The 113,980-nt window shown below is 48.3% G+C and overlaps 3 protein-coding genes across 6 annotated transcripts; 1 reads left to right on the top strand and 2 right to left on the bottom strand.

Moving 5' to 3' along the window:
• The first annotated feature begins 8,711 nt into the window (after positions 1-8,711).
• On the top strand, positions 8,712-72,696 carry Nr2c2 (nuclear receptor subfamily 2 group C member 2). Of its 3 annotated transcripts, none has more exons than XM_042679744.1 (14): positions 8,712-8,771; positions 39,990-40,100; positions 46,823-47,023; positions 49,078-49,180; positions 50,520-50,699; positions 52,727-52,874; positions 53,537-53,630; positions 56,469-56,602; positions 58,096-58,273; positions 59,853-59,974; positions 62,064-62,203; positions 63,067-63,204; positions 64,070-64,175; positions 66,703-72,696. In XM_042679744.1, the coding sequence occupies exons 2-14, from the start codon at positions 40,029-40,031 to the stop codon at positions 66,875-66,877; spliced, it is 1,791 nt and encodes a 596-aa protein (XP_042535678.1). In that variant the 5' UTR covers positions 8,712-8,771; positions 39,990-40,028; the 3' UTR covers positions 66,878-72,696. The 3 variants fall into 3 exon arrangements, 2 of the variants coding, with proteins under 2 accessions (XP_042535678.1, XP_042535677.1); XR_006147433.1 differs by lacking the exon at positions 8,712-8,771 and adding an exon at positions 21,216-21,299 and having other exon boundaries at positions 63,067-63,166; positions 66,703-66,794; XM_042679743.1 differs by lacking the exon at positions 8,712-8,771 and adding an exon at positions 21,216-21,299.
• A 1,834-nt stretch (positions 72,697-74,530) lies between these two features.
• Positions 74,531-80,997, bottom strand: Mrps25 (mitochondrial ribosomal protein S25). The gene is made up of 4 exons (XM_042679914.1): positions 80,772-80,997; positions 78,011-78,117; positions 75,391-75,478; positions 74,531-74,884 (listed from the first exon to the last, which is right to left on the bottom strand). The coding sequence occupies exons 1-4, from the start codon at positions 80,903-80,905 to the stop codon at positions 74,692-74,694; spliced, it is 522 nt and encodes a 173-aa protein (XP_042535848.1). The 5' UTR covers positions 80,906-80,997; the 3' UTR covers positions 74,531-74,691.
• Positions 80,998-85,527: 4,530 nt separating this feature from the next.
• On the bottom strand, positions 85,528-108,981 carry Rbsn (rabenosyn, RAB effector). Of its 2 annotated transcripts, none has more exons than XM_042680188.1 (12): positions 108,949-108,981; positions 105,995-106,314; positions 101,470-101,610; positions 98,253-98,353; positions 96,871-96,916; positions 96,608-96,769; positions 95,295-95,536; positions 93,970-94,040; positions 92,321-92,407; positions 90,916-91,018; positions 89,788-89,892; positions 85,528-88,399 (listed from the first exon to the last, which is right to left on the bottom strand). In XM_042680188.1, exons 2-12 carry the CDS (start codon positions 106,140-106,142, stop codon positions 87,272-87,274), a joined length of 2,334 nt encoding a protein of 777 aa, XP_042536122.1. In that variant the 5' UTR covers positions 106,143-106,314; positions 108,949-108,981; the 3' UTR covers positions 85,528-87,271. The 2 variants fall into 2 exon arrangements, with proteins under 2 accessions (XP_042536122.1, XP_042536121.1); XM_042680187.1 differs by having other exon boundaries at positions 108,876-108,973.
• Between the last annotated feature and the right edge of the window lie 4,999 nt (positions 108,982-113,980).

The raw sequence follows: 113,980 nt of genomic DNA, 5'->3' as shown, positions 1-113,980 counted from the left end.
TACAATGGTTGGAATAAGGACCCCCAGGTGCTTGGTCCTTGGGAGGTAGTTGGAAGCCTAGGAAGAAGGCCCAGGGTCGTTAGGAGTGTGCCTTGGACGGGGATTGTGGGACCCTCACCCCTTCCTTGCTCACTCCGCTCACTTCCTTGCTTCCCGGCTCATGAGGTCAGCTGTCGAGAACCTCCGTAACTGTGAGTTGATACTCTTTTCTCTTTATCATTAACTCAGGCATTTCACTATGGTGACAGAAGCCTGCTAATACTAGTCAGTCGGGGGCTGGAGGAAAACGGCTGCGGGGACCTCAGTGGCCGCCTTCGGGACTGATTCTCCTGGGAGAATGGGGTTTCAGTGAGCAGAGCTACCAGGGCTGTGTCTTGCAGTGGTTTGGGCTGGCTTATGATCTGGATAACTTAGAGGGCAATCCATCTGGACCACCCATTCTATATTCATTTCCTCAATAGTATAGTAAGTAGGATTGGGGAGCTGGCTTGATACTATCAATCTTTTCAGTTCCCAAACAGCTGTCAAATCAGTAGAAAAACAGTACTGACCTCTCACGGCCTCTGAGGACCTGTGTATAATTATAAGCATCAATTAAGTGCTAAGCACCTTCACCTTGTCACTTCATCCTCCCCAGAGACCTGAGGAGGCCGTGCTGTGGCCATTCTCGCTTTGCACTGAACACACTGGAGACTCAAAATAGCAGGTCACTTGCCTGGGGCCAACAACTCAGTTGACAAAGCCAGGCCTAGCCAGGGCGGCACCTATATACCCTGACTGTTCCTCTACAGCGGTGCTGGTGCTGTGTGATTCTGACACCTGCAGTATGAAACCCTGCCTGAATCATCAGAAATCTCCAGTTGCAGTCAGTCCATAGGGGCTTTCCCTTTGAAGTCACAATAGACACGCTCCATTTAGACCAAGCTAAATAGATTAATGTTGTATGCCATTATCCAAGAAAAGTTAAACTTTATCACATAATAATATGCAGTCCTTGCCCACAATTTAATATTATTTCAATGTGCTATACTAATAGTCACAGTTAAGTCAGCCCCGGTAGCTCATGCCTATAATCTAACTACTCAGGAGGCTGAGATCTGAGCATTGAGGTTTGAAGCCAGCCCGGACAGGAAAGTCTGAGATTCTTATCTCCAATTAAAGAAAAAGCTAGAAGTGTGCACTGTGGCTCAAATGTTAGGGTGCTAGCTTTGAGCAAAAGGAGCTCAGGGATGGTGCCCAGGCCCAGAGTTCACATCTTGGGACAAGACCAAAAAAAAAAAATCACCCTAGTAATCAAAGTTCTTTTTTTCTATAATCACACATGTAAGGTTTACCTCAGCCACACATGGAAATGCAAAATTTATATGCTTTCAGGGGCTGGGAAGGTGGCTTAGTGGTAGAGCGCTTGCCTTTCATGCATGAGGCTCTGGGTTTGATTCCTCAGCACCACATAAGCAGAAAAAAAAGCTGGAAGTGGCGCTGTGGCTCAAGTGGTAGAGCGCTAGCCTTGAGCTGAAGAGCTGAGGGACAGTGCCCAGGCCCAGAGTTCAGACCCCACGACCGGACCCCCCAAAAAAAAAACATAAAAAAAATGTGTATGCTTTCAAACGTTTCCTTTTGAGGCAGGATCATGTTGCGTTGCTCAGGTTGATTTTGAACTCCTTAGCTCAAGTAATTCTGCCATAGCCTCATTGAGAAGCGGAGACTATAGTGTATATACCATAAACAGCTGGGTCTTTTTTTTTTTTTTTTTAATACAAACCCCAGGTATTACTCAGGGATCAGTATGTTAGGATGCCAGCACACTTTTCTTACTGACATAGGAAATAAACCTAATAAATTGAACAATGACTTGGTATTCTCAAGTCCTTAGGAATTTGCATTGAGTAGAAGTTAGGACAGGTGTTCTGGGATTTATTGCGAAGTCTTGATGTGGAAAGGAAGCCGTCACATGCTGGCTGGTCCAGTCCAAAGAGGAAGCGATCGCTTTGTTCAGAGCACATGTGTCTTGCAGATACACCCGAGGAAGACTGTTTACAGTGATGAAGCCAATCGGTGCCAGCAATGCACCGATCAGAACCAACGCTCACACTGAGGCACAGTGGTATGCAGAGGAGGTCACAATTTTGTGACACACCAACGCTGCCCAGAGAGGGCCAGCCAGTCACTTGCAGGGTTGACGGCCTCTCTGGGCTGCTCAGACCTCGGGCCATGCCCGGTCCTTTCCATCTGGAGTTCAAGTTCTCTGAAGCTTGCTTTGGCCTGGTGTTCCTCCTGGGGCCCTCCTGGCAGGGAGGCCTGGGATGGAGCCCAGTGCTGGTTCCCCCAGTGATCCAAGGGAGTTGAGATTGTGCAGGAGAGGGGTGGGATGAGGTGGCACTCACCCACACTACAGTGACACCTTAGTTGATGTGTGTATTGTTTTTATAAATAATAAAAGTCCTCCAAGAGTTAAGAGCTACAACTCAGGAGGCTGAGATCTGAGGATCGCAGTTCAAGCCAGCCACGGCAAGGAAAGTCTGTGAGACTCTTTTTTTTTTGCGTCCGGTCGTGGGGCCTGAACTCTGGGCCTGGGCACTGTCCCTTAGCTCTTCAGCTCAAGGCTAGCGCTCTACCACTTGAGCCACAGTGCCACTTCCGGCTTTTTTCTTTTTGCTTATGTGGTGCTGAGGAATCGAACCCAGGGCCTCGAGCATGCAAGGCAAGCGCTCTACCACTGAGCCACCTTCCCAGCCCTCTGTGAGACTCTTATCTCCAATAAACCACTAGAAAACTGGAAGTGGCGCTGCGGCTCAAGCAGTAGAGCACTCGCCTTGAGCTGAAGAGCTGAGGGACAGCGCCCAAGCCCAGCGTTCAGGCCCCACGACCGGCAACAACAAAAGTTAAGAGCTATAAACACTACAGAAATTCAAAATAACATGTTTTCGCCTTCAGGATGAGGTGGCAGACTTACGGGTGAAGAATGTAAAGATCTGGCTGCACTTTTCACGCACATTTATCAACGGCAATATGCAAAAATGTCTCATGCTCAATAAAGCAGACAATAAGCTGTGCTTTCCTTAGAATTCCTCTAATAAGTACTGGTGTGGAGGATGTGAAGGATGCGTTTCCGGGAACTCTATGGTCCTTGAATCCAGTGTCTGCTCCAACAGCCCTAGCCTGCACTAGCGTATACAAATGTGTAATGGGGCTATCTTGGGGTGTGCAGCAGCGTACATGGGGAAATAAATGACTTAGATCGCCGCAGTAACGGGCTGCATCCTAAAGCATGAGACTTGATTACTCTGACATATATAATTATGAAAGTTATTAGAGGCATAAAGTATAGCTCCTTTAAAATTACAGCTTCTCAGCAAGGCCTCGAGTCTTAGCTTGTGGGGTCAGGTGAAAAATGATCATTGCTTTTCATGGTAGCAATTTTGTTTAAATCTCAAACTTCATGTGTTCCACAAAGACCTTCCATCCCCCTGGGATGAGTTATCCCCAATAGGGCCTCCCCTAAGGAGGAGGGGAGAGTGGCCTTTTGAGAAAAAGTGACATTTGGGGGAAAGGGAGAGTCTGGCCTGGTAGCTGAATACATGCCAAACGTATGTGAGGCTCTAGATTCAAGCTCCTAACCTATGAGATTAAAAAAAAAAAATTAAACAACCCCACTGCCCCAATGAATCCCCTGACTTAAATTTCCTGAAAATTTTGAAGAGTAAACTTTTTTACTATTTTAATACATTGTTGTAAAAATATTGTACAGAGGGGTTAGTTACATGAGCAAGGTAATGAGGATATAACTGTGTCTTTTATTTAGGGAAGTTATGAGAGACAAAGGTCCTAGTAAAGGATTCAACATAGCAATTCTGTTATGGCTTCAGAGGGGAAAACATCACAATAGGTAAAACATTTGATAAAGTGCCCATTTCAAATTTTAAATTCAGGGGTTGGGTTATCACAGTGATAGAGCACTTGCTCAGCACCCATGGGGTCCTGGGTTCCATCCCCACACCACACACACACACACACACACACACACACACACACAAGTTCTCTAAATTAGCATAGCAGGAAGCAGTGGAAGTTATCTTAGTGAAAGTGGTTCATTCATAACTTGAGTCAGCTCTGGTTTTTAAGATGCACCTGTGCCGGTGGCTCACGCCTGTAATCCTAGCTACTCAGGAGGCTGAGATCTGAGGATCACAGTTCAAAGCCAGCCAGGAAAGGAAAGTCAGTAAGACTCTTTATCTCCAATTAACCACCAGAAAACCGGAAGTGGCACTGTGACACAAGTGGTAGAGCACTTGCCTTGAGTTGAAGAGCTTAGGGACAGCCCCCAGGTCCAGAGTTCAGGCCCCACAACCAACCAAAAAAAGAAAGAAAAAAAAGATGCATTAGTTGTTACTGCTTGCCTCAGTTTACCATTTACAAAAGTGCTTCTGGGCTGGGAAGGTGGCTCAGTGGTAGAGCGCTTGCCTTGCATGCATGAGGCCCTGGGTTCAATTCCTCAGCACCACATAAGTAAAAAGAAAAAAGCCGGAAGTGGCGCTGTGACTCAAGTGGTAGAGCGCTAGCCTTGAGCTGAAGAGCTGAGGGACAGCGCCCAGGCCCAGAGTTCAGGCCCCACGACTGGACCCCCCCCCCCAAAAAAAATGCTTCCACTCAAAGTTGTTGGTATAGCCACCACTGGGTTAGCTCTGCTGTAGGAAGTGCCACAGTGGGCGCTGGTGAATTTGAAGGAGACAGGCAGGAGCTTCGCTCCCCCCCCCCCACCACGCCCCGCAGCTGATGCCAGCCCTCCTGAGCCACACAGCCCTCCATTCTGTTATTCTGGAAGCCTAATCTGATACACTGTGAACTGAAAGGACTGACTTCCCTAATACAGGAAAATAGTGATTAAATGGTAATGAAACATTTATGTGCAATTTAATGTTGAAATCTGAAGCCTTAAAAACATGTTATTTATCTCTAGGATTAGTTAGTTGGAAAGCAAGGTTCATTTGGTCTTGTTTCTGAGGCTAGAAATGTTCAATTCTGTAAGAGCAGAGGTGAACAGGTGGAGGAGCAGTGTGAAGGTAAGGCTATGAGAATTCTAAGGGACTCTCAATGAGTTTTGTGTGAAATTCTGGGGCCTGTTGAGTCATTTGATTCCGAACTATGGTGACACCAAGAGCTCAATGAATGACTCACATCCAGCCTGAATGAGCAAAATGAATTCTAATAGGAGTTACAGAGCAGTAAAAGCCTCCTGCAGATCAGATCACTGTGTTTATTGGACCTGGTCTATGACTCCTGAAGGGCTGTCATTGGGACTCCCTGGACCCACAAAACCACCACCCCTCGCCTGCAAAGCATCTACTTTATATATAGCTGTAGTTTACAGCAGAAAAAACTTGGGTACCGTGAAGATGCTGTCCCTGGGAAAGTTCCATGCTTCTGCAGACCCCATCCTTGTTCTAATCAGGGGTCTTGCTGACCTTAGCAGACACTGTCCCACAGTGGGAAAGTCTGCCATTAGACACACAGAACAAATAGGGGCTTGCTGCAGGATTTAGTTACCGCAGCTAGGAGCTGGAGGGAACGCTTCCAACGCCCAGACCCTTGGCATACACTAAGCACTGGATGTGACCCATTACTCCACAGGTCACAATCTGAGGTCGGGACTGACGGAATAATGACTAGAAGCACAGAGAACATACCCCGGGTGAGTGGAACAGTGACCTGCTGGGGCAGGTCACCTGAGGTGACCCAAGAGGGAGCTGCCTCAGCGGGACATGGGGCTAGAGAGGTCTGTACAGAAAGAAGTGACCAAAGTAATAATGAAGGCATCAAATGGGAAGGATGTAGCCCAGAGAGCCACAAATGCTGTGACATTATAAAGTCCATCTGGGGCCAGGTGAGTTAGGGCCCTTAGATGCTTTTAAATTAGTGACAAGTGCAGTTAATAGGTTTTAGAAAGCCAACTGCCATTTTTTCTTGAATAATAAGCTGAGTGCTGCAACCCCCGTAGGGAAGGCATATACTTATGGTGCCAAAGTATGGAAGAATGTCCAGGAAGGGATGCAAGTGGCAGCTTTGACACAGTCAGCCACACACTTACTTTTGCATTTTCAGGTACTAGGGCTTGAACTCAGGGCCTTGTGTACTTGCTTGGCTTTTTCACTCAAAGCCGGCACTCCATTATTTGAGCCACACCTCCAGTCCAGCTTTTTGGTGGTTAATTGGAGAGGAGTCTCAGTCGAGTGCTAGTGGCTCATGCCTATAATCCTACTCGGGAGGATGAGATCTGAGGATTATAGTTGTAAGCCAGGCTGGGCAGACTCATCTGAGACTCATCTCCAATTAGCCAGCAAAAAAAGTTGCAAGTGGGGTCATAGCTCAAAGGTACAGCACTAGTTATGAGCAAAAAAAACCCAGCTCAGAGCATGAGGCCCAGAGCTCCAGCCTTAGTACTGGCACCCGTACACATGCACACACGTGCATGTTGCAGTGTCATGTGCTCACACTTGTGTGCACCAAAATCCATCTCAAAAGCAAAAACGGGCAAAACGCGGTTGGAGGAATAGCTCAAGTAGTAGAGTACTCTAGCCTTTTAGCAAGCTGAAGATGGAGTTGTCCCAGCAAGAGTGCTGCATATATGGAGTAACAGTGTAATAAATAAAAAAAATTACAAACTATAGGCTATCACAGAAACAGTCCTATTTATTTAATATAGTACTATTCTAATGTTCCTCCATTTTTTTTTACATGTGACATTAAAGCACACCACAAAGCCTTCCACGTTGACAAGGATTTGCCAAAATAGTTATTGCTTTAAATTTCTAGTTCTCATCCACTTCACCTTCACAATAAGCAAAAACTCCCTTCCAGGGTTTCTCCAGGGCCTCTCCAGGTCCGGGATCTGTTACGCACCAGGGAATTACAAATGGTGCTTTTTCCTACGCGGAAAGGCGGGAGGAAGGGAAACGTGGGTTTAAAATGCTTCCTATCAGAACGACTGTGACCAGAATACTAAAATTGGAGTCACCCTCATTAAGGCCCCCACGGATACTGTTTAACAAAACCTACCTATCTTGGAGCACTCATTCTTAGTAAGGAAGGTGCAGGAAAACGTTAATTATACAGACCGTTGGGGCCTAGTGAACAAATTCAGGGACTGCACCTTCCCAAGCATGGGAAATGGGAAGCGATCTAGTGATTGTCAAACAAGCCATTTCAATACTTGGTGTGTGTAAAGCCGTGGCACACTCCACCTCGTTCTTGACTAGAAACCGTCCAGTGGAGGGGCGTGGAACTGCTCACGGCTCGCATGAGTGTCCATTAACTCATCGGTTTTTAAATGGGCCTGGGGGTCTCCACCCCGCGGTGTGGTCAGAAGCGGGTGCAGCCTCAGATCCCGAGAGCCCCCCCCCCCCACAGTAACAATACGAACAACAACAATAAACATAACCGTGGGGCCGACACCCACTCTAAGGGACCGCGGGACGGCGAGTCGCACACCTCCCGCTGGGCAGGCGCGGGCCCCCGGGGCGCAGGCCGTCACCCAGGCGGGAGGGCAGAGGGCGCGGGGTCCCGGGGCGCAGGCCGTCACCCAGGCGGGAGGGCAGAGGGCGCGGGGTCCCCGGGGCGCAGGCCGTCACCCGGGCGGGCGGAGGGCGCGGGGTCCCCGGGGCGCAGGCCGTCACCCGGGGCGGGCGGGTGGGCGGAGGGCGCGGGGTCCCCGGGGCGCAGGCCGTCACCCGGGCGGGCGGAGGGCGCGGGCCCCCGGGGCGCAGGCCGTCACCCGGGAGGGCGGGCGGAGGGCGCGGGGTTCCCGGGGCGCAGGCCGTCACCGGGGCGGGCGGAGGGCGCGGGGTCCCCGGGGCGCAGGCCGCCACCCGGGCGGGCGGAGAGCGCGGGGTCCCCGGGGCGCAGGCCGTCACCCGGGCGGGCGGAGGGCGCGGGGATCCCGGGGCGCAGGCCGTCACCCGGGCGGGCGGGCGGGCGGAGGGCGCGGGGATCCTGGGGCGCAGGCCGTCACCCGGGCGGGCGGGCGGAGGGCGCGGGGATCCTGGGGCGCAGGCCGTCACCCGGGCGGGCGGAGGGCGCGGGGATCCTGGGGCGCAGGCCGTCACCCGGGCGGGCGGGCGGGCGGAGGGCGCGGGGATCCTGGGGCGCAGGCCGTCACCCGGGCGGGCGGGCGGAGGGCGCGGGGATCCTGGGGCGCAGGCCGTCACCCGGGCGGGCGGAGGGCGCGGGGATCCTGGGGCGCAGGCCGTCACCCGGGCGGGCGGAGGGCGCGGGGTCCCCGGGCAGGACGGCGCTGTCCCCACGACCCCCGCGGCCGCGCCGCTGCGCTCCGGGCCGGCAGCCCGCGGCCCGGAGGACGAGCGAGCGGCGGCCGCGGCGTTCCGGTGCGCGCGCGCGCTCAGCCAATCGCGTGCCGCCCGCCCCCCGCCGCCGCGGCGAGGCTGGCGCCGGGAAGAGGAAGAGGAACATTCGCCCTCCTCCTCCCAGCGCGCGGGCGGCGGCGGCGGCGGCACCGGGGTCACGAACTCTGACCTTTCACTGACAAAAACAATAACAAACCCCCTCCCCCGCGACCCCGGCGGCGCCCCGGGGCCCGCCCCGCCGCCCCTCTCCGCGCCGCGGCGTCTGGGCCGCCGCCGCCCGCCGCCCGCGAGCCCGCGGCCCCGGGCTCCCGCCCTCCGCCGACGCCGGCCTCCGCGCGCTCGCCCTCCGCGCCGGGGGCCGCCCGCCGCAGACACGGGACCCGCTGCGAGGCCGCCGCGGCGCCCAGCCCTGAGGTAAGCGGGACGGGGCGGCGGCGGGCGCCGGCGGCGGGGGGCGGGCCTGCGCGGGCTCGGGGCGCCGCCGGCCGAGCCCGGCCTTTTACCTTTGCCACGGGGCGGCGGCGCCCGGCGCTTTGCATAGTGGGCCGGGCCGCGCCCTCCCGCCCTCCCTCCCCGCCCGCCCGCCCGCGGCCCCGCCGGGCGAGCAGCCGGGCTCCCCTGACCGGTCCGGCCGCGCGGGCGGGGGGGGGGGCGGGGGGGAACGGCCGCGGCCCCGCCTCACGGCTGGCCCCCCGCCAGCGCCGCCATCTTGTTCCCGCCAGAGACGGCCCCGGCCGGGCCGGGCGCCCCTCCTGCGGGCCCTCCTCCGCCTCCCCGCGTCCCTCCTTCCCCGACTCCCCGGCTCCGCGCCCCGGCGCCTCCCGCCTGCCGTTGAGGGCGGCCCTGGCCCAACCGCCGTTTTTTTCTGAGAGGGAAAGGAGGAAGGCGGGCGCAGGGCGCGACCTTCTGAGCGACGGCCGCGCTGGCCAATGGGCGCTCGGATAGGAGGGCCGGGCCTGTGGCGCCGCCCCCGAGGCTGTGCTGATTGGCTCGCGCGTCGGAGGGCGGCCCTGAGGGCCGGGAGCCGAGGCCGCCGCGCGGTGCGGGGCCGGGGCCGCGGGAGGCCGGGACGGAGCCGGGCGGGGGCCAGCGGAGGCGCATCCGCTCCAGCTCGGCCGTGCGGTGGGCCTGTGGCTCTGAGACCAAGGAGCGCTCGAAGCCCGGCGCGGTCTCGTGAGCCGAGTCCTTGGAGTCTGTCAGTGTGTGGCCCGCGGCGCCGGGCCGTGTGGGGCCCGGGCCCGGCCTTCCCTCTTGGAGTTGTCTGGGCTCGGAGAGTGGAGCCCGGGCTACCCCGCCGCCCGGAGTGACGGGAAACCGGGCGCCCTCGCCGGGCCAGGGCCGCCGCCCGCGCCAGCGCCGAACCGGGCCCAGGCGGTGCGGTGGCTCCCGCCGGTCATCCCGGCCGCCCAGGAGGCTGAGATCTGAGGACCACGGTTCAAAGCCAGCCCGGGCAGGAAAGGCCGTGAGACTCCGATCTCCAAATAGCCGGAAAAGCCGGAAGTGGCGCTGTGGCCCCAGGGGTAGAGCGCCAGCCTTGAGCAGAAGAGGCTCAGGGACAGCGCCCAGGCCCAGAGTTCAAGCCCAGGACTGGTGCACGGACTCACGCAAGCTGTGTGAGCGCGAGGTTGCCGAGTCGCCAGCAGTGGAAGGCTGAAGGGCTTTATTTATTAAAAACACAAATGTACTTTGTTTTAGGCACTAGGGTTACATCTAGAGGACCAACTGGAGAAGGCCCCAGGCCACCTAGAGTTGGGTGAGTGATGGAAAGACGAAGAAGTAGTTTCAGAGAGAGAGAGCTCATCAGTCCATGAAGAGGAGACTGGGTGGTATGCATTTAGATTGGATGGTAGGGAAGGCTGGCCACTCAGGATGGTGTTTGGATGGAAGGGCCCAGGAAGAAAAGAATAGGGTTCCAGACACCAGCATGCAGCCTCCTCACAGGAGAGAAGGCTGGGGGTGTGAGAATGGTGACTGGGGGCAACGACTCAGCAAACCAGTACACTGGGGCTGGGAAGGTGGCTCAGTGGTAGAGCGCTTGCCTTGCATGCATGAGGCCCTGGGTTCGATTCCTCAGCACCACATAAGCAAAAAGAAAAAAGCTGGAAGTGGCGCTGTGGCTCAAGTGGTAGAGCGCTAGCCTTGAGCTGAAGAGCTGAGGGACAGCGCCCAGGCCCAGAGTTCAGGCCCCATGACCTGACCCCCCCAAAAAAAACAACAAAAAACCAGTACACTTACGCGTGTAAATTCTTTATCAGCCTCTAATCTATGTTCATCGAACTTATGCCCAACTAATACCCCAGGCACATAGGAATACAAGATGGCAAAGATTGTAATCTTCAAACACATATGAACGTGGTTCTTTGGACACACAGGCATACACACATACAAAATGTTTTAGGCAGACGTTAAAGCATTGTGGTTAACAGCTCATTGTTTACCAGCAGTGTAATTTTGAGTAAGGTACTTAGCCATTTTGAGCCAGAAAGCCTCCAAATGCTAAGAGAACCTTCCCTTTAGAATTGAATTAACATAAAAATTTAAAAGCCTAAAAAAAGGTGTCTGGTACAGAGTAAATACTCAATAAAAAATTGGAGGTTATTGTAATTATGAAGCAGTAGTTGTCTGTTAGAGACAGTTAAATTATAGAAACAATGAATTTTCTGGCAGTGTGACTGTAGGAGCCAAAACATTACATTGGAATGCTAGGATTCGACTCTTCTATTTCCAGTGCATGCCTGGCATCCACTCCAAAAGCTTACTAAGAAAATCAGGTGTGGGACTAGGTACTAACCAGAGGATAGAGCACTTTGCCAATTGCAGATCTTTTACAGGTATTACAGTGTTTAGGCTCCAATGTAGAAGCTACTTTTCTGCTGTCTGTTAAAGCATTCCAGTGCTTGTCAGTTCTTTTCTTATCCCAGCTCTGGACACACTGACGTGCCTTCATCTTCCTTCACAGTGGTTTACCATCAGCCAGGTACCTTGAAATACTCAAATGCCTGTCTGCTCGGCACTCCTCCTTCCCCTCAGTCTTGCGGCTCTCTGCTCAGCAATCCCCTTCTCCAGGAAGTTCTGAGTCCCACCGCCAGTCTAGATCAGATTCTTTTATTTTCTATTTTGTCCTTGCCTTTATAACCTTCATCTCACTTTGTAATTAATACTCCTGATTGTTTGATTAGCGTTGTCCTTTTTAGTACACAATAAGCGTTGTTCCAGTGGGAATCATTTTGCTCACCATTTTGTGTCTAGCTCTTAGCAGAATGCCTGGTACTGTTTGTGGAATGAGTGAAGAGTGTTGATAGTTGATGATATCGCTAAGTTGTTGCACATAAATGGGGCTTTTTTATGTGTACTTGTTTGGAAGTTGAAGGAACACTACTTGCAGCAAGATGTTTGCTACAGTATTTGCATGAATTTTGGACATCTTAACTGAGCCATCACTGCCTGCAAATGTAAATATAGGTGAGATGACCCATTTGAATCTTCTATACTTCTCTTGTATGTTTTGTTTAAGACAAGAAACATTTTATTAATTGAATTGCTAGAGTAATTACATAAAAATTAACAGGCTCATGTGTAAAGAAGCTAATAGCTCCAAATATAATCATATCATTTACCTTGAAGAATTATAGAACCATAATATGATTTTCTTTAAATAAAAAATTCTGGTCTTTATTTCTCTGTCACAAGGGCTCTCAGAGCAAGGATGTGGACTGAAATAGATTTGCAGAGAGTTGGAATTTATCTTTCCATCTTCTTATGGCTTTATCAAAGTTAAAATCATGTTTTACAACATATTATGTCAAGCTTCTACTAGAGAGAGTATGTGTGTGTGTGTGTGTGTGTGTGTGTGTGTGTGTGTGTGTGTGTGTTACTAAAGTGTAAATCCAGGGCCTTGTATGTCAGACAAACACTCTACAATTTGATTCTCACCCCCAGCCCTCTTTGCTTTATTCTCCAGGTAGGGTCTCACCTTTTTTGCCCAGGGCATTGGCATAGGGGACAGGTTAAAGCAGGTTCGGAGCTGGTGTCTGGGAGCCTTGGATCAGAGGGAGGGATGGGAAGAGGACTGTTGAGGACAGGACAGCCTTTGAACTCTCCTTTGTGATACACTCCTAGACTCCAGTAGCCTGTATTGATGAAAGTCCATCTCAGGGCAAAGGGTGACTTTTCAGGGCAATAAAAATTACCTTCTTCACTATAATAAGCAGACACCTAAACATCCCTTGATAGGAAGTAACACCTTTTATTTCATAATTGTTTACAGTTCCAAAGATTCTGCTTTTTAGTAATGTTAACATGGCTAAGAACCTTATTCCAAGGCTGAAGGAAGATACCATTTTCTCCTCTTTGGGCTGTAGGAAAAAGTGCTGGTGACTGGAGAGCAGAGTGCTGTTGCCACATATGGAGGCCAAGTGTGCCTGGTGGGCTAGACTCAAAGGCTAAGGCGTTGTGGTTGCATGGGGACCCCGCGTGTTTACCTTTATTGTTTCTGTAGTGAGTAAAAACAAAACTATACAGGAAATAAAAAAGTTCTACCTGGTTGCCCACACACCTTTTAAAAACTCTGATGATGGAAGTGGAGCTATGGCTCAAAGTGGTAGAGCACTAGCTTTGAGCAGAAGAGCTCAGGAACAGTGCTCAGGCCTTGAGTTCAAGCCTCACAACCACAAGAAAATAAAAACACCCCCACGGGGGCTGGGAAGGTGGCTCAGGGGTAGAGCACTTGCCTTGCATGCTCGAAGCCCTGGGTTCGATTCCTCAGCACCACATAAGAAAAAAGCCGGAAGTGGCGCTGTGGCTCAAGTGGTAGAGTGCTAGCCTTGAGCTGAAGAGCTGAGGGACAGCACCCCGGCCCAGAGTTCAGGCCCCACGACCAGACCCAAAAAAAAAAAACTGGAAGTGGCACTGTGGCTCAAAGTGGTAGAGTGCTAGCTTTGAAAAAACTCAAGGACAGTACCCAGTTCCTGAGTTCAAGCCTGAAGACCAAAAAACAACCAAAAAAAAAAAAAACACCCCCACAACCCTGATGGCCTGCCATTGGCGCCGACAGGTCTCTGAGAAAAATACACAACTGAAATTGGATGGCTGTAGAAGTTTCACAATGATGCACAGCCCAGTGGCTTTTATGGCAGAGTGGATCTGGCTATGGATTATTTGTAGAACATTTTAGAAATGTCATTTGTATCTCCCATTGCCACTCACTCCCACACTGCTTCTGCAATAACATATCTTTCTTTTCACTAAGTTGATTAGGTAAATGTCTTGCAGTTATTGAAGAAACATTACCTTTTAATTGATTTGCCAAAGCTAAAAACAAATGTCACAAAGTGTATCAGCCCCTGGCTGAAAGGCTGGTAATTAGAATGTGTCTATTGACTTAATACAATCACAGTTTTTAAGAAATAAAATTTAAACTTGTCCTTTTTGTGGGGTTTTGTTTGAAGAGGGACAGGGCAGGGTATAGTGACACATATCCAGTCCTAATACTTGGGAAATTGAGGCAGGAGGGTCACCAGTTTAGGGCCAACTTGACCTACATAGGCCCAGTCTTTTTTTTTTTTTTTTGCCAGTCCTGGGGCTTGAACTTAGCACCTGACAGGAGAGTTGAGCATGAAGTCTAGTGGTATAGCTTGTGTTTAGCATGTAAACAGGTTTTGTCTCATTCCCACTACCAAAAATAAAAGTTAAAAATAAGAATGCATGCATGCAAGGCAAGCACTCTACCACTGAGCCACCTTCCCAGCCTAAGACATTTTTTTTTCTTTTTCTTTTTTGTCAGTCATGGGGCCTGAACTCGACCTGGGTGCAGTCCCTCAGCTCTTCAACTCAAGTATAGTGTTCTCCCACTTTGAGCCACAGCAATACTTCTGGCTTTTTTGGTAGTTTAGTGGAGATAAAAATCTCAGACTGTTCTGCTTGGACTGGCTTTGAACCACAAACCTCAGATCTCAGTCTCCTGAGTAAGATGATAGGTGTGAGCTGCCAGAACCCAACAGTATTTAGTCTTTTAATATGGAAAATACAAGTTTTTTTTGGGGGGGGGGGGATGGAGGGAGGATGGGAAGGGATGGGAAGGGGAAACAAAGGAGGAGGCTACAATGCTTGATAAGAAATGTACTCATCTTGCCCATGTAATTGTAATCCCTCTGTACAGTATTTTCACAATTTAAAAAAAAAAGAAAATACAAGTTTTCTGAGAGGGGAATAATGCACAAAAAAAGTTACATGAACCTATTGTGGCTTCATGGTAGAGTGCTTGCCTAGCATGCATGAGGCCCTGGGTTCGACTCCTCTGTACCACATAAACAGAAAAAGCTGGAAGTGGCTCAGGTGGTAGAGTGTTAGCATTAAGCAACAGAAGCTCAGGGACAGTGCTCAGGCCCTGAGTTCAAGCCCCAGGACTGGCAAAGACAAAAGCTTAAGCTGGGCACCTGTGGCTCATACCTATAATCCTAGCTACTCAGGAAGCCTGAGATCTGAGGATCACAGTTCAAAGCCAATCCAGGCAAACTCTTATCTCCAATAAACTACTCATAAAAAGCCAGAAGTGGCATTGTGGTTCAATGGTAGAGCAGTAGCCTTGAGCACAGAGAGGCTCGGGGATGGTATCTAGGTCCTGAGTTCAAGTCCCAGGACCAGGGGGAAAAAAAGGCCTGGTCTTCCAGTAGAAGGTGGCTCAGTGGTAGAGTGCTTGCCTTGCATGCATGAGGCCCTGTGTTTGATTCCTCAGCACCACATAAGCAGAAAAACCGGAAGCGTTGACGTGGCTCAAGTGGTAGAGTACTAACTACCCTTGAGCTGAAGAGCTGAGGGACAGCACCCAGGCCCAGAGTTCAGGCCCAACTACTGGCAAAAAAATAAATATAAAAGTGACGGCATTTTGATGATGAGGTATAGACTGAACTTGACCTTGAAGGTACCCCAGGGAACTTTTTCTTCTTCTAGAATTTTATTTATTAAACCCTTGTTTTCATTTCCTGGTTTCAAGTTTGAATATATGATTCCCAAGTTTAGGGCTATGTAATTGTCATGTTTTGTTCTTTTTCTGGCTCTTAAGATTTTTCTGTCTTTATTTTCCCATTAGTACAAAAAGGCTTCTGCCAGTTACAGTAGAACTGAATTTTTATGGAATACTTCATACCCAATAGTGGGACACCTGTTTTTCTGCAAAGGGTCATTTGGATTTTTGTTTTTGTTTTGTCAGTCATGGAGCTTGAACTCTGAACTACAGCACCACTTCTGGTTTTCTAGTGGTTTATTGGAGATAAGAGTCTCACGGACTTTCCTGCCTGGGCTGGCTTTGAACTGTGATTCTCAGATCTCAGCCTCCTGAGTAGCTAGGAGTACAGGCCTCTCAAGCCACCAGCGCCCGGCTTTCGTTTGGATTTTTTTTTTTTTTTTTTGCCAGTCATGGGGCCTGAACTCTGGGCCTGGGCACTGTCCCTCACCTCTTCAGCTCAGGGCTAGTGCTCTACCACTCAAGCCATAGCACCACTTCTGCCCTTTTCTGCTTATGTGGTGCTAAAGAATTGAACCCAAGGCCTCATGCATGCAAGGCAAGCATTGTACCACTGAGCCACCTTCCCAGCCCTCATTTGGATTTTATAATAACATCATTTGTGGGTTATACAACTGGAAACATGAGAAGCATATGAATCTTTCCTGTCATATGTCAAGTGATTTCAAGGGCCTAATACTGCATGTGGCCAGACATTCCCCAGCCCTGCCTTCAAATTCAAGAAACTTTATCTAGTAGTATTTTGCAAATAAGTATTGATCTTTTAAATGTTGACACGATTTTATCCTAATTCTGCCCATTATTTTGCCTAGTTTTTGCAATTTAGCAGTGTGAATTACAAATGCTGTTGGTGTATTCATATAATACATATAATTCATATAATAGTTAACCACCTTCAGATCTTCTGAGAAAGTAAAAGCACTGTCACCTTCAAGTCGCAGCTACATTTTCATGCCTACTCAGTTCTGGGTGCAGTGCATACATATTTAAGATCTAATCTTCACATAACCTCATATGATCAGTATTAAACAGATGATGTCAGTGTTGGAGCCTCAAAAACCTACTGTACTTGTTTAGATGAGAAAATACCAAAAGAGTAGATACCTTTAATGCTGTGTAATTATGGCCATGGATGATTTGAACCAGTTGATTGTGATGGGAAAATCAGGGTTACACATTCCTGCCACAGAAGACAGTTTCCTTGGCCCAGAACTTACTATTTGAGACACCAGCTGTAGGCCTGGTTGAGGAGCACAGATGGGCTGTCATGGTCTCCGAATGAGATGGAACTCTTCCTAATTGAGAGTCCCACTTTCATGGCATTATGATCTGTAGCCTCGTATGACTGAACGACCCGGGTAGGAAGGGTTAGGCAGCTGTCACTTGAGAGCTTGGAAGAACTCATTCCAGACATGGTTGTATTCTGTGCTCCCAGCATCCTGCGTTCTGTATCCCAGTTCTTCTACATTGTGTCATTTGTGAGCCATTCATGTTAAGTTTAAGAATATGCCTTCCATCTCAGACTCTTACACCTGATTGTCTACTCTGTGTAGAGCTGTGTGTGTGTGTGTGTGTGTGTGTGTGTGTGTGTGTGTGTGTGTGTGTGTGTGTGTGTGTGTGTGTGTGTGTGTGTGTGTGTGTGTGTGTGTGTGTGTGTGTGTGTGTGTGTGTGTGTGTGACTTGAACTCAAGCACTGGGCTCTGCCCCTGGAGCTTTAATACTCTACCACTTGAGTCACAGATCTACCTTTAGCCTTTCTGTTTGTTTGTTTGAAACTCATGGCCATTCTTGTCCAGGCTGGCTTTGAACCATGATCCTCAGATCTCAGGCCCCTAAGTAGCTAGAATTACAGGGGTGAGCCACCAGCGCCCAGCTCTGTGTAGAACTTTCTATATTCCCTTTCTGGCATTGCTAAAACCTAGCTTAAATATTGCTTGTCTTGGGGGGAGGCTGGGAAGGGATGTGAAGGGTAAACAAAGGAGGAGGCTGCAATGCTTGATAAGAAATGTACGCATTACCCCTCTGTACAGTATGTTCACAAATAAAATAAATTAAAAAAAAAAAGAAATGTACGCATTAACCTGCCCATGTAATTGTAACCCCTCTGTACAGTATGTTCACAAAAAAATAAAAATTAAAAAAAAAAGTACGAAAAAAAACAAAAAAAAATATTGCTTGTCTTGTAAGATTTTCACAGGCTCCTACGGGCAGTTCATCAAAATCAGGGCTATTCTCTTCCACCCCTTTTTCTTGTTATTAATTCTTAGCAGTCAACCCTTGCTTAGTTCATGACAGTTAATAAGTATTAGTGCAGGTACTTGGGCTTAATTAGTTTAATGCCATCAGGGAAAGATAGAGTGGTAGTATTTTCTTACTGAAGATACTGGGTTTTACAGCTCTTGGCAACAGTCTGGCTCTCTTCCATAAACATTATTGTGGGTGGAGGCAGGTGTTTAAGATGAGTGACTCAGCAGCCCTTGAGACTCAGTTTTCTGAATCAGGAAGCTAGCTAGTTCAGTGTTCTGTTCAAATTTAATAATAACCATTTAATAATTATTAGCTCTGCCAGCCAAGAAGATTGTCTTTTGTTATTGTTGTTGTTAGCTATGGGGCTTGAACTCTGGGCCTGGGCGCTGTCCCTCAGCTTTTCAGCCCAAGGCTAGTGCTCTACCACTTGAGCCACAGCACCACTTCCAGTTTTCTGATAGTTTATTGGAGATAAGAGTCTCATGGACTGTCCTGCCCAGGCTGGCCTTGAACTGTGATCCTCAGATCTCAGCCTCCCAAGTAGCTAGGATTGTAGGCGTGAGCCACTGGCGCCTGGCTAAGAAGATTGTCCTTAAAAGCATTTTTTTTTTTTTCAGTGCTGAGAGTCATACCCCAGGGTCCTTGACTTGGTAAGACTCTTGCCACAGAGCCACACTTCCAAATCCTCTAGCCCTCCAATTTTATTTCTATAGTTGATAATAGCAAAGCAATAGCATTTTTTTCCCTCTAGAATATAGTTGCAAAACTATATTGTGCTAGTGAATATGGACTTTCAAACTATATATAAACACAGCCCCTATTCTTGGAGCTTTTGTTTTGGTCTAAAATTGGGATTGGAACTGGGTATCTGCCTTTTTTGCTTATTGGCTAGCACTTTACCAGTCCTGCCACACCTCCAGCCCCAAAGGTGTGCCCAGGCTGGTCTCAAACTTGTGATCCTCCTGCCTGATACTTCTTGTTGATGACTAGTATGTACCACTGCAAAGCCCCACGGGGCTTTTCAATCTAGTGAAACACCCTGTGCTTGATAATCATGCTCAATACTCTTCCTCAAGATCTGTCATCTCCTGAGTGATCTTTCCACTTGTAGGACAACTTATAGCTGTGATAACAGTGAAAGAAACTCTTAGGTGAGTCTTGACCATGATTGTTGTCTTTCTTTTCTGGGTGTGCCTGAGTTAAATCCCCTCCCTTCCTAACACTTCCTGGAGGGTCTTGTTTCTTCCATTGTTATGTCCTAAAAGAAGAAACCTTTATCTATTATATAGTATCTAAGAATGGGGTATGTTTTATGGCAACTTAGTTTTGAAAGTAATGAAATGGAAAATACTTTTTTTTTTTTTTTTTTTTTTTGGTCAGTTGTGGGGCTTGAACTCTGGGCTTGGGCGCTATCCCTGGGCTCTTCAGCTCAAGGTGAGCACTCTACCACTTGAGCTACAGCGCCACTAGTTTTTCTAGCGTCACTAGGTTTTCTAGTGGTTTATTGAAGATGAGAATCTCACGGACTTTTCTGCCCAGGCTGGATTTGAACCGTGATCCTGAGATCTTAGCCTCCTGAGTAGCTAGGATTACAGGCGTGAGCCACTGGTACACGGCTGGAAAATACTTTTAAAACTGCTTCACACTTTTCTGTTCTGACAATTTAAATCTTGATGTTGAAAGCATTTGTTTTATAGTTTCTTAATCAATTTCTCTCCCTTTCAGTCTTGCTCTGACTCTACTTGTTTTTCTAGAAGGTGCACATTTCTCCTGGTTCAGTTTTAAGTAGTTGTTGTGATGCCTAGAGCTGCTTTAGAGGCAGGGAATCAACCCTGAGATCAAGAATTTTTGTATAAAGAAAGGTTCTCTATCTTCAAGTAAAAAAGGAGTTGGAAAGCAGAGTGTAGTGGCTCACACCTATAATCGTAGCTACTTGAGAGGCTGAGATTTAAAGGATATGATTTGAGAGATCCCATAAATCCCAACCAATAAAAGGCTGGGCATAGTAGTGCACATTTTTATACTTACTACTGGAACACATACATAAGGAGGATTGCAGTCTCAGCCAGCACAGGCAAATTAGCAAGACTATCCAAAAACTAAGAGCAAATGATGTTGTGTGGCAAGGCATCTGCCTAGCAAGCCCAAGGCCACAACTCAACCCCCAGTACCACCAAAACAGAGAGGCGCTTGAGATAATTCATGAAATTGGTGGGGGCATTTGTCCTACCAGAGACGAGACTTACTGTAATGCCCATTTGTAGAACACATGCAAAGCATGCGCAAGGCTCTGGAATCAGCCAGTCTCCCCCAGGATGGAAGAAGAGAAAATGACTCTATAACCACAAGGACTGCTTCAGAGTTTTAGACCTGATCCTTACTGTGGGTTGCCCGGTGTCACTGTATCATTTATTTGGGACAGGAGGAGCTAGTTCTTTTTCATGACATGTTCCCATTTCTTTCCCTTTCTATTTTGGCAATAAATTACCTAAACAAGAATTATGATATTAGAATTGGCTCTCTACTAGTGTATAGAATGGTAAAGAAAGTCACCAGAGAATTAAAAAGCCTATAATACTTTACATGGGAACTCTACCTAATTGCACTAAAAAAATTGCAATACATAATTTTCTGAGTACACAAATGAATTGTACATGTGTTTATAAATATTGCACATTCATTACAACTGTGTAGTTATGATGCAAATCCCAAAAGTAACTTCTACTAGAGCTTTGTTTTTCTATTGAGCAAATCATGTAGGAGTTAAGTTCAAACTGTACCCCGTCTATCCTGGATTTCGTGTTAGAATTAACTAGGAAAAGTTTAAGAAATACTCAGGGGCACTGTCTTGTGGCTAGAAGAGACCAGGGGTCTGACAGTAAGCTTGTACTCAAATGGCCCTCATCTAGGAGACAAGCACACTCTTTGGTCTTTAGGTGGTCTACTTCAATTCCTCAGTTTTTACAAATGATAACAGAAAATTTATTTTTTCCTGTTAGTGAAATGCTGAGTTATCCGGTTTTCTAAATATTAAGGACCTAAAAATATGAATTAATAAATGTGTGAGTACCATATTCTTGTAAGCACACTATCTGTATGTCTTTCTTGTTGATAATGTTCATTTTTCAATCTATGACCAAGGTGCATTAGCTCCTGGGCAGGGCTTAGCTCCTCACTTCACCACTAAAAGTAGAGTTTCCGATAGCAATCTTGTGCTCTGTCCAAAGCTGATCTCATACTATTCTCAGATAGCTACCTTCTTACTCAGTGTAGTATGACTGGGAGTTTCCACCTTCCAGAGCAGTGAACCAAGTTGTTAAAACCCAGATGACCTAGTCATTAAAGTTTCAACTTCATCTGCCAAGAGAAGTTTTGTTCCCAAATTAAAGTGTTTCCACAGTTACTTTCGGCACTTGTGATTGAAGACGCTGGTCTTCAGTATGTTCTGGCATGCTGGGCTTGTAGCTCCGTCTCCGTCGATGGCACAGTCCATGTAAGACAATACCAAACGTAAATTTTGGTTAGTAATAGTTTTCAAGTAGCCTGGTTTTTTCCCCACCTGATAGAAGTTGCTGCATCTTTCCAAACAGGTTCTCTAATGGTCTTGCTTCACCATGGCCACAAATATGGAGGGGCTGGTTCAGCACAGAGTGGGGACCCAGCAGGTGGCTGAGGTGAGTTCCAGGGGCTGGCACCCTTGCTTTTGAGAGGAAAGAAAAATCAGTGTGCTCTGTTGTTTCAAAATAGTCCCAAGGAAGTTAGCACATGATCCAAATCCAAAGAGAAGAAAAAGGCAAAAATGACAAGAACAGTTGTTCATAACATTTCTTTGCATGAGCAGGTGGCTCATCTTGCATACAAGATGGCTTGAGCCAAACTAATAGAATGATTCTTGCTGTGGGAATTACTTTGAATTCTAACCCTATTATCATAGTTTCTCATACACTTGATATTTTACTAATACTGTAGAATCAGAGGCCGATGTTGTGTGCATTCAGCATACTTACCATTATCCTCATGAGAAATACGAAGGCGGGTGTGTCAGTGACCAGAAGACCTAGTTAAAAAATAATTACAAGCAACTTAGGAAGTACACCTACATGACATAGGGGATCCCAGAGGTGGGTCTTGAATGAAAAGTATGCATTTGTCACAGACCCAGGCAAGTAGGGTAGAAAATTTTCTATCTGATTCTAGAGGGAAGAAGGAGCCGTCTAAGTCAGAAATTCTGTAGTGGGCTGAAGCGTTACATGGACTGGTATGTACAGGCAACTTGAAGTTTAAAGGACGCAGTCAGGTCTAGCTCTTGAAAAGCATAATCTATCATCACTAATGAAAAACTTTGAATACTCATTCTGTACCAGACTCTCCCTATGCCAGGGCCTTAATCCTCACTATACACTTTTGAGGTTAGTGCTAGTATTTTCATTTTAGAGATGTTGGAACCAATACTCAAATACCAGGGGTACACTATAACAAACCTGAGATTCTAACCCACATCTTTTTATTGTCTGGAGTATCTTCAGCTAACCATGGCTCATACTGAAACTAAGGCCATTGGTTGATTGTGGGGCTTGAACTATGGGCCTGGGCGCTGTCCCTCGGCTCTTCAGCTCAAGGTGAGCACTCTACCACTTGAGTCACAGCACCACTTCCGGTTTTCTGGTGGTTCATTGAAGATAGGAGTCTCATGGACTTTCCTGCCCAGGCTATCTTTAAACAGTGATCCTCAGATCTCAGCCTCCTGAGTAGCTAGGATTACAAATCTAGCATGTGGCTAGATTTGTACTTTTGAATCATATTTCTAGAGCAGAGGCAAATTCACCAAGAAATGAACAAAGAAAGGACTTTAAAATTTTTTAAATTGTTATTATAAAGATGATGTGCAGAGGGGTTACCGTTTCATAAGTCAGGTGATGAGTACATTTGTTTTGGTCAATTTTACCCCTTTGCTTCATTGTCTCCCAGTTTTTTCCTCTCATCCCTGCCCATAAGTTGTATAGTTCATTTTTAGCATAATGTCTACTGAGTACCACTGCCTTTTTTTTTTTTTTTTTTTGTCAGCCGTGGGGCTTGAACTGAGGGCCTGGGTGCTGTCCCTGAGCTTTTCTGTTCAAGGCTAGTGCTTTACAACTTTGGGCCACAGTGCCACTTTCAGTTTTCTGATGGCTAATTGGAGATAAGAGTCTCATGGACTTTCCTGCCAGGGTTGGCTTTGAACAGCAATCCTCAGATCTCACTGAGTAGCTAGGATTACAGATGTGAGCCACCAGTGCCTGGCTCAAAGAAAGGACTTTTAAGAAAAAATTCTAAGTGTAAGGACTGAGCATGATGGTACGTGTGCCTATAATACCAGGTATATGGAAGGAATGGGTAGGAGGAATAAGAATCAAACTCCGATGCCAGCCCTGAGCAAAAACATAGGACCCTGACTAAAAAATAAAGCAAAAAAGGGCTCCAAGTGGTAGAGTGCTTGACTAGCAAGTTTTAGTCCTTACATTCCACCCTAAAATCACAGAGAGAGAGAGCAAAAGAGAGAGACAGAGAAGAAACTAAGTGACAACACACATGCCAGTTTAAAACAAAATGTTGAGCATATTTTTCATATTCTGTATCCACCATTAACTTTTAAAGAAATCGTGTATGTAGTTAATGTTCCCAGCACACACCAGCCAGTGATTGATATTAACTGAAGATGAGAGAGCGTCCAGTTGGTGGGGTGGTGCTAGGGAGGGAGCCCAGGGCAAGCACTAAGCTCCGCTCCCAGCCCAGAGCCCACAAAGTTTTGATAATTATGTTTCTTAGAGTTATGACGTATTAAAGTTAAAGTGCTTACATTTTTTGTTTTTGTTTGTGATAATACTTTGAAAATTGTTTTCAAGTATTATGGATTGTGTTTAATATGAGGGCTTTCTGTTGAGACTAGTTTGGAGAATAGTGTGTGGATTGCTGCCCTAAAAAGGCATCATTGTTTAGGGGGAGAAGTAATATAAGCTTCATGTATATATACACCCCCTGGAATTGGCTAGCCAACCTTTTTCATCAAATATCTTAATTCATTTAGACAATGAGATTTCATATATTGAGTATGACTAATATTTTTTTATTGTAAAAATAGAGTATGACTAATATTATAAAAACATAGAGACATCCTCAATTTTACATACTGAAGCAATGCTCCATAACTCACAAAAAACAAAATTATATATATGTGTACATATATGTATATATGTACGTGTATATATATATATATATATTTACTTAGCTCTCCTTGCTCTGTGTGTGTGGGGGGGGTGCTTGCGCGCACACTACGGGGACTTGAACTCAAGGGTCTTGCACTCCCACTTGACTTTCACTCGGATGGTGCCTACTACTTGAGCCATGCCTCCAGTTCTAGCTTTTTGCTGGTTAATTGAAGATGAGAATCTCATAGGTTTGTCTGCCCATGTAACTTTAAATGTCAGATCTCAGCCTCTTTTGTAACTAGGATTATAGGCCTGAACCACCAGTACCCACCTCCTTGCTGTTATTTTAAGGGATGTGTATGTTTATTTGAAATTTGGGGCTTAGTAATTTTAAACTGCATCTCATAACAATATACTACTTAGATTAGCTAAGCAAGCTACGAGAGTTTATAGATCATTCCAATGCCAGGCAGTAAAGGAATGGGAAGTAAGTATGCAAATTGAGCAGTCATTAACTATCAGTTTGTTGTTGTTGTTGTTTTTGGTTTTTTTGGGGGGGTCTGGTTGTAGGGCCTGAACTCTGGGCCTGGGCGCTGTCCCTCAACTCTTCAACTCAAGGCTAGCGCTATACCACTTGAGCCACAGTGCCACTTCTGGCTTTTTTTTCTTTTTGTTTATGTGGTGCTGAGGAATTGAACCCAGGGTCTCATGCATGCAAGGCAAGCGCTCTACCACTGAGCCACCTTCCCAGCCCCTAACTATCATTTTTTGTTTGTTTGTTTGTTTTTGTTTTTTTGGGGGGTCCAGTCGTGGGGCCTGAACTCTGGGCCTGGGCACTGTCCCTCAGCTCTTCAGCTCAAGGCTAGCGCTCTACCACTTGAGTCACAGCGCCACTTCCGGGTTTTTTCTTTTTGCTTATGTGGTGCTGAGGAATTGAACCCAGGGCCTCAGGCATGCAAGGCAAGCGCTCTACCACTGAGCCACCTTCCCAGCCCCCAACTATCAGTTTGAATAGTGGTTTTATTTAGTTAGCAAACCATGGGGGAACATATGCTTCTACCTTCCATAGGATACAGATGGCTTCCTGATGGGCATTAGGAAAGGGCTTCTTCCCTTTTAAGATGACTCTGTCAAAGAGGTAAAGCTGGGCCACACCAAAGGCCTGCGTGGGAAAGGACTGGATCAGAAAAGACTTAGGCTCAGTCAGTGCTCTGTACTTTGCTATGTCAGTGATCTTGTCCCCTCCTCTTGCAGAATACAGGTGTACCAAGCGCTCCCTACATATATAAGAATTTAATGAAAAACTAACATTAAAGATCTTTAGTCGGTGTCAAGCTTTTTTAATTGAGCACTTCATTTTTTCTGGGTTTGTGTTTGTTGTAAATTATGTACTTTTGTTGTGATTTGACATGGAGTCTCCTATCTCAGGCTGAATTGCTGAGCCAGAGTTGAACTCCTGGGCTCAGTAATCTTTCTGCCTTAGCCTTCTTAGTAGCAGAAACTCTAGGGTGTCACCATGCTGAGGGCCATTATACCTTTGCCTCATGAGTGAGAAAAACAACACTGTCAAGTCTGTAAATGAATTTCTCAGACCTCCAGGTCACCCCTTTTCTATATGGATCAGCAAAGTCACAAGAACCAATGTAAAACATGGAAACTGAGTGGTTCAGCATAATTTGTCAGATTTATTTAGTTATTCATAGAGACTACTGAATATAGTGTAGACTGTTGTACTGAGCGGAAACAGAGGAGCACCACCGAGCACTGAAAGATGTGAAGGTCCCTCACTAAAGCCATGGGTAGGAGAGCTGTCTATCACCAATAACAAAGGAACTCTGAGGGAAAGGGAAAGGGAGGGCTTAAAAGCAGAAACTGCAAAGTTGACATGTTTAGTTAGCTTGAGGAGGTTAGGTACTGACCAGATAAGAAGACGGCTCTGGGCTGGGATGGCGGCACATAGGGGGCTCGTGACCTAGGTGGGTTGTGAAGCAGGATGTCACAGTTGAGCAGTTTGCTGGGGGTATGTGGGGTTGTATTTTCCATTTTCCTAGACTGCTGGTAGCCCTTGTCATACAATTCCACATGGGCCTCTGCTTTAAAACTGGGTCCAAGGGGAAGCTAGGTATTTCAAGACTATAGACTGAACTCGATTGTTAGTTGGGTTTAATACTTTTTGACTTCAGTAAGGTCAGTAGTAAGTTCTTCTCTGTGATTTGCAGTAATAGTCATTTGAGTCATTGTGTTAGGCTTTTCATTGCTGTGACCTGATATCTAGCAGGAATAACTTAATGGACAAAGGATTTACTTTGCAGTTTCAGTCCATTGTGGTGGAAAGGATTTGGCAGAGCCCGACAACTCACAACACAGCAACCAGGAAGAAGGGGCCAGAAGGGAGAGAGATGAGAGAGAAGGGCAGGGGGAGAGAAGAATGCTGACTAGGATGCTGAGTAGCTGCTGACTTTATTTATCCCTTTTCCTCTGTACCATCTGGGGTCCACAGCTGATGGGATGGTAGATAGCCATGCCAACATTCAGAGCAAGTCTTTGCCCCTAGTTAATCTTCTCTGGAAACACCTCACAGATAAGCGCTGGGGTGTGCTGTACTCCTCTCCTTGCTATTTATCCCGTCAAACTAGCCATCACAATCCACCTTGCTAAAGGATTGACAGCTTTGCACAAAACCAAAACTTGTGGCTGGGAAGTTGGCTCAGTGGTAGAGCGCTTGCCTTGCATGCATGAGGCCCTGGGTTCGATTCCTCAGCACCACATAAGCAAAAAGAAAAGCAGGAAGTGGTGCTGTGGCTCAAGTGGTAGAGCGCTATCCTTGAGCTGAAGAGCTGAGGGACAGCGCCCAGGCCCAGAGTTCAGGCCCCACGACTGGACCCTCCCCCGTAAAAAAAAAACAAAACCCAAAACTTTTATTTTCATTGATTTTTTTTTTTTTCTTTCCGTCTTGTGGCTTGAACTCAGGGTCTGGGTGCTGTTCCTGAACATCTTTTTCTCAAGGCTAGCACTCTACCCCTTGAGCCATAGCTTCACTTTTGGCTTTTTCTTTTTTGTTGATCATGGGGCTTGAACTGTGGTCCTAACGTGCTGTCCCTCAGCTCTTCATCTCAAGGAGAGCACTCTACCACTTGAGCCATAGTGCCACTTCCATTTTTCTGGTAGTTTATTGGAGACAAGAGTCTCATAGACTTTCCTGCCCAGCTGGCTTTTTTTTTTTTTTTTTTTGAAGTAGTTTTTCTGTATAAAAGTCTCACAGACTTTGCTGCTTCAAACTGTGATCCTCAGATCTCAGTCTCCTGAGTAGTTAGGATTACAGGCATGAGCCACTGGTGCCTGTTAATTTTTTTTTCTCTACCTTTTTTATTTGTACACAAAACTTCATTAAAGTGCATTGCCATTTCATGTTTACTAGCTTGGTTAGAATTAAAATCAGACAAAAATGTTTTCAAGGATTTGGAGATATCGGAAATCTCTACAGTTACTGATAGGAATGTAATCCAAATGCCTATCAATTAAAATGACTGTGAAAACTGATTTAAATTTTTTTTTTCTACAACCGGTAGCTTTTTTTTTTTTCTTTTGTCGGTCATGGGGCTTGAACTCTGGGCCTGGGCACTATCCCTCAGCTCTTCAGCTCAAGGCAAGTGCTCTTACCACTTGAGCCACAGCATCACTTCCTAAAAATTTTTTTTTGCTGATACCAGGGCTTGAATTCAGACCCCCAACCTTGCTGGGCTTGCTTGTTCATAGCTGGCACTTTACTACTTGAGCCATGTCTCCAATCTATTTACTTGCTGCTAGTTAGTTTGGAATTTTCTGCCTAGGCTGACTTTGGACCTAGATCCTCCAGATCTCAGCTTTTTGAGTAATTAAGATTACTGGCACAGTGCACTTGTACGTGGCACACATGTTGATTTTTTTTTTTTTTTTTGGGTCCGGTAGTGGGGCCTGAACTCTGGGCCTGGGCGCTGTCTCTCAGCTCTTCAGCTCAAGGCTAGCGCTCTACCACTTGAGCCACAGCGCCACTTCCGGCTTTTTTCTTTTTGCTTATGTGGTGCTGAGGAATCGAACCCAGGGACTCGAGCATGCAAGGCAAGCGCTCTACCACTGAGCCACCTTCCCAGCCCACATGTTGATTTTTTAAAAAAATTGCTCATATTTATATTTTTCAATTTAACATGTTCATTTATGTGTACGGAACATCTTTTTTTTTTGTGCCCGTCCTGGGGCTTAAACTCAGGGCCATGGCATTGTCCCTGAGCTGCTTTTGCTCAAGGCTAGACTTGAGCCACAGCACCACTTTTAGCTTTTTCTGTGTTTCTGGTACTGAGGAATTGAACCCAGGGCTTCATGCATGCTGGGCCAGCACTGTACCACTAAGCCACATTCCCAGCCCTATAGAGAACCTTCCCATTCCCATAGCCACTCTTCAGAGGGGACCAGGCACTGTATGATGTAGGAATCAAAACCAAGCATCCTTCATGGCAGATGAGAATTCTGCCACAGAACTATTGACATACCGATTGGTTGGTTTTTGTTGTTGATTTTTTTTGTCGGTTGTGAGGCTTGAACTCTGTGCCTGGGTGTTGTCCCTCAGCTCTTTAACTCTACCACTTCAGCCACAGCGCCACTTCCAGTTTTCTGAGTGGTTTATTGGAGAAAATTCTCATGGACTTTCCTGCCCAGACTGGTTTTGAACTGTGATCCTCAGATCTCAGCCCCCTGAGTAGCTAGGATTACAGGCATGAGCCACCAGTGTCGGGGGTGGTTAGTTTTTTTAAAAAGAAATGATTTGACAAGTGCCAGTAACTGAGGCAGTGAGATACCTTTTATTCTTTTTCTTTTTCTTTTTTGTTGGTTGTAGAGCAGTGAGATATCTAATAATTTATTAATTTTATCTTTCACACTTTAAAAATTGAATTTTTCAGGTTGGGAAGGTGGCTCAGTGGTAGAGTGCTTGCCTTGCATGCATGAGGCCCTGGGTTCTATCCCTCAGCACCACATAAGCATAAAAAGCCAGTAGTGGCACTGTGGCTCAAGTGGTAGAGTGCTAGCCTGAAGAGCTGAGGGACAGCGCCCAGACCCAGAGTTTAGGCCACAGGACTGACAAATAATAAATAAGTAAATAAATTGAAATTTTCTAACTGGGCTTTAGTATTTCTTAAGTGTTGAAGATTTCGCTGTATAGCTGAAAATTTAAAGTAGATACAATACAAATAACTGTATTGTGTGTAACGTTGCCTAAATAAAGACAGTTTGTCAGGTGTGTAAGATGTTTTGAGTGAGGGAATTTGAAGAGCTTACTTGTTATCTAAAGCTGTCACCATGGGATTCTCTGAATAGGAAGGTCCTACAGAGTGGAGTAAGGAAAAATCTTCGGCGCTCATTACTCATTTTTCTCATCAGGACTTGTGTCTTCAGTGCAGAACACTTATGTTCTTCCATGTAAGGGAATGTTTAAAAACAGATCTTCCCATTCCAAAATAAACTTTAGTACTGGCAAGGACTCATCGTCAAGGGGGAGAGAACACAGTCATTGCTCAGGTGTCAAGTTTCTGTGTCTGGATGTAAATTTGATTAATTTTTCCCTCTTATGGTGGAAAGTACAGTCCAACTTCATTCTTTTTGCTTGGAGTTTTCCCAGCCCCATTTGTTGAAAAGATGTCTTTCCCCCCTATTTTGAATGTCTTGTCATTCTGGAATGGACATAACTGGAAGAATTTATTTCTTGTGTCTGTTTTTTTTTCTCTAATGTTGGTAAAAATGACATAACATGAAAACTGTCTTAACCATTTGTAGATTCACAGCTCAGTAACATTAACTGTATCTATATTTTTGTGTAATGAACAGATCTTCACAGCTTCATCTTGTAAACATGAAATACTATTTATTAACTGGTAGTACCCTCATCTGCTATAGCCCTTGACAACCATCATTCCAGTTTCTATGAACGTGACTACTTTTGATGCATCTTATAAGTAGAATCATACAGAACTTGTCATTTTGTGACTGGTTTAATTTACTTAACATGTTGTTAAGGTTCAGACTGTGTTCTGTTTTATTGGTTTATATATGTATCTATTCATACATAGTACTGCACTTTTTTTTTCTTTTTGTTTGCTTGTATTTCATGAATTTTTGAGATGACCCCACTTTGTAGCCCAGACTGGCTTTGAATTTGCAATCTTTCTACCTAAGCCTTTGAAGTGCTACAATTGTAAGCATGTAACACTACAACTGGTTCACCTCACTGTTACATTGAAGCTTCACCTTTTTTGTTTTTGGTGGTGGTCATGGGGCTTGAACATGGGGTCTGGGTGTTGTCCCTGAGCTTTGTTGTTCAAGGCTAGCACTCTACTACTTAAGGTACAGTACCACTTCCAGTTTTCTTGTGGCTAATTGTAGATAAAAACTTCAGGGACTTTCCTGCCCAGGCCGGCTTTGAACTGTGATCATCAGATCTAAGCCTCCTGAGTATCTAGGATTACAAGCATGAGCTACTGGTGCCCAACAAGAATCTTTTTTTCCTTTATCAGGTGCTGGGAGATAGCACCCAGGGCCTAAAAGCATGCTACACAGATTTTACCATTGAACCACATACTTGAGCCCTATAGTAAAATTTTAAATCAGAAACTGAAAAATCCAGCTTTGCTTTTCTTTTTCAAGAGACTGGCTGTTTGGATTCCTAGAGAGTCCATCTGAAAGAAAATTTCTAGTTCTGCACAAAGTATCATTGCACCTTTGATAGGGGTAATAATGGAATGGTTACATTGCTTTGGGTGTGTTGCTATCTTGAAACTAATGTCATGCAAGTCCATGAGTGTGGATATCTTTCCATGAATTATTTCTTTAATTTCTGTTAGCAGTGTTCTGTAGGTTTTTAGTGTACAGTCTTTTTTTCTTGGTTAAATTTATATATCCGTATTATATCTCAGTATTTTATTCTTTTTGATACTATTCATACTTTTTTGGGGGGGGAGGGTCCGGTCGTGGGGCCCGAATTGTGGGCCTGGGCACTGTCCCTCAGCTCTTCAGCTCAAGGCTAGCGCTCTACCACTTGAGCCACAGCGCCACGTCCAGCTTTTTTCTTTTTGCTTATGTGGTACTGAGGAATTGAACCCAGGGCCTCAGGCATGCAAGGCAAGCGCTCTACCACTGAGCCACCTTCCCAGCCCCTGCTATTCATACTTTTGATTAATACTTATTGATACAATTTGATACATTTTTAAAAATACAATTTTATTGTTATTAAGGTCTTTTACAGAGGGGTTATCCTTTCATAAGGTAATGAGTATATTTCTTTTTTGAACAGTGTTACCGCTTCTTGCTTTCCCCAGTTTTCCCCTCTCTTGCTCCTGCCCACAGGTTACATAGTTCATTTTCCACACAATTTGATACTTGATTTTTTTTTTTTTTTTGGTCCTGGGCTTGAACTCTGGGTCTGGGCGCTGTCTCTCAGCTCTTCAGCTCAAGGCTAGCACTCTACCACTTGAGCCACAGCGCCACTTTCGGCTTTTTCTGCTTATGTGGTGCTGAAGAATCAATCCCAGGGCCTCATGCCTGCAAGGCAAGCACTTTACCACTGAGCCACATTCCCAGCCCTATACTTGATACTTTTTTGTTTTTTTGTTTTTTTTTTTGTCGGTTGTGGGGCTTGAACTCTGGGCCTGGGCGCTGTCCCTCAGCTCTTCAGCTCAAGGCAAGCGCTCTACCACTTGAGCTACAGCGCCACTTCCAGTTTTCTGGTGGTTTATTGTAGATAGGAGTCTCACGGTCTCTCCTGCCCAGGCTGGCTTTGAACCGCGATCCTCAGATCTCAGCCTCCTGAGTAGCTAGGATTACAGGCATGAGCCACCAGCGCCCGGCTCTATACTTGATACTTTTTAAGTGGAATTATTTTCTTAATTTTTTTGTTGAAATGTTAATATAAAGAAGTGAAAATCATTTTTGTGTGTTGATACTATATTCTACAAGTTTGCTGAATTCATTAGGTTTAATGAGTTTTTGAGGGTTTATTTGTAGTGATTTGTGGGGTTTCCTATGCCAGCTGTACATAGACATTTTCTTCTTTTCTCATCTTCTTTCACCTCATTGCTCTGGGCTAGGACTTTGAGTACAATGTTGAACAAAAGTGTTACAAGTAGGCATCCTTGCCTTGTTCTTGATCTTAGAGTAAAAATTTTCAGTCTTTCATCATTGGTTTGGTACTATTAGCTGTTATTTTTCATATATGGCCTTTATTATGGTGAGGTTATTTTCTTCTACCCATGCTTTGTTGAGTGTGTGTGTGTGTGTGTGTGTGTGTGTGTGTGAGAGAGAGACAGAGAGACAGAGAGACAGAGAGACAGAGAGAGATTCCGATGAGATACTGAATTTTTTCAAATCTGTTTTCTCCACCAATTGAAAAGATAAAGTGAGTTTCTTTCTTCATTGTGTTTCTTCATCGAGTTTCATATGTTAACCCATCTAGATAGAAATCCTAGAACACACCTCTGTGGATCATGGCATATATTCCTTTTGATATGTGCCAGTATTAAGGATCTTTGCATCCGTGTTCATATGCAGTGCTAGTCTCTAGTCTTGATGTCTACTATGGTGCTGGCCTCAAAATGAGGTTAGGAATATTCTCTCCTCTTCAGTTTTTTTTTTTGACAAGTTTGGTAGAGACTGATGATAATTATTCTTTAAATGTTTACATTTTCCTCTCAGTTGTTTCTCTCAAAGTAAAATCATTTTGTCTTGCACTTTTCCTTTTTGGAAAGTTCTGATTCCTTATTAAACCTCATTACTATCTGCAGGTACACTCAGATTCTTTATTTCTTCAAGGTTCGGTCTTGGTAGATTGTGGTTTTTCTAGGAACTTTTCCAGTTTGCTGTACTGACAAACCTTTTTTATTTCTGTAAAATCTTCATGACTTCACTTGGAGATAAGAGTCTCACAGCCTTTCCTGCCTGGACAGCCTCTTGAGTAGCTAATATTATGAGTGTGAGCCGCCAGCACCCAGCTTAGTAAAAGTTTTTGAGAGTCACATACCCTCACGTGAAAGAAGTAGCGGAACTATAAGTTAGCTCAGATGTTAATCAATTTGTTGAGTAATATAATATTACTCTGATAATATTACTCAATAATTTTGTTGCATAGTATTATATTAAAGTATTTTGTTCCTTTGGGGAGTTTTCATTTCCTTCAGCGCCAGGCTATAACAAGTTGATAGTCCTATAAAATATAATGATGTATACAGAAATAATGTTTATATTTAAATAAGCTGTGATAATAAGGTTAGAATCAAATTAGAAGAATTTGGTAGAGGAAATATATAAGTGGATCTGGGATAAAATTAGTGTTCGTACAGTAAATCTAGACATAATGTGAGGAAAGACAAACCGCCTAGAGGAATTGCCCTGCGGGAGAAAAGGAGGAAGCTGTTATCCCCCCCATTCCTTATAGGTTCAAAGTTGTTTTGAGGGGCCAGAGGGGTGGCTCCAGTGGAGCTGCTGACCAGCTCGGGTGAGACCCTGAGCTCATACACACACCCCTTGCTGGGGAGTGAAAACCTCAGAACTGTTTGCAGTTGGTTGGCCTCCATGGTAACGTTCCTGTGAGCTCTGGGAAAGGCAAAGTAATCTTTAAGGGAAACGGCAGTGGGGAAGAAGATTTAATAAAGGCAACAGTCTAGGTGAAGGGAGACCTTCCTAAATCAATGCACATCTTCCCTAGAAGCACTTCATTGTGTTATGAGACTAACTGTTCCAGCAGCTGGCATACCAGCAGGAGCATGTCGATTTTGCTTCCTTGGTTACAGGGAGTGATAGTGTACTTGACCTTCGGCAAAGCAGGGTCACAGAGAGGGCATCTTTAAACAGCCCTGTCTTGTGTGGTGAATGGAATCTACACTGGTTGGCAGGGCTTGAAAGCACAGCCCTGTAGATCCATGCCCTCCACCATCCTGGGCAGCTTGGTTGGCCTCTGTGTGGCCTGGAGGTTGCTGAGGGAAAAATGTAGATGAAGCCTCAGGGAGCTGTTGGCATGGTAAGTGAGTGTCCAGGGCTCGCTCTCTGTGTCTGGGGAATCCCTGCAGTGCGGCATGTTTCAGTAGCACTTGTTTAAAGCAGCTGGTACTACTATACAGGATTTAGACATCAACTTGGTGTCTATTGCTAGGCTAACCTCCTAGCAAATTGTTTCTTCAAAAGACCTTGAAGTAGGTCAGATGTGGCAAAAGCTGATTACTTGTTTGCTTGTTCTTTTCTTGGCAGGTTAATGTGCATATGAACACAGGGTTATGATCATATTGCTCTCATTGTTTTACATAATTGTGAGAGGTGGTGGTTGCTTTAAATTTTGACTGTAAGTGTGTTTGTTTGAAGGTCTCACTGTTAGCCCAGCTGGCCCGGAACTCCCGTTTCTCTGGGTTTGGCCTTCTGAATGCTACTGATTGTTGATTCTGGATCTCTGTTTCTGTGCCAAGAAAATTAGGGGTCCATTAGAAGAGTTGTTTATTTTCACTTTTGTTTTGAGACTCGGTCTCTCTGTGTAATCCTGGCTAGCCTTGAACTCATAATCCTCCTACTTCAGCCTCCTGAGTGTTGGGCTTACAGCCTTATGTCCCACCATTCCCAGCAGACCTGGGGGTGGGGGGGGCGTTTATCACATTTAGGGGTTTAGTTTATCATTTTATTATTATTGTTGTTTTGGAAGTACTGGGACCCTGACATTTGCTCCACTGGTGCTTTACCATTTGAAGCATGCCTCTAGTCTGGCTTTTTGCTGGTTAAATAGAAATGGAGTATCTCAGACTTTACTGCCTGGGCTGGCTTTGATTCCTGGTTCTCCAGGTCCCAGGCTCCTGAGTAGGTGGTGTTGAGCTACCATTAACTAGCACTGGAAAATTATAAAGATGGGCTAATCCATTTTATATAAATGGCACTTATTTATATTGTTCATGTTTCACCCTTCATTGAATTCACTATGGAAAAAATGCTGAATTTGTAGCCCATGGCCAGCTACGAGGGCTCAGTGGTTTATGTGAAGTGAAGAGTAGACTCCCTGAAGACCAGCAGCTACCTACAGTCTTCCTTTTGATGAAGGACAGCACAAGAGGGCTTGTAACTCTTTGCCCAGTGACTCTTCACCAGGCTTCTTATTTAATGATTCTTTGAAATAGATTTAAAAGAAGGATGTAATAGATTTCAGTGCAGGCTGAAGACATCCCCGGACAGAAACCCTTATCCCACTTAGACATTTTCATTGTTCATTGTTTTCCTTGGGGGAGTGTTAGGGAGAAGTCGGAAGTTCCTGGTTGAGGTTTGTAACTTATTAGGTCTGCATGCTGTTTTCTAAACACTGTTTGGACTCTGTTGCTTAATTAATAACCTATGGGACTGTTACAACCAAAACTTAAGAATAAATAGTAGAATAAACTGTAGAATTTGCACATTAACTGTTAATATGAGCATCATCCTCTCACCAGATGCTCATCTTTCAGTAAATACCTGTATGTAGGCAGTGGAGTGCTGTGATGGAATGGAGAAGTTGCCTGTGTTCCCGGCCCAGCGTGAGAATGCTCCATTTTCCATTGCAGGGAACTTCACAGGGAGCTAGTGTTAAGTGCTAATCTATACCTAGAGAATGGCTAGTTAGCAGACAGACAGGAGTAGAGATCTCAGAGCAGATCTCTGCAGAGTCCTGGGTTCAAAGCTTATATATAATATAGACCTTGTGCCTTCCCTAAGCTAATATATTCACTGGGCAGTTGTTGTCTTGGCAGTACTAGCATTTGAACTCCGGGGCTTGGATTTGATAGTCAGGACACTCTACTACTCGAGCCCTGCCCTCAGCCTGCTTAACTTTTCCAATTTTTGCCTAAATCCTATTCCTCCCACTTCACTGGGATTTCAAGCACATGCCACCATGTTTCTTCATACATACTGTGTTTAAAACAATGTTACATAGGAATGACCCTGAGTGGAGACTGTAGTATTATAATGGACAAAGTTTACCCTGAAAAGGGCAAGTCAGTATGCCTTCGAGATTTGGGCTGGTTTCTTGTATGTTTCTCTGAAGACTTTTTTTTTTTTTGAAACAAGACCATTCTGAGGCATATAACAGTTACTAAAGTCCAGCTCCTCCCCTGCACTTCCTTCACAATTCCGCAACCACAGGTAGTGTCTTAATGGCTAACAAATCGGATTGTCTTGGCAAAATCATTTGAACATATATGTGAGAGTTATTTCTGGGTTCTCAATTCCATTGGTCTGTTTATCTGTCTTTATACCAATACCATACTGGGGTTGTTGTTGTTGTTGTTATAAATTGACAGTTTATTTATTTATTTATTTATTTTTTTGGGTCCAGTCGTGGGGCCTGAACTCTGGGCCTAGGCGCTGTCCCTCAGCTCTTCAGCTCAAGGCTAGAGCTCTACCACTTGAGCCACAGCACCACTTCCGGCTTTTTTCTTTTTGCTTATGTGGTACTGAGGAATCGAACCCAGGGCCTCGAGCATGCAAGGCAAGCGCTCTAACACTGAGCCACCTTCCCAGCCCCTGACAGTTTATTTTTAAACTTTTTTTGGTGCCAGTCCTAGGGCTTGAACTCAGGGCCTAGGTGCTATCCCTGAGCCTCTTTGTGCTCAAGGCTAATACTCTACCACTTGACCCAGAGTTCCACTTCTGGCTTTTTTTTTTGGTAGTTAATTGGAGATAAGAGTCTCATGAACTTTCCTGCCCAAGCTGGTTTTGAACCATGATCCTCAGATCCTCAGCCTCCTGAGTAGAATTAAAGGTGTGAGTCACTGGCACCTGGCTAACAGTTTATAACATTTTGCATTTATGAGGTACAAGGTGATGTTAGGATTTACGAATGCAAAATGGAATAAACACGTCAAGTTACTTAATGTGTCCATCATTTCAAATATCATTTTTGTGATATAATTTGAAACTTACTTTCTTGGCAACTTTGAAAACATGACAATATGCAATTATTAACCATATTTATCATACTATGTAATTGATCTAAAAAAAAAACTCAACAACAAACCTGTGCATGGTAGTTCATACCTTTAATTCCCATCACGTGGGAATTGGAGATAGGAGAATTGGAGCCAAGTGTAGCTCCAAGCAAGAGCAGTACCCTATTTGAAAAATCTAAAAGGAAGAGGAGGAAAGGGAAAAGAAAAGGAAGGAGAAGGAAGGCAAACAAAAAAAAAAAGAACAAGAAGGACTATGGTGTGGGTCGTGCTTGCCTAGTGAACCTGAGGCCCATTCTTCTCTGCCTCTGTAAGGTTGATTGTTTTAGATTCCACATGTGAATGAGGACATGCAGTAATTATGCTTCTGTCCATGGCATATTTCACTTAGCAAATGTTCTCCAATTCCATCCATGTTGTCATAAAGGGCAGACCTTTGTTATTGATGCACGCCATTGTATATATGTACTACATTTCCTCCATCCATTGATGGACCCTTAGGTTGGTTATGTAACTTGGCTACCTTGGCTAATGCTATACTGAACATCTCTTCAGATTTCAGATCTTTTGGGTGAATCCCCAGAAGAGAGATTAGCTAGATCCGGTTTGTAGTATTTGAAATGAAGAGGCAACTTTTTCTTTTCATGGTCTGGCTCTTTGGGTCGCTTGCAGTTCCATGTGAATTTTAGCATCTTCTGGTCAGTTTATACAAGAAAAGCGTCTGGAATTTCCTAGGAATTGTAGTGAATCTGTAAGTCAGTTTGCGGAGGATTGCCATCTTACCAGTCTTAAATCTTCTGGTCTATGCACACAGATTTTTTTTTTTATTTTTTGGATCGGTCATGGGGCTTGAGCCTCAGGGACTGGGTACTGTCCCTGAGCTTTATCTCTCAAGACTAGTGCGTTGAGCCATGCCACTTTGAGCCACAGTGCCACTTCCTGTTTTCTGGTGGTTATTTGGAGATAGTCTCACAGACTGTCCTGCCCAGGCTGGCTTTGAACCACAGTCCTCGGATCTCAGCCTCCTGAGTGGCTAGTATTACAGGCGTGAGCCACTGGTGCCCAGCCCAAGACAGTTTATTTAAGCTGTTTTACAATTCTAACAATCTTTTATAGTTTTCATTACAAATCTTATATTTATTATCTTATACTTAAACTATTTCTAAATATTTTGCTCTTTTTGAGATTGTTTCCTTAGTTTTATTTTCAAATCATTCATTTGTAACATTACAGCTACAGTTGACTGTTCTACATTGATCTTGTACCCTGTAACCTTGGAATTCATTTACTAGCTCTCAGTAGATTTTTTTTTTGGGGGGGTGAGGAGGGTGGACTGATTTTCTATATATAAGATTATTTAATTTACAGATAGAGTTTTAGTTCCTCTTTCCCAGTCAGGATGCATACCTACTTTGCCTTATTTCCCCCTAATACCTTGCTTGTGGCCTCTACGTCAATGTTTTGTGCGAGTGATGAAAGCCAGCATCCTTATCTTGCTTCTCATCTCAGGGGGAAACTTTTAGTCTTTTGCCAGGTTGCAAACTTTCCTTCTGTTCCTACTTCGTTGAGTTTTGATTGTGAAAGGGTATTAGATTTTCTCAAAGGCTTTCTCTGTCAATTGAGATGATCATGTGGTCTCTTGTCCTTTACTTTTTTTAATATGATGTACTATATTGATTTACATATGTTGAACCATCTGCATTTTTATCTATTTTTTTTTGTATGTCGTGAGCCTTGAGCTCAGGTCCTGGTGCTGTCTATGAGCCTTTGCTCAAGGCTAGCACTTTACCACTTGAGCCACAGCACTACTTCTGGCCTTTTCTGAATAATTATTGGAGATAAGTATCTCACAGACTTTCCTGCCTGGCTGGCTTCAAACCATGATCTTTAGATCTCAGCCTCCTGAGTAGCTAGGATAACAGGTGTGAGCCACTAGCATCTTGCTAGCCTTGAGACAAACCCCACTTAGTCACAGTGTATAATCTTTTAAATGTTCCTGGATATGGTTTGCTGTCTTTTGTAAGTTTTGTTTTCTTGTAGTATTGGGGTTTGAGCTCAGGCCCTCACATTTTCTAGGCAGGTACTCTGCCACATGTGCCATATCCCCAGCCTTTTTGTTTTTATTTTGCAGATAAGGTCTTGCCTTTGCCTAGAACCACCTTTGGACTTACATCTCTCATGTAGCTTGGGTTATTGATGCGCACCATGTCTGGCTTGTTTGTTGAGAAACAGATCTTGCTAAATAACTTTGCCTGTTCTGGCCTCTAAGCATAGTCATCCAGATCTCTACCTTCCAAGTAGCTGGGATTACATATTGAGGATTTTTAACATTGTATTCCTAAGAGATACTGGTCTATCATTTTCTTATTGGATCTTGATTTTGGTGTTGGCTAATACTGACCTCATAGAATGAATTAGGAAATGTTGTCTCCTGTATTTTGGAACTATGTAGGGTATTAGTTCATGACATACTTTTAATCAAGGAAGCTGATATCTTCTTACTTCAATACCCAGGTGACAACTCAGCACTTTGAACCTTGCCTTTGCTTTCCCAGCTCCATCCCTTTGGGACTGAGGCTTCCTAATGTTATGAAATGCTGTGATCCCAGTAGTTTTCAGTGTCTTGCAGGTTCTGTTTGTCCCTCCTGCATTGCTATGAGAGCCTTTCTCTGGAAAGTCATCTAAAAGAGTTTTACAGCTGGCTTTGAAAGTAGTGAAAATTTTCAAAGTTTCTAAGAAGTTATTTTGGTAACTTAAAAAAAATTAAATTGGGGGCTGGGAAGTTGGCTCAGTGGTAAAGCGCTTGCCTTGCATGCCTGAGGCCCTGGGTTCGATTCCTCAGCACCACATAAGCAAAAAGAAAAAACCCGGAAGTGGCGCTGTGGCTCAAGTGGTAGAGCGCTAGCCTTGAGCTGAAGAGCTGAGGGACAGCGCCCAGGCCCAGAGTTCAGGCCCCACGACCGTACCCAAAAAAAAAAAAAAAAATTGTGCAGAGCAGAAGTGAAAATTCCTTTGGTTTATCCTTGTATTTTCCACATTAGAAACAGCTATTTTAAGATGCTATTTTCTGGAGCCACTTTATGTTAATATCTCACTGATCCTTTGTCATGCTGGGTTAATAACTCAGAATTGTACAAGGCCATAGCAAGAAGAGACAGTTCTCAGGCTCCACTGGACATCTTTCTGACCCTTTTGATCTCACCCACAGGTACCACATACGCAGACCCTTCGGCCGGAATCTCCAGGGATGACCAGCCCCTCCCCACGCATCCAGATCATCTCCACCGACTCTGCGGTAGCCTCACCTCAGCGCATTCAGGTGCCCGTGCCAGTCTTGCTGCGTTCTGGCCACATGCCCTGCCTTCCCTCCATCTGTTAAAAAACAATGTGCCTAAGGGCTTCACTAAGGAGCTGCGCCTGTCGGAATCAAGTCTAGTACAATCTTGCTTATTTTAAAAATTTAACTAACAATTTCAAAGCAGCAGTCTAACTGTTGCTCCAAACTATTGGGATGAAGTTCTATTTTATCCCTTACTTTGCTTTCAAACTGAGAAACCACATATTATTTTATTTATTTATTTATTTATTTTTTGGGTCCAGTCGTGGGGCCTGAACTCTGGGCCTGGGCGCTGTCCCTCAGCTCTTCAGCTCAAGGCTAGCGCTCTATCACTTGAGCCACAGCGCCACTTCCGGCTTTTTTCTTTTTACTTATGTGGTGCTGAGGAATTGAACCCAGAGCCTCATGCATGCAAGGCAAGCGCTCTACCATTAAGCCATCTTCCCAGCCCTTTTCTACCCTTTTGAACAAGGAAATGTCATGTACATTAAACTTGTGGGCTACACAGTGAGGGAAAGGAAAAATACGATGAAAGCTCAGAGACTCACTTTTACTAGAGCAAGCTCATTCTACGGCGAAGCCAAAAGACATGAACGAAGATGAACAGCAGAAAAAGAAAATTAGTTACATAGCACAAGTATGAAGTATAACCAGGAAGAGAGGCATCCAGGCAATAAATAACAAGATTGCCTTTATTTAGTTAATCTAAGTGAAGTATGAGTGAACCGTTATGTAGTTACTAGAAAATAAAGTATCTGATACTTTTTTTGGACTATCCTAAAGCTAGAAGACTTCTAACAAGTAAAATGAAATGAGTTTTTAAAGTTGTTTCCTGCATATCTCTCACACACACACACACACACACACACACACACACACACACACACACACACACACACACACACACACACACAAGCTAGAAGACTTCTAACAAGTAAAATGAAACGAGTTTTTAAAGTTGTTTCCTGCATATCACACACACACACACACACACACACACACACACATACACATAATGCAGAAGTCATGTAGTTGTTATTGTTTTAACTTTACTCCAGTTCAAAAATAACATGTTTTTAAATGTGTGAAATTTGAGAAAACATTAATGAGCTTTTACCATTCTCCCAAATGAGGATCATTATAAAGCTGTTATTTTTTTCTTTGTTAAGTAAAGCTGATAGCAGTTTATTTATTAGAAAAGAAGATGTCAGAGAACATATGCATGGACACATGCCATGAGGAGCACCACTTCAGGCCATCTCGGCCATCTTGGCTGTCTTTGCCTACTTTGTTCCTATTTCCTAATGAGTTGAAAGTAGGTCCTGTGTGGTTGTGTGTGGTAGGTGTTAGGATGCTGATTACATAACACTTCCAGCCTTGGAAAGGAGCTTGCTTTGTAGATAATCCTATCCATTAGTAAAATTATTTCCTTTTCCCTCCACTTTTTTTACTCACATACTGGGATCTGAATTCAGGCCTTCGCGCTTGCTAGGAAGGTACTCTACCACTTGAGACGTGCCTCGACCCGTTTTTGCTTTTAGTGATTTTTTTTTTAAAGTAGGGTCTCATGTTTTTGCCTAGGACTAACCTTAGATCCTGATCCTTCCAATCTGTACTTCTCAAGTAGCTAGAATCACAACATAAGCCACCAGACAGGCAGGTTATGATTGCAGACAAGGACCCAGTGGTTGCCATGGGAGACTCTTGGTATTTAGTCACTAGATTTTCTACTGTGTATTTCCGGAGAGAATACACATTCCTTTGTATCATAAGAATTCTGTTTCCCTAGGGGCCATTCTACTACCCCATTTTATCTATCCGCTAGGGCTGTTCTATGCATGGCACTCACAGCTGTCCTGCTGGAGTGCAGAGATCCCTTGAACACAGCTCTTGTAACCCAAGTCCTTAGGATTAAGCTCTCACATTAAGGAAAGATAACCTTTTAGGTTTTATGTATAATAAATATAGTTGAAAACCTTTCCAGAGTTTAAGTTGTAAAAGTGTAATAAGGGTCACTGGGTAATTTCTTTGAATTGCTTGTTTCAGAAGTTTTTTACTCTTTCCATGTCTCCAAGTTGATAATGTTTCTTTTCTCTTAATAGTCCAGTGATGTCTCCCAAGAATCAGAGGAATTGATACTTATCTGTGTGAACTGAATGGGCAGTATATACATGCTGTAACAAAATTTACAGCAAGTGAGGCAGTGGAAAAACGGGTCTCCCCTCATCCCACAAGGGGTCACTATCACTATGTTGCTTATTTCAGAGAAGGGCTTTGCTTGTAAGTCTGGAAGCATACACATATATACTTTCTTACACAGGCATCAATAGTCTATGCATCTTAACAGTAGTAACTATTAGTAACTATCTGGCACTAGTTCTATATAGTGTAAATTAGATATCTCTCTTTCTCTTGAACCCACACCTAGTTTGTTCTTTGAGAGAGGGTATGCTACCTTTTTTGCCTAGCTGTCCTCCTCACTCTGCCCCTCAGGTAGCTGGGATAACAGGCATTATGAGCCAGTGTACCTGATCTTTCACCTTTCTTTTGATTGATGTTTACATGGCTCATCTTTCTTCATCCCTTTAATCTTCTGTCTTTTATCTATGGGCTTTCTCTAGGCAATATAATTTAGGTCTTTTTTTTGTCATCTAACTAGTAACCTCTGTCTTTTAATGTCTATACATAGCTTTTTCACATTTAACGTGATGATTGAGAGGTTGGAGGAGTGGCTCAGTTGGTAGGTAGAGAGCTAGCCAATGAGTGAAAGCATCAGGTACTGAGTTCGAGTTCTGGTCTTGGACCTAAAAAAATAAGAAAAAAGAAAATGGTGATTGATATATTTGGATTAATATCACCAATTTGTGACTCTTTCCATCAAAGGCTTTTCTTTCAGCTCTCTCTGGTATTGACTGAGCTTTTTACTTTTGTGATTCTCTTTATCTCGTCTTGTGGTATAGTCAAAATGTTTCTTTTTTGTTGTAGGTCCTGAGGCTTGAACTCTGGGCTTGGGTGTTGTCTCTCAGCTCTTCAGTTCAAGGCTAGCGCTCTACCACTTGAGCTACAGTGCCACTTCCAGTTTTCTGGTGGTTTATTGGAGATGAGTTTTACAGACTTTCCTGCCCATTCTGGCTTTGAACCACGATCCTCAGATCTTAGCCTCCTGAGTAGCTAGGATTATGGGCATGAACCATCGGCACCCGGCCAAGTCAAAATGTTTCTTTTAAGACAGTTGCCAGTGGCTCAGGCCTGTGGCTTATGCCTGTAATCCTGGCTACTCAGGAAATAAGACTCCCATGGGCTTTCCTGCCCTGGCTTGGCTTTGAACTGTGATCCTCAGATCTCAGCCTCCTGAGTAGCCAGGATTACAGGCGTGAGCCACAGGTGTGAGCCACTGGCAACTGTCTTAAAAAAAACATTTTGACTTGGCCGGCACCGGTGGCTCATGCCCATAATCCTAGCTACCCAGGAAGCTGAGATCTGAGGATTGCAATTCAAAGCCAGAATGGGCAGGAAAGTCCATGAAACTCTTATCTCCAATAAACCACCAGAAAACTGGAAGTGGTGCTGTAGTTCATGGTAGAGCACTAGGCTTGAGCTGAAGAGCTGCGGGACAGCGCTCAGGCCCAGAGATCAAGCCCCACAACTGACCCCCCCCCCAAAAAAATATATATGCTTCTTTTAAAATGTTTTCATTTGTGGAAGGGATGCTGTGGCTCAAGCGGTAGAGCGCTTGCCTTGAGCTGAACAGTGCAGGGACAGCGCCCAAGCTCAGAGTTCAAGCCCCACCACAACCAAAAAAAAAAAAAAATGTTTTCATTTGTACCCTGTAGTTTATTATATACATTTTTAACTACTCTTAAGTCCCATCTATAAATGACACCTAATTTTAGTGAAATACAGAATGTAAACCATTTTGAAGTACAGTTTGTAGTATTTAGTAGATTTGCAATTTACAACCACAACCTATATCTAGCTCCAAAATATTGCCATTTCCCTGGCTCCCTAGAAACGACCATTTTGTCTTACGGAATTCTATATAAATGGCAACACAAAATCTGACTTTTGTTTTGGGGGAGTAGGCAGGAGGTCTGGAGAGGCCAGTATTCTGTGCCACAACATCTTATGTTGTGTGGCCATTGAATGGAATGGCAGAAGCAGATGGACTCTGGGGACAGATGGGTCCTGAGACAGAAGGTAAGGAGGAGCCTGGACAAGCTAGGGAGAAGTAGGAGCTTAGTTACCACAATCTGAGGATTGAGGTTCAATTGTCTGCCTGGGCAGACAATCTCAAGAGACTCTTATCTCCAATTTATCAGCAAAAAGTGGAACTAGGGGTGTGGCTCAAATGATAGAGCACCAGCCTTGGGTGAAAAAAATGGAGGGAGAATGTTAGCTGTGAACAAAAAAAGCCAAGTAAGAGTGCAAGGCCTAGAGTTCAAACTCTAGTGCTAGTGTGTACACACACACACACAGAGCTTTTCAGAAACTGACAGCTTCTTCTGGTTAAGGTACTGCCTGCTTAGAAGGTTTTGGCTCTAGGCCTAGCTCTGTCCCCTCAGCTTGGCCCGTGCACACTGAATATCATCATAGAGACACTGCAGAGGTTAGCCCTGCCCTCCTAGGGCAGACATTCTACTGGATGGAGACAGGGAAACACACATCCTTTGCATATAAGCAAAGGGTAGGTTAGGCTGCAGTTGGCCATTTAAAGCAGTAAGAGGGTTGCTGGAATCTTCTCACCATCTTCTTAGTGCAGAGGCATAGCCTGGTGGCATGTAGACTCAACAGTCCAGGCTCCCCTGTGCAGAGCTCTGACCTTCCGAGTAGCTACCCTTCAGCCTCCCTACTCTGTCCTTTTCCTTGCCCCAGTGGTCAAAGAGTGCCACTTTTAGGTACACATCTCTGCTGTGTCTTCCAGGTCCACAGACCCGCACAGACTACAGTAAGTCCTGATCAGTGCTCCTGGCTCTGGAGCCCCACACAGTACCACTCTCCTTGGTCAGACTTCTGACAGGCTGTCCTGGCTCCATCCTTGCTGGGCCTACTCACAATGTGTGACTTGGTTTCTTTCTTCTTTGGCTTAGCAGCGTTTTGGCTGTGTAGTAGTCCATTTTGTGTACAGACCACATTTGTTTATCCTTGCAGTCACACGCATCGTGCCATACCATTTCATATTTCTATAGCAAAACGTTGTTCCTAAAACGCCAACAGGTGGGTACAGCTTGACTCACAGCCAAGCTCAGGACTCCATTCTGTCTTCATCTAGAGCTCCTCACTGAAGAAATAGTACATAAAAAAGAAACTCAAGGTTTAGATTTATCACATTGGGACAAAGCCAACTTTTGGCAACCAGTGTTCTCCCTGTTCAGAGCAGGTAAACATTTGTTCCAAGAAAGTCAAACTTACCTCTTGTATGTGTTTCCTACATCTGCCATAGCAAGTTCCTCAGACTTAACAACTTAAAACAATAGAAGAGCTTCCTTTCATAGTTCCGAAGGTGAAATGATGTCTAAAAACAAGGTGTTTCAGGGCTGGGCCCTGTCTAGGTTCTCAAAAACATTGTTCCTAGCTTGCATATGTATGGACAGCTGTTAGCATTCCTTACTTGCCTGTAGCCACTTCTCCCCATCAACCCCACAGGCATCAGGTATAATGGAGTGGGGGTGCTGGTGGGAGGTGTACTCACTGACTGTAATCTGGTGATCCCACCTTGGTTACATCTGCCAGTGCCCTGTTTCCAAATAAAGTCACAGACACAGAACTGGAGCATTCAGACTTGTAAGTCTCTTGAGGGGATATAGTTCTTACAGTCACTCTTTTCCACCTCCAGGGGACTGAACTTTTAATGGGATTGGCCGTGTCCTCCCCACCTCATTAAAAAAGAGTCTGCTATGAGTGCTCGCCATGTGGTTCCTGGAGGGTGATTTTAGTAAGGGGGAGTGATATTCTTCTCCTGCCTTCAATTTTAGTGTATTTATAGACGTAATCTCCTTAAATAGGATATCTAAGGAAAAGGGAGAATACAAGTAACTAATAATTATGATTGGTTGAATTTTATAAGCTTGTGTCCTTGGAGAATAAAGAATAATCTAGACACAGGCAAGACTGCATGCCTGTGTCTAGATCTGGTCTGTCCTCCCTCCCGCTCCTGCTTGAGTTCTTACCTGCAGGGCCTCGACCACAAGGACTGGGGCTCACATGAAGGAGAAGTCTTGGCTCCTCATATACTGTGGGCAAAGGAATGACTAGCCTCGTCTTTCCTTGGTTTTACGGTCTTGCACCATGTTAAGTGCTTCAGTCAGCTGTGAACCACACATGCTACAATGGTCTCTTGAGATTATTGCCTAGTGGTGTAGCTTTCTTAATTTGTGCGAGGACTATGTGTGCACAGAAATCACCCAGTGACGGATTTCATAGAACGTTTGCTTTATTAAGTGATACATTAGTGTGGTTGGTTTCATATGACTATTAACAGAAAAAGTGGAATGAAAGGAAAGCATTACTGAAAATAGCAAAGATAGAAACTTAGAGTAAAACAAGTATTATAAAAATTCATTCCTAAAAAGTTTACTCTTGTGTTTTTTTTACCAGCTTATGCGGGTAAACCAACATCAGCTCAAGGATGTCATTTGGTAGTCATGGCTCTTCAGCACTGTGTACAAGTGCAAGGGTCTCACACTCCTCTGTGTGGTGTCTTACAGATTGTGACAGACCAGCAGACAGGACAGAAGATCCAGATAGTAACCGCAGTGGACGCCTCCGGGTCTTCCAAACAACAGTTCATTCTGACCAGCCCAGATGGAGCTGGAGCTGGGAAGGTGATCCTGGCTTCTCCGGAGACGTCCAGTGCCAAGCAGCTCATATTCACCACCTCTGACAACCTTGTTCCCGGCAGAATTCAGGTAAGGCCATCAAATGGTGCCTGTCTCAGCACTTGGGTTCCTGACTTACTCCTAACTTGTTTTTCTCCCTACCTGTGTAGCCAGGTCCATCCCTGGAAGGTCCTTTGGGAGCCTGCAAATATGGTAGGATGCTGTTTTGACTAAAGTAAAACTCTAGCTAATGAGTTGGCTAGACCCAGAAGATAATCAGCAGGGATGTTCAGAAGGTTACAAGTTGAGGAAGGAACAGCAGCCTACAGGCAAAAACAAAGGCCACAGGGTAATTGTTCTTAATGAAAGCTCTATGGTGGCAGCCCTTAGCCCATGCTGGTTGATCTAGCTCTTTTCCAGATTGCAGGCTTGGTCCTGGCCCTTCCTTCTGGTCTTACTTGCTCCCGTGAACTGCCTTTCTGTCTCCCCGCAGCTCCCTTTGGCAAGGCAGGTCCATCTGCATGAAGAGAGGATACGGAAGCAAAGCAAGGCTGCTGTTCAGTGTGAGGTGGGGAGGCAGTCAATTTCTAAACCCAAAAGCCAGAGGACAGAGACCTACGACCACTGTCCCAGGGAGCTCGTTTTGTCAGGTCAAAGTTGAGTCCCTGTTTGCTTTAAATTTTTTTTATAGTTTTTGGTTAACTGTGTGTCATATAAAATTGCGATATTAACTAGTTTTAGAGGAGTTGGTAGCATTAAGTGTACTCATCTCTGTAACTTGTTTAAACAAGTTATGAAGAATGCACACACAGTGCTCCACGATGAAGGCTCTTCGGAAGTACTTTTCTCTACCAGCTGAAGAAAGAGTCTTCTCATCTCCCTCCCTCTGGCCTCTGGCAGACGGCCATTGCGTGGAATGGGAATCAAATAGTTTTGTCTTTTGTGACTAGCTTATTTCACCTAACAGTGTCGACAAGATTCATCCATGTTGTCATCTCAGGATTTTCTCCCTTTTAAAAGTTGAATAATACTTCATTTTACCCATATACTACATTTTAGTTCTCTTTCTTTTAAGACAAAGTCTTGGTGACCCAGGAAGGCTCGAGCTTGCAGTCCTCCTTAGTGGTGGGGTTACAGGCATGTATGACTGTGCCTTGTTTTCACCTGTTCAGCTTTCAAAACTGTACATTTTTTCTCTCTCTCTAGTACCAGGGTTTAATTTAAACTCTGAGCTTGCTAGGCTTGGAATCCTACCACTTGAGCTGGGATTTCAGGCATGAACCACTGCACCCAAAACTACATTTTTGAGATATCTCGTACTGCGCTTCATAAGCCGAGCCTTACCCATCCAGGGCCCTCCTGGCTTATGAAGGCTGCTAGTATCAATGTTCCACAGTGTTTTATTTATGTGGGTCCAACAAGCATGAATCATTTTGAAGGCTTATCATGTGCTCAAACTAAGTACTTCCCCCCCCCCCCTTTTGCTGGTCCTGGGGCTTGAACTCAGGGTCTGGGTGCTGTTGGGTAGTTAAGAATTGAAGACTAGTTTGGCATAGTTTACTGCCTGGACTAGCTTTGAACCTTGATCTTCAGATCTCAACCTCCTGAATAGCTAGGATTACAAGCCTGAGCAATCTGTGCCCTTTCTGAGTATGTTTTTAAATAAGTTGTTCTTCACTCATTTTGATATGGGCAGCACTGCTTGTCACCCAGAAGGTCATGTACAGGTGATGGCAAACAGCAGGGTATGTATTGTGGTCCTTCCACTCAAGGGCCTCAACTAGAGACGTATTTACTAAAGCCTGGTTATTTCTCTGACAGAGAAGCCCCTTTGCACACTATAGGTGTTTGATGGGACCAGAGAGATAGCTAGAAGAACTTACATGTCTTCATTTCGGAGCATGTGTGTGATCTTTACGTGGTCCCAGTCATGGGAGGGGAGCTAGATGGAATTGCTGAAGACCCCACTGAAGGGCAAAGCGGCAAGGCCATGGTTGTCAGTGGAACTGTCAGCTGGGGTTTTCCATTTCCCTGATTTTCTGTTTAGAAACTCAAGACTACAAACTTACAATGAAACTTGACTTTAGCAGAGCTAGGTTTTGATTGATACTCTGTTTTGATGATATTCTGCTGGTTTCCCTTAGATCGTCACAGATTCTGCTTCTGTGGAGCGTTTGTTGGGGAAGACAGACGTCCAGCGGCCCCAGGTGGTGGAGTACTGTGTGGTGTGCGGCGACAAAGCCTCTGGTATGCCACCTCAGCCTGGGCTCGGGTGTGTCATGACCAGCAGAGCAACTGGACTTGGGGGTGGGCAGTAGTGAACAGAGAAAGATCATTTTCCATAGGAGGTTTATAGGTTTCAAACATCAACTTCATTTTTCTTGTTGGGGTAGTGATATAAATAGTTTGTTAGATTATTAGAATTAGCATGAAAAATCAAAAAAATTTCTATGATTTGTAAATCTTAGTGAAATGTCTAGTAGTGTTTATTGTGCTACTAAGAAAGAATCTAGTTTATACTGACACAACACTTCGCTATCCTGCAAGTGGGCTTTTGCATATTCCTCCCCATACACCTGGTGTGGTGCCCTGCTACAACACGACTGCCCTCCAGAGGCAGGCCCCGCGGGAGCCTTATGGTTGGCATGTCAAGTCTGGGCATTCTGGCCAATGGAGCCAGGGCCTTAGGATAGAACTCATGGACCTCCATGGAAAGGGTTTGGTGTAGGGAGACTGGAGAAGATGCATGGGCTATTGGAAGCAATGAGGGAACAGCACAGCTCCATGTTTGGCACAGGCCTGAGTTCGCAGCTGCTTGGACCTTCTTTATTCTGTGGCAAAGAAATTCACAGAAATTGTGGAGATTTTGTTGTCCTGAATATAGTGTTTTTGTTTTTTTAAAACAATCTTAGCTACCCAGGAGGCTGAGATTTGAGGATCATGGCTCAAAGCCATCCTGGGCAGAAAAGTCCATTAATTCTTAGCTCCAGTTAATCAGCAAATGGCTGGAAGTAGAGGCATGGCTCAAGAGGTAGAGTACAAGCCTTGAGTGAAAAAGCCAGATGAGAGCAGGCGGCCCTGAGTTCAAGCCCAGGTATACACCAGCTCAGGAGAACAACAGTTGGACCAAGCATATTGCAAAGCAGCCTTAGAAACCCAGAGCCTCCCGTGGTCCTCTGAGTGCCAAGGCTGCCACTGCCACTCAGCCACAGCTTCCCTTCTGGCCTTTTGTGGTTAAAGTTGAAAATAAGAGTCTCACTGACTTTTCTGCCCAGGCTGGCTTCAAATCATGATCCTCGGATCACATGAACCCCCAGCACCTGGCCTGTGCCCACTTTTGGCTCTTGTAAATCCAGCCAGGTCCCCCAACGAGACAGGGGGTCATGCCATTGACTTGTTTCTCCATCATGACTTCAGGAGACTGTTCGGGAGATGATGGAGAAATGAGGTGGTGAGCACAGCCATTATGCTTAATGCTGAGCTGCTGTTATTGCCATCTGTGACAGTGTGAGCACAAGTCGTCAGAGGGCATGGGGTAGATCTCCTCTGCTTGTGTGAACTGTTCCATACACTCTGCTCCCTGCAGGCCGTCACTATGGGGCTGTCAGTTGTGAAGGCTGCAAAGGTTTCTTTAAAAGGAGCGTGAGGAAAAATTTGACCTACAGCTGCCGGAGCAACCAAGACTGCATCATCAACAAACACCACCGAAACCGCTGTCAATTTTGCCGGCTGAAAAAGTGCTTAGAGATGGGCATGAAAATGGAATGTGAGTAGCAGTGTTAACACCATACAAGGTAGTAGGAAGGGAGAGAAGAGGGAGCAAGAGCTTGTTCTAGTAAGGATTTTGTATTTAGCCTTAAAATACGAAAACTACCCATGCAGCTGCATGTGGGTTTTCCTTCCAGGTCACCCAGAGATTCTGAGCTTACACTTGGGGCTTGGTCAAGCCTCATGCTTCTCCTGATGGATGGGAGAGGAGCAGCGTAGGGGAACAGGGTGAACACTGCCGGGAGTGTATCATACTCCAGCCTGATCCTGAAGAGCTGGCAGTTCTGGGAAACATGGGCTATCTCAGCTCTGCGGCTTCATCTGTGACAGCCAAATCCCCCGTGCCTTGCTGACATAGGGCTCCACAGAGTTAGATGAGAGACTTCCACCCTTGTTTCTCTGACCTGGTGTCCTTAGGTGTCCATGTCCTCTGCCAAACCTCAGTGCAGCGAGGGCTCTGAGGGGAGCGGGGCATGGGGCAGCAGGCAAGGTCTGAAGTCCATCCTCTCAGCTCCCAGAGCTAGATTTCTGAGGCTGAGTTGATCAAAACTAGGTCTGTTTCACAGGAACAAGATAGTGTCAGGGTCAGTCCTCTTCCTAGTGCTGAAAACATGGAGCCCTGGCCTCAAGACTAGCAACAAAGGGACGTGCAGGAGAGTGGTTCTGTCAAGCCATGGCAGGGGCCTGCATGCAGTGGTGAGGCTGACAGCCCGGGAGTTTAGGTTCCCTAGACAAACCGGTGAACTCCAGCTTGGTGGGGCCACTTCTGAAAAGGGAAAGCTGCAGAGTTCCTAGAGAACAAATAGAAGAAGTGTGTCCTTTGAGAAATTTAGATTATACCCTAATTTCTGTCTGGGTTTTTTCTTTCTTTCTTTCTTTTTGCAGCCCTAGGGCTTGCACTCAGGGCCTGAGCCTCTCTTCCAGCTTTTCCTGAGTAGTTAATTGGAGATAAGATTCTCATAGACTTTCCTACCTGGGTTGGCTTTGAACTGTGATCCTCAGATCTCAGCCTCCTAATTAGTTAGTATATACAGGTGTGAGTCACTAGAGCCCAGCGTTGTATGTTTTATCTAGTCGTATTGGACTTCCTCCAATGAATAAATACATCACAGGCTTGTTGTGGAACAGACCCATGGTGCCAAGCTGTCTTGTCTTAGTAGGGAATACTTACTCAGAGCAGTGACTGGAGTTTCTGCAGTCATAGGCATTTCAAACTCAAGATCCAGTTAGATTTCCATTTGATTACCAGTTTATCTGAATCTTGGTCTCTAAGCTTCATCTCTTCTTTTTTTTTAAAAAAACAACAGCGCTTTTTTTTTAACTTACTTTTTTTTTGGGGGGGGGGGTCCGGTCATGGGGCCTGAACTCTTGGACATGAGCGCGGTCCCTCATCTCTTCAGCTCAAGGCTAGTGCTCTACCACTTGAGCCACAGCGCCACTTCCAGCTTTTTTCTTTTTGCTTATGTGGTGCTGAGGAATTGAACCCAGGGCCTCTGGCATGCAAGGCAAGCGCTCTACCACTGAGCCACCTTCCCAGCCCCAACAACACTTTTTTAGAAAGGAAGAAATCGGTAATGTGATAAAGATTGACAACTATCAGTGTGCTGAAGCTACTTTAGCTGGAATTAGAAATTGGAATGGTACTCTACCATTTGTGGCATGCTGTATCTCTGTGATGAACCTCCTTGAATATGGACATTTCTTGTTCTGGACAAAGTCTGTTTTGCTGGGGGGAAGAAATGACAACCAGTGGGCTCCCTGTGGGTAGGCTTCCACAGGTCTCTCATGCCAGCGCTTTATGGGCATCCCTTTGCAAGCAGCACCTGCTGTTCCGAGTGCCTGTGTGTACCTTCACACCTGCCGGTGCCTTGTCTAGCTTTGAAGCCTGCTCTCCTGTGGCAGGAACGCCCACTGTGGTAACGGGGCAGACAGGCAGCTCTAGCACCAGAGAGCCCATACTTGACCATAAGGGCTCTGATCTCAATCTTCTCGCTAAGTGTGAATGTGTACGTTGTTATTTTTCAGCTGTACAGAGTGAACGGAAACCCTTTGATGTGCAACGAGAGAAACCAAGCAATTGTGCTGCTTCAACTGAGAAGATCTATATCCGGAAGGATCTAAGAAGTCCTCTAATAGCCACTCCCACGTTTGTGGCAGAGAAAGATGGAGCAAGGTCAGTCCGCTGTCTCAGGTTGCACTGCGATCCATCTTCAGAGCTGCCCAGGGGGAGCGCAGGGATCCTTAGAGGATGGGTGTGTGTCTCGGCCCTCACTACCGCAGCTCTGGCCTGTGTTGCGCATCTGGAGCTGCCCAGTCTCACTGCTGCCTGTTCCAGGTTAGGCTTCACTCACCAAGGAGGAAAACGCTGGTCTGGGACTCAAGATTTGGGCTTTTCTGCAGTCTAGACAGGAACTAGGATGTGAGGTCAGGTCCCAGACAGTGCCATGGGTTAATTTAACTTGTATCTTCTTAGTGTCATCTATTAAGCTTGTTTTAAAAGGAACAAAAAGAGGGGAAATCAGAAATCCAAAGCGTGTCACAGAACTAGTTGAGGGTAATTTCTGAAGACCAAGGTAACTTTTTTGGCAGAATGGTTACAGACAGTGTAGGAGCCCTGGAGTGTCCGTGTGTCCATCCTGCCTTAGCTCTAGACCAACCCTGTGCATACCTCATTGCCCAGAAAGGAGGGTTGCTCACTTACCGTGTGGCTGAGTCCACTTAGAGCTGCTCTCCTAGCAGGCAGCTGCGCACATGTGGAAGGACAGGCAAGCGCAGCATGACTGTTCTATACGTACATGTTAGAAGCTACTCTGGGTTTCTTTATGTCTTAAATAGACAAACAGGTCTTCTTGATCCAGGAATGCTTGTGAACATCCAGCAGCCTTTGATACGTGAGGATGGTACTGTTCTGCTGGCCGCGGACTCCAAGGTGATGTTCTTTCCTCCTGCTTCTCCTCCTCTTGTGTGTGACAGTGCAGCCTCTCTTTTTTGCTGGCCCCACCTCGCTAGGCCTATCGCAGCTGAAGCTGCATCAGTAATGGGAACCCAGTAATGGGAAAGAAGCAACCAGCCATGGCTGCCTAGGGGTGCTTGAGGGCAATTCCGTAACCCAGTGTGGACACCACTCCTGCCCTGCAGGCCTCTGTCTCACCTGCTCTCCCCGAGACACACACACACACACATCCACATGCCAACTACGTGTGTTAGATGACATCCTCTTTAGGGAAAAGGAAGGCTAAGTTGAGAGCCCTGTAGCTGGCATGGAGTGTTACCCTGCCCACGTTGGTCCTCAGGTGGGGCTTTAAGCAATGGTAATGAGTGGTGTGGGCTTCTGGGTCATATCTGGAGTGCTGCTACCCCTCAGCAGACCTACTGGTGTGTGGCTTTGTGTGATAGGGGTAGAGAAGATAGGTAGATCACCTTGAGGACAATCCTGGGTCCTAAGGATTCACAGCAGCCATCCGTGCAGAAGCTGAGACTGAGGTCAAAACTCCTGTGCCCCTGGGCCTGGACACCTCTCCAGCCCTGCTCCCCGGAGCCACTAACCTCCTTCCACTCCTCTGATTCCTTCAGGGCTGGGAGGAAACAGGTTTTTAAAGTGCTTGGTACATGCTGAATACTCTGTAAGTTAACTAGTCATTGTCACTGGTACATGAGAAAGAATAGAAAAGCCATTTTGTGTGTAAGTACTTAAAAGGAAGAGCTGCAGAACCAGACTCCCATCCTAGCTTTTCCCTCCTCTATGAAATGGAGCTCCATCCCCACCCGAAGTTTGCTGCCAATACTAAAGTACACGCGTAGCCCCTAAAGGTTACTATTTTCAGAAGCAGTTAAACTTTTTCCTTTGAAAAGGTTACATTCAAAATAATTTGCTGAGGAATAAGCACGGGGCTACCAGAGGTCAGGGCACAAAGCATGCGCTGTTTGCTCTGTGTGTCTTTCCCCCATTCTCGGACCTGGACTCTAGTTCCTTCCACATGCACTACACAGCACCGCGGCGACACAATATTCTGACTCTACTATGCTTTGTTCATCCGTGCTCTGGTTATGATCTTTCTGGTGGACTTAGGTTTTCACTTTGCTGACATTTGTGTTTGCTAATCTTAGTTTATTTACTCTGGCTTTCAGCTTTTTATTAATAGAAATGCAATTCACATACAGTATCAATCCTGAAATATAGAATGTGTTTTTTAGTATATTTTTATAACTTTGTAACTATCACCAAGTCCCAGATGTCTTCAATTCTAAGGGAGCTCTGGCACCACTGAGCATGGCCTCCCTGCCAAGCATCAGTCAGCTCTCCCCATGGCTTCACAAGTGCTGAACGTGTCATAGAGTGCGTGGCCCACTGAGCTCAGTATCATTTTTATTTTTTATTTTTATTATTTTGTCAGTTGTGGGCTTGAACTCTGGGCCTGGGTGCTGTTCCTCAGCTCTTCAGCTCAAGGCAAGCACTCTACCATTTGAGCCACAGCGCCACTCAGGTTTTCTAAGTGGTTTATTGGAGATAAGAGTCTCACGTACTTTTCTGCCCGGGCTGGCTTTGAACCACGATTCTCAGATCTCAGCCTCCTGAGTTGCTAGGATTATAGGCATGAGCCACCGGCGCCCCGCTGAGCTCAGTATCTTTAAGGTCCACCCATGATGGCACTCATACTAGTTGTTTATTAGTTTTCCTTGCCAAACACCATGCCATTGCATGGCTCTCCTATCCACTCGACAACTTGTGGGCACTTGGATTGTTTCTACTTGGAGTGGAATTGCTGGTCATATGACACCTCTCACATTTAAACTTTGAGGACCTACCAGATTCTTTTTCTTTTCTTTTTTCTCCTTCAGTTTCTAGTCTCACCAGCAATGCCTTAGCTCTTACTTCACACTTCAGTGCCAGTGCTTGGTACTGTCTTTAGGATTTATAACCGCCCAATGGGTGTGAAGTAGATCTAGTCACAGGTTTAGACTTGCATTGCCAGTGATACCAAACTTCTTTCTTGTGCTTATTGGCCACCTGTGTGTCTTTTCTTATCCTTTGTTCTTTTTTTTTTTCCCCCCCAGTGGAGTTCTTTTTATTGTTGAATTGTAAGAACTTTTTTTTAGATATTCTGGCTACTACGCCATCATTGCATATGTGACTTCCGTACATTGTCTCCTATTTTGTGAGTTGTCTTTTATTACTCCTTTCTTTTTTTGTTGGTCATGGGGCTTGAACTCAAGGTCTGGGCACGGCCCTGAGCTTTTTGCCCAAGGCTAGTGCTCTACCACCTTGAGCCTACAGTGCCACTTTCAGTTTTCTGGTGGTTACTTGGAGATAAGAGTCTCACAGATTTTCCTGCCTTGGTTGGCCTTGTACCGTGATCCTCAGTTCTCAGCCTCCTGAGTAGCTAGGATTACAGGCTAAGCCACCGGCACCTCAGCTACTACTTTCTTAATACCTTTTGGTGCAAAGAAGTTTTTGTTTTTCTTTTTTTCTGGTCAGTCATGGGGCTTGAACTCTGGGCCTGGGCACTGTCCCTGTGCTCTTCAGCTCAAAGCTAGCATTCTACCACTTGAGCCACAGTGCCACTTCCTGCATAGAAGTTTTGATTAGCAAAGACCAGTTTATCCATTTTCTGTGTCTAAGTACCTGTGATTTATGTGACACCAGCCATAACCAGGATACAGAAAACTGATCCTATTGCCCTGGGCCCTCTGTGTGTTCATACCTTAGACCTGTGAGTCATGTGGTATATGTATTCAACATTAATGTTATTATTTTTCATATTAATAGGCTGAAACGAGCCAAGGGGCTTTGGGTACACTGGCAAATGTGGTAACCTCCCTTGCCAACCTAAGTGAATCTTTGAATAATGGTGACACTTCAGAAATCCAGCCAGAAGACCAGTCTGCAAGTGAGATTACTCGGTAAGAGCCTGGGTGTATATAAAGGCCCTCAGACTCATTATACACAGTCACAGTTACAAAGTGGGGGGAGGAGTGGCAGGCACTACATTTTGGCACCGATCTGGTTTATATGTTTTGTTTCATTTGGTTCTGGAACTTAATCTCAGGTCTTAACGTGCTAAACAAGTGAGCTCTGACCCCAGCCCTACATCTTGTGTTTAATCAAGGACTGTTAAGTTGTCACAGTGACCCTGCACATCTGTCTTCCTTCCGTTTTAACCAGCAATAGAGAGATACAAGTGCACGTGAGAACAGGAGCCTCAAGCAGTCCTCAGCTAGCTGTGTACCTGGGTGTCTTCACACTGTGTTTGTGCACTTGTGTTTGTGTGTGTGTATATACACGTATATAGTTTGTGCACGTGTGTATATTCATACACATATGTGTATACATATGTGTGCACGTGTGTGAATACATGTGTGCGCACATGCTATATATGTATGTACATTTATATGTACATACATATATACATGCATGCACGCACACATACATTATGTGATATAAAATGTGCAGAAAACTTGCTTTTCATTCTGCAGGAAAGTAACACACTTTTGGTGGACAGATGGTTTATTCTGTTTTATTGACCAGTATTTAATGCACCTCCATAGTAATAGCTCATCACCTTTTGGATTCAGACCTTGCTTCTGTTTTAGCCTGATTTCTCAGGTCTACTTTTTATGGGTCTTAAACTCAGGATATGGGCACTGTCCCTGAGCTTTTATTGCTTGAGGCTAGCATTCTACCACTTGGAGCAACAGCTCCACTTCTGGTTTTCTGGTAGTTAATTGGAAATAAGAGTCTCATAGACTTTCCTGTCTGGGCTGGCTTGGAAACACGATTCTCAGATCTCAGCTTCCTGCATAGCTAGGATGATAGACATGAGCCACCAGTGTCCTGCTCTATTTTTTTGAGTGGCGAGTTGAGAGCTAGCTTCACATGTGTTGACGGAGAACTGCCTTTGGTGCACCCTGGCCATCAGGTGGTTTTCTGCCACCCCGGGTCTTGCTGTGAAGACAGTTAACGCAGTCACCTAAGGACCATCCGAGGGCTCCTGTGCCCACTTTCACTGTTCACTTGCAGTCTGCCTGCAAAACCCAGCTCTTAGTCCAGAGAAAAGAGGATAGGATTCAAATAGGGCAGAATTTTTGTTCTGCTTACTATTCAGATGGCCCTGGAAAAGTTATTTGACATAATTGTAAAGCCTCAGCATTCACACTAATAAATGGAGAAAATCTCTATCTTTAGAGGGTGGCTGCAAGGAGACAGAACTCACATGTGAAGATAAATGTGCATGCTCAGTTCCTCAGATGATAATGACTGACGCTGCCCTGGTCGGCCTTCCCTCCACAGGGAGAATTGAATTCTCCTCTCCTCAGCACGTGGCTTTTCTAAACGATAGCTCAGCAGCTGCTGTCCTCTCTCACTTGCTATTCATGTGCTTTGTTTTCGCCAACAGGGCATTTGATACTTTAGCTAAAGCACTTAATACCACAGACAGCTCCTCCCCACCAAGCCTGGCAGACGGCATTGATGCCAGTGGAGGAGGGAGCATCCACGTCATCAGCAGAGACCAGTCCACCCCCATCATTGAAGTGGAGGGCCCCCTCCTCTCAGATACGCACGTCACATTTAAGGTGAGTGAGTGCGCCCTGCCTGCCCCAGCTGCTGGGGGCCATGTGCTGCCACAGCTGCTCTGCTCTCTGAATTCAGACCTTGTGGTTGTAAGGTAAATAGGTAGGTTTAATTAGGTAGCTGATGAAGAACACCACACAGTATTCAGGCAGGAATAGAAGTTTTATTAAATTACCGAACTGCTGCCCTGCCTTGCGTGGTGGAGACTACATGGTCCAACACACCAGAGGGCTGTTTTGCCCAGCCTTAATGAGAGAAGGGGTGGAGAGAAGGTGTGGCTAGGTAGGGGAAGGTTGATGTGGATGTGATGTGAGCCTGGGACCCTCCCATGGTCCAATGGGAGGCATGACCAGGGGCGGTCCAGGATGTATCCTGGAAGGAGGGGGAGGTGACTGCCTCCAGGAGTGCCAGTTACTTAGGTGACACAGATACTGAACGGAGCACTTAGCCAAGAGGAGGCAAGAGTCTGCCCCACCTTTCCAGGGCAGACCTTACATTCCAGCCTTTTCACAATTATGAAAAAGGACACAGAGTCTCTCTGGCTACTTCCTGCTGGCAAAGGCATCGACATTAAGGATAAAAGGCATTGATATGGGCCCCTCCGTGAAGGCAGCAGGCAGCAGCTGTCCCTTGGTGGTAGTCCTTGAATGAAGTCTGGAAGAAGTCTCATGAGGCAGGGGCTGGGCAATTAGAGCACACAGGTGAGCTCATTCTCAAACTCTTGGCAGCTAAAAGAGTCTTCTCATTGCGAAGTATGTCCACTCTTCTCTTGCTCTCAGCTGCATTTGATTCTGAAATCTTCCAAGCCAGCAGTGTGGCCTGTCATTGCGAACATGGCTGCCGTGGTGCTCACCAGCGGGGCCCAGGACGGCTGCCCCGCCTCTGCCTTTCCTGTGCAGCCTGGCTTCAGCAGGGGCTCAGGGCATCTTAGTCTCCTACGGGGTAGAAGCCCTTGCAGGAACTCTTTGGCAAGCAGGCAGCCAGCCACTGGTGCTGACCACGTTGCCCCCTAGAGCTGCAGAAGGCAGACCAGAGAGGGCTAGCAGGTCTTCCAGTCGACTCTGTCTTCCTAGAGACTGGACCCTCTTGGTTTCCTGTCCAGAGTGGGTCTTCCTGTCTCTGCTTGCTCACCAGTAGGATTCCAGCTTCAAAGGCACTGGAGTCCTTGGCATCCTAACGATAGGACGTCCTCCAGCAAATAGGCCTGTTCAACACCCTCCCATGGTCCTCTAAGGTGGTCAAGTACACCTGCCAGCTGTGAGGTTGAATCCTGTGCCCTGCTCCCACTCAGACCTAGGGATGGAAGTGGAATAGAAGCCATGGCAGGTCATATTGACAGAGCCGCAAAGATGTGTTTGGAATGGGGAAGCTGGCCTCACCCTCAGGCTTCCCAACCCTGAGTCACTGAGCAAGAAATGATGCGGCGCTGCCCGTCCTCCTGTCTGGCCATGCCCTACACTGAGGATAGACCCATGTGGGCTTGAAAATCAGGTAGTGACCCTGGCTGTCACTGGGATGAATGTTGACAGAGCCACCCCCTGGCCCTCCTTCACCTCCTGTGTCCTGTCTCCTCTTTTCCAGCTGACTATGCCCAGCCCGATGCCGGAGTACCTCAATGTGCACTACATCTGTGAGTCTGCGTCCCGCCTGCTGTTCCTCTCCATGCACTGGGCACGGTCCATCCCGGCCTTTCAGGCCCTCGGGTACGCGGCTTTTGTCTCCCATATGTCCTTGCACGGGAGTGGTGCAGAGGTCTCTGAGGGTCCGTGTAGTTGACTGTTCCTATGACTCATTCAACACCCCGAGAGTCTTGTTAAATGTACTCAGTAGACCAGAAGCTGGGAACTGTGGTGTACCTAAACCTTTATGGAAGCCCAGCTGACATTCCTGTGTCAGCACCTTACCACAGTGGCATGTTGACCAGCATCTTCTGGGCTGGAAGTTCTTTTGCGTTTGCTTGTTGAACGTGACTGTGTGTTTCAGTCATGTTTCTCCCGCAGTCCCAGCACCTAGTCAGTGAAGCTGCCATGCTGGCTCTCAGCCTGGCTGGAAGACAGCAGCCTCCTGGAACTCTGAGGACATACTGGGGAGTTGGCCCTCAGTAGCGTACAGAAAACACCAGAGGGACACCAGGCCCCGCCTTGGGGCAGGCAGAGCCAGGTGTATGTCCATGAGAATAGTCTGCAAGCACTTCATTTCTCACAGCCTTCAACTTCCTCCCCATAGAATCCTTGCAGTGGGTTAAGTCCATAGAGCTCTTACCAGTACTGCATTGAGAGTGCTCGGGAGAGGTAGGTGGCGCTGGCGGGCCGGATCATGCTATGGTTCATGTTCTGTGTGATAGAGCAGTCGCCACACTCCAAGCACGGATAAAGGGGAAATGGAAGCCAGCTACAGGGGTACATGCCCCTAGTCCCACCTACTAGGGAGACAGAGGTAGGTAGGATTGTGAGTCTGAGGCTAGCCCAAAGAAAAATAGAAACAAAAGGGCTAGGGGCACAGCTGAAATGGTAGGAAGTTTCCGAGCATGCCCAGGACCCAGTACTGGGCAGGGAGGGTAGGTGGCAGAGTTGCCTTGCATTCTGGGAAAACTAGACAGTGGCTGCTAAAGAAGTATTGCAAGTTCAAATCTGCTATGAGCCCTTAAGAGCAGCGGCCACACTTTCTCCCGCCTGATCAGTGCTGTGACGTGGGCCTCCTGTAATAGCCTGCAGTGGTCAGCATCACTGGGGAAATGAGACTGTTGGCTGGGAGGTTAAGCATCGAGGCACCATTGCTCTGAAAGTGGATTTGTTCTATCAGAGCAATTTGGAATCTTGGACAGGTTTTCATAGCTCAGTCTAGATTAAATGTGCTAGCATATTTCAGCTTTTTTTTTTTTTTTTGTTATTATTTCTGTATCAGTCCTGGGGCTTGAACGCAGGGCCTAGGTGCTGTCCCTGAGCTTTATTTGTTCAAGGCTAGCACTCTTATCACTTGAGCCACAGCTCCACTTCTGGTGTTTTTTGGTGCTTAGTTGGAGATAAGAGTCTCATAAACTTTCCTGCCTGGGCTGGCTTTGAATCATGATCCTTGGAGCCTCCTCAGTAGCTAGATTATAGATATGAGCCACTAGAGCCTGGCTGTTGTCATTAAGGAATTGTACAAATGGGTTACAATTCCATAATCAGCTCTCTTTATTCTATTGCACATACATCTTTTATAGTTTGTGGTCAGGGTTATGGTCCTAACAAAATGCAGAGCACTTGCGTCCAGTTCTCCCTGCAGGCAGGCAGGCAGCTTGATGCAGCCAGAGCTGCTGCGTCTGGCAGCTTGCAGAATATGGCTGTGTCCCCCAGGCTAACCCTTCCTGAGTAGTTTGACCCAGAGATGGCTGCAGGTAGAGTAGCGTCCAGTTCCCACAGTCCACTTCCAGCTGTTTGCTCCCTGCCCACCAGTGTTGGCAGGTGTTCCTGAGTCCACGCCAAGCCCGTCCTTTGATCCGTGCAGCCTCTCGTGACTTGGCTGTAGGCCCTCCTTCCCAGACGCCTAGCTCATGGGACAGCCAAGCCACACTGCTCAGGGCTTAGGATGCTGTAAGAAACCGGGATGTGGCCATTCCTTCCTTTGCAGTCTTCTCATCACACAAGTCTTCTTCTTTTTTTAAGAGGAAGAATAGTTTATGGTCAGAGGAGCCTCAGTGGAAACAGTTAGGCTGGCCGTTTTTGGGAGAAGAGTCTTCCCCACATCCCTTGCCAGCTGCTGTGTGAGCAGTGCCGCACGCCACACTCAGCCTCTCCCTTGTGTCCTCAGGCAGGACTGCAACACCAGCCTGGTGCGAGCCTGCTGGAACGAGCTCTTCACCCTCGGCCTGGCCCAGTGCGCCCAGGTCATGAGTCTCTCCACCATCCTGGCCGCCATCGTCAACCACCTGCAGAACAGCATCCAGGAAGGTAGGCTTGGGATCGAGGGATGGAGTGTCTGGGGTCAGCCTTGTGCCTACCAGGCAGGGTACAGCCCTGGCTGGAACCCTCTACCAAAGCTTTACCTGTGTTGATCAAGGCTGCCAACATAGCAGATGGCAACTTCAGTGTCCTACCATATCCACAGGCCAGTAGAAGCTGGATGAAGTCATGGGAACTGTTTCTAGTCAGAGCATTTGAGTTTCTGCCAGACTGCTCTTATTTTGTGTGCTAGCACTGGGGCTTGAGCTCTGCCATCCATAGTAATGGATGAACTGTGGTTGAGTCCCAAACAACTGAGGTCTGGTTCTCAAAACTTTAACAGAGTGCCATAAGTAGAGGTTCAGCTTACTCCTCAGGTTCAGTAGAGTGTAGCCATAAAAGCTGTAATCAGTAGCACTCAGGTGAGAAGAATGGGAAGCAGATATTCCCAGTCAGCTGGCAGCATCCTTGGGGGACAATCACAAATGGCTGACACTTCTGAGTGCTTGCAACCACTGCAGAGCTCTGCAGGTGCAATTGTGTAGTAATGCAAACTGAGTAACATTGCCAAACTTGAGGCTTGAGATCTCAGGGTCACGGTTCAAAGCCAGCACAGGCAGGAAAGTCTGTGAGACTCTCATCTCCAATAAACCACCAGAAAACTGGAAGTGGCGCTGTGGCTCACGTGGTAGAGCGCTCGCCTTGAGCTGAAGAGCTGAGGGACAGAGCCTCTGGGCCTGCCTAGAGTTCAAGACCCACCACTGAGGGGAAAAAGAAAGTGAAGCATCTCCCATCTTGCCTGCTCGGCCCCCTCAGTGAAGTTGGATTTACTATGCTTGTCAGGTCTCAGCGCTCTGTGCTCTTAATTGTAGATAAACTTTCTGGGGATCGGATCAAGCAAGTCATGGAGCACATCTGGAAGCTGCAGGAATTCTGCAACAGCATGGCAAAGCTGGATATAGACGGCTACGAGTACGCATACCTTAAAGCTATAGTTCTCTTTAGCCCCGGTAAGATATGCGGTGGGTACTTGTGACACTTTCTCACTGTGTCTGCTGCTAGTACTGAACACGATCATGACGTCAGGGTGCGGCGAGCCTGGCTGACTGCTTTGCTAACTAAGCAGCACAAACTTTCTGTTAAATCTTTGCCTTGCAGCCTGAAGGAGAAAGCACTGCGGTGCCCCGTGATGTCCACACTGAGTGCTCCACATGGGAAGCCCACACTCCCTTTTCTGTCCTTCTCTGGTCCTCGATCCCTCTCGATCCCTACCCAGGTGCTAGGTTCTGGTAGCATAATCATGGGCTTACTCAGCCTCTGGGTCCAACAGTACAACAGGCTACCCTGACAGGTGCAGTCTGCAGTCATGGCAGTTAAAGAGGCGGCGGCAGCATGGTTTGTAGGTGAGAAGCTAACGGCACCTGGCCGGCCTGGCTCAGCGCCCTCCCTGCAGTGATTCTCACTCAGACTGACCTGTCCACTGTCCTCAGCAGAAGGGTCAGACACAGCGCAGCCTTTCTCTTCCTCCTGCCTTCCACCCACAGACAACAAAAGTAACTAATAAAATTGGGAGAAACTGTAATTAAATGTACAGAAAACAATCATTTCTAATCGTAGGTAATTTTAAAATCTGTTTGCTAGTGTAATAGGAAGCAAACTCTAGAACCAACCCAGGGGGCCACTCAGGAGCCTGTCCTGTCCTGGAAACGGTCAGCCTTGGGGGAGGTAGAGCAGAGCCAGTGCTGACGGGATTCTCGCCTCCCACTCTGTTGCACTGGAGAAGTTTGTCAGGAGTTTGATAAAAAGAAATAACTAAGAAGTCCGAAGTTGAGACTTAAGTGCAGAGGGGAATTTAGGGGACTTTTCTGTTTATAGACCATCCAGGTTTGACAGGCACAAGCCAGATTGAAAAGTTCCAGGAGAAGGCACAGATGGAGCTGCAGGACTACGTGCAGAAGACCTACTCAGAAGACACCTACCGGTGAGGCCCGGGGCTCCCCTGGACAGGACGGGGCAAGTGGGGCGAGGGTTTGGAGGCTGAAATAGGAGTTGTGCCACCCTTCCTGTTTCTATAGAGCAGCCTGGCAGAAACTGCTCTCTTACACAGTAGGCTTTGCACGTGGTAAGGCAAGGACGGGCTAGTGTGTGCAAATGCTGGGCTGGTGGGCACTCTGCTGGCCACTCCTGCTCTGTGTGAGTGTGGCCAGGCCTCAGGGACCTCTGACTAGATGGGGGGGGGGGGTGCCAGGTGGTCTCTCTGGGGCTAGCACTGCCCATGAGGCTCCTGGAGAATCTCCCCCATCGCTGAAGAGCAGCAACGGGAAAGTTCTCCATGGCCACCTTCCCACTGGCAGAAACCAGTCTGACCCCTAGAAGGGAGGGGTGAGTTGTGGAAGATAATGCTTTTACCCTCAGATGCACTGGTTTTCTTTAAGTCCCTTTATTTGAGTGTACATTAATTAGCAGTATTAAAACAGTGGACATTTATGTAACAGTAAGTCCGCACTCGAGTATGTGTTTGAAGAGGAAGGTTGTGCGTGTCTGCCTAGAAGCAGTGTGTCCTGATCTGGATCCAACGGGCAGCTGCAGGAGTTTCTGCTGCCCTGTCACGCGATCTATGCCGTGTGTGTCCCTAGCTCCCTCCCCCGAATTAGCAAAATTAAGAGTCCCAAGAGTCAGGTCCCTGCCTTCCGCAGACTGCATCTCATGCGTAGAACTCGTTCTGTTGCATGCCCAAAGCCCACAGATGCCCCAAGCTGGCTTCTTTTGCCCCTCAGGCAGGACAAGGACAGTTCCAGCCATCTGTCTGGTGTGTGTAGGGGCAGTGAGGGAGCTGAGTCCTGACGCTCCCTGCCCTTTGCAGCGCCATCCCTCACTGCGCCAAGTGAGAATGACTTGCCGAGTGGGGCTCTCTGGGTGCCACAGCCAGCCGAGCGCGTGGGCAGAGCCCTTCCTTAACCTCGGCAACTCTGGCCTTGGGAAGGTGTTTCATGTTTCCAGTGGAAGCAGTGTGTGATAAGAGTCAAGAAACAAGGAAGCTTTGTTGCAGGCCTCACACTCACCCAGGCCCCCCCCCCCCCCCCCCCGCGGCCCTCGAATGGAGCACACACTCTTTGCACATTCATTTTCAGCCTTCTCTGTCCTTTTGCCTGTAATGCAGTCTGTACCTCCCCGTTCTTGGCACCTGTGCCAATGGGAAGCTTGCCACATCCTCTGAGGCCATGCAAGAGCCTCCAGGAAGTCCTCCCGGTTTGCCCTCATACCGCCTGTGTCCCTTTAGCCTGTTCTGCTCCCACAGTTGGTGGTGGTACCCTTTCCCCCCGGCATGCCCTGCAGGATTGGACCAGGGTCACGTGGTGGCTGAGTGAATGGGACGGTACTAGTGTCAAAAGGCTAAGTACTCCTTGTAAAGACTGTTCTAGGCACTGTAGGAAACAACATTTTACTTCCAGAAATTGCTGACCTACTTGTAGCCGGGATCTGAAGAGCTCGGTTTTGTAGCCTTCACATCATCTGAAAGGAGCGTGCGTGCTCTCACACCACCCCCCTCACATCAAGGCGGGGTGGACGTAGTTGGGCTGCAGCTCCCCGCACCACAGCAGCAGTGCTCTGGCCCACGCCACTTTGTTCTCCCCAGGGGGGCTCCTAGGTGAGGGACAGCCAGGTTGTGTGGGATACTGTGGGTCACATCCACAGCTCTCCAAGGCAGGAGTGAGGTACGCGCCCCCCTCCACCCCAGGGCATCTATAAAGCAGAAACTTTCTTACTGCTTCCCTCCTTCCACACACTCTGCTGCTCCTGCAGAAGCATCACTGCCTTCTTTTCCATTTTTGTTGTTTATCAGTTCGTGCAGATTTTTGCCTTTTTCCTTTTATTTATTTTACAACAGGGTAGCCCAGGCTGGGTTTGAACTCCCAATCTTCCTACCTCAACTTCCCAGCTGCTGGCATTACAGGCATGTACCACCACACCTGACATTATCCTTTTATGAGCATGTAGTTGTCATTCTGTGAGGACACCATACTTTAGCCTATCATCTGTTGATGAGTTTCCAAGTGTTTTCTTTTTTTTTTTTTCTTTTGTTGGTCATGGGCCTGAACTCTGGGCCTGGGCGCTGTCCCTCAGCTCTTCAGCTCAAGGCTAGCACTCTACCACTTGAGCCACAGCGCCACTTCTGGCTTTTTCTGCTTATGCGGTACTGAGAAATCAAAACCAGGGCTTCATGCATGCAAGACCAGCGCTCTACCACGGAGCCACCTTCCCAGCCCTTTTTCCTTTCTTTTTTTTTTTTTGTGGATGGGATGGAGAAAGTACACAAACTGAGGAGAATACATTTGTACATCCATCTTTGTGCGAGGTTGGGAAGAACTGTTGAAATCAGAAAACCAAGAACAAGGGTAGATGTTGTTTGTGTCCGTTCTGTGCAGTTCAGACCCGGTTCCCAGAACCCAAGTGTGCCACGGCTGGAAGCAGCCGCTCCAGTTTTCTAATGCTCTTCCTTCTTCCAGCTTGGCCCGGATTCTCGTCCGCCTACCAGCACTCAGGCTCATGAGCTCCAACATAACAGAAGAGCTTTTCTTTACCGGTCTCATTGGCAACGTTTCAATAGACAGCATAATCCCATACATCCTCAAGATGGAGACAGCAGAGTATAATGGCCAGATCACCGGAGCCAGCCTATAGTGCCCATCACACTGCTGCCCAGGCAAGAGCCCTGCCAAGACCGTGCAGACACAGGGGAGTACAGTAGGCCTATCTTGGTATGTGCAAATACTTCCAGGGTGTTCGCCTTCCTGCCTTGCTGCCCCTCACCCGTCCGTCGGAGACAATAGCGACTAAGAGACTAGTAGGGTCCTTTCCGGCCACAAGCAATGTTTTAATGCCTTTTGATGAAGCAGATTTTGGAACAATCTTTTAACTCAATTTGTATTTAGAAATTCTCAAAGGGCAAAAACAAAAGTGAGGTTTTATAATATTAGAGACTAGTATTAAAGCAAACTAAAAGAACCTAAGAGAACAGTATGTGTGTAAATATATTTAAATTTTTTCCTTGGAATTAATAGCTACTAATTACCAGGGTAATAATAATAATATTAGCACTTTCTAAGCACTTCTTACCAGATTTTGTACTGTTAGCAACATCTTGCCTGTGGGCAGGGCAAATGGAAAATTATATGTCTTTTGCTGAAATGCTGATAATTTCTGTGAAAATTACTAGGGGTCAGGAGACAATCACCGTGTCGGGAAGAGGAGGCCCCCTGGTGGTGTTGCATTCAATTCCCATGAACAGAACGAGGCTGACAGACACTGTCCCCGAGTGGGAGCGGTGGCCCTAGTGCGTGACCCTAGTCAGGAGCTGCCTGACAGGGGGCCAGGGCCCGCCGGCTCTGGTCCATGGTGGGGTCTGCAGACTCCTGTGGACCTTGGGTTCTCTTGTGATAACTGTTTTTACAGAATTAGATTGTAGCTGTCAGACACAGGGACTGAAAGCACCTCCCAGGTCCCCTCCGCCTCTCGTGGCAGCTGGAGCCTTTTGACCCTGAGTACAAAGTGAGCATTCTGAACCCTTGCCAGCACTTCCTCGATGCGACCTGTGTGGCTGCATGCTGCCCAGCAGTCAGCCTGTCCGCACGGTCCCTGGACAGCGTTCTGTCTGGCCAGACTGGCATCTGGACGGGCCTCTCTGTTCAGGTCTAGTGCAGCTGAATGGAAGATGTCAGCAGGACAGGTTCTCTCTTGATTGTAAATATTAGGGTTTTCAGTGTCCGCAGACTTGCCACCTCTACTGGCTAGCTGTTGAGTGTCCTGGCATGCTGAGCACTTTGCTTCTCCAGGTGTGTGCCACACCAACAAAGCACCCCAGAGTGTTTTAAATAACGGGTGTAGAAGCAGGATGACCACTCTTCCAAAAGCAACCTTGAGGCCAGGCGTGCAGTACAAGCCTATAACCCCTACATTCCGGAGCCAGACAGGATTGAAAAATCCAAGGACAGCCTGAGCAACTTGGTGAGACCTTAAGTAGGAGTGGGGCAGCCCTGGGTGCTGCGCAGCGCAGCGGCAGAGCACTTGGCTAGCACGTGAGGCCTTAGGCTCCATCCCCACTAGTGGGGAGAGAGGGGGAGCACCCATCCCCAGGGTATTTCCCTCACAGATTACAGCTGCCAGACTTTATGAAATAGTAACTTTTGGTTACAAGGAAGTTACGTGTAACTGAGATGGGAGTCAGCAGCAAGGCTGTCCGTGAGAAAAGTGGGACAGATGCCCGAGGTTGGGCAAGGCGCTTCATATTGCTTCCTGTTTAGGCAAGATCAAGAAAACCTGGCGCGAGGTTGTTGGTGTGTGCTGAATCCAGCGGGGTGATGCCAAGCTGTCAGGACACGCCACCCTGTGCTGCGCCGCGCCGCGCCCTGCGCTGCAGGCAGCTCCTCCTGTTGATCCTGTGTTTAACCCACTCCACTCGCAGACCATGCCTCCCAAGCTCACGCTGGAGCACAGGAACTATCGTAAAGTGATGGAAAGGATTTAATTCCCAGTTTATTTTTTACTTCTCTAACCCTAACGTGGTGTGAATTTCACAATTAAGATGAGCAGCATATCCAGGCAGTTAGCACAGACCTCTTTCATCTCTGCTCGTGAAGGACTTGAGTAGATAGGTGTGGTCTGCTTTTCAGTTTGATTTTGGGGTATGAACGCATCAACCCTCATTCTTGCGGCCGGGCCTGGCATCCTGTGCCACCAGGCTGTGTAGACTCGGGCTGGATTGAAGATGTGGTGAGGAAGAAAGCTCCATTTGCTCAGTTGATTTCCATCCTGGTCCGGCTCCAGTCCCCTGGCTGGCCACGGCCTGCTCTGGGGTCCTCTGAGAGATCTGCTCCCTAGCTCTTCTTGGCCTTACTTCACAGGGGCCTTTCCTTGAAGGGTCACGTGAATATTACCCCACTTCTTGCTGCTGGAAGTCACGTCCAGGCTTTGAGCAAAGGTCCTTTCCATCTCTCGTCAGAGCAGTTTAAGCCAAAGCCAAGAATAACTTAGCTCTCAACCCTATTTGGGCTGCCTTCATAGGCCTTTCCCCTTGCTCATAGCTTGTGAAACTTCCACCTGAACTGAGACTTGTCCCTCCCACCCAACTCCGAGCGGCTTTGCCTGGGGGCCCAGCTGCTCCTCGTAGTGTGGACATGGCTGAGACGCACTCACTGTCTAGGCAAGTGTGCTCTTTTCTGGATGTATCCCCAGTCACGTTGGGTTAGGACAGCTGTGTGTGGAAATGGGGGAGGTTGTAAAGAGGGCAAGACCATATGACTTAGACAACACTAGGAGTCGTACTATTCTGGAGGTTTCTGAAGACGCCACCATCTCCCCAATTTGAAGTTTGTTGTGTATTGGAGGAGTTGCATTATTGATTGTTTAACCTCTGCCATCTGCTCATAGCTGGCAGTTCTTTTATTGTTTTGGTTTTAATATTGTCTGGGTGCTGTGCTCGTGTGCTGTTTGCTTTAGGAGTGGTTTCTAGCTTGTCAGGGCAGCAGCCAGGGTGGCAAGAGTGGATGCCTTGGCTCCCAAGTGGAGTTGCAGTTTCCATAGTTCACTCACTTAGGCTGTTAGGGAACCACAGTAGCCTGAGACGCAGGGTGTGCTGGAGTGTGCTTTTTCTGTGTTGCACTTCTGTAGGCCATGTTGCTCCTGGTCCTTCAGCAGCTCAGTATCTGCACCTGGAGCTGCTCAGTAGGGTGCGTGCGCCGCTTGCTGACTTCCCACAGCAGACGCTTTTGTGTGCAATGGAGGAGCGGCACTGAAACGCCCGAAGTCCAGACCATGTGCTGCAGCCCAGTGTTCCCTGGAGAAAGGAAGGAAGGAAGCAGCCCCTGTCCTTGGCTGAGGACACTCCGCTGCAGTCCTCCCTTTGCCCAGCCTCCAGTCTCGATTACAGGGGCTTCAAAAATGTCTTCAATTTGATGTCTCAGTTTTGTTTTTTTTTTAAAGACAACCTCTTTGTGAGAGAGATGTGGGGGGGTCAGGTCTCTTGTACACAGGTTTGTGAGGGGTGGGGGGTCAGGTCTCTTGTACACAGGTTTGTGAGGGGTGGGGGGTCAGGTCTCTTGTACACAGGGTTGGGCCTTCTCATTATGTGCCTCCCACCAGTGTGCGCTTCGTGTGCACAGACCTGGTCCCTACAGCAGCATTGCCGCATGTCCAGAGTTCCAGGCTGGATGACTGAATGAATGTACATGTGTTTATATCTTCTGTACAGTGTATATAGTATGTACATAGGTGTATATTATATATACAGCCGTGTAGCCACGTATCCAAACTTCATGTACGTTGAGGATGTTTATGGGTAGCATTGCTAATAGAAATGGATGCTGAGGTCTGACAAGGGGAGACAAGCACGTCTAGCAGTGGGCAGTCAGACTCCTGGACAAGCAAACTCTCAGAGGAGGGCAGTTCTCTGTTCTCTTGGATCACGGGGCCAGAAAGCTGGCCTACCTCAAAGTTAATTCCATCTTTTTCATGCATCAGTTTAAGGGGTAACTAAAGGAAGCTAGTGGCTAGCACTGCCTGCCTTCTCCAATTCTGTGAACTCTTTGTATGGTCTGGAGCTAGACAGGCCCAGGTCAGTGGGGTCGGTTCCCAGCAGTCTCCATGCTTGCTCTGCTTAGTCAGCAAGACTCTGCACTGTCTTGTGACCACATAGACTTCCCATCTAACAGCAGTAAAAACAGGTATCCTTCCAGTAATCAAGTTTGAGTGCCCGTGGCTAACCTTGGTGGCATAAAAGCTACAACTCTTAAGTTACTCCTTTCTGAAAGTATGTAACTGAAATCCACTAAACTGTCTAATGTAAATTATGATGCAAATTTTTTACATGAAAACTGCATTTTAATGTGGATATGCCCTTAAAACTACAGGTGCCAAAATGTCCTTATCTACCAGATCTAAATCCCCGTGCTAGGGATTTAGGCTCAGACAGGGCCGAGACTTGGGAACAGGGCTAAAAGAAGCCCTGGATAATGGCAAAACTTAACATCATGTGCAGGCTGCTTTTTCTTGCTATAATAAGCATGGGCCACTCAGCCTCCAGCTTTGTGTCTGCTGTACCCCTGGCCTTACCTTCTTGTGATTGTCAGACCCTGCCTGTGACAATCACACTACTGACAGTGGCTTTCCAGTTAAAACACACGTGCAAGATTAACAGTCTCATGCATCTAAATTTCTTTTGAGATATGTCTTTGAATAATGACATAAGAATAATTCAGACATAAGCTTAAGAAATAATTGGGGGAATACAGATGTCAGGTATTTCTGGCTGGATGTGTATCTGTCACCTTAGCTATAGCAGGAAACATAAATCAGGATCACAGTCCAACCCAGACAAAGAAACAAGAGCCTATAAAAAAAATTACCAGAGCAGTTAGGCGCTAGTAGCTCACACCTGTCATCCTGGCTATTTTGGAGACTGAGATTGGGAGGATCGTGGATCTGGGCCAGTCAGAGATACTCATCTCCACAGAGGGAAGCTGGGCCCTGCGTAACACCTGACATCCCAGCAATTATGGGAAGCCTCAAATAGCAGATCATGGTCCTGGGCAGAATGCTGAGACCCAGTCTTAAAAACCAAGCAAAGACCAAGCTGGAAGTAGTTCCTGTAGCACAACAGCTGCCCGGCAAGGATGAGGCCCCATGTTCCACACCCAGCACCAAAGGAAGACAGGCATTTTTAAAATATCCCTCTATGCTATCAGTCAGGAAGCCAGTGAATTTGGTGTCTTTTATACATGCAACATATAAAAAATACTCAGTGATATTTACCAATCGACTCTGACTGTGTGTTAAGGTTTGGATAACATCCGGAGGTGATAGACTTCACAGAGAAAGAGCTTTTCCTTAGAGAAGTACGTCAGTGTCACTGTGGCGCCTGAGCAGGCATGGACCCGAGATGCTGCTCCACCTACAACTAAGTGCTGGAATATTTTTCTACACTCTCCGTTTTCCCAATTACCTTGTAAATCAGTGTTCAACTAGTTTTATAACCGAAGAGCTGTACATTTTTCATAGCATCAACTGTAGTTTTTACCTCTAGTCTGGATTTCTGTCTGTATTAACAGCCCTTTAAAAAAATGTCTATTAAAGGAAAATCCGGGTGTGAGATTTTTCTGCCCTTCATAATATAGAACTATCATTTATGCCATTATCTCTTTTAATTCCAGGTTCAAAACCTGCCGAAAGCTGTAGCTTCACACAGCTTTCCGCCCCATGTGAAATCAGCTTTGTTATGTGATGGCATTTAAAAACTAGCATGTTCTTTTTAAACTGAGTTTTATATCTAATCAGTGTCTTCAGTCTTGAAGAGAAATTTGCATTGTTGTGTTTGTATATAGAGTACTGCAGTGCATGATTATTAGCTTTATGCATTTTATTAAATGCTGTTTTGTTGTGGCATTACTGTTGTGGCTTACTACTACCTACATGAGGTTTGTACTATTAAAAGTGTATTAAAGACTAAAGCGTGACCCAGCATCTTTCCTCACGACAGTCCACCGTGCCGCATGCGCCCTCCAGCGGGTTCTCCACCAAAGTGGTTTCTGTGCATTGGACTCGTCAGTGACCATCTCCGCGTCCATCCACAGGGAGCAAGTTAGTGTGAAGGTTAAGGGTGCCGCACAGACCTTTCTAGAGCAGAGCAGTGGGCTGCTGAGCCTCCACTGTCTACCAGTAATCCCAGATAAGTACTCAGGAAGCTGAAAGCCGAGGATCACTGAAGCCAGCCTGGGTAAGAAAGTCTGTGAGACTCTTAGCTCTACCTACCAAAAAAAAACCAAACAAAAAAAAAGCTGGAAATGGGGCTGGGAAGGCCCTGGGTTCCATTCCTCAACACCACATAAGCAGAGCTGAAGAGCTGAGGGACAGCACCCGGGCCCAGAGTTCAGGCCCCCATGGCCATGCCCCCCCCCCCCAAAAAAAAAAAAAATTGGAAGTAGACCTGTGGCTCAAGTGGCAGAGTGCTAGTCTTAGAGCAGAGAGTCAGAGACAAGTCCCAGGTCAAGCCTCAGCCTCCACAACAGCAAACTCCTCCTCTGAGGGCATCTGTGGTCAGGGCTGCACACTGCCCCGTGACTGCTCCTTTTACAGGGAGGATTCTTGAAGTCACAACAGAGCTGGCTCAGTATCTTTAAATGGCACTGCCAGGTAGCACCTCAGATGAAAACAAAATTGGACCCTTTAGAGAAGTAAGGGCAAAAACATTTGGCAAAACACAAGTTAACTTAGGTGTGTCACGTTGCAGAATCTCTTCTAGATTCCTCCTCTCATCACTGCTGAGCAAAACAAGGACAATGACCTAGAAGATTGTCGAGTCGGCCTGTCTACTCATGTGGAAATCCTGGCCAGCCTCCTGCAGCCTCACTACCCTCATCACAGACACCGGGCTCCTGCGGGCACCCCCAAGCCTGTTTCACACCACAGTCTGAAACCAAGCCGACTGGCCTCTGGCTCAATGCTTTGGTTTAGTACCTGGTTACAACCTGTCAGCCAAGGAAGAAAGGCCAGGAGGGACACTAGAGCCCCAGAGCCAAGACCAAGCCACGCCCCTGCTCAGGGGGTTGGGGGCTGAGGAATTGTCCACCTACCCTCCTCCAAAGGGCAGAGGGGTAAGGTGCCAAATTCCAGTTCCACCGAGCACGTGCCTGTCTCCTCTAACACACCAGGAGCCATCACCTAAACTAAGTCTGGTAACAATCACCCCAAACCAGACCGCACACATTACACATAAGATCCCACTCACGCAATTTAAAGAGCAGTGTTGCACAGAGCTGCCCACGGCCGCCTTTTCTGGGGCAGATACTGTGCAGAGGAGCCAGGAAAGGGCCTGGGCAGAAGAACTAGCCAACCTGTTCAGTCCCACCTGTCCAGGCTGCCAGCAGTCCGTGGCAGGCGCTACCCAGGTGGGCTCAGGTCCGCCTAACTGAACAGGCAGCAACAGCTGAGAAAGGCCCCTCACCCTCTGGGCTCCTTCCCGGGACTTTTCAACAGGCCCAGGAGCAGAGATAGCACCGGCAAGCAGGGCCCCAAACCTCCTGCACCTGCTGGGCAGGGCTGGCTCGTCTGTGGCGGTCTCTCCACTCTGATGTGTGGCCACAGCCTCAGCAATCAAGGGCCAGGGCTTCATCTGAAAAGGTGGGCACTGCGCACGAGGTTGCCTTGCATTACTAAAAACACCCAAAAGGACAGAGGAAGACAAAGCCGGTGGAGACCACAAGCAGATTGCAGGACTAGGCCAGTCAGCTGCTGTGCCTTGGCCCCTCCCCAGCCGAACCCTGAACAGGACCAGATCCAGCGAGCTGGGAAGAGAAGCCTTTTATTGATGGCCACACCTCTCTCTCCCGTATCCTTTACTGGAGGGGCCTCTGCAAGGGCCTGCCAGCATCTTCAGGGCCACAGTAACCAACTCTACCTCCGCACTGGGCAGATGCACTGTCCCAGCCCATTTGCAGTTTGGGGTTTTAATCCTGGGCACTGGCTCTCAATGAAGCTTTGTACTTCCCTGTCATCTCCTTGGGCAAGGGTACCAGGCTGGGGCAAGGCACCTGCCCTTCCACTTGGCACATGCACTTCCGCAGGCAGTACTTCGGGGGGCCGAAGTTGGCCGGATGAGATCGCTGCTGCTTCTCCAGCTCTTCTTGCCTGAGCGTTTCCCTGCCAAAAAGCACAGGCCTCAGGAAGGTACAACAACATGGCATAGGGCTGGGGTCCATCTCCCTAAGCCAGTTCTGTATTTCTTGCCTTCTCGCCTCTTCCAAGGGAGTGAGCCAGGGAGGCCTCTGCACTTGAGGGGAAAGGGGAAAGAGGAAGCACAAGCTTGCTGCAGTCCTGACCACAGTCTGCACATGCTCAAGGCTGAGCATGAGCCTTCCTGCAGCCCATGGGCAGGGCCTGCAGCCCTACAGGGAAAGGAAGATGGAGCGCGGCTTCTGGGCTTCCCTGCTGACAGCAGGCCAGCATCTGGCAGCAGCTGAGCTTGCAGTCCTCATCCCGCTTCCCCCAGCAGTGTCTTAGGGCAGAGCTGGCCTCGCCCACCACGGGAGCTTGGGTGAGCCGGAACTGACCCTGCTGGCACAGCTCTGATCACTGCCCGGAGGTGGAAGAGCTCTGTCTGCACCTCCCTGGCACAGCCCCCCCTCCGGCCAGCCTCATCAACTCACTCGCTCTTCCCCAGGATCTTCCTGATGTGCTCCATGATCTCCTTGTTACTCTTGGTCTCCACGTCCACCAGGACCTGCTCCCCGGAATCTGGAAACAAGAAGCACAAAGGAGCTGAGAACCCAAAGCACATTTTTCCTCGAGGTTGGGACTGCTGACTGCCTAGCATGGTGTGTGGTTGTTTTGTTGTTGTTGGGGGAAGGTGGGAGGAGGAAGGATGTGGGTGTGTGCATGCCTGCCTGTAATCCCAGCACTGAGAAGTCAGGATTGAGAATTCCGGGCCAGAGGAAGCCAACCCAATCAGGAAAGTCCATGCAATTCTGATGTCCAATTAGCCATTAAAATGCTGTACTGGATGTGTGACTCAAGTGGCAGAGCTCCAGCTGTGAGCAGGAAAGCTAAGGGAGGCTCAGAGATCAATCCCTAGCACCACTACAAAAAAGAAGCCATGCCAGGCGCCGGTGGCTCATACCTGTAATCCTAGCTACTCAGGAGGCTAAGATCTGAGGATCGAGATTCAAAGCCAGCCCAGGCAGGAACATCCATGAGACTCTTATCTACAATAAAGCACTAGAAAACCGGAAGTGGCGCTGTGGCTCAAGCGGTAGAGTGCTTGCCTTGAGCTGAATAGCACAGGGACAGCGCCAAGGCCCAGAGCTCAAGTCCCACGACTGACAAAAAAAAAAAAAAGCCACACAGACTGAGAGAAGTCACCACATGTACACTCCCTGACAAAGCAGCTGCATCTAGAATACCACAGGTAAAGAACTCAAGAAGAGGTTGGACACTGGTGGCTCACCGCTGTAATCCTAGCTACTCAGGAGGCTGACATCTGAGGATTGCAGTTTGAAGTCAGCCCAGGCAGGAGAGTCTGTGACCCCCCCCTTTGGGGGAGGGAGGGGAGTTGGTCGTGAGCCTGAACTCTGGGCCTGGGCGCTGTCCCTCAGCTCTTCAGCTCAAGGCAGCGCCACTTCCAGCTTTTTCTGCTTATGTGGTGTTGAGGAATGGAACCAAGGGCCTCATGCATGCAAGGCAAGCGCTCTACCACTGAGCCACCTTCCCAGCCCCATGTCTGTGACTCATTTCCAAAGAACTACTAAGAAAAACCTAGAAGTGGTTCTGTGACTCAAATCAGAGCACTAACCTTGAGCAAAATGAAACTCGGACAGTGTCCAGGCCCTAAGTTGAAGCCCCAGGACCTGCACCAAAAACAAAACAAAAAAACAAAACCAAGGACATACAAAAGCAAAGGAATAGCTTTTAGTGTGAGTGACTATGTGTGTGTGTATTAGGGCAGTATCTTTGGCTTTTTGGCGGTGGTTAATTGGAGATGAGTCTCATGGACAGACTTCAAACTGTAATCCTCAGACCTCAGCCTCCTGAGTGACTGGAATTACAAACACAAGCCACCAGCACCTAGCTTAACCTTTTTTGGCTGGGATGGAGCCTAGACCCTGTACATGCTGAAAGAGCAGCTCTCCCGCGGCTCGCATTTAAGTGAAGTGCTCGCATTTAAGTGGTGCGCAGCTCGCATTTAAGTGAAGTGCTATTCCATGGTGACGTCTACGGTGAAAGAAATCACAGTGAACTGCCTCTGGAAAGGGGGAGTGGGCTGAACCCAGGTAACACCAACGACCTCCGGGAGCCGCAGAAGCCCTGATGTCCTCCCTGGAAGAAATGGCACAGGCTGGGGGCTCGCCTCATCCGTCTCGCACCGCTGCCTGGCTCAGCAGCAGAGCACTTGTGTCGCATGCTCAGGCATGGTTCCATCCAGTCATCACGCACACACAATGCACACAGTCCAAGCAAAGACCCACAACCGTCCATGAGCACCCTCTCTCGCCCAGGGCCATGGTCTACACGCGCAGGACTCATCTTCTCCCGCCTCTGGCTGGTTGTCTTGCCTGCAGTCTCCTGTGGGCACCAGTGTCCACAGGGCAGATGTGTTTGCCTGTGTGGCTCCTGCACACTTCCCAAACTACGGTCTCCACCCCCAGAAGGCAGGTGAACAGAGAAAAGAGGTGTCACCATCTGGGTTACTGATTTCCTGCACCAGGGTGAACTGAACTGGAAGAAGTCCCAGCAGCTGTGAGGCCATGCGCAGCATGGAGGGAGCACATGGGGCTGAGGCGCACGGGCAGCCCAGGCTCAACCAGAACGCAGGAAGACTTCCTGGAAGAAATGGCACTAATCCCACGCTGAAGGGTGTTTCCCTTTGATCTTTTTTTCTTTCATTTGTCCAAAACCTGGACTTAAACTTGTATCTGATGCTTTTGCTCACTGGCTAGTGCTCTACCTCCTGAGCCACGCCTCCGATCCTCTGCTTCTGTTCTTGTGATCCTGGAGCCTCCTGCACAATGCCCACATCACCACTGAGCTATACCCCCACACCTTTTGAGATCTTTTAAATCGCTAAGCAGAGACTTGAATGAGCAAAGGCAGCCCCACAGGGCTCAGACAGGAATCTGGGAAATGGGCCAGTGCAAATGCTAGGAACAACCAGAGACAAGGCTGCAGGAGGAAAAGTCTCAGCAGCCACCACGTGTAGCGCAGGAGTGGAGAGCAGCAGGAGGGCGGATGCAGTCCCTCCACCCACAGCTGACACAGAGGCACCGCACTCACCTAGATAGAACCGCAGGAAGGGCGTGGGTGTCATGTTCTTAAACATCATGATCTGCACCCAGGGGTTCTTATACTGGATCTGAGGGATGTTGAAAAACACAAATTTCCTGCGGAAAAAAGGAAGAAATGACACCTATGAAAGAATTTTGACCCTAACATAACATTTCATGTGCACATGTATCGTGCTGCAAAGAAAGTCCATAGTTTGCATCAGATTCACAGAAAGACCCAAGAATGAGGTGAAAAATAGAGAGAGATCAGGAATCCTCCCAACACGGCCCCGACCTGAAGGAAATCTGTGCCCCACCTGCACAGCACGGAAACTCACTGGCACAAAGGTAAAATTGAAACCACAGAAGGCTCCACACCTGTCTGTGAACACAAGTGTGTCCTACAGGTGTGCACTGCTTAGCAAAAATAAGCCATCTGGGAGCAGGCAGGAAGAGGTGGCTCACGCCTGTAATCCCAGCAACTGAGGTAGCTGAGATCTGAGGATCCAGGTTTGAAGCCAGTCCATGCAAAAAAGACTCTGATCTTCCAAAAAAGCATAGCTCAATTGGTAGAGTGCCTATATAGCAAACATGAGACCTGAGTTCAACCCCGAGCACAATTATTTAAGGGGAGGCAGTCTACTGCACACCTCTAATTTCCGCTACCCGAGTGGCAAAGGCAGGAGGGTTGTGCTTCAAGGGCAAAGTTAACCAAGAACCTGTTTCAAAAAATATAGACAAAAGGGTTAAAGGTGTGGTTCAATTGGCAGAGCACCTGCCTAGCAGCTGTTAGGCCCTGGGTTCAGCCCGCAGTGCAGCCATGACTGCTAAAGGGGGATATTGTCATAACCCGGATGTGGAAGAAAACCTTTAAACTTAAAATGTCGGGGGCTTTTGTTTTTTGTCAGTTGTGAGGCTTGAACTTGGCCTGGACACTGTCCCTCAGCTCTTCAGCTCAAGGAAAGCGCTCTACCACTTGAGCCACAGCGCCACTTCCAGTTTTCTGGTGGTTTATTGGAAATAAGAGTCTGAGTCTCATGGACTTTCCTGCCCGGGCTGGCTTTGAACCGCCAGATCTCAGCCTCCTGAGTTGTTAGAATGACAGACGTGAGCCATTGGCATCTGGCTTAAAATGTTTTAAATAGAGATAACCTTAAACATACTAAAAATCTTTGCGGGGGCTGGGAAGGTGGCTCAGTGGTAAAGCGCTTGCCTTGCATGCCTGAGGCCCTGGGTTCGATTCCCCAGCACCACATAAGCAAAAAGAAAAAAGCCGGAAGTGGTGCTATGGCTCAAGTGGTAGAGCACTAGCCTTGAGCTGAAGAGCTGAGGGACAGCGCCCAGGCCCAGAGTTCAGGCCCCATGACCGGACCAAAAAAAAAATCTTTGCATGGCAAAACTTGCCAAAAGCAAAGCTAAAAATCTGCCAAGCCGTACCAGGACTCTAAAGGTAGGAACAGAAGGATCTCAACTTCAAGGCCAACCTGGGCTCCAGAGTGAGACTCTGTCTCAAAAAACAACCATTGCTACCTACTACCAGTTCACATTACTGTGAGCATAACTTAGGAAGCTTTAAGAATCACTCAGTAAACAAGATGCCTACTAAAGCAACTGATTCCAAGAAAAAGGCTTAACAGTTAAAAAAATCAGAAAGAGTGATGAGGAAGGGAACTTATCAGAGAAAAAGGCCAGAAACACAGCGTGAATTTGCAAACTCCTCCAAAGCATGGACCCTGTGACAAAGGAACAAAACAGAGCCAGCACCCAACAGGAGGAAACATGGAGCCTTTATGACAGCACCAAAAGCATCTGCACACGAACGCGGAACAGGAATTTTAAGCAACAATATTAAAGAAAAAGAACAACTTAAACCACGCAAAGAAAAGATGGCTACAACAGTGTGAAACCCTCAAAGTGCTTCCTTCACATGCGAAGAGCACAGGACAGAGCTAGTGAAGGTCTGGTGGCAAGATTGCTGAAGGAAGAATAGGAAAGGCAGTAGAGAACAGGGCTAGGGACTGGGAATATTTCATACTGAAGAGAGAAAGTCAAATTCTGACATCCAGGGAAGAAGAGCAGGTCCAGCGGGTGCTTTGAGCCGACGGCGGCCAGGCAGGGTCTCGCCAGAACCTGGTCAGCAGCCTCAAAGCACGAACTCCAAACCAGACTTTTCTTCTGGTGAAGAAGTGAAGCTGCCCCAGGATGGTTATTTTTTGGTCGGTTGTGGGGTTTGTCCCTGGGACAGCTGTCCCTGTGCTCAAGGCGAGCGCGCTAACACTTGAGCCACAGCGCCACTGCCGGCTTTCTGGTGGTTTATTGGAGGTAAGAATCTTCCTTCCCGGGCTGGCTTCGAACCGGGGGCCTCGGGCGCTCAGCTTCCCCGGGCCTCAGGAGCTTCCCCACCGACGTCCCCGTGCCCGCGATCAGGTCCGGAACCCGCGGCCATGAGCCCCAAACCAAGGCGTGAGCGTGGCCAGGCCGGGGGCCGGCCCCGCGGGGATCCCGGACGCGGGGGTCAGAAGCTGGGTGAACGGGCGCGGGGGCTCACGCCGGCCATGCTGGCTGCGCGGGGGCTGAGGCCGGAGGCCTGGGGTTGGAGGCCAGCCCGGGCGGGCGGCGGGGGGGGGGGGGGGGGCGGCGGGGGGGGGGCGGCGGCGGGGGCGGCGGCGGCGCGGCGGCGGGGGGGGGGGGGCCCGGCCGCCTCCCGGCGGAGGCCCGGCCGCCCCGGCCCGCTGCGCGGTGCGCACGACGGGGCCCGGGCCCCCACTGACCTGGCGCCCTCGCTGCGCTCCCCCTGCGTGTTGTAGTTCACCGTCATGACCTTCACTGCCTCCTTGAACACCACGCTTCCCTGGCCCAAGTACTGCAGGGTGCGGCGGATGGGGAAGCGGCCCTTCATGGGCATGGTGGCGGTGGGGGCGGCCCGCGGCCTCCGGCGGGAAGCGCGGCCGCCACAGCCCCGCGGACCTCACGCCGGCCCCGGCCCTCGCGCGTCTCGACACCCGCACGGCATCACGGGAGACGCCTCCCGGCGCGCCGCGGGGCACCTAGGGATTTGTAGTTCTGGACAGGGGGCGGGGCCGGGCGGCGGTGGGCGGGGCTGCGGGCAGGCTCCCCTGCGGACTGGCTGCGGCGCAGGGCTCGGGTTTCCGCGCGCGTCCTCCGCGGGAAGACGCCATGGACCCGGCTTCCCGGTGGGAAGCAAGCCCGGACGCCGAGCGGCCAGCTCAGCCTTGCGGCTCAAACTCCAGTAGATCAGCTTCTGTCTCCCAAGATTCCTAGCTTCGAAAGGAAGACAGAGCCGCGCGTCTTCTCTCCTTGGCTCGCGTTCAGCCACCGACCCGGTCCGCTGAAGCCCGGTCCCCGGCCGTCCCGGCGGTCCTCGATGGTCCCGGCGGTCCCCGGCCGTCGCGGCGGTCCCCGACGATCCCCGGCGGTCCCGGCGGTCTCGGCCGTCCCCGGCGGTCCCGGCGGTCCCCGGTGGTCCCGGCGGTCCCCGGTGGTCCCCGATGGTCCCGGCGGTTTCCGATGGTCCAGGCGGTCCCCGATGGTCCCCGATGGTCCCGGCGGTCCCCGATGGTCCCGGCGGCTCCCGGCGGTCCCCGATGGTCCCAGCGGTTTCCGATGGTCCAGGCGGTCCCCGATGGTCCCGGCGGTCCCCGGCGCCGCTGGCAGGCCCCGTCCTCCCGCCGTCCCCGGCGCCGGGGCTCCCGCCGCGCTCTCCTGTTCGGGGGCCGGCTTCTTTCGTAGTCCTTGAAGGAAACATGCAGAGGCCGAGTTCGGTGGCTGTCATTTAGGTTTGTTTTTCCCCAGTCCTGGGGCTTGAACTCGGGGCCTGGGCGCGGTCCCTCAGCGCTCTACCGCTTGAGCCACAGCGCCACTTCCGGTTTTCTGGTGGTTCTTTGGAGACAAGGTTCTCACAGACTTTCCTGCCCGGGCTGGCTTTGAACCCCGATCCTGAGATCTCAGCCCCCTGAGTAGCTAGGGTGACAGGCGGGAGCACCAGCGCCCAGCGTCTTGTCATTTCTTTTAATGCAGCCACCACACCTGCCTTCGAAGTTGTTTTCGATGTGTTGCTAAAAGCAGTTGCCTTCTGATTTGTCCTGCAGTTCATCTAGTCCCTCCCCTCTCAATTACCTTCGCAATGTTTTCTTGCATGACATCAATAACCTCATCCACTTTATTCTGCACATGCTTAATTTTATCATTTCTAGGTCCAAATCTTGGTCCTGATGGTTTCCTTAGAAAAATGTCCTCTTCATCAGAATCATCTTCCAAGAGATTTCTCCTTTCACTTTTCACAGAGCCAGCAAGGTCGTCATTGGGGTGGCACTTGAACTTGGTGGCCACATTGCTACTCACACTCTTCTACTTCCCGGCAGAGCAAGTATACACCTGAGGCTCCTGAGGAGTCCTAGGCAGTGGCGGCAGCAGGGGGAGGAAGAGGCCCGGCCCGGCAAAGGTGGGCCCAGGCCCGCCCCAGCGGCGGCTCTGCAGCTGTGCCCCAGCTTGCTCCTTGAAGTTCTTATCCACTTCATTCCTTCTCTTGTTGGAATGCCAACTGCATGTATTTTTAAAACATGTTTTGACATCACCTCACAATTCTTGCATTTTCTTCTTTGATTTCAGAAGGCAGATTTACATTGAGTTCCTCAAGCACATTCTTTGGCTCGTAGCATTTACTGTTCAGCTCATTATAGCAGTCTTTATTATTATTCCCAGTATTTCTTTTTGATTCGTAAGAGTTCTCTTACATCAGCTTCAACATCCGCCTGTTCTCATATGTTGTTTGCTTTTTACCACTAGGGGTATATCTATAGCCATTTACACATGCTAAATTTCCTGCCATCACTGCAAGTCGTGCTAGGGTTCTTTTTTGGGGGGAGGGGTTCTCTTGCCCTTTAGCATGCTTGTTGAAGGTGATGCAGTATTGCTGTGTTGAATAATAGGAACTGGGGTAAGTAAACCTCATGTGATGATTTGTATTGATCTGACTAGATGCGTTGAATATTTGCTGTAGCTGGAGTTGCACCAAAGGCTCCAGACTCCTCTGGTGTCTGCTTCTGTCTCCCTTTAGCTTCCAGCTTCTCTACATTCTTCCTCAGTCTGTCTGGCAGCTGTCTTAGCTATGATCCATGCTTACTTTCTTGAAGCCCCACTGGGATGGTGACGGATGAAGGAGGGGTACTTTCTTGTTTTTGTTTTTGTTTTTTTTGTCGGTCGTGGGGCGTGAACTCTGGGCCTGGGCGCTGTCCCTCAGCTCTTCAGCTCAAGGCGAGCGCGCTACCACTTGAGCTACAGCGCCACTTCCAGTTTTCTGGTGGTTTATTGGAGATAGGAGTCTCACGGTCTTTCCTGCCTGGGCTGGCTTTGAACCACGATCCTCAGCTCTCAGCCTCCTAAGTAGCTAGGATTACAGGCGTGAGCCACCAGCGCCCAGTTTAGGAGGGGTACTTTCTAGGACCTTAAGGTTAAGGCAAAAGATGTTGATGGGCCTGTGTCCTTGGCTGTGACCTTCACCAGTGCCACCTCCTCGGATGTGGCAGGCAGGCCTTGACAGGAAGAAAGCACTTCCCCTGGGTGGTCCCTTCCACTGTTATAAGCCTCTCTGCCGGAGCTTTAAAAGGGTCTTTCTCTGCTGTTCACCAAAGAATCAAGCAAAGCAGACTGGCATAGAGACCTCCCTCCCCTGCTGGCCCACTCAGCCCGCAGCAGTCCCTCACAATTACCACACAGCCGCCCCGGCCATAGCCACTCACATCCTGACTGTGTCTCTGGGTTCAATTCTCCAGATTCCAGTTGTCTGATGATTCCAAGTTATTTTCACTTCATCCAGCTTTTCCTTGGCAACTTCCAAATTCTACCTGTCTCAATAAAAATCACAAGCACTTTTCAGTTATCCACACATGAGAGTTGTACATTAGAAGCCTGGGGTCTCCACACAAAGCAGGCAAGAGTGTGTGCCTGGCATGTGCAGAGAGCTGGGCTGGATCCCAGTGGAACTCCCCCGCCCTTCACCTGTCAACGAGGGAGCTGGGACGATTCAGTCATCTGTTATCACTAGGCCTTCCTGCCAGCCCACGACGAGCATCAGTAATCTGTAGATTCTGGGAGGTGGGCTTTTCCAAGACACAGGCAGTCATTGTACCCAACCTCTTCCCACCATGACTCCTGTCACTCTGTGCTTAACCCAGTACCTGAGCCTCGGCCACAGGTGTCCCCATGTCTCAGCCAGCTCAAATGCTCCTCGCCACTCAGGGCAAAGTGGATTGGAAACCTGGGCTTCAGTCCTCACCCCACTGACTGGCTCCCTTGCCAGGCTAATCCCTCAAACCTGACCCTTTGTCAGATGAATATACTCCAGGCCTGGGGCAGAGCTCAGTGTGAAAGGTAGTGCAGCACCTGCACTAAGTCCTAAGTTCCTCCACTTTTTTGAGCCTCAGCTTCTTCCAGTGAGAAATGCAGAGGAAAGCAAAGGGTGTTGCACCGTGCTTGTGTAAAATGGATCCTTCAATCACTGCAGGAATAACGGTGCGGTAGGCCCGGAACTTGGGGATGCAGCCTCTGTGGAGAGGCAGGGGACCCCGGTTTCATCCAGGGGCCTCCACCAAGCAGCATCACAGGGGTTGGGGCAGTCTTCAGAAGCTGTGTCAAGGGAGAGAAGTCTGCTTTGTGGTGGTTCTCACGCATGCAACAAATACAGACCCAACCACTCATTTTTGTTATTTTATTTTTTTAGAAAAAGGATTCTGATACATGGCCCAGAGTAGTGCATGCACATCAGCAACCCCCGAGCTGACAGCCACCCCCAGATAACAACCTGAACTACTTCTCCAGCCAGTGACTTGTGAAGTCCCTCCGCCTAACTATACCAATGTCCACCCTACCCAAGGCTCATTTTAGTCAGCAGAGACAGCAAGTGCAGTGAGTTAGTGTCTTTAGTTATTTGGCAGAACTACAAACAAGGTATACAAGAAGCAGCCAGCTTCATGCCCAAATCCCCAGTCTCCTCCATCTGAGACCATGATGTGTGTTCACATCAAGAACTTGTTGCCTCGCTAATGGAGAGCTGCGTGGCCTGAAAGGCGGTGGGGAGCGGGAGGGGGTACATTCACAAGAGGTAAAAACACAAAATTGTGGTTACAATTCATAGGCCAGTTTTTCTCAGCTATCAACCTGTCTCTATAACCCATAAATTCTGGGAAGTGGTACAGGCGTGTGTGTTCATGTTCACAGGAGAGTAAGACCCAAGGAATCTGCTTTTAGTTTTAGTGTATCCAGTGAGCTGGATTTCAAAAACTAAGGTTTTTGAAACTAGCTCTCAAAAGTGTTTATTGTAGCCTGGCACCGGTGGCTCACGCCTGTAATCCTACCCACTCAGGAGGCTGAGATCTAAGAATCACGGTTCAAAGCCAGCCCAGGCAGAAAAGTCCCCATGAGACTCATCTCCGAGACTTAACCACTCAAAACCCAGAAATGGTGCTGTGGCTCAGGTAGTAGAGCGACTAGCCTTGAGCAGAAAGCATCTCAGGGACAGTGCCCGGGCCCTGAGTTCAAATCCCAGGACCAGCCAAAAAAAAAGTGTTTCTTGTGTGTTTCTCTAGGTTCTAGTTACAGAATGTTAGATGGTATTGACTTCAGGCAGTGAATCAATGCTAATTAATAATAAGAGACACGTTCTCTAAGAACAGCAATGATAATGGGAAGCAGAGGGAAGCGATAGTCTAAGCAGGGAGGCGCAGGCCTGCTAGCCTGAATCCCAGGAATGGCCTTCAGGACCTGGGACTCAGGAAGAAAGAGGCCCACACAGGCAATGTCTGGTGTCTGGCCCGGGACACCAGGCGGGCACCTGGCTGACACTGGCAACCCACACCCGGTCCTGTTTGAACAGAACCTGTGTGTAAAGGGCCCTCCACACCCACACTCTTGCAGGACTTTCCTTTAGCCCAAAGCCCCTGAAGGTGCTAAACAAACACAACCAGTAAACACAAATGAAGCTCTTTATACCCAGAGTTCAGGCATTCCCATTATCAAGAGGAACCTTCCCAGAATGTGGGAAATGAGTCTCAACTCTCATACCAGCAAGTTGGAAGCATGGCCGAGGGTTGGTGAAGGACATAAAGTGCCTAGTGGTCAGTAACTGTTCATTACCTAATGAGTGTAACTGCAGAAACTCTACCCAGAGCTGAGCACACCTGGGTGGCAACATGCGGGCTGGTGCTGTGGGCGTGGCTCCCACCAGCCAGGGCACCAGAGCTGCACGCACCACTTCTCTTTCTGCCCTTCGCTGAACAGTTCAAGTACTACGGGGCTACGGGAGTGATCCTGGCCTGAACCTCCCCAAACACTGCAGTTTCTTAATACTGAAAGTGTAAGAAAATAGCTCATCAGTGCCACAGGTCAGGATGAACCTCAAGGAAAGGCTAATCCAAGAGCCTTGAAAGTGATTTTCAATTCTCTCTCCTGATGACGTTTCACAGAAGCTTCCTGATCACCAATTACTGACTTGCATGCTGGATCCTTTCACAAGACCGCAGCAGAGCCTCCCAACAGAGCCCTGAGGGAGGGCTCCCCATGAGCCTTCCATCAGACCAGTGTTAAGGTACAAACTTCTCCCCGACAACACCAACATTACCACTCTTATTTCCAAAAACCCCATGATCAAACTCAAACTGACACCCCTGCTTAACTTCCTTAAACTGAGGGGAGGACATGGGCTCACCCCCTTCCTCCTCCTTCCCAAGGGGCTGGGCCCTCCAGCGCCCAACTCCTCCCTTCGCATCATCTCCTTCCACTGCATGGGCAGCAGCTCTGAGCAGGGCAGAGAAGGCCTGGCGAAAGGGACCCCCAGACTTCGCTTCTGCTGGAGAAGTGGACCTGCCCGTCTTGGCTACAGGAAAGGCCTCATCGCAGGCTACCCTGTAATAATGCACCAAGACCAAAGTGAGGTAGCAGCAAATGGGCCAAGAGGTGCTTGGCAGCCATTTCTGCCATGCCCAACAGCTGCATTGAGTAGATCTCAGTGATCAAAATGGAATGTCCCTTTGACAGGGGGCCTCCTCCCCCTGCAATTTAAAAAATAAAAGCAGGAGCGCCAGCAAATGAATGCTGATTCTTCCTGTTGTATGTGCGTAGAAATGCCCCAAAGTGCCCAGCACAATACAGCAGATGCCCACCCCTAATCCCTGTGCAACCAGCTGCCCTCCCTGCCTCCTTCCCTTCAGCCCCCCAGCCCATTCCTCTCCTGTCCCCGGGGCTGCTGCCCTGCCGGTCAGTCAGGGCCCCCCTTCTGCTTGGCCAGGGTGCACTTCAGCTCCCGCAAGTTCTCAGTCAGCACCTCCACCTCATCCAGGCGGCCGCACTGCTTAGCATCAAAGATGTAGGCCTTGATGTTGTCGATCTGCTGAAGAAGCAACTCCTCCTCAATGGGCTCCTCGGCCTCATCACTGTCCAGCTCAAAGGGGTTGGTGCAGACGGGCTCCTCGAAGGGGTTCCCAGGGGCAGGAGGGCTGGAGGGCCCTGGGGGGGGGCGGTCATCTTCCTCATCAAAGGGATTGGGCCCGGGCCTGTCCGGGTCACCAAATGGATTCCCCAATGCCTTCTCCTGCTCCCCTTCCTCCTCCTCCTCTTCAAAAGGATTGTACTCCTTGAGGGTGGCAGCTGCAGGGCGGAAGGCCGCCTTTGCAGCAGCAGGGCTGGCCACACCCTCCTCTGTGGGGCTGCAAAGGCCTTGGGCAAACGGGTTCACGGAAGACGTGTCACTGTGCTGTGACATGCCTTGGCCGGGGACCTGGGATGTGGACCGCACTTGCACGGGGCCTCGAACCGCAGTAGGAGAAGGGGTCTCAGGAGCCATGCCACTCTGAGGTGGGGACGGGATCAGATCCAAGGCATAAGCGAGGTGGGTGCGAGGCCCTGGGCTGGGCTCCAGCTGGAAGGGTGTGAGTTCTCGGAAGTCCAGGGACCGGGTCCGGGTGTGGAAGGAAGACACCCGGAACTGCTCCTGCTCCCGCTCCCGCTCCCGCCTCCACAACATCTGCAGCTGTTCCCGCTGTAGGTCCTCCTCCTCCGCCTGCCTCCGGGACAGCTCGATGGCCTTCTCGGTCTGCTGCTGGTCATACTCGTCCTGCAGCTGCCGCAGGTTCTCCTGCAGCGTGCACACCTCGTCCACACGGCCGGCGGCCTTGGCCTGCCTGATGAACGACGTGATGTTGTGGATCTGCTGGAGAAGGGGGTCTGGGTCCTCGCGCTGCCCTTGACCTTCTGACAGGGGGAGCCAGCCCTCAGCCTTTCTCAGGGGGGCAGGGCCCCTGCGGAGAGATGTCACCTCCCCATTGGCTGCACGAGAGGACAGGCCACTCTGCCTCACCTCAAGTCTTCGCTGAGACTCCAGGGATACCTGAAAAGACACCAAAACCACAGAACACCACACTAAGCCAGAGGCAGTGCACAAGGTCAGCCGCCATCTCCCGTCCAGTGACGCTCTATTTTCTCTCCTCTGGATTAAGATATCCAACTGCTAAAATCAGGAGATGCTGGCCTTGACCTTCAAAAATACAATGCAGCCGGGCCGCCAGTGGCTCGCACCTGTCATCCTAGCTATTCAAAAGGCTGAGACCTGAGGATTGCAGTTCAAAGCCAGCCCGGGTAGGAAAAGTCCGTGAGAATCATAACTCCAATGAACCACCAGAAAACTAGGAAGTGGCGCTGTGGCTCAAGTGGTAGAGCGCTCGCCTTGAGCTGAAGAGCTGAAGGAAGCACACAGGCCCAGAGTTCAAGCCCCACGACTGACAAAAAAAAATAAATACAATGACTAACAGAATGTAAGGGACATGATATTCTTGCTTAGCATCAGTCTATACTTTTCATAAATCACCACAGTCTAGCATACCATATCTCAGTGTAAAACACACTTTTTTTGGCCTTATTTTGGAGAGTGGTGGAGATCAAACCCAGGGCATTAAGCATGCTGGGAAAGTACTCCGCCATAAAGCTACAACCCGGCACCCATATTTTTTCCATGTTGGTACTGGACTTGAATTCAGGGCACCTGAGCACTATCTCTGAGCTTTTGGGCTCAAGACTAGCATTTTACCACGTGAGCTACAGCTCCACTTCTAGGTTTTTGCGGCTAATTGAAGAGTCTCATAGACTTTTCTGCTTGGGCTGGCTTCAAACTCGATCCTCAGAGCTCAGCCTCTTAAATAGCTAGGATTACAGGCAACCCTCTGGCCCTTTCATTTTTTTTTATTTAAGTCATCCAAAGGGGTTTTACCATGTCCATTTATGTGTAGATTGTATCTTGACTCATTTTTTTTTTTTTTTTTTTTTTGGGTCCGGTCACAGGGCCTGAACTCTGGGCCTGGGCGCTGTCCCTCAGCTCTTCAGCTCAAGGCTAGCGGTCTACCACTTGAGCCACAGCACCACTTCCGGCTTTTGCTTTTTTCTTATGTGGTGCTGAGGAATCGAACCCAGGGCCTCAGGCATGCAAGGCAAGCGCTCTACCACTGAGCCACCTTCCCAGCCCTTGGCTCATTTTCTTATTAGGGACTCCATGTGGCCAGGTGGCCTGGAGCTCCCAATCCTCCTGCCTCAGCTGACTGCCAGGATAGCACCGCCATGCTCAGCCATTTTCTAACAGTGTGTACGCCAGTGGGTTGTACAAGGAAGTTCCCAGAGATGAAAGTGTGGCCAGACAAAAGCAAACCCAGAGCCGTGAGGCTCCCAGGACTCCCAGGCGTGAACGGCTGCGGAGGCCGCAGCTGCCGGATGAGTGGGTCCACACACCTGCCTCTCCATGGTCCTCTTCCGCTCCAGGTCCTGCTTTCTCTTCCATTTCAGTTCTTCAAACTGCTCTTTGGTTGGCAGTGACATCAAACCCAGTAGCTTCTCCTGTAGGGAGTCACAGATAAGGTTACACTGAAAGCTTTTGAGGGAAGAGTAGACTGGCAAGCCCCATCTGCCCAGGCTGGCATTCCACTCTGGAGTGACAGTCACCGGCAGCAGCGGAGGAGAAACTTGCCCTTCCGCTGGGCCTCAGCCAACTTCCAGATGGACCGCTTTTCCTCCCCGGCATCCAGCTCGCCCCGCTTAAGTCTCTCCAAGGCTCTGCCCTGACCTCCCATCCACCGACCTACGCCTCCGCCCAGCCCCCCGGCCCCATGCGTCCTCTCGGTAGTGCTTCTCACCTCTTAAGTAGCGCACATTCTACCCTGTCATCTGTCCTCCTCTGTGAGAACGCGAACGGGTGTCCTTCTAAACTAACTGACACCCAGCACTCAGAACACTGGGTTGTTGAAAAATCACTACTTAAAGGAGAAAGACTGAGTTTCTACCCTGCAGGGACCAGCCAGGGCAGTCCTGCCCACTGGTTCTCTTTGTGAGGGAGCCCCAAGTGGTGAGCTGTGAGAGCCAGCTCAGACCTATCTACCCATGCTCAATCTGCCCTTGACTCATTAGCATAAACCCCGGAAGAGCCCCCAAGAAGCACAACCTACAGAAGAGAGGTCACACAGCACAATATCAATCAGCAAAAATACAACGCCATCAAATACCCAATAAAGGATGGCGGACACACTGGAAGCAGTGTTCTTGCCACTGAAACAAGTTATGTGAGCACTGTGTAAAAAAGTGCCTGATATAAAATTCAAGCATATGTCCTAACTACAACTACCATATATACACATATATATCTATATATCTATGCAAATAGAAAGTGATGATTATGTTAGGAAAACAAGATTAAAAGTAGTTTTACTTTTATCTGAAAACTAGCTTGTTCTATAGACGTCATTTACAATAGATTTATAACCTTTATAAATAATGAAATGAGCCATTGACCCCGATCTGCCTACCAAGAGGCTGTAGAGCAGTACAGGCTAAGGGCAACACCTATGCCACGCAGGACAGCTTTACCTGCACAAAAAGTGTAGCCGAGTATCTGATCATCCTCTGCAGCCGCAAAGTGTTAGGATGTGGTGGTGGGTCCTGGTTCAAGCCTAAGGTTAGGATCTTCTTACTAAATTGGAACAAACACATGGATGTGATGGGTACTGACAGTCTCTGAAACAAGGATGAGGGGCTGGGAAGGTGGCTCAGTGGTAGAGTGCTTGCCTTGCATGCTTGAGGCTCTGGGTTCGATTCCTCAACACCACATAAGCAAAAAGAAAAAAGTCGGAAGTGGCGCTGTGGCTCTAGTGGTAGAGTGCTAGCCTTGAGCTGAAGAGCTGAGGGACAGCACCCAGGCCAGAGTTCAGGCCCCATGACCGGACCCCCCCCCCCCAAAAAAAAAAAAAAGAAACAAGTATGAGAAGTCCCTGGAGCTACGTTCCTGCCACGAAGATGAGTAAGGACTCTAGTGTGTCCTTTGAGGTGAAATACTTCTTACCCTTTGGCTGTGCCCCAGGCTCCTAACACAGTAGGGACACGTGACAAGGGTGCAGGCACCGAGGCCCTGACTGCACAGGAAGACCTGGCTGCTCGGCAGAAGGCCCTCGCGGCTGCGCAGGGTCTGGCACTTCAAGTTTTATTTTATTTTTATTTATTTTTCTTTTATTTTTATTTTTGGGTCCAGTCGTGGGGCCTGAACTCTGGGCCTGGGCGCTGTCTCTCAGCTCTTCAGCTCAAGGCTAGCCCTCTACCACTTGAGCCACAGCGCCACTTCTGGCTTTTTTGCTTATGTGGTGCTGAGGAATCGAACCCAGGGCTTCAGGCATGCAAGGCAAGCGCTCTACCACTGAGCCACCTTCCCAGCCCCGGGTCTGGCACTTCAAAGGATCCAGACTTCGTTTAATGTCCTGTTGTCACTGTCTTCAAGTTCTTGATCATGTTTAAATTGGAGATGTCCTCTCTGTCCAGGTAGACAGTGGGTCCTCATCTCAATTATCCCTCCGAGCCTTTAGTCCTCAAAGGGCTGAGAACCTCAACAACCGGTCCACAGTCTAAGCAGCTTAGATGTGAACAAAGAACCTGGCTCCTCCCCCAGCTCCTCCTCCGGTGCTGGCTGTGGTGTGCTTTCTCTCCCGTGCCTCCTCAGGACACTGATGGTCCCCTCACAGGGAACTCGAGTCGAGCCAATGAGCTGCTCCCTGAGAACAGGGCAGTGACAGGCACACAGCTGGTGTCCGCGGCTCACTCCTATGTGTTTAATATGAAATCCTTAGCCAGAAACTTGTGAGATGAGCTAAGTGCCGGAGCACCTAGGCACAGGCCAGCTCCTCACACAACCCGGCTGCCACCAGGACTGCTCTGCCACCACTATTCAATCAAAACATCACCTTCTCCCCTCAGTCGGCAGCAGACCTGTGCGGGCGGACTTTACCTTAGCGCATCTATTAGCTCATACACTTTCTGCACTTCCAGTCGGAGGTCACTGGCATGTTCCAGACTGTAGGTCGTCTCCCCAGCACTAAGGAAAACCACACAACACTGGATCTGAGTTTCACCATGCTAAGTGCAGTTTGTGGTACAGGAAGACTCTTGGGGTTTAAGGCCTCACAGAGGCAGGGACAGCTCTCAAGGGGGCATTTCACATTCAACAATGCACTATTCCTTTCTCGGGATGCACTAATCCACCAGAAGCTACTTCTCAAAGTGCAGACACCTCGGGGACATACTTGTGGTCTGGCTCCGAGGACCACTAGATGCTCACAGACAAAATAAATGCAGCTGACTCCACTCTGGCTCACTTTTCCCGTACAATTACACTGCATCTTATAGAACTACGCAGTGATTTACTGAATGACTTAGTCACAGTACCTTAGAGCATCAAACCATTAGATTTTTTTCACTCTGCCCAAGAGCAGGGGAATAAAAAGCAGATCAAGGAATCCCCAACAGACCTGGGCAGAAAAATCTCAAGATTCCATTCCGAAATCACCAGCAAAAAGCAGAGCTGGAGGCATGGTTCATAAGGCCCTAAGTTCAAACCCTAGTATAATACATCACCACTCCCCCCCCCCCCGCCCCCCAAAAAAAGAGAATGGAAATCTTATTTTTGATTGATGGATAAATCTAACACATGCATTCAAAGGAATCAAGTACTAATGCATGCCCAGTGGATGAATCTTGAAAACACTGCCCTGTGTAAAAGGCCATGCACAAAGGGTCATGTAATTATGGTTCCATTTATACGAAATGTAAAAAAGAGACAAATTGATGAGAGAAGAGGCAAACCAGTAGTTGACAGGAAGTGAGATGACTGCTAAGGGGCATGAAGTTACTTAATTATTAACAAAAACCTTTGGAATTAAGACAGTGGTGACGGCTGTAAACTTTGTGATATCATAAAAATCACTTCACTGTAACATGTTAAAAAGGTGTGTGAGCTGGGCACCGGTGGCTCATACCTCTAATCCTAGCTACATCTGAGGATCACGATTCGAAGCCAGTAAAATCCCCATCAGACTCTTATCTCCAATTAACTACTCAAAAAAACAGAAGCTGAGCTCAGAGACAGCACCCAGGCCCCAAGTTCAAGCCCCACGACTGACAAAGTGTGTGAGCCACATCTTACTTGCAAAAAGAAACAGATGGCAGACTAGATTTAACCAATGGACTGAAGTCTGCCAACTACTGCCCAAAAGAAATGGTAGCTATAAGCCCGACACCCTACTGCCAGTGTGCATCAGGCATGGAAAGAGGCTACTCCTCCCAGGCACTTCTCAAACCTGCGGTCAGAATGGCCCCGTCACCTAAACAAGACTACATATTTTTACTAAGTTCATGCCTCACTGAAATATAGACATGGAGTCTTGTCAGCTAGCCACAGAAAAAAAGCATGGCTAAGAGGTAAGACGCCCAGTGGGGTAACAGAGCATGTGGTCAGCATATACAAGGCTTTGGGTTCTATACCCACCACCAGAGGAAAGGAAAAAAAGAGAAGAGATGACTAGCACTTTCAGCCACTGCAGATCTGACCTAAAGTGGCAGAAAAGTGACGGTGAATTAGAGAACAGAACAGCAGTTTACTTTAGTGACGCTGCCATGCTGATGTACTCAGGGGCCTTCTGGTCAACCTTCTCCATGCAAAGTCTCAACTTCTAGAAACAAAAAAAGAAGAGGTGAGTGGTGGTCTCAAAATACACTGACACAGAAGCCTGGCCACACAACAAAGACATATGGAAAATGCTAATATTTCAAGCCGAGGGCTTTTGCCCCTAACTTATGCACACCTACATTCTAGGCAGAAAAGCTTACAGGAAGAAAAGAAAATGAGGGTAGAGCCTGGGAGCCAGAGTTTTGAGAGACCAGCACGGCCAGAGCTTCTTTCCCAACAGAATGAGGCACAAAGCACAGTGGCTACTCACAAAGTGACAGCAGGTCATGAACTCCAGGCAACATTAGCAGCTCAGTGCCGGTTTAACTCACACTGTTTCTGGAAACTTCAGTATTTACCTGACATCATGATCTGCAGTGACCTTTCAGTGGTCATTGGATAAAAACACTGTTCCTAGCCAGGGACCAGTGGCTCGAGCCTATAATCCTAGCTATTCAGGAGGCTAAGATCTGAGGGTCAAGGTTCAAAGCTAGCCTGGGCAGGAGAGCCTGTTTGACTCTTATCGCCACTGAACCATGAAAATGCTGGAAGTGGGTCTGTGGCTGTGGGAGAGTGCTGGCAAAAGAGCTAAGGAATGCACCCAGGCCCTGAGTTCAAGTCCTAGAACCAGCATAAATAAAACCAAGAAACAAACTCCCCAGAAAAACAAAACAAAAACCCAAACTGTTACTCAGTTCAGAGTTTTGCACAAGCAGCTTCTTCCACCCCTGACTCCCCACCCAGGTTTTGGGCCTTACCTGGCCATCAGAAGGCAAGCCAGCCTCATATAAGGCATTCTCAGAACATGCCTGTACATGGCATTCTGGGGTCACCGGTGGGGTACTAAGAACTAAGGCATCTGGGACTTAAATGGGGCTCTCAGCCAATAGGCAGTCAGAATGGAAAGCCAGGAAATGTATAACACCTTTCAATCCAATGAAGAACAGCCTTCCCAAGCAATTCTTCCAGTCCACTGTTACACCTCCAGCTTCTGCCTTCCCCACAGAACCCATCCATACCACAGCAGCTGCTTTTCCTCCCTTGCCCAAAGTCCCCACCTTCTCACTTTCAAGTGGGCAATGGAAGTTGGAGAAATGCATAGTGAGAAGACCCCCAGGAGGATTCTGTGGCTGAGACCCAGGTTGGAACAGCATAGCCCATCCCTTGAGCAGGAACCACTTCCCAAAGCCTTCTCTGGATTCTGGAAGCATGTACGCAGCTAAAAGGCAGAGCAGACCCAGGGCGGATGGCACGTCACCTCGTAGAGCTTCACGATGTCCGGCGTGTGCTCCTTCTCGTTGATCTGCTGCTCTCTCTTGAGCAGCGTGTCCTTGCAGTGTGCGCAGCAGCGGATCCGGTCATCGTCCTTCTCATCTAGAACCGAGCTGACACTGCTCATGCTGCTGATGCTGCCCCGGCGGGAGCCATGGACACTATTGGGTGACTGGCTGGGGCTGGTGTGGGTGCTCAGGGAGTCCTTGCTGGCACTGGTAAGCTTATCTGTAAACAACAGACAGGCAGCCATGACCTCCACAGCATGCATTATCCTGCCACTCATGACAGTGGGCTGCCAGTCTACAGGAGGCTGACCTGGGAAGTAAGATCAGGCGCTACCTATGGGCAAGGACCTGCCCTTCTGCCTCCTGGGGTGGGGATCCGATGAGAAAGTAATGCTGCTGCCATGCAGGTGAAGCCCCCAGACCCCGAAAGCACTCAGTAGCTCCTATGTGACCTTAGTCCTTTCTGTATAACAGGGAGGGATGAGGCCACTGCTCTGTTTTCAATTCTTCCCAAAGTCTCACAAAGCTGAGCTGATAAAATTGTTGCTGAGCCTCTCAGAGTGCGAGATACAACCGTGTCACAGTCCTTTAGTCCTGAGTCTGTATTTGCTAGATGCTGAGCTCCTTGTGAGAACAAGCGATGACACCTTACAGACCAGACATGTACAGACCTGTGAGTCCAGACTGCAGCCGCTTCGTACAGCCCTTAAATGAAGTATACTTTGTACTGTTTTTTCCTCCAAGTGCTAAAGATGGAACTCAGGACCTTGCACATGCTAGGCCAGTATAGGGGCTTGAACTTGGGGCTTTGTGCTCTTGATTGGTTTTTTCTACCCACGACTGGCACTCTACCACTCCACTTCCAGTTTTTGCTAGTTAGTTGGAGATAAGAGATTTGTCTACTTGGGCTGGCTCCAAACTATGATTCTCAAATCTTAGCCTTCTGAGTAGTTAGGATTACAGGCATTAACCACCAGTGCCTGGCTAATATTCACATATGATTGTTAAAAAGACCAAAAAAAAAAAAAAAAAGGAAGAAGTACAACACAGGGACCACAGGTGGCCCACAATGCCTAATACCATCTGACCCCTTACAAAAAAAGGCTTACCAACCCGACACAGACCACCGTATCCCTGCCCCAGGACAGTGGTGGTGGTAGCAGTGGCTATAGTAGTGGTAGTAGTGGCTGTAGTGAGCGTCACCAAGTTGTAAGTGGATTAATGAAGACCCCACGAGCCACGAAGTAGGCAGCGAGGCCCTTGAGCCAGTGGTATTAGCTAGATCACCTACTTGCCCAGGGCAGGCCGATGAGCTCCATGCACTTCTTGCACATGATTGACCCACACAGGCGGCAATGGTGGCGGCGGTTTCGAATGCTGAACTTATTCCCACAGTCTGGACAGAAAGGGACATCCTGGTCATTGACCCAAGGCACCACAGATTTTTCTATTGCTTTGGGAAAAACAAAACAGAAAACAAACAAAAAAAAATTTTTTTTAAGTTTTTGGCCAGGAAAACAAAAATAGAATGAATATGAGCAAAGTTCTAGTTACCTCGAATCTTTGCAGACTCTGTATTTGCTCTGTCAAATGCAGTGAGCTGAGCAGGAGAAAACAGTACCAAATGGAGTTAATCAGGGGACAATCCCTGCTACTCACTCAAGCAGGAATGCACACCTTGCATTTCTCAAGTGCCTCGTCATCCCTAACTGTGCCGCCAGGAGTGCAATTTCACACAGAACAGAGCTGTCGTTTCAGATCTAGAAGGCACCTCTTTCTATGATCCACCTCCAATCTCTTCCCTGTTGGCACCTATTTCCAGGTAGCCAGGTGTAGGTGAGGATGGGGGCGGGACAGTACTGAAAGCAATGGGAGCTACTGATTTTCCAGTTTTTGTGCACAGTAAAACTGGTCACATACTTCTGCCTAAAAGGACCACATAAAGAAGGAAGGGGTGGACCCACTGCAACAATGAGATGTACAAGTCGATATGTCGAAAACGAACTTCACAACTTTGGTATGGGGGGGGGGGAGGATTGGGTGGGGGGGTGAGGGGAGGATGGGAAGGGATGGGAAGGGGAAACAAAGGAGGAGGCTACAATGCTTGATAAGAAATGTACTCATTATCTTGCCCATGTAATTGTAACCCCTCTGTACAGTATTTTCACAATAAAAAAAAAAAAAAAGGAAGGGGTGAGCGTGGTGGTGGCAGTCGTGGTTATGTTATCACGTGGAAAGAGCACTAGCACAAGTCCCTAGTATTGTCAAACACAGTGTACCTGGCCAGGCCTGGTGGTGCACACCTGATCCTAACTTCCTGGGAAGGAGAAGCAGGAGGCTGAAAGGTTACCAGACTCTGGGGTCAATCTCTAGTTACACACACACACACACAACACGCACACACACAACACACACACGCACGCACACACACACACACAGACTAGCTCAGCAGTAGAGCATGCATGAAAGCCTGGGTTCTCATCCCCACACAGGAAGTAGAGAGGTCCCTAGGGCTGTCCCCTGCACTCAGGGCAAGGGGCACTGCACAGCACAATTCTGCACTGCAGACACTCTCCAGGAACCACAGGACAAGAAGCCAGTCAAGAGGTCCTCCCCTGCATACTGGCCTAGTTGAGTACTCCTCGCAGACCTGGTCACTGCATTTCTGTGTACCACCAGGTGGCATCACACCCACTGAAGGGTTATGCCTGAGACACCCCAAAAAGGAAAGGGTTTCCAGTAACTAAGAGGGCCTCATGGGTGGAAGGAAGCTGGGCAAGTCTGTTTGTCTGGGCTATTCCCTCCACAGCACACGTCCTCGGGGCCCACTGAACCCTCTGCCACCACCACATCCACAGGGCGCACTTAGTACATCCTGCAGAAATGGGGGGAGGTTCGTACTTTCAGGAAAAAGTGTTTTAAAACTAAAAATTTACCTTCTCTAACCTGATTATTAATTTATTGACTTCAACAACATAATGGTCAATTCTTGCAGCCCGATGTTTTTTGAAGTCAGAGAGATGGCTTCTCACGGCACCTAGGAGGGAACATGGGAAGATAAATGGCTTGTAATCTTTCTGAAAACTCCTTCCTACCCTTGCTTATTCTCAACGGATGTTCAAAGCCAGTAAAATGCCTAGGGTTTTAGTCTTACTAAAAATTTCAAAACTAGAATGCAAGTGGAATTTGTGAAAATGCTCACATGGCCCTTAGTGGCCTCATGGCCCTGAGAGGCCTCAGATTGGAGCTTAGACTAGAAGTTTCAATTCTGCCACACACTGGGTGACCTTGGACAAGTTACTTAACCTCTCTGGAACTGAGAAGCCACACTTACAAAATGAAGGTAACAAAATTACTAGTTCAGTGTTCTAAAAACTAAATAAATAAAACTTATAAAGTCCTTAGAACACTTACCAGGCATGTAAATGGTAAATATTGAACATGTAGTACTCTCTGGAGTTGATACAATATAACTTTTGATCAAAATGGCCCAAAAGCTTCAAGTGACAGTAGATGCCCTTAGTAGCTAGTTAAATCAGGATCATCCTCAGTCCAGCAGCCCAGATCCAGGAGACAGGTTCCCAGCACAGATGGGACCAACCAGCACATGGCCACAGCATATCCAAGCTATCTCCTTCCTTCCTTTCTTGTTCTTTTTTTTTTTTTGGGGGGGGGGGGGGGTGTCAGGAATCAGGCTTGCACTCAGGGCCTGGGCACTGTCTCTGAACTCTTTTGATCAAGGCTAGCACACTTCCACTTTGAGTCACAGCCCCCCTTCCTTTTTTTTCCTGAATTATCTCCTGACAGATCTCATCTCGTATAGCAAACCCATGGCCCCCCAGCACCCTGCACCTCCCTCTTCACTCACACGCTGTATCCTGACTGGTCACTGTCATATGCTGGGCTTTCTTCATTTTTTTTATTAACAAAAACTTTTATATATTTTATCATGCATTAGATCTGCTGCAATATTTCAACATGGAAGGGCTACACCAAGCTAATAAACACATGTATTATCTCATTTACGTTTTGTATTGAGAACATTTAAAATCTATTCTCTCAGAAAATTTGAGGAATAGAATACAAACATATTAGTTAAACAAACATATTAGTTAAACTTAGTGTTATACCATGGGTAGCTTGAACTCACTCAGTCTTCCTCTCTGTAGTCTTTTTTTTTTTTGTCTTTTCTTTTTTGGTACTGGGGAATGAACCCGGGACACTGCACTTGCTAGCCAAGTGTGCCACTGAACTACATCCCAGCCCTGGAAAGTCTTAGATCCACTTATATCCACGTGATGTTCTTACTTGTGCCTTTCCCTCCCTAGCCATACTCCAACATCGATCGAACTAAATTTTAGTTTAGAATTCTTAGGGGTAACTACAAAGATGTGCTCTGAAATGTGCCCTTTTTTGGTGTTCAACATGATTTCCTTCAATTGCTCAAACAAGCAAGTTAAGCAGAAAACCAGCCTGGTGATATGACTCTAGCAATCATGAGGAAAGTTATCACAGAGCTAAGTAGAATTCATATGTCTGGAATTCATACTTCTTCAGTTTCTAATTGGTTTTCATATATAAAGAATAATTTTTAGAGCAATTTCCTCCTACAATGAGGAGAATAGAATGTTCCCACTCTCCAGTAGGGTGGAAACTGGACAGTTGAAATGTAGCTAGTATATGGTTAAGAAAATGACTTATTTCAGTTTATTTCAATAGTGTACATATGAAGAGCTAATTTCTGAAATTTTCTTCATCAGAAGGTCACCTCTGTCAGGTGCCAGGGGCTCACACCTGTAATTCTAGCTACTCAGGAGGCTGCGATCTACAGAGTTCAAAGCCAGCCCAGGCAGAAAAGTACATGAGATTGTCTCCAAAATAACCAGCAAAAAGCCAGGCCAGAGGGGCTCAGGTGTCCGAGGGCCAGCTGAAAGCAGGCGGACCGAACAAATGAGCGACCTGAGTCCAAACCCTGGTACTGTCCTCCCCTCTGAAAAAACAAAAAATACAAAACCACCTTCTACAATGGCACTACAGGATACTGGGATACAGAACACTGTGGGTGAATATCCCTTCCTGCTTATAGCCTCCATTTCCTCATGTACGAATGGAAATGAGCATCAGGGTCACCCTATCTCTGAAGGCTTTTGGGAAAGTAAAGCACTACGAAGGAATCATAGTGCTTTTTATTCATTTGTGCTCATCCATAGTGCTTTTTACCTCATTTATCCCTGTCATAGACACAAAATACTTAATTAGCATACATGAGGTCCTAAGCACTCCCTAAAAACATTACTAACGATTACTATCCCACAGTTAAAGTACATGTAAGATTAGATAGCTCAACACAGTCTGGAGGGCAGGACATTTTTATGGTAAGAGCTGCACTGAGATATAATTCACATACATCAAACTCACACAAATTCAACTGCTTGATATATACACAAGATTGAATAACCATCACATGAAATTCTGAAATGTTTTCATCACCCCAAAAAGACAATTATAGCAGGTGCTGGTGGCTCATACCTATAATCCTAACCACTTTGGAGGCTGAGATATGAGGATCACAGTTCAAAGCCAATCAAAACAGGAATGGCCCTAAGTCTCTTATCTCCAAATAACCACTAAAAAAACCTTGAAGTAGAGCTATGGCTCAAAGTGATAGAACACTAGCGTTGAGCACTAAAGCTCAGGTACAATGCTCAGGCCCTGAGTTCAAGCCCCAGGACCAACAAACACACAAAAAGACCCTTAGGTTTGACATAGCAGACAGTGCTATAATTATGTTCTTAATAATCAGGTGCCTCTCACTTGGCAGGCAACGCCCTATTTGAGTGAAGACAGACCTGCCAATGCGATCTGTGCCAGGGCTGACATCACAGACCACTTCTGCAGTTCACCAGCTACTCGACCATGGTCAGGTTCCCACAGGGTGCAGTGAGGATTAACCAGACCACACATGCAAAGCACTGCGGTGCCTGACACACGGTGAATCTCCACTCACTGACTCATACGAGGGCATGAGGTCCCTGAGAAACAGAACTGACTCCACCTCAACCAATATTCATAATATTGCCTCGACTATCCTAGATGCCTAACAACCATCTGCTGAATGAGTGAATGTATGCATGCATGCCAGCATTTCCTTACCAAGCTCCTGGGGCTCCCACATGTAAGGATCAACCCCTCCGTAGCTGAAAGACTCATATCCGTGAGCCCCTGCTTCTGCTCGATCATCCCCCTCTCGTTTCAACAACTTGTTCTTTGCTTTCTTTGCCTTCTGCACAAGACCTAGAAAAAGGGAATACCACAAATGAACCTATGAAGACCACCAGTAAACAGTCCAGGAAGCCAGGTGCTGGTGGCTCATGCTGAGATCTGAGGATTACGTTCAAAGCCAGGTAGGAAAGTCCGTGAGACTCTTATCTCCAATAAACCACTAGAAAACTGGAAGTGGTGCTTGTGGCTCAAGTGGTAGACTGCTAGCATTGAGCTGAAGGGCTGAGGGACAGCGCCCAGAGTTCAAGCCCCATGACCAACAACAACAACAACAACAACAACAACAACAAAAAAGGAGTCCAGGGAATCTCAAAAACCAAACTTGATGAAATTATCACTCTTGTTTAAAAATGTATAAAAGATCTACAAAATGAGCAATAAGCACAAAAACACTATCATTATAAATACCACAGAGCCCAAGTCAACATTAGGAGTACACTGGTTTATATAGCCAACATATAACCTAAGTCACTGTTTACTGTCAAATGTAAGAGCTCAACTAAATAGAAATGGAAATAATGGGCGTCTGGGTGTTAATGGTTCACACCTGTAATCCTAACTACTCAGGAGGCTGACATCTGAGGATATTAGTTTGAAGCCAGTCTAGGCAGGAAAGACTGTGAGACTCTTATCTACAATTAATCTCAAAAAAATCCAGAAGCGGTGCTATGGCTCATGTGGTAGAGTGCTAGCCACGAGCAAAAGGAGACCAGGACAGCACCCAGACCCAGAGTTTAAGCCCCAGGACTGGCCAAAAAGAAAGAAAGAAAGAAAAGAAAAAGAAGAGCAAAGGCATGTTTTCTGAATTGGGTCCTCGCATGCCCCAGGCATGACACAAAGTGCTTGAGAGCACATGATGCCAGTTCACGCTCACCTCACACTGTCAGGAGGGCGGCAGGCCTACTGACAGAATGATATCACACTGGAGGGTAAAACTTGCTTCACTCAGTATCAGGCAGCGAGCTCAAGTAAATGCTTCATCTACTAATGACCAATGGCAGTTCATGAACTATGCCCCTGCTGAGGTACGAGCACCCAGTTAGAACTGGAAAGAAGTTAACTGGTGGTCTCATTAATAATCTCAACTCTTGGGTGACTATTATCCCTGTCTAGACTCTATCTAAAACAAAACTATATCACTTCTTTGATAGTCAATAGATCCATAGTTCATGGAGTTCTCACTTGAGTAACACTAAAAACAATCCCTAAGGCTCTGCAAAATATAGGTAAGTCCAGAGACAGGAGAGCTAGCAGGTGCCCAGCACCATTTACTTTTTACTGGCTTAAGAATACAAATACCTTAAAATTTTGGAGGGTAGAAAAACCAGACAGAACTGGGTAGTGGTACCTCATACCTGCAATCCTAGTTACTCAGGAGACTGAGATCTGAGGATCATGGTTTGAAGCCAAACCCGGCAAGAAAATCCATGAGACTTTAACCTCCAATTATCTACTACCCTATCCAATAAAAAAAAGCCCAAAGCAGAGCTCTAGCTCAGTGGTAGAGCACTAGCCTTGAAGAAAAAAGCTCAGGGACAGTATCCAGGCCCTGAGTTCAAGCCTCAGAACTGGCAAAGACCAAACAGAGAGGTGATCTGCTTTTGGAAGAACATTTCAAGAAACTGTGATGTCAATCTTTAACACTTTGCCTTCCTGATTCTATAAAAGAAAACTGCTTGAGAACTTCGTAAGAATTCTATCACGTTCATGTAAAGGAATGCTTAATTAAATCTCTTAGTGCTTTTGAGGTAGAAATGGGAGAAAAACAAAAACAAAAAGGATTGTGTAATTGTATTTTGTTTGCTGCTGGAGGTGGAACCAAGAGTCTCGCCCATGGTAGGCAAGCACTCTGCCACTGGGCTGCCCAGCCCCATACTTCTAGGAACTCATCTGTATTCATCTTAAACAGGAGTCACCTTCTCTAACCTCTCCACAAATTGTCCTTGTCCTCACCAGTCTTAGAAATAGCATGGCAAGCAGATGCTAAGACGGAGCTATTAAAAAGCTAGGTGCCCTTCAATTGTCCAGGGCAAACCCATAGTCAGGTTTCAAAATGCTTTGTTCCTGTCCCCACCGCTCTCACTCGGAAGCCACCACACATGTTGTGAACAGAATGTAGGGCACGTCACCGTCAGTAATGCAGAAAGAGCAGTGGACTTAGAAGGTGGCAGGTCTGTGTTCCAGAACTGGGGCTGGCCATTCCTGCATGACCTTGGATAAGTTACTGGACATCTCTGAACCATAGTTATTATCTGTAAAATGTGACTAATCGGCCTTCCTGTAGGATTGTTAGGAGAGTCAAAGGAAATGACAGAAAGCCATAAAGCAGAGTCCTCTTCCCCATCTTTCTATCAGCTACGGTTCTGTGCTCCAGCTTTCATGGCCAAACGTTACTTTGACAATCATAGTCCTCAGGATTTTAAAAACGTTTGGTCTCATTGTGTTTCTGGATGGAGGACATCACTAACAACGTTTTCTGTAACTCCTTTCTTCTCCTGAATGTGAAATGTGGAGTGGAACTTGAGTAAGCAACACTTGACCTCAAGGTGCATGATTCACACATGGAGAGGGAAAAATCCACTGAGGAGCACCACCGAGCTGGTTATAAAAACAACAGCTGGACTGCTTAGCTCTCGGCTTCCAGAAACGCTGCCGGGGGTGAGAAGCAAGGTGGCCGAATAACTAGGAAACTGAGTCCAGAGGGGCAACAATTTACGTGGGGGTTAGAACCAGAAATTCCAGAAATACAATAAACATGATGTGTGGTCAGAAATGTTCTTTCTTCAGTTCTTCAGGACCTGAAATCCTGGAAGCTCAAAATCACAGTTTAACATTCTGGGTTATCTCTCTTTGTTTTTTAGCTATGACCTTTCTTTCACCAGGCTGCAAGAGGTAATGCCCAGTACGGGAAGAAGGGATGGGAGGAAGTCTTAAATCCAACAGGATTTTTAGCCAGAACATCATGCAAACTTATTTCAGATGTGATAGCAATATACTTTTTTTTTTTTTTTGTCGGTCGTGGGGCTTGAACTCTGGGCCTGGGCGCTGTCCCTCAGCTCTTCAGCTCAAGGCGAGTGCTCTACCACTTGAGCTACAGTGCCACTTCTGGTTTTCTGGTGGTTTATTGGAGATAGGAGTCTTACGGTCTCTCCTGCCCGGGCGGGCTTTGAACCGCGATCCTCAGATCTCAGCCTCCTGAGTAGCTAGGATTACAGGCGTGAGCCACCAGCGCCCGGCTTGTGATAGCAATATTAAGCTGGGTGCCAGTGGCTCATGCCTATAATCCTAGCTACTCAGGAGGCTGAGATCTGAGGATAACTGTTCAAAACCAGCCCACGCAGAAAAATTTGTGAGACTCTTATCTCCAATAAACTACTCAGAAAAAGCCGGAAGTTGTACTGTGTGATTCAAATGGTAGAGCACTAGCCTTGACCACAAAGAAGTTCAGGAACAGCATCCATGCTCTGAATTCAAGCCCAGGACAGAGGAAGGGTGAGTGAATCAATGTTAAAATTAATGTTTGTTAACTGCATCAAGTAAACTTAGCCATTCCAATATTTTTAATTATTCTCGCTAAAATTGAGAAAGCTTTTCTTTTCTACTACCACAGTTAGTTTCCCATTCTGTTTGTTGGACTTTCAATTGATGAATAAACTGCTTTGGGGAATTTATGAATTCCTTTCTCAAATGAAAACTAACCAGGAAAAATTATATATTGCATAGATTTCTCTACAGTTACTTACTTTAGAACCTAAATGCAAATGTCACGCTGTGTTATTTATTTTAGCTTCTTGCCCAAATACTAAAACCTATCTCTCCTGAAAATTGTGATAGATATAATTAGTGATCTTCTAGTTGCCATAACTACCATTTTATGCCAAAGAAATGTGTATCAAAATAATGAACTCGAGCTGAAGGTGTGGCACAGTGTAAGCTGAGTAAGCTTGAGACCCTGAGTTTAGACCTCAGTACCACCAAAAATTAAAAATAATCAACTCAACCTGTGCTCTCACTGTAGTCCTGGCTGACTCACAGGCCCAGTATGTCTAACCTTCACAGCAGGGAAAGGCATTCCTGTCCAAACTATCTCAGGCTAGGGCTTGAATCCTTCAAGTAATCTAGCGAGACAGCAGACCACAGTGATGACCTTTAGTAGCTTCAAATAAATCTTCACTATGTGCTTTAGGCACGTTACCTAATCTCCCTGTACCTGGTAGTCTCACCAGCAAAATGGGCTCATGGACAGCTGCTGTGAACTGAACAAGTCAGGCACACAGCAAGCACTAGGTATCTATCTGTTCACTACTATCATCATCAGATCTAGACAGTGACATGGAAATCTGTGAAACTATCCCACAAATTCAACTGAATGGAGTAGAAAGAACCCGCCTCTTACTTTTAATTTGTCCTTTGACATCACGGTCTTCCCCAGAGTGTTCTTCCTCATAATGAGACTGAAGCTGGTAGAAAGACTGCAAGTCCTTCAGGCACAGAGGGCAGAGGAAGCCCTCCCTCACTTCCCCTGGGTCATCCAAAGTTGCCATGGCTGTGCCCCTCTCAACCTCAGGAGGGCAGTGGTCTCATGCCAAGAGTCGGCTGGATTCCTCCCAAGGGAGCAGGCCTCCCACAGCACTAACTGAAGCAAGCAGCCCTCGGGTGATGGGGAAGTGGCATCGTGGCCCTGGAGGAGGTTTCTTCTCTGGCAAAGGAGGAGCTCTAAGAAAAGAAGAAGGAAAAACAAGCTAATTCAGGCAAATTACCAGCAACCAAAACTTTCTTTGTTCTTTTCATAGTTGAAAAAAGGCACTTTTTTGTTCAGTAGGAATCTTCAAAAACAAATTGTTTCTCAAATCCTTAGACACATAACCCAAGATATGAGAACATCACAAAACACTAGCAACTTATTAAGGTGGGAAGCAGATTCCTCAGATAAGAAAATGCCATGCCAATACAGTTCATTCCAACTGGCCCAGCTTTACCATTTCGATGCACTTTAGCCATTGAGGAAATGGTGTTTCTTAGCAAGCAGTAGCTTTTATAAGCCACATACACTGTATAAAATAGGACAGTGTCTGTTTTGTGCGCTTGTTTTTTTTTTTTTTTTTAATCTTAACTTCAGGTTAAAGAGAAACATTAGAAGCTTAGTGGTAGAAAGCAAAATCACCCCAGAGCTGAAGCAAGAGGATCCCTTGAGCCCAAGAGTTTTGAGGCCAGCCTGGGCAACATAGTAAGACCCTTTCATAAGAAAAGTAAATTATAAAAAAGAAGGAAAGAAAAGTAAGTTAGTAAGTCCAAAAGGAAAAGAGCAACTAATCACTGGTGGCTCACGGTTGTAATCCTATAGTTATTCAGGAGGCTGAGATTTGAGACTGGAAGTTGAAAGCTAGCTAGGGATAGAAAAGTCTTGTGAAAGTCCATCTTCAATTAACTAGCAAAATGCTGGGCTGAAGATGTGTCTCAAGTGGTCTCTCTCACACACTCACACACACAGCTGTTTATGTTTCTATTTGTGAAGCACTTTTGCCTACAATGAACTGACTAGATTGTATAATAAACCAGTGAGAGTTGGGCAGCAAGCCTAATGTACTCACTGCTTCAAACATAAAAGGACTTGGAGTTTAAGTCTTTCAGGCTTTTCTTTAGTAAGTTACATTTTCTGTCTTATTGAACTATGGCAAAGTCATTTTCAATGCCACCTCAGAAAGACTGCCAGCCACACAAACAATTCTGATAAAACTATTTCACGAAAGCAGACAAATTTCTCACCAAGAACCTGGACCACAAACCACACTACGGAGGGAGGGAGTGGAATCAGCGTTGGATGGACGATGGGGGGCCACTGAGTAGGGAACCTCTGGTCCTCCAAGCTGACTGACGGGGGCGGGGGGGGGGGGGGGGGGGGGGGGGAAGGGGAGGACCAAGCAGCTCCGAAGCACAGGAGACACCAGGCCCTGCAGCCCTCTTCCCCGGCCATTACTGAGAGATCAGCTCAGATCCTTCCCAGGCACTCGCCTCCAACAGCCACGGGTCCCACAGGAGCCTCCTCCCCGGGACCCGGGCAGCTCGCCCTGCCCTCGCAAGCGTCTGCAGCGGGGAGGGACCCCGAGCCCCGCCAGCGCGCGCGGCGGCTCCTCCCATCGCGGCACCCACGAAGCTCCGGAGGTGAGAGAAACGAGGGGCCGCGGACGTGCTCCAGCGAAGCTTCCACCACGGAGGACACTGACGGCCACCAACGGCCGCCGCGCACTGCACAAAACTTTCACGTCCTGCCTCAGTGCGCGCCCCGCGCGGGGGGGATCAGGGCGGGGACCCCCGCCGCCCCGGACCCCTGCGCCCGCGCCCCCCCCCGGCCCCGCGACCCCCCCCCGGCCCGCGACCCCCCTCAGCCCGGGACCCCCGCGCCCCCGGCCCGCGACCCCCTCAGCCCGGGGCCCCCGCGCCCCCGGCCCGCGCCCCCCTGGCCCGCGCCCCCCCCGGCCCCCGCGCCCCCCCGGCCCCGCGCCCCCCCCCGGCCCCCGCGCCCCTCGGCCCGGGACCTCCGCGCCCCCCCGGCCCGCGCCCCCCCGGCCCGCGCGCCCCTCGGCCCGGGACCTCCGCGCCCCCCCCGGCCCGCGCCCCCCCCGGCCCCCCGCGCCCCTCGGCCCGGGACCTCCGCGCCCCCCCGGCCCGCGCCCCCCCCGGCCCCCGCGCCCCTCGGCCCGGGACCTCCGCGCCCCCCCGGCCCGCCCCCCCCGGCCCGCGCGCCCCTCGGCCCGGGACCTCCGCGCCCCCCCCGGCCCGCGCCCCCCCCGGCCCCCGCGCCCCTCGGCCCGGGACCTCCGCGCCCCCCCGGCCCGCGCCCCCCGGCCCCCGCGCCCCCCCGGCCCGCGCCCCCCCCCCCGGCCCCCCGCGCCCCTCGGCCCGGGACCTCCGCGCCCCCCCGGCCCGCGCCCCCCCGGCCCGCGCCCCCCCGGCCCGCGCCCCCCCCGGCCCCCCGCGCCCCTCGGCCCGGGACCTCCGCGCCCCCCCGGCCCGCGCCCCCCCGGCCCGCGCCCCCCCGGCCCGCGCGCCCCTCGGCCCGGGACCTCCGCGCCCCCCCCGGCCCGCGCCCCCCCCCGGCCCGGGACCCCGCCGCCCCGCACACGCCGCATCCCCACGCTCGGGAGACGACCGACCGGAGATTCTGCCACACAGAACGCGGCCTCGACCTCTCGCAGCCACAGAACCCAGCTCCCCACGCCCCGTCCCCCGCAGACGTCACGCCGCCCGCGCACTCCCGACGGCGCACCCCTCAGTACCGGGCCGCGCTCTCCCAGGCCCGCGGGCCTGGCTCGTCCTCGGTCCCGGCTCCGGGCCTCCGCCTTTCCTCACCGAGCCACGGCCGCCATCCCCTATCCGCTGCTCGGCGCTCGGCAGGGCGCCCGGCGGCGGCCCGGAAATAGGGCGTTTGTCTGACAGACGCCGGCCGAGCGCCGAGTCCTCGAGGGACCGGAAGGGGCGGGGACTCACTGGATCCGCGCGGGGCTGGGGGAGGCTTTTGCGCAGGCGCTGTCAGGGCGGAAGGCCTAGATGAGCCCGTGACGGCCGGGTGTGGCAGGTGGGGAAACTGAGACCCACGGCTCCCCGACTAGCCAACAGGATGAGCAAATGTTGTGACGCCTCCTACCCCAGCGCAGTTGTAAACGAACTCAAGAATCAACTAAGAAGCTCCGGCCTGTCGTCCTAGCTTCTCAGGAGGCTGAGATCTGAGGAGCATGGTTCGAAGCCAGCCGGGACAGAAAAGTCTGTGAGACTCTGATCTCCGTTCATCACCAGCACCGGAAGCAGGGGGTCTTGCTCAAGCCACCACCACAGCACTAGCCTTGAGTAGGAAAAGCCGAGCGGGAGTTGATCCAAGCCCCAGTGTCAGCACAAATAACAATGACAGATACTGTGACTTGCCCCTACCGAGCGCATGCAGACATAACCATGTGCCAAGTACAGAGACAGACGGGGTGCCGGGGGAGAAGGCCTAGCATGTCAGCGGAGAGGCCTCCACTGGCAGGGCACAGATACTCCCGACTCGTAGTGTGTTTGTGTGCAGATGCCCTGGTATCAGAGGAGAGGTTTTCCAGACACAGAAACTCGGGAGCACAGTGCCCAGGGAGAGATGGATGGGAAGAGCCCCGCAGGCAGGAAGAGCAGCACGTGGTTATGAGGAAGAACACAAGTCCTTTGATAAACTCAGAAAAGCTCATTCACACAAAGCAGAATATCAAGGCCTGCTTCCTTGCTGCCAAAATGTAGGGAGCTACTTGGCCTTGTGCTCTGTCTTGGTCTCTGTTCTCTTTTTTTGGGGGGGTGGAGGTGGGGGGACTTGAACTCTGGGCCTGGGTGCTGTCCCTCAGTCTTCAGCTCAAGGCAAGCACTCTACCACTTGAACCACAGTGCCACTTCGGGTTTTCTAGTGGTTTAGAGATAAGAATCTCAGGGATTTTCCTGCCCTGGGTGGCTTTGAACTGTGATCCTCAGATCTCAGCCTCCTGAGTAGCTAGGATGACAGCGTGAGCCACCAGCACCTGGCAGCTCTATCCTATTTTAATCTACTTCCTTCTCTTGGCTCTTGCCCCCTTGCTTATCTGCGTTGATCTAGAGTAGCATGAGGTGTCTTGGCAGCACAATAAAATCCCAGAGCAGATAAAAGGAACCATGACATAGGGAGAGTGTGCAGCATGTCATGTGACTTCCCCGAGGGCACCTTCCAGGCAGCTGGCCCCAGTGCCCAGGCCCACTGGCTGCTGCGGTCCTGAGCTGGCACTTGAGGACTGAGGTTAGCACGCCTGCTGCCCGGGCGGGAAAGCAGGAGTGATGCCAGAGGGTCATGGTCTGGCTTGAGGGCCCCGCACAGGCATGCTGGGCTGGGCCGTGTCCAGGAAAAGTGGTGGCAGCTTCATGGGTTGGAGGAAAAGAGAAATGGGAAAAAAATTGCTAAGGTTCAGCTCTCTGGGGTTCTTCTGCTCTCCCTGGGTAGAAACCATAAATAGGAAGGCAAAGCTCTTCCAATGGTAGCTGACCTCTGCCTAGGGGCTAGACTGCATACCTAAAGACTCAGGGCTCCAGTCCCTGAGAACTAGGGGCCTGATGCTCCAGAAGCTCAGATTGGAGGTTTAACACTCTATTCCACAGCCACCTGTGGCCCAGCACTTGGCAACTGTTGCATTGCTTGGCTCCTAGCAGCACTGAGTAGCAGCAGGCAGTACCTGCTAGTGTCACAGCCTCTGAGCAGACACAGCCCTTGCCAGTGCAGTGTCACAGCTGTCAGGCTTGACATCTTGGAAACCTCAGCCCTGATAATGGCTGTGTTACAGCTCTCAGGACTAGGGTGTCTGGGACCCTTAAGCCTGTAAACCTTGGCAGCTCCCTGCAGCTCCAGCTTGGCCCTGTGTTTTCTCGTCTCTCACTTTGAAGCCTCCTGTCTTCAGCATCTGTCCTCTCTGCTTCTCTTACTTCTTGTCACTTTTCTCTTTTGGTCGGCCATGGGGCTTGAACTCTGGGCCTGGGCGCTGTCCCTCAGCTCTTCAGCTCAAGGCTAGCGCTCTACCACTTGAGCCACAGCACCACGTCCAGCTTTTTCTGCTTATGTGGTGCTGAGGAATCAAACCCAGGGCTTCATGCATGCAAGGCAAGCGCTCTACCACTGAGCCAACTTCCCAGCCCTTCTTGTCATTTCTTGTTTCTGCTCCGTCAGCTCTCTGGAATTCAGCAGCTGCTGTCACGCTGACACTGGGCTGCCCAGAGTAGGCAAGAAAAGACCTTAAAGACCCCCAAAGGTAAGAAAAGGTCATCTGGCTTTCTGTAGCTTTACCTCAGCCCCTGACCTCAATCCTGGGGACAGGAACCCTCTTTGGGTTGAGGCGATAACCCCCATTTCAACCCAGATTTGAAACAATCTGCAACATGAGGTGTTTCAAGTTTCATGCATTTCAGAGATGTCAGCATGTGACAGCATCTCACCCATCAGCCTTTGCCTCTGATCGCACACACCTGTAATGTGGGCTCAGAATCCAACTCGGTGGCAGAGAGCTTGCCTCACCTACGTGAGGGCCTGAGTTCCATCTGTAGCACCACAAAAAATATATGTGTGTATGTATACACTTTTAGCCATTTCCCAAGGCTTTTAGCCTTAAGTTTATTTAACAAATGATACATTGAACATCTGGGTGCCTGAGATAAATACAGCAGAGGTTCTTGTCTTCATTGTGCTGACATTTTCCCCAGGCAGACACTAAACAAAAAAGATGCTAAACAAGTAGCTTGGAACATTCAAAAGTACCATCAAAAAAAGCCAAAAGAGAATCGAGGCAGCAGGAAGGCCCGGGTGGCGTGGTTTAAGGATGGTCGGGGTGGGTCTCACCGAGCAGCCAACAGACAAGCAGAGACCTGCGGAACTGAGGCCTGTGCCATGTGCACTTCTTGGGAAAGAGCCTTCGAGGCAGCAGGCACAGCCAGTGCGAAGTCCTCCAGGTGGACGTGCACAGGACGAGTAGAACCCTGAGGAGGCTGACACCAAAGCCAAGGCAGCACCATTCACAGTAGCCGAGATCCACCCATGGGCAAATGGATACACACAATGCTGGTGCCACTGTGCATCCCGTGTAATATTTTTCAGCCACCAAAAGGGAGGGAATGTGGGGTGATTTGCTGTCCTTGTGCTCACTCAAATAGTTCAGAAGCAGAAGGATGGATGGTGCGTGACATCTAGCCTACTCAGAGTCATAGGCACAATAAACAAATAGGGCTGTCTATCAAGCTGGGGGGGGGCACTGTTTATCTACTGTTTATATGGACGAGGATGAAAAAAGCTGGGGTATCGATAGCCGCTGGTTCACAACCGTCCGTGGATTCATGCCACGGAACTGCACGCCTGGTTGAAATGATCAATATTCTGCTTTGTGTTGTCCCATAATAAGAAAAGCAAGGAGGACTGTGGGGCAAGTCACAGGAAACCAAGTCCCGGAGTTGGAGGGGTCAGGTTGTGCTATTGTGAAGATTCTGACCTCTGCTCTCAAGGAGGGGGAAGTTGTGAGAGGGGGTGGGGGAAGGATGTGACTCTAGCTGAGGCTGAGGGGAAATGCCAGGTGGAAAACTCCAAGTGTGCTTGCCACATGCTAGAGGCGGGGAGCTACTGTCAGCTGAGAGGATGCGTTGGAGGAAACACTGTAACAGTGACTGCCAGAGGAGGCAGCGGCGAGGAGGAGGAGGAGGAGGAGGAGGAGGAGGAGGAGGAGGAGGAGGAGGGGGAGGAGGAGGAGGAGGAGGGGGAGGAGGAGGAGGAGGAGGGGGAGGAGAAGGAGGAGGAGGAGGGAGAAGGAGGAGGAGGAGGGGGAGGAGGAGGAGGGAGAGGGAGGAGGAGGAGGGAGGAGGAGGAGGAGGAGGGAGGAGGAGGAGGAGGAGGAAGAGGAGGAGGGAGAGGGAGAGGGAGGAGGAGGAGGAGGAGGAGGGGGAGGAGGAGGAGGAGGAGGGAAAGGAAGGAGGAGGAGGAGGGAGAGGGAGGAGGAGGAGGAGGGAGAGGGAGGAGGAGGAGGGGGAGGGAGAGGGAGGAGGAGGAGGAGGGAGGAGGAGGAGAAGGAGGAGGAGGGAGGAGGAAGAGGAGGAGGGAGAGGGAGAGGGAGGAGGAGGAGGGAGAGGGAGGGTTCCTGGGTGTAGTGTGTGCTCTCTTATGTTTTGAATTGTTTTCTTCCATGTGCTTTTTTTTTTCCTCAAAGATACCTAAAGCAAAAGAAAAAAATGTAAGGAAAAGAAAAGCGGGAGGAGATTGAGAAGATCAGCAAAAAGAAGAAGTGGAAGAGGCCCCCAGGTCACTCCCTCTTCCAGAATGTCTTCCTCTCTGCAAGCCTGTTAGATGAGCAGTTAGAATCCCTCCCCAGAGTGGGCCAGGCCGGGGAACACACCTGGCAGGTCCAAAAGCTTCCTGCCTGGGGAGTTGTTGGCTGCAGCTCAGAGCCAGAGACAAAACTTCCCCAGATGGGAGTTGGGGTGTCCCACGGTTTTGTCCTGGCTTGTGGGTTGTGTCCAGGGTGAGGCTGTGACTAACCACACTAGCCACCAGGGGGCGCAGCCTCACCAGGTTTCAAAAGCCAGTGGGGTTCTGAGGGTTCATCTCACACTCTTGCCTTTCCGGTCGCCCTCCTGTGTCCAGCAGAGGATGTGGGGGCTCTTCAGCCTAGGATAGGAGCCCCAGTCTTCCCCTCCCCCCCCCCCACTCTGCACTGTTGGCCTTAGGTAAGTCCTTTCGCTCCTAGCACTGAGCTGAGCTGCTGGCAGGGGACTCGGAGCTCCCCATTCTGGTCCAGCCCGGCCATTCAGCATCAGTTTCCCTGCAGGATCCCTAATCCTGCTAGGCCCACGACCCCACATCCGACCC

This window comes from Dipodomys spectabilis, unplaced genomic scaffold (genome assembly GCF_019054845.1).
Source record: "Dipodomys spectabilis isolate Male_0828 unplaced genomic scaffold, ASM1905484v1 ptg000054l, whole genome shotgun sequence".
NCBI lineage: Eukaryota > Metazoa > Chordata > Mammalia > Rodentia > Heteromyidae > Dipodomys > Dipodomys spectabilis.
Note: the sequence above shows the minus strand (reverse complement) of the source record. Positions and strands in the feature narration are given on the sequence as shown.

Coding starts and splice junctions, on each gene's coding strand:
- Mrps25 (XM_042679914.1), bottom strand. CDS start 80,905: ATGCCCATGAAGGGCCGCTTCCCCATCCGCCGCACCCTGCAGTACTTG. Junction 75,479..78,010: donor CTTCCTGCGGTTCTATCTAG/GTGAGTGCGGTG, acceptor TCTTGTTTCCAG/ATTCCGGGGAGCAGGTCCTG. Junction 74,885..75,390: donor AAGATCCTGGGGAAGAGCGA/GTGAGTTGATGA, acceptor GCTTTTTGGCAG/GGAAACGCTCAGGCAAGAAG.
- Nr2c2 (XM_042679743.1), top strand. CDS start 21,240: ATGGCCACAAATATGGAGGGGCTGGTTCAGCACAGAGTGGGGACCCAG. Junction 50,700..52,726: donor GATGGGCATGAAAATGGAAT/GTGAGTAGCAGT, acceptor GTTATTTTTCAG/CTGTACAGAGTGAACGGAAA. Junction 52,875..53,536: donor GCAGAGAAAGATGGAGCAAG/GTCAGTCCGCTG, acceptor TGTCTTAAATAG/ACAAACAGGTCTTCTTGATC.
- Rbsn (XM_042680188.1), bottom strand. CDS start 106,142: ATGGCAACTTTGGATGACCCAGGGGAAGTGAGGGAGGGCTTCCTCTGC. Junction 98,354..101,469: donor GTGGGAGCCCCAGGAGCTTG/GTAAGGAAATGC, acceptor GTTCCCTCCTAG/GTGCCGTGAGAAGCCATCTC. Junction 88,400..89,787: donor AGAGGACCATGGAGAGGCAG/GTGTGTGGACCC, acceptor GTGTCTTTTCAG/GTATCCCTGGAGTCTCAGCG.